The sequence below is a fragment of the Tetrao urogallus genome (assembly GCF_951394365.1).
Source record: "Tetrao urogallus genome assembly, chromosome: 1".
NCBI lineage: Eukaryota > Metazoa > Chordata > Aves > Galliformes > Phasianidae > Tetrao > Tetrao urogallus.
In genome coordinates, this window is record NC_136813.1 from 142,902,792 (window position 1) to 143,045,589 (window position 142,798).

The 142,798-nt window shown below is 45.9% G+C and overlaps 10 protein-coding genes across 10 annotated transcripts in view; 3 read left to right on the plus strand and 7 right to left on the minus strand.

Moving 5' to 3' along the window:
* Positions 1-17,860: 17,860 nt before the first annotated feature.
* CIMIP4 (ciliary microtubule inner protein 4) lies at positions 17,861-22,694 on the minus strand (the record flags this gene model as incomplete). Its single annotated transcript, XM_079532693.1, has 6 exons — positions 17,861-17,946; positions 18,150-18,260; positions 19,268-19,409; positions 19,909-20,540; positions 21,104-21,179; positions 22,677-22,694. 6 exons carry the CDS (start codon positions 22,692-22,694, stop codon positions 17,861-17,863), a joined length of 1,065 nt encoding a protein of 354 aa, XP_079388819.1.
* Positions 22,695-23,597: 903 nt separating this feature from the next.
* TST (thiosulfate sulfurtransferase) lies at positions 23,598-30,410 on the minus strand (the record flags this gene model as incomplete). The annotated part of the gene is made up of 2 exons (XM_079549600.1): positions 23,598-23,896; positions 29,825-30,410. 2 exons carry the CDS (start codon positions 30,408-30,410, stop codon positions 23,598-23,600), a joined length of 885 nt encoding a protein of 294 aa, XP_079405726.1.
* An 851-nt stretch (positions 30,411-31,261) lies between these two features.
* MPST (mercaptopyruvate sulfurtransferase) lies at positions 31,262-32,707 on the plus strand (the record flags this gene model as incomplete). The annotated part of the gene is made up of 2 exons (XM_079547533.1): positions 31,262-31,856; positions 32,409-32,707. The coding sequence occupies 2 exons, from the start codon at positions 31,262-31,264 to the stop codon at positions 32,705-32,707; spliced, it is 894 nt and encodes a 297-aa protein (XP_079403659.1).
* Positions 32,708-41,569: 8,862 nt separating this feature from the next.
* Positions 41,570-46,628, plus strand: KCTD17 (potassium channel tetramerization domain containing 17; the record flags this gene model as incomplete). Its single annotated transcript, XM_079549551.1, has 6 exons — positions 41,570-41,779; positions 42,320-42,428; positions 44,169-44,260; positions 45,285-45,380; positions 45,718-45,843; positions 46,539-46,628. 6 exons carry the CDS (start codon positions 41,570-41,572, stop codon positions 46,626-46,628), a joined length of 723 nt encoding a protein of 240 aa, XP_079405677.1.
* A 3,633-nt stretch (positions 46,629-50,261) lies between these two features.
* On the minus strand, positions 50,262-67,599 carry TMPRSS6 (transmembrane serine protease 6; the record flags this gene model as incomplete). Its single annotated transcript, XM_079535246.1, has 17 exons — positions 50,262-50,420; positions 51,130-51,266; positions 52,440-52,711; positions 53,377-53,545; positions 53,840-53,956; positions 54,068-54,181; positions 56,460-56,558; positions 57,417-57,562; positions 59,056-59,165; positions 59,697-59,809; positions 60,689-60,825; positions 61,192-61,396; positions 62,152-62,193; positions 65,468-65,652; positions 66,869-66,936; positions 67,126-67,268; positions 67,452-67,599. The coding sequence occupies 17 exons, from the start codon at positions 67,597-67,599 to the stop codon at positions 50,262-50,264; spliced, it is 2,364 nt and encodes a 787-aa protein (XP_079391372.1).
* Positions 67,600-72,863: 5,264 nt separating this feature from the next.
* On the minus strand, positions 72,864-84,017 carry IL2RB (interleukin 2 receptor subunit beta; the record flags this gene model as incomplete). The annotated part of the gene is made up of 9 exons (XM_079549110.1): positions 83,900-84,017; positions 83,472-83,598; positions 81,723-81,825; positions 80,456-80,564; positions 79,353-79,501; positions 78,511-78,682; positions 76,635-76,731; positions 75,075-75,159; positions 72,864-73,667 (listed from the first exon to the last, which is right to left on the minus strand). The coding sequence occupies exons 1-9, from the start codon at positions 83,979-83,981 to the stop codon at positions 72,864-72,866; spliced, it is 1,728 nt and encodes a 575-aa protein (XP_079405236.1). The 5' UTR covers positions 83,982-84,017.
* Positions 84,018-99,140: 15,123 nt separating this feature from the next.
* On the minus strand, positions 99,141-101,075 carry C1QTNF6 (C1q and TNF related 6; the record flags this gene model as incomplete). The annotated part of the gene is made up of 2 exons (XM_079548894.1): positions 99,141-99,688; positions 100,844-101,075. The coding sequence occupies 2 exons, from the start codon at positions 101,073-101,075 to the stop codon at positions 99,141-99,143; spliced, it is 780 nt and encodes a 259-aa protein (XP_079405020.1).
* Positions 101,076-112,088: 11,013 nt separating this feature from the next.
* Positions 112,089-113,333, minus strand: SSTR3 (somatostatin receptor 3; the record flags this gene model as incomplete). The annotated part of the gene is given in 3 exon segments (XM_079549801.1): positions 112,089-112,150; positions 112,153-112,269; positions 112,272-113,333. Coding segments are annotated over 3 exon segments (1,203 nt in total). The 5' UTR covers positions 113,296-113,333.
* Positions 113,334-120,758: 7,425 nt separating this feature from the next.
* Positions 120,759-128,673, minus strand: RAC2 (Rac family small GTPase 2; the record flags this gene model as incomplete). Its single annotated transcript, XM_079549318.1, has 6 exons — positions 120,759-120,889; positions 122,065-122,224; positions 122,941-123,003; positions 124,374-124,491; positions 126,057-126,128; positions 128,639-128,673. 6 exons carry the CDS (start codon positions 128,671-128,673, stop codon positions 120,759-120,761), a joined length of 579 nt encoding a protein of 192 aa, XP_079405444.1.
* A 10,190-nt stretch (positions 128,674-138,863) lies between these two features.
* CYTH4 (cytohesin 4) overlaps positions 138,864-142,798 on the plus strand; it is a gene marked incomplete at both ends in the record, with an annotated part of 16,839 nt that continues 12,904 nt past the window's right edge. The window contains one exon of the mRNA XM_079541763.1: positions 138,864-138,882. Within this exon, the coding sequence (XP_079397889.1) occupies positions 138,864-138,882 (19 nt within the window). The remainder of the gene's footprint in view (positions 138,883-142,798) is intronic.

Below are 142,798 nucleotides of genomic sequence, written 5' to 3' on the forward strand. Positions count from 1 at the left end.
CCTAGCTGCAGTTGGAATGCTAAAATCATGCAGTTCTGTGTTTTGTTGGCTTTGGGACTGTTGCATGTCCTAGGTCTTCGCTTTCCTGACCAGGAGCTCAAGCCCCAGAGTTACTGTGCAAAAGGAGGTTCTGGCTACCTTCCCTTATGCTAGTACTCATGTTCAGGAAAGGAAGCATTATGATGGTTGGGCTATATGATCTTAGTGGTCTTTCCAACCTTAATGATTCTGTGATTCTGATGACATAGGATGCACTTGTAATAGGCTCTAGTGATTAGATTTGCCACAAAGCAGTTTAAGTCCCTCACCCTTTATATCTGAGAGATGATTCTACTGTATTTCCTAGGTAGCCAAAAAAGGAGAAGTGGACATCTCAATGAATAGTGTAGATCACCTTTTGCAACTCTCTGACTCAAACTTCAAAGATTCTGCCTGTGTTTTGACAATAAGAAATTTTCCTATTCTCAGGTAATAACTTTATTATTTCTTTATAGGAATAAACCTCAACCAGAAATGTATTACCCGACTTTGCATGAGATTAAGTTGCTAAGTATATTGTGACCTCAATAGTTCCAATGCCAATCCATGTGGAACGAGTCAGTTGTTGTGTTTCTGCAAGTCTGGGGGTTTTCTTTTACATGAAGGAGGAAATTGAGGGTGAATGGTTTAATAGAAAAGGAAACAGGAATGGAAAGCCTGCAAAGAACAGCAGCTGGATAATTTCTGAGAAAACTGTATCTCTACAGCGTAATGCAAAACAAGCCCAACCTGTCCTGCCAACTGCTATACGCTTGTTTATACACTGTCAAACACATCTGTACACAGTCTTATTCCTATACATCTCCAATGATTAATCTCTGACTCCTCTCACTCCCTATGCACTCCCTCTGTTCTTACTGCAGAGCTGAAATTTCCATGAAAAGAAACCCTCAGAATCATCTTACGTAAATGGAGAAGAGCTCTGCTCATAGCTTACAGTGGATGCTTAAAGCAAGAGTGTAGTACGCACAGAAAAGTGCACAGTAAATAATTAAATCCTTACCTGATATTTTTGTCCAGCCCAGAATCCTTCAGAGAAGACTTCTTCCTTTATAAGAAGTAACAAATAATAATTCTTTATTTACAATTTCACTCCTGTTTGTGCTACTTTAATCCTCTGTCATACCACCTCCGGGTTTTGTTTTGTTTTGTTTTTTTTCCCAAGATGAGGAATTCTAGTGGGATTACCCTCTCTTCATATTAATTCAATATTTCTGATATTATTAATTGGGCTTGTGCACCCTTTCTATTTCTTCAATGTATTCTACAGTATTAATTTAGGCATGAGAGGACAAGAACTGAATACAGGATTAAAGAAATAAGTTATTGATCCAGTCAGTGATGACAGGACTCTCTCGCTGCCATTATTGTTTGTCTACTCTTAACACCTTCTTTGATATTGTTCTGTAGTTAGAATTATTTTTCTGCAAAGTGAATTACACTGCACTTACTAACACTGAATTTAATATCCCTTTCATACCTAGTAACTCAATGTTTTCCATCAATATTAGATTTGAGTACTCCAGTTAAAACTTTGGACCTCTCAGTTACCCTCTTTTCCAGATCACTTATTATGCTGAATAACATAAATTCATGGGGGAATTCACTTAAAGCTTTTTCCAATATGAAAAATAACCACCTGTTTTCTGTCTTTTGCTGCCTTTAATCTACATAAAGGAATATTCCATTTTTATTTTTTATTTTTTGAGGGAATTCATGAAGCTTTTCAGAAATCTAAATAGAATACAGCATCAAGATGACCCAGTCTCTGTTAGCTCCTGGAGTTCTTTCAAGAGCTCTAGTAGTTTTGTGAAGCAAAACTCTGTATCTACTACTTCTGTTTTTCATTACGGTTTATGTTGGTTACTCAAAAGCCAGTATTTCCCTGGATTATTCTTTGAGTCCTTCTCAAAAAAATCTCATTTAGTACTTCTTTTTCTCTGGTACTGAAACTACCCAAAGCCTTTGATTTATTTGCTGTAATTACTTGGTCAGCAATTGCATTTTGAGTTCCTTTATAGATTTATTATAAGAAAGCAAGTGAGTACAAGTATAGGTTATGCAAGGCTTGTAGGAAAGATACTTGTATTTTATTAAACCAAAGGATTTATTTGGAAAACAAATCATAAGTTATCATTTTTCTTTACCTGTCTTGCCTCATTTACCCTTTCAGAAAATTGAGGCTACAGAAATCCTACCTTTATAGCATGGGTGGATTTGCAGAAGGCTTAAGATCTCTTCTTCGTCTAAAAACTCTTGAGTTTTTAAATGATTCTTTTAAACAGCTCTTTTGTTTCTGCAGACATTTGGCACTTTAAATAGCTTTTTGGGCTTATTGTTGTCTCTTTATTTTGTTGTTTCTGTTTCAAACTGTACTGGGTCTTGTTTATTATTTAGGATTAAATAATAGTTTATCATTTTTTTTCTTGCATGTACTTTCATAAAACGACTCCAAGAAGCAACTATTTACATAGCCTAATTTGTACCTACATCAATTCTGGGAAATAGATGTCATAAGATTAGAGGACATGGAATAATCATGGAACCTCCACATACCCAAACTCTTTTCCCCAGTAGTAGGAGGGGGACCTTTTCCACACTGTGCATTGGAAATTGTCCTTGACTTGCTCATTGAGATGGATAGCAGACATATTAAACTATTTGCTAACAATGGAGAGAAGCTTGTGATCACAGTCCAGAGCTCAAGCCTTTGTCTTATCCTGGTGTAGTCCTCTAGTGCAGACAAAGTCTGTGTCACGGTGCACTATTACATTTACCTTGTCTAGTATGATTGGACTGTTCCATTGTTATTGATTGTCTGCCCTTCAAGCTCTCTGATTGTCTCTAGCACTTCACTCACCTCAGTTTGGTCAGATGATTGATAGCACAGCGCCAACAACATACGGCTCTTTTTATCATGGAATGAAACTGCACAGCCATTGAAATTCTGTATTACAACACATACTGTTGTTTGTCACCGTATGTTCTTTAGCATTAATGTGTAAAAAGAAACAACTTGTCTTGTATGAAATCTGTTTTCCTTTATTAATGTTCCAATGCACACCTTCCTGTCATTAAACTTTCATAACCAAAGTTTTATTTTAAAACAAATACGGGCATTGCCCAGTGCTTCTGCCATTTAATCTACTTTAAAACTGAGGTATTTGAATGGAGATATTTAGACATTTGACTTGATCTGGTTGCCTATCTTGATGTGAGCTAATTACTTGGAGTATTAGTTGCTTTTCTTTGTTTTGTTTTGCTTGTTTTTCAGTCCCTTCTATTTTATTTTATTTTTATTTTTTTTTAAGTTGTAGGTTTTCTGTGATTTCAGACCACACAGATATATCACTCTGAACAATTTACTTTCCACACTTGGCATGTTTTCCTCGGTTTTCAGTTTAAAATTATCTCGCAGCACTTTTAATCTTAAATGTCACCTGCACCGATTCTATTTTGATTAGGTAGAACCATCTTATATAAACTCTATCTACCTCAAAAATTTACCAGATACTAGTAAATATAATCTCCTTTTCTGTACAAGTTTAATCAATCATGCACTGAGCCTCTGCTGTCTGACACAGTGTACGTGACAAGGACCATTTTGAAAAATGCTTCAATGTAGTAACTGATTTTTTAGTTTCTCGGTTTAAGATTTCTTTCAGACCTCTCCAGCTGATCCTCTGTTATTCTTGTTCATATGGTTAATTACCACTGAGTGTTTCTCTTCACTGAGTGTGAAGATGTCTGAATTTCTCATGCTACGTGCCATGTTTTCAACAGTATGTGCTTTTGTAGTAAAATGTTTGCTCATGTTTGTAACTTTTTCATGATCCTGCTTAATTTTGTTAGAAATGAAGGAGATCATTTTCTCCTAAAGGGAGGCCATCTTGCTTAGGACACTCAGCTACTTTTGAACCACACGATACCTGTTGGGTAACTCTCAGTGAGCACACATAGCTGTCAGGATACCCTTCTTGAAGGTGATGTTGTCCTGCAGGTGAAAATCAGATCATCAGATTAAAGCCATTCTGCCCTCCAGGGGTACCTAGCTGCTGCCCTGTCTGTGATATAGCAAGCAGGACAGAGCTTCCATTGAGTGCAAGGAAGGCTATGGATGACCTGTACAGATATGACAAGATTCACACTGTGTCTAAAGGATCATCTGGCTTCATCCTCATGTTCTGTCTCGGAGGTGAAAGTCCTTGACTTGTCTATCCTTTCAGCCAAAGTATAATTCATTTTTAGGTTAAAAAGTACTGTCTGGCTAGTAAATGGCTTTTTTGTGTCTTATCAGTTTGTGAGTTTGGGTTTTCTAAAAGAACTTAACCCTTTCTGGTCAAGGATCCCATCCCAAGTGGACTTTAGTAATGGTCTTGTACATGCTGCCATTGAATTTTGTGGCTGTCTGCTCACCGTTTTATACAACCATGAAGATTGCTTTCACTGTGGCTCTGTTTGCAGAGCAGTGGAAATTTAGGATTTAAGACTCATCCCTCCTACCTGGTCTTTTTACAAGAAGAGTTGTCTTCAACGTCTATCCTAAGCTGTTGTTTGAGATTGTTAGTGGATTTCACTTTAGGTAGAAAATGAATATGCTATCACTGATCTATGCACATTCCATGCAAGCTCAAGTCACTCTAGCAGCCTTACTGAAGAGACGTGTTAGTTCCAACCACAGGAACTTCATGCTCAACTTTACCAACCATTGTTCTATTGCAGAAGTGCTGCATCTGAAAGGAGACCCTTCATGCTCAGGATACTAAGATCTCATTTGACTTAAATTACGTGAGAGGCGTAATGGAACATTGCTTGGAGACACACACATTGTGAAAGTGCTTAACAAACATGAAAAGGAGAAAAAGCAATTATGAATGATTGAAGTATAAAGAAACAGAGTCCATGGTTATTCACTACCAGTCTTTTCTCCTTTAAAGGCTCTGCGAATCAGTGGAATGATTTCTGTCCATTAAGAGTAAAAAAAGGATAAACTTATATCTTTTTCTCGTCTGTGAAAGGAGTGTGAAGAAAAGGACAGTGCAGGTGTGACCTTCAGCAACTGCAAAGACAAGTCTCCAGTCTCAAGCTTGTGTGCATGTAGTGTGCAGTATTAGCTTTTGCAGCATGGCCTGAAAATTACTGCCAACCAGATTCTTCTTCCTTTCTTTGGCTTACTCTGATTTTCTCCTAGTTACCTTTTTTTAAAAATATACTTCCCCCTGCCACTGATTCATAAAAAAAAAAAAAAAAAAAAAAGTGGAAAATTCTGAATTGCCTGAATTCTGCCTGAACTCTGTTACTTTCAATGCATGAAGGTAAGGTACTTTCAATGGATGGAGTCCCCAGCTCTCCCCTTCCAGAGACTGCACAGTCTAGGTAAGAGAAAGCTGTAAGAAACTTCACGTCCTCCCACTCTGCTAGTTGCCACTACTTCCCACCACTATTCTTCCTAAGATTGAAAAGATCTAAATACATGTAAAATTACATTGTCTCCATCTCAGTGCATTTTCTTCACTTCTACTGATGCAGCGTGATATTATTTAAATTAAAGCGTGACTTGAATTTTAATCCCTTAACTGTGGTTTTCTTATAAACAGAATTAGCACTTCTGATGCTACTATTTTGTATGGAGACAGCATCACAGGAGTCAGGTTGCATCAGCAAGAAAACATTCACAATGCAAACTAATGTTTTATTTAATGACTATTTGAATTTTCCTTTCAGAAAACATTGTACACAAGGAGGACGGTGAGTTAAAGGGGAGATTTTGAGTACAACTCAGCAGAAGAGAGAACAAATTACGTATCTTTTGCTGAAAGATTAGTCTCTTTTCTTGGGAAGTGTTTAAGCAGAACACTGCAAAGTACTTCCTTCCCTCTTCTTCAAAATTGTGTGACATCTGATCAGGCACTTTGCTGTTGAATTTACACTGTAAGCTGGAAGGTTAGAGATGGTGAGTCACACATCTGTCTCTTTGCTAAAGACAGTAACAGCGTAATCAAAGAGGAAAGAAAGTGCAGGCTTATGTGAAAAGATAAGACTGTAGGTGTCCCACCAGCAGTTGTATTTGCACCAACTCCCTGTGAGTGATAAATAAGAAAGTCACATATCCACTTCCTTTCTGAAGCACCTGTCTTGAAGATCACTCAGCCTTCCTTTAAGGCAAGTGGGAGGAAGGAATTGGCAATGAACATTCTCCCTTCAAACAAACAAGGGCTTAAAAGCCCTATGAATCAGGGCTTTTTGTAATGGGAAGAAGTACAGGGACGATATCTCTCAGCTTGCCAGAACTATATTATTGTAAGGGGGAGTGGTAAGAAAGATAAGGAAGTGCTTCCTTTTGAACAGGTTCATTATTCAGTGGAACAGAGGGCGTACTGTGTGTGGATTGGGAGGGTGAATCAGCGTGGATAATTAATTCCTTCTCATAAAATAGGGTTTATTCCTTACTCTCAAGGTGAAAGAAAGTGGTCAAAAACCTTGTCATTAGTTCCAAAAAGCAAGTTTTGATGTTGTCCTCTGTTGAAGCAGTAGAAATTTTTCCTCTTAATAAGCATCTCCATATCAAACTATGTTGAACAGCGTTGATAAAAAGGTAGTCTGGGGCCAAGAGAAGGCCCAAGGCTTATCCAATAAACCTCATGAGTTTTGCTTCCAGCTATAGCAGATGGCAAAGAAGGATGTACAGTAGCTGTAGAGCATAAAGGAAAAACAGTCAGTGATGCAGGGAGTTGTTGCCTAACAAATCATGCTTGTGTGTAAAGATGTGAAGATGACAGAGTTAATCATTCTTCTGGCTCTATGCATTTAGAGAAATGTAACAATTAAAAGTGAATTTCAGGCTATTTGTCTTTATTTATTTCCTTTTTTCTTTTCTATTGTTGTTTTTCTTTTATCAGGACATTTCTCCATCCTACTTTCATCTTAGTGACAGAAAGAGAACGAGACTTTGAGTGCACATGTGTAGTTACCAGGGCTATACCAAGGGCTCCAGATGTACATTAATGGCAAGGCTGTGAACTGTATTTAGGTATGACCTCGAACTTCATGGGCATTCAGTCTGCTAGTATTTTTATTTAAACTGAGTAGTCATGAAGTTTCACATCTAGCTAGGCCTGACTGTTGCCTGTGTGCTCAGCTTCTTGTTTGCTGGAGTTCCGCGGAGCACTGCAACTCTGCAGTTCAGGAAAAGAAACAGAGGTACAACCTCAGAGCTTAGGTCACACTGAGTGTCAGATGGGGAATGGAAAAGAAAGGATGTTTTTCACATTTTAATCAAAGGCACAAAGACCAATGAGGTTTAAAAACATCAAGCATAAGACTTCATTCTCATCTTTTGAATCAGAATGTTTTGATACATTTAGAAAATAAATTTTACTGTAATGAAACAATTCTAGCTTTTCTTCAGAGCCTGCAGATCAGATTCTTATTCTTCTTGCATAAATCTTGATTTGTAGACAACCAATAATCAAAAAGTTGAGGCTTCCTAAAACTTGCAATGAAATTCTGATAGATTGTAACATAACAACAGTCAGGCCTACTTTAAGAGCTGCAGCTGCTGTTGGAGACTTCTTGCCTCTGGGTTTCTATGCAAAGGGCCACAATTTATTGGTGAAATCTCAACAGCATGAGCTGTACTGCATAGAGGGTGTCCCAGCAAAGACCATAGGCCTGTTTTTCTCTCCTTTCTCTCTGCTTTATCCAGCACAGGAGCAGAGTTTGTGTTCCTTTTATTACTACTTGTTTCCTACTAGTTTCATGCCCAATTTGTCTTTATTTTTTCCTGTCAGAGAGCATCCCAATGCAGACTTTATACTACCATGATGACCACAACTGTCTTGCAACATGCAGAGTGCTCAGAGGCACATGCATTCCCAAATGTGGCTGAACTCTAACTATAGCCATGGAAAGTAAATACCTGGCTAGTGTTTTGTGAAGAGTCTGAAGGGGCTTGGCTGCTGAACCTGGGAGATGGAGATGGGCAATACAACAGTGGACTGGGCTTCAGCTAGTGTAGTATCCAGCATGCAGATGCAAATGTTATGTTCTGGCTCGGGAGAAAGTTGAATCACTGCAGGATAAGAAAAACAGTATGCGCAGCATGATGATCAAGGACACATTAATTATTTTGCTTGAGTGCAGAAGGGTATGCTACATCAGATACAACGTTGTTAACAGCTAGTTAGTATGGCATAAAAGGCTTCTTCTCTGTCCTTATGCTGGTAAGAGCATAGCTACTTGGAAATAGTTTCTTGAAAACAAGCCGTGAGAAAGTCACAAGTTGTACATGTTTGTCTCACTGGGTTTCCTCTCAGAGATACTGGGTTGTGTCTGTCACTATCTTTTCACTACTTCTGCTTCCTTTTAAGAAAACACAGAGCCTGTGAACTGGAGAGTATGAGGGAGAGGAAGGGACAGAGAAGGAGGAAATAATAGAGGAAGGAGAAAAATAGATAGCAGAAGCAGGAGATGGAGGGCTGAACATCAGATAGATTGAAGGGTGTTAAGAAAACATGTGAAATGAGAATGGAAATAAGTCGTCTCGGTTTTAGCTTTGAGAAAGAGCTATTGGATTTGGTCACAATCTGACATGACAGCTGATGAAGCCAATGGACATAGTGCCCCTTGCAATAAAATAAAAACTTAATGGAGTACAGAATCACATTCAGAACTTGAGCAGTTCTACATTTTAGGGGGGAGTGTGTCACTGTGCAATCTTTCAGGAACCCAGTGGAGCTCCTGGAGGTTTGTGCAGTGGTCCTTGAAGCACTGGATGAGATAGGGCTGCACTGCTGAGTGAGGCATACCTGGTGGATCACGTCTGTGTGCATGCGTCTGGAGGTTCTGGTGATGTTCTTCTCAGTCTGGAGCCAGGAAGAGTTCCTGCACTAGGTGAAAGTAATAGGTTCACATAAGTGCCCCTGGAGATGAACATGCTGTAGAAAATTTGCCAAGAACTCGAAAACACCCTGAGCGCTAGTAGAATTTACATGCACTCGTCAGTCTTGCTTCTCATGTGTTTCACTCACGCAGAGTAATCCTTTTAATGTTTCATATGTAAAAAGGCACTCTTAATTGTTTCCTCATAGCAGCTTTTATCTCCTTGAGAGAATACGTTGTTGTTCAGGCATGTCAAACCTGTAGCCTACATGTGGTTCAGCACAGCTGGTTCTGGTGCCTGCCCTGGGCATGGAACCATCACTTAGCACTAATGAAACACTTAATGCTGTCTGGACTGAAAACAGTGAATGGGGAGGGTGCAGTGTAGTGCTGACTCAAATTATGGCAAATAATTGTATGCCACCAATATTCTATCACATTTTGTTGCTGTGTGACAGATGGCAGAGTGGCAGTCTGACAAAATGGCGTCATTTATATATATGTATATACACACAGAAGTGTATATAGAGCAAAGGCATGCCACTGAATTCCTCTGTGTGGAAAAAATGTCACTCATTGACGCATGCTGAATGTTTATGGAGAGCAAACAGTGAGGTGTTTGCACAGGCAGCCCAGAGAGGCTGTGGATGCCCTGTCCCTAATGGTGTTCAAGGCCAGGTTGGATGGGGCTGTGAGCAGCCTGGTCTAGTATTTTATCCTTGAGGTCCCTCTTAACACAGGCCATTCTATGATGCGAGCACAGTGAGGTAGTGGATGCTGTGTTTCAGCAGTGGTGGCAGTAGTGGTGGGTCACCTCTGCAGATGCAAATAGTTATAAGCACAGCATGCAGGCTCTTGTTCATTGCTGGTGAAAATGCATAGCTAATGGTGGTGACTACATTATAAGAAAGTGCTTTGTGGTTGGAAATTTGCTCTATGTGTTGTAGTTTCCATGGAAAATGTTAGGAGGCATTACTTTTGGAGCAACCTTCAGAGCTGTGATCCAAGTGGATTTCTCTTCACACAGTGAAGAGTTCACAGCAACCTTCTGGCCCAGGCAAGCCAGAAGGTTGGACACCCGTGCTGTTGTTCCTTCTATTGATGGCCTTATGCCTATTGCTTCTTTTTGAAAAGATCATGACAGCATAGTATGACCAAACACATCCCTGGGAATGGAGCCAGCAAGAACACTTTCTTCCAGGTAGGAAAGGAGAGAGAAAAAAGTAGCGTGTACTTTGTACAGTCTAATCTTTGGAGGCACTTTAAAAAGTAAATGGCTTTCTATTCTCCGTATCTCTCTCTCCGCCATTTCCTGATCTCATCCGTTAAGGGCCATGCAAATCTTGTGATCCAAATAAATGATATCCCAATAGGTGGATATCACCAAAACAGGCAAGGTGTGATGCATACTTCAGATTTTATGAAAATAGTGGCTGAGTTCCACTGGAGTTGACTCTTGTGTGTCTGTTTCTCACTAGCAGAATTCTGCAGCCTTATCTATCTGCACGTCTCTCTTGAACTGCTGGATTTGTTTTTGATCTCACATCTGTGACGTCTCTATCTCCTTAAGGCAATGTTGCTAATCTCCGTTCCACAGACAGAGATCATGCTATTTTTGCCTCTATGTATTATCTTCTACTTACGCTAATTGACTTCCACCTGATCTCTGGCTCCCTGCAGTCTAAGTCAGTGATGCATAACTCTAGAGAAAGGGTCTTCACAAAGATTAACTTCTCTGTTACTTCTCCAATCCCAATACTTTTAGCTTTCCACCCCTGTCTTCGCAATCAGCCTGACCCCTTGCCTTGAAGATCCTTCTGTCCCACTTCATCCCTTGCTCTAAAGAGGAGCTTTGTTTCCTTTTTCAAACCCAGCTTTCCATGCATAAGTGCTCTCTGTTCTTCATCACATCGTTTCGAGAATTTGGATGCGAAGGAAAAGTTTTCTGGAGGACAAGAATGTATTCTGTAACCATGAAAGTGTGATTGCTTTGTGTTTTGCTCCTTTGTGGCTTGAAGATTGAAGACAAACAGATCTCATCTTGTTTTGACAGGAGAATGAGGGCTGAAATGTGAAGAGGACCTGCTGTTGGAGCAAGGACAAAAAAGGGAAAAGCTGGTAGATAATGTTAGAACAAATTGAAGGGGTATGAAGATGCCAGGAATTTATTCACACTGACAGTTTTTAAGCCTGTGTCAATCTATTAAAGATGGCCTGTAGCAATGTTACTGCTGTGTTTAGATAGGGAAGCAGCATGGCCCCTCAGATGAGAATACCAAGGTTGTTGGGACAGAAATTTCTTTGGAAAGATCTCTTATGAAGCACAGGTTGATAAACTGCTAACACTACAAAATGCATTGACCAACCAGAATGGAAATTTTGGCTGAATTCCTCCTTGCCTCTCTGAGCATAACCTCCCTCTCAGGCAAATATGTATATTCCTTTACCTCTCTCTCACTTAGAAATGACACACTCTCAGCTCATTCAAGCAAAGACTCACTTTGATAGTGGAGAGTGTGCACAAGATTCAGCCACTGTGAGTGATCAGTAATAGTTCCAAATTGTTCATACAGCCTCAAGTTTGTGCCAAGTCTTCAAAGGTGGAGGGGTGACCACAGTGCTCTGTTAGAAGCTGCAGAACAGTCAGGGGGAAGCTGGCATAAATAAATTGGCTCTTGTATTTTGCGGTTATATGCTTCTTGAGAGAGAGAGATCAGCTCTTTTACACTTTTGTAAGTCATGTGAAAGACAGATTGGTTATGTTAATTATTTCTTTGAAATCTTACTTTGCCTTCCAAGCACCCTGATTGAGCTGTAGATGTCCCTGTTTATTGCAGGGGAGTTGGGCCAGATGACCTGCAAGAGTTCCTTCCAACTCAAATGATTCTATAATTTTCCTTTTATCAAGCTTCACACTCAGTACATGTAAGATTCCTGAGACAAGGCCCTTTATTTTGAACTGCAAAGTATCACTGAAAGCTCTAGAGCTGCATAAATGCTGATGCTAGCAGTCACATTGCCTGAGTCTATACTGCTAAATAAATCAGGGCCAAGATGTAGTATCAAGCACTGCTTTGGAACTGCTCATACTGCTTTTTGTTGTCAGCACTCTCCGGCTATGGTTTGGCCTCTGCCAACTAATGCTCTCCAGGGCAACATCCTGGTACAATTTGAGAGATAGCACAGTCACTGTTCCCAGTGGGCAACATGGACATCACCATAGCAGGTTTGGCTTTCTCTAGTGTCCTTCAGCAGAATACTGGTAATTTTGCAACTGGGCCATGCAACACAAAATCTTGCTCTCATACTATGAGTACAGCTGTAAGACAGTGCTCACATTGTGCTGCATGCATCACTCTGGTGAAAGCAAGCACAAAAACTTCACTTTATAGGACAAGGGGGTTTGATAGGTTGAAGAAGAGGGACTTTAAACTAAGAGAGGGGAGATCTAAGTTAGATGTTAGGAGGATATTCTTTACTCAGAGAGTGTTCAGGTGCTGGCACAGGCTGCCTAGAGAGCTGTGGGCACCCCATCCCTGGAGGTGTTCAAGGCCAGGTTGGATGGGGCTTTGGGCTTCTTGATCTGGTGGGTAGGCAGCCCTACCCATGGCAGGGGGTGGGACAGCGTAGGCTTTGAGGTCCTCTCCAATATAAGCCTTTCTATGATTCTATGACTCTAGTCTGTGTTTTAGACTGTAGAGAAACCATGGGAGACCTGGCAGGCAAGCAGGGCTATACAGTATGGACATGCTCATTTAGCATGAGTTCCAAAGAATGGTCCTTGGCTCTGTTTTGCTTACAATAAAAGCACAACCTTTCTCAAAAGCTAATTTGTGCTTGCACATCTTGGCATAGAATTGGAGTTGGCAGTAGATGCGTGGCGCCTTGCTGTTGCATAGAAAAGGCTGAGGCTTGCATCTTCTGAGGAAAATACAAGAGATGTGGCCAAAGATTCATTCTGGCTTCCTGGAAGACTATGCAGCCCCTTACAGGAGCTCTTGTTTGTATGCAGAGATCACCTTAGAGAGCTGTCAATTAGGCAGCTGTCAATAGCAGCTATGCCCTTTGCTTTTCACCTAAACAGGATGACTAAGAATGGTTCAGCTGAGTTCCCTGGAGCTAAGGCAGAGACAGTGAAGATTCCCTATTCTACGCTGATTCTACAGATCTCTTGTCAGACATCAGAAGTGCCACTTTGTCAGCTGTACTTGCCTGCCCATAGAATCAGAGCGCAGCACAGTGCTGCCTATTGGCCAGGCTTCCATGCATGAGCACTGCTGATGCAAGTATGGCTTCTTAGACAGCAATCCCTTGCTTGGCTTCCAGTGCTCCACACCCAGTGGTGTTCCTCCCAGCCTGGAAGTGGACCCAGCAGGAAACAAGGAGAAATTGCTGTGCATTCAGCCTATTCCTTTCTTCAGTATACGTATTTGCTAAAAAGGGGCAGGCCACAATTCTCATATACCTGCACTTATATAAGCTTGCTTTGCATGCCACTGATAGATATGATTGGCAGGGGAAAAAGCCTGATTTAGCTAGGGCTTCTTTCTAAAAATAGGTAATCAATTTCAGCTCAAGCATCTCAGGTTATAGGAAAAGAAAATGATTTTGCTTGGGCGCATAATAAGCTTGGATAATCAGTTTTCCTGCATAAAAGCAATGAATCCAAGTGTTTAAAAGAAAAGGAATCTTATTAAAAGGGGTAAAATGGAAACTCAAAATGAACAGTGGAAGGTCTATTTACTAAAGTCACCAACAGAACCTGAAAGCATCTTAGTAAAGTAACCCACTCCCACATTTTGCCAGGAGTTGAGAGAGTCCCTTGTTCCTGTGTAAGGAAATGTTGTTCCTAAACCTCCCTTTGTTATTCTCAAATGCAGCGATTCCATCTCTGATGCACCTCCTCTATGATGACAGGCTGAAAGAGCTGGGCTTGTTCAGCCTGGAGAAAAGAAGGCTGCGGGGTGACCTCATGGCAGCCTTTCAGTACGTAAAGGGAGCCTACAAACAGGAGGGGAATCAACTCTTTGAAAAGGTTGATGACTGCAGGACAAGGGGAAATGGTTTTAAGTTTGAGGGAGGAAAGATTTAGGTTGGATATGAGGGGGAAGTTCTTTACAGAGAGAGTGGTGAGGTGCTGGAACAGGCTGCCCAGAGAGGCTGTGGATGCCCTGTCCCTGGAGGTGTTCAAGGCCAGATTGGATGGGGCCCTGGCAGCCTGGTCTGGTGTTAAATGAGGAGGTTGGTGGCCCTGCATGTGGCAGGGAATTGGAGATTCATGATCCTTGAGGTTCCTTCCAACCCTGGCCATTCTGTGATTCTGTGAATCTGTGCTGCTGGGCCACTGCTGTAGCAGATCTAGCCCAAGAAACCTTGGTTCACAGTCCTCACACTTCCTCCTTAACATTTCAGATCCTCAGGGAAGAGTCATTGGCAAGCAAAATCCAAAGATAACCCTCAGAAAAGAAAAGAAAAAAATTACACTTCTTCCTCCATAGCTCCTTTGTTCTATGAGTATCAACAACACAGGAAATTCCTAATGGTCAAAACATTATTCTGTCCTAGTGAGTAATGGTGTTTTAAATACCTTTCAACAGAAGACAGAATTGCATTTCAGCCATAGTATCCAAGACTGAAATCCACTGAAGCCAATTCACTTGCATTCTCTTTGTTGGGATCTCCAGCCACTTTGGGAAGCTCTGGATTTCTCTTTTATCCCATTATAGGGAGGATTAGCAGGAAGTACTCCATTCCTTTAGGAATACCGGGTTTATCTCGGGAGAGATGTAGCTCTGAATTTAAGTTTTATTTCAGTGCAAGCTTTACAGTATAGTGAACTTATAGCAGGGTGAAGACTTTGATAAGAACCCTTGCACCGACTTCTTACAATTGTTACCATTTCTTTAGTGAGCCATTCTAAATCACTTGCGGTGGAGATGTCGGAGATTGGAATCATTCAGCATAGGACGGGCTAGGAAGAAGTCAGAGGGCTGAATGAAAAAATATTGGCTGGAGAACAGAACATCTTCCTTATCAGTGATATCCTTCAGAACCACTTGTTTCTCAATTACAGGCACGCATAAACCTAAACTAGGAAATATCATTTACTTCAGGAAAAACTAGAAGGTAGGAGAATTATAGAATCATAGATGAATTGGAAGGAATCTTTAAAAGGTCATCTGCTCCAACTCCCTTGCGATGAATAGAGACACCTACAGGTAGATCGGGGCGCACAGCCTCTCCAGCCTGACCTCGGATGTCCCAGGGATGGGGCATCTTCCACCTCTCTGGGCTGCTTGTCCCAGTGCTTCACTACTCTCACTGTAAAAAACTTCTTCCTTATATCCAGTCTAAATCTCCTCTCTTTTAGTTTGAGACCATTTCCCCTTGTCCTATAAAGAACCTTGGATGTAATTGGTCTCTTCAATTTCAAATTGCTATAGTATGGTTATCTGTATTTCAAGCACATTAACTGTTTATAGATGTCTGAAACAGCACTTAAATAGCTATTTTGGTAAACAGTTTAAGAAAGCTAGAGAATAATCCTTTTTTTTTTTTTTTTTTTTTTTTTTTGTAAGCTCTTGCCTGCAGATAAAACATTGGCTCACAGCTGCCACCCAATGATAAGACCTGGTAAAATCACTGAAATGCATTGCAAAGCGTTTAGTGAGACTGTACAGCGGATACCAACTAATTTCTCACTGTATAAAAAAGGCAATGAAAAGCCATTTCCCTTTCCATTTCTTTTCCACTCCTCTTCCCCAACATTTTCATAGCCCACCACTCATTTCATTACCTGTAATGAGGTCTTTTCCTTAAGAAAATTTGTTTTGTTAACTTGTTAACTTTGTTTTTCTTTCCCTTCTGTATTGATCTTCTATTGGTCATCAAGTGGAATCAGTTCAAAGTATTGGTAGGTAAGCAAGCAAGTAAGAATGAATGGCTGAGAGTATATGAATGGGTAGAATAGAGACATTCAGCTGTGGTGAGAGCTTATTTCAGACCAGCTCTTGCCTACTTGGATCTGACATGCTATTTGGAGATACCAAAACTAGCTTAAAATATGCATGTTTGGGTGCCCAAAGTAATCCAGTCATCATGGAGTGCCACACAGTAGCGTTCCTAGCCAAGATTCTGGCTAAATTATTCTGTTCATCACTCAGAAACTTCAAGTACTCATTGATTTCGGGAGCTGAGCTGTCTCCTTGAAAGCCATCTCAGTTATCTCAGCAGCTTTTGATGTGTCACCCTTTGCAAAGTGTTTGCCCCTGTCTCTGCTGTCATTTGGTGAAGCATGGAGATGAAGGGGAATTGACATGTGTGTGTGTTTAGTTGGCATCGAACAGCTGCCATCCATTCAAGTCCACTATACAGTGTCAACTATTTTGTATCATTTAACCGCTTATAAATACAATATTTTATTTTATAGGAAGCATGCAAAATGACTTTGCTGCTCTTTGCTGCGGAAGGCAAACAACATGGTTTGTGACAGCATGTAATGATGCAGCAAGACCTTCCAGTCTGTTTTCCTTCTTATCAAGTCTCTTCATTAGCCTTTCATGGGTAGCAAAGTGCATTTTCTCCAAGCTGTACAGTAATTCTGCAGTCTGTCTGCTCAGACATTAGGAAGAGAGCTGTAAAGTCTGTATGCTGATTCAGCCCACATGTTATGTCTCATGTGTGTATTAGCTAACCATACCCTGAACTGCCTACTTTCAATATGCCAAACAGTATTGGTATATTTATGTTTATGTTTACTGGATTAGGACTTGCCCCATGCACTGTTTCAGAAGATGGTATTTATTATGGATTCACATTGGTCATCAGTGACAGATGAACCCAGAAGAGGGTGTTCTTACAAAGCAGTGCAATGTATGATGCTATGAGGCCCCCCCTTCAGCCCCCTCTGATCTGGGCTGAACAGACCAAGAGACCTCAGTTACCCCTCATGCATCTTGCCTTCCAGACCATCTTTGTAGACCTCCTTTGGACACTCTCTAATAGTTTTATATCCTTCTTATATTGGTGCCAAAAACTGCATGCAGTATTTGAGATAAGGCTGCATCAGTGCAGAGCAGTTCATCCTTCACTGCTTTTATGCAGTCAGCGCATTGTTACCTAATCCCCGACCAATGAAGGGTAGAGTAAAAATCTTAATTCTGCCCCCAAAACAGGATGTATCACTTAGTGGAGTAGCAGTCTTTTAAAACTGTGAAAGTTTGGGACCAGAGGGAACTGGACTCAGGACATCACTATTTCCAGATATAAATTGCTGCGCCAAACTGGTATGGAGCTGGAAGGACCAATCCTGCAGTAAGGACCAACAGGAATCCCCAAACACCCTATGGGTCCGGCAGCATTCAAGCATCTTGGTGATCCTAGGTTATTGTTCAGATACATTTTCAGAACTTCAGATTGTGCAGGCTGTGTAGTAGATGCATACAGTTTGATGATGATGCTTCTCTGGGAGATTGGGAAAGGGCAAGCATAGATGAGTACAGTTTATGAGAGTTTCAGTAGGAGTCCATTCACACTGTGGATTCAGGGAGGGTGACATTCAAAAGCCCTGCTCACTTCCACCTGGACTTCATTCTCCCTGTTGTCCTCTCATACCACTCAGTGGGATTCCTGGCCCTGCATCATCGGTCCTACTCCATCTTATGAGCTTATATGGCCTTGTCTCACTACCACATACTTCTACCCTCTGAAAAGGAATATATATATATATATATGTATGTATATATATATATATTTTTGCATTTGCATTCAGATTTATCTTGCACTGCTCTCTCAAAGACACTCTACCCGAGAGGGAAGGAGAGTAATAGAAACAAATCTGTAGCTGACAACTATTAAGCAATGGGTTGGTGCTCTACGTGGAGGTTTATTAGATGGTTGAGGAAGAAGATCATGTAGTGAATGCAGTTCAGTACTTCATCTTCTAGGGCTTGACTTTTTTCTTCCCATATTTATCCTCCAATGCCTTCTGCAGGTTAAGATTTAAGGCATTTTTCTGATGCCACCTCCCTGTAAAGAAGAAAATGATGGTTCATTTACTGCCTCCCTTCTGATGTTGTTATCCCTCAGGGATTTTTCTAGTTGCAGAAAATCCTCTCGTTTAAATGCCAATCTGTAGTCCCCATCTTTGTCCAGATTCATCCATTACCCCTGACGGAGGCAGCACCCTTCTCAGGAATTCAGCAACCTACTTTTCCTGACAGATTCCATACCTAGCTCATCAATCCTCCTTCCATGCCAGTTCCTGGGATCCCTGGTTGCCTTCTGAAGTACATCAGGGGTATAGGAATCTTTCATTAAGCTTCTGCTTTCCAGTGGACCACCTACAAGAAACAGCAAATGAGGAAATGTATGCAGATTCACCCTAATGCAGTCCTGGAATTGAAGCAGAGGAGCAACACCAGCAGTTTCAAGGGCACAGGAAAAGTCATGTGTTGACTGCAATACCCTTGATCAGATTTGTGGCTTGATGCTGAATAATAGTTTCATTATCACCCAGGAGGGAGCTTATTTTTGCCAGTGCATCTGCTTTTCATACTTAAGGATGAGACATGTTTACAGGGTACAGCAAGGGCATCACCTTTATTTGTATCCCAGTGCACTTTCTTTACTCAAGTGCCCACCTGATCTCCCTTTGAATCTCCTCAACCAACTGAGTAGCTTCCTACTCAATATTACAGCTCCACAAAAAGCACTATTGCACCACTCCAGGCCTTCCTGAGTTCCTATTCTGCCATAATACTTAAAATTAGCTCCTAACTGTGACTTCTCTGTTTACTGCTTCTTGACTTCTGGACATTTGGGGAGCATTATTTTTATTCTCTCCTTCTCAGTTTCCTTTTTATTGTACCCTCTCCGTGATAATAATTTTGAGCTTCCTGGGAGAAGATGTTCCTCCTTTCTGTGTGACAAAGCTAAGGACAATGCAATCTCCAATACCTAACAGAGGTTTGAGAAGACATTTCAAAGGCCCATATCTCTAAATATCTTGAAGATAAATAATGCTAGTATTGAAAATTGAGGTAATTTGAGACAAGAGATGACAGGGCACATTGAATTCCAAATGGTGTTCATTTAGCACTTGAGTAGGGAGAACTGGGGTCATAATACAGCTTCAATTTTCATGCCTTGGAAATTAAAGGGGAGAGAAGAAGAGAGGAAAGAAGTATGTAGAAAGGGAGGCTCTAGCTTTCTTGGGAAAGGAGTGACTGTGGTTATCAAAGAAGTAAGAGGTCAGACCTCTGTCCAAACCAATGCAGCTGCTCTGAGCCCAGGCACAACGCAGACAGAACCAGCTTGAAGGCCAGGCATAGGTACAAGCGTCTCTTACCTTGGAAGATATTTGACCTCAGGTTGAAACCCAGCTCGTTGAAATCACCAAATGACTCCAGCTTTTTTTTTAGCACCTCAGAGCGGTCACTGAGTCTTTTCTGTCCTATGACAAGTGCTGTCATGCACAGAGACCGCCGCTCCTGAAAAATCAAACAGCAAGAAACAATCATCTTTCAGCACTCCCTACATGCAAGAGACTCCTGGTGTTTCCATCCCTGCATAAGCTTTTGAGCTACAACAAGTCCCTGGGACTTGACTCTGCCTTTGAGTCTCCTTCAGCAGTTTCTGTATGCATTGCATGGGACATTTGGAAACGGTAAAATAGGTGCAAATCAGAAAGGGACAAGGGTGTTGGACTCTGGACTGGGTCCAGGTGCCACCCTGTTTCACCCTGTGAGCTACTATTCTGCCAGCCTCTGGGAACCTTATAAATGAAGGGGTGAAGGAAAAACAAACTGAAAAAAAACCCCACCAATGGAGATGTGAAAGACTGGCTGTGGAACATGTCGCTGTCCCTTACTGTGAAGTCCCAAACCATCTCTCTCTCTCTGTCTTCTAGAAACTGCTAATATTTCACTCTGTACCATAAAACATCCTTCAGTATGCCATAAGGGAGATATAAAACATCTTTCCTAATACCTCTTCATTGCTGTTAAGTTCATCAGCACAGGCAAATTTATTTTTGCTGTTGTCACAGGTCAAACTGTTTTTCTTCTCCAGAGGCATCTTCCATTCTGCTTTCATATCTGGCGCTATTGATGACAGGGACTCATTGGTCTCCTTGGCTTTTTCACAGCTGGTTTTGGTGGTCTTCCACAGAGATCCAGGCATTTTAGAACCTGGGGTTTGCTGCTGGCCTGCTACTAACTCTTTGCCATTGTGCATGGATTTGGTGTTCTCTGCCTCCGTCTGCCTGGATGCTGCAGACGCATGGGAAATGCTGTTCCTGCTTCTTGGCTCAAGCCTTGCCCTTGGGTCTTTGGTGGCAGAAGTATCTTCTCCTTCCTCTTCAAGTCTTCTTGAATGATGATTCTGCATGTGGGGAGTTTTGGCTTGGAGATTCTGTTTTCTCTGAATATTTTTATTCTGAATACCCTTTACTGAAAGAGGTGCTTTGGATTTGATATATGTGGAGTTCTTCGTTGTTCCCCGAGCTGCTTGGCTCTTCGAGATCTTGCAGGAGACTGTGCTGGAAGTCTTTTGGGATGTTCTCTGTCTGCTGGGACTTAAGCCTGCTGGAAGATGCTCCTTTTTCCCTTCCTCAGGTTCCACTTAAAGACAAAAGGCATAGCTCAGTGAACTTGATACTGTCTGGATGATTGAAGGGGGTAACTGAAATGGAGCTGGAAAAAGCCTGGCATGTCACTCTGTCATTGGCAAACAACAAAAGAATTAAAGTCTTAAAAGAGAGAAAGAAAGCAGAAATGAACAACAATATACTTGTGTCAAATTTCATGCTGAACCAGAAGGTGCCTGAGGAGTCTTAAATGTTTTTGATACATGAACAGGCACAGAAATATGCAAGTAAAAGTCCTATGGTCAGACATGTACACACATGTCTGTATTACATGTAGGTGGTTTTTCCAACTCATGATCATTGCCACACTCATGAAGATCCATTTAGTGTCTGTTACTCATTCGTATTTGTTGAGTTTACTGAATAACAGCAGCTTACTGCACAGGGAGATATGGAGACAAGGTTGGGGAAAACATGCAGAGAGATTTTAACCCACCAGCCTCCTCAGGAAGGAAAGAGGGAATGACACACTGCATCACAAGCTGTATTGCAAAGCAAGCTCTGTAGGAGGGACAGCTTCACTACTATCTTGCTTACCTGATGCACTGTTGGTAGGCACAGAGTCACTTTGGGCCACATCAAGTCTGGGGGATGTTGGGACCTCTGTCATTGCCTTAGAAGAAATACAAATGCTGTGTCAGGTGCAGAGAAGGGAATTAAGGGAACGGCCTTGCTCATTTGCTCATCTTTTGGTGACATACTTTATTCTTAAGCAAATGGAGTGTAGCTAATTTCACTCAAGTGAACTCTGTGAGAGGTTAGAGCTGAAGCCACGCTCTATGATGGTGAACATGTTGTTTGTGAGTCTATCAGTAATATAAGAGTGATCTGGATCAGGCAGGGACATACGTCTGCATTTGTCAAATGAGCTCAGGGTATGTCATACATGCTTAGCTTCTGCTCAGTTTTTTGGAATACAGACACCAGCTGAGGGGGCAGGAAGCCCACTGCTTCAAGGTTAGCTCATGGGAACAAACAGGGCTGATCTGAGCCATCAACTTCTTCCACGGTATACCAGCACTTTGCAGCAGCATGGCTGGTACAACATTGGGAAACTGGAGCCACTGTGTAAGTCAGGCTCCAAGTGTAAATGCTGCATGCTGTGCAAATGTGGCAAGAGAAATAACTTCTTCCACAAAGAGAAAAATGCCTTGATACGCAAAGAGGGTAGCCCTGACTCACGTGGCGGCATCTCCTCTTCTGTATTGCTTTTAAAGAAGAGCTAAACATTTAAACATGTGCAGGAATCTGCGCTTCTAAATAAACTGTTTTAACTCCCACCTCTTACTTAAAACAAAATTGTGTCTGTTATTATTACTACATTCAGTGGAAAGAACATTCCAGTTCACCATTGTAGAAATTCCTCCTCTCTCCATTTCAATGCCCCTCTTTCATTGAAGCAGAATTTCTGAGTACAGAGCCAGTGTTCTAATTTCTCAAGCCCCATTCACTGATAACCTTCATTTTTCCAGTCCATGCTGGACAAAATGATGCTGAAGTCCTGCAATTGCCCTTACTTTCCTTACTTGTAATTGGATTTGACTTTATTGCTATTGTTTATTGTTCATTTTACTTCTGAGCCAGAAAGTCCAAAGTCAAAATACCATTCTGAGACTCCTAAATCTTAATATGAAAAAGGACTCTAAGATCATTTGGCTATCCTCCTGAATAACAGACACCACAGAACTATGTCTACTTATTCCTTTGCTAAACCAATTATGTGAGGGACAATAAATGACATACCAGAAAAGACATTTATCGATCAAACATAAAAATGATTAAACTTGATACCTCCTTCTGAAATACAAAAGAAGAGTGTTTCTATAGTCTTATAGACTTCCTTTACATCGAGCCATGGAAGAAATACAGATGTAAAATCAGCAGGCCATTCTCACCCAGTCAACAGCCGTGATCAAGCACGGTCTTATATGCCTTCTGCATCTGGCTGGGCCTCCAAAATATGAGGATACTTAATTGACTTTCCAGACCTGAGAAGTTCCATAGATGTTACAATGTAGTGGGATCATTTCTATCCTCTTTTTTTTTTTTTTTTTCCCAATACAGAAAAAATTAAAGATTTAACTAGGGGCAAAGCCCCTTCCAAAATTACCTCTCCCGTCTGATCCATGGTCCCTGATGTAGTGCTACAGTGATTCTTACAAGCAGGCAGGTCCTGATGGCTATGGAGGTGGTCTGAAGCTTGAAAGGCAGGAACAGTTGCTAGGGAACAACTTTCTATCTATGAGCTGTAGTCACCATGGGAACCAGAAGAAACATGGCAGAGATGAGCAGCATCCTCGCTGATCAAAAAACAAAACCAAAAACAAGCGAACAAAAACAGAAAAAAACAAAACAAAACAAAACCAAAAGCAACATAGGAAGGAGTAAAAGACTCGTGTCTGTGTCCATAAGTCTTCACCACATGCATAGGATTTCTTGGAGACTTTCATGAGGCAATCCTGACTATCAACAAGACTATTTCAGCAGAACTGGATCTTATACCAAATGGTTCGTGTGAGCTCACTGATCTCCATCAGAGAGGCAGGGAAAGGTGCCCCCATTTTCCACATTGGAAAAGGGAGTTGGTTGGCTGTCAAACAGCATCACATCCAGTCAGTAACAGAACCAAAGCCTGGCTCTCCTGTATTCAGCACACAGAGCTATAATTTAGTCCCAGAGTTTTCATCTGTTGCACTACACCATGGACTTGCATTCTCATAAGGCCACAAGAATTTCTGGAAGCCTCAAGGGAAGAGTGCAAATCTCCCTCATGCTGCAAAGCTGCTTTTCCCACCCAGCACAAAGTCAGGGGCAACAGAAAATAATTAGAGACATTCGTAAGTGCATTATTTTAGAAACAGACTTTATTTCATTGTGAGAAACTGCAAGCTGTGATAGAAAACCACTGATCATTCCGTGAAAAATCGACAAAATAAAATCAGCATGATTTTTTTTTCTTACTCTTTTTTCTACCTCTTCCCTTTCCTTTCTGCACCCTGAGCTACAGACAGCCTAAGGAACAACTCTCCCTCTAGCCCTTGCTGCGCTTCACCTCAGTGACCTTGTACTGAGGTGGGGCACGGTGGAACCACTCGGACCAGGAGCCATCATAAACTGCCACATCAGGCTTGCCACAAAGGTAGGCTGCCAAGGCAATGTGACATGCAGTGACACCTTTGCGGCACGTGGCAGTCAGTGGCTTTGAGAGATCCACTTTCTTCTCACGGAACATCTGCTGAATCTCCTCAATACTCTTCTCGTGGCCGCTTTCTGTTAGGAATGTTGAGAAGGGCATGTTCACAGCACCAGGGATGTGACCGGATTCCAGCCCTGCAAGAGCGAACAAGAAGAAAAAATATGAGCAAGGAGTCATTAATGTGGGTGATGAGGGATACCTGCAAAAGAGACACTAAAGAGACATCGCTGCAGATACTCCCCAAGATGCTCAGTTGTTTCAGGTGGTGATGGAGGTGCAAAACAGTTTGTGACTAAAAAGAGGGCAAACATTATTTAACTTGGCTAAAGTTATTTAGAAAACTGTTTCCCCCCAAAAGCAATAGGAGGTAGGAATCTGAAAGCCTTGGCAGCTCTAAATATGACAAGAATCAAAGAGCCATGACAGGAAAGATCCTAGCAAAGGTATTATGCACACCTGCATAAAGAGAAACACAGCAGTATATTTCTGACCTTCCTTAAGTATGCCAGCATCATGTAGGGACACAGCATTCCTGTGTCACATTAAAATCATGCTTCAGAAAAATAAAGCAACCTTAAAGTGATAGACTGATTACTGATAGGGCAGATATACCAGGGCAACAGAGCCAGAGGAGTAAGAATTTAAAGTTTCTATCACTTTTTATCTACCTCATGGATGAAATCAGTGTGAGTTCTGTTTCTTTATGGTAAAACCAGTTAAGCTGAAACTTACATCTCAAGAACAAGTTCTCCAGAGAGATGCAGGTGCACAAATACAATGGATGAGATTTTCATCACATCCTTGAAACTCTCACCACAGGTTTAATTGAAGTCTATTACATTCAACTCAAGTTTTTCCACAGACTCTGAGAAGCTTTAGATCAAGCCCTGTCAAAGCAGGAAACACTAAGTATTACCTTGAATGGCTCCTTGCTAGGTTTGAATTTCTAACAAGATAGCCCTGGGAAAGTTGCAAAAATGGTAATCTTTCATTTATAGCTTTCCACTTCCCTAAGGCATTAGAGTAGCTGATCTCAGGAGATGGGAAGAGATTGGAGCAGGGAATCTTTGTTGTAGCCAAAAGATTTGGTAACATTTGGTCAGAGACTGGTATCACCATAATGATGCTGCAGTTTCATCGCTCATGCAAAATGATGTCATGATATGACAGGACATCCCACAAGGAAACAGGATTATAAGGTCCTGTTAAAGAGAGGATTTTTGCTCAGCTGGGCAAAACTAGGAGCTTATAGGCAGCCAAAGCTCTCTAGAGAACCTCTAGACAGCAAAATCTCTCACTGTTCAAGATGGACCCACTTGATTCATCCTGAGCGTCGTACAAATCTGACACTGCTGCACCAACACAGATAAGTCTGTGATAATAACTGCAGCCTCATATCATCCTAGGGCACTTGGGAAGTAGTCGAAGGTCAAGAAGTCCTGGGGGCTGAACAAGAGAGGCCAGTCCTTGCTCAAAGAGGCTTTCTGGGTCACTGATTCAGTTTGTAGCTGTTCCAGGTCTAATGATCACAATATGCATGTTTGCATCCTCTTACTGGAGACTGCAGTCTTACATTCACCACCTTTAAACACATATTTAGTTAGGAGCAAGGCATCAAGAACTCTCATTTTAGAGTATTTTGGCTTATATCTGTAGCGAGATTCAAAAGTTTGTCAGAGTCAGAAAGAGCAGTGCTCAGGCTGTGCAAGGGAAAGTGGGGGAATCTGTAGAAACAGCACTTACTCCTGTGTGTGGGCACTCGGCTGAACAAACTAGCTGACACTGCACTATCACAGCTCCTTGAACTGCTGAACAAGTGCTCTTGAGTGGCTGAGGAAGTTTTACCAGCTCCCTCTCTTCTAGCTCCCTCCCTTGGGCATCAAACAGTACTTGTGTTACTTGCCCTCTTCTCAGATCGAGATAATAATGGTCCCCTTAACCTTATGTCCAAAGTATCAATGAGACTCAAATGGATCAAATCTGCTTTGAAGCTGCTTCCAATGGCTGGAAGAAAGGATCAAACATTACATCCATGCGCGCACGTTTCCTTTTCTCTTACTTTGCAAATCGATTTTGTTGTCAAATAAATTGAGCCCTTAGTTAAAGTGCAAATTTATGAAGGTATTTTATTCAATTCTGCCGTCACTTCACATATTTTCTTGAAAAGTTTTTTGAAACCATTACAGTCTACTGATGTTACATTATTAGAGCAACAGCTACATAGGCCATTCTGTATCCCCTAGCCTAAGTAAAAAGACAAGCGTTGCTAGTGTTTCTCTCCTTTAAAACCATGTTCTGATGTGATCTTATTAAATGTCTCATTTTGTTAAGCTGCAGTGTCACATCACTGATTTTTGACTTCTGTTTGGGACAGAAATTATCTGCCTCACAGATTTGAGCACATGGACATCTTTTGGTTATATACTCCATTTAAAAATGATCATTTCTGCCTCTCTCCCCTTTGTTACCCCTCACACTACTCTATAATAGACAATATCCTCAGTGGTAAAAAAACAAAAATGACAATAGGAAACACCACATCAAAATACTATGCATGTACAAGAAAACCCAAACATCCAGACAATCAAAAAATCCGATAGCACAGCTCCAGTATAATTCTGAAGAAAGTACACAGTCTTTCACCCAGAACCCCTGCTAACTGCATAGCAACCTTATTTACTCTCTCTCTCGTTCTCTTTTTATTCACTTTGCTCCAGCAGTTTTTGTTGTTTTAATTTCCTTTGCCAAGTCTCTCTCACTCAGCTTGGCTTCTGGCAATTCTTCCTCACACTTTGTAACCTGCAATATGTTATCTTCTTTACTGTTTAATCCCCTTTTCCACATCTGTTAGGTTCTTTGCTTAAACCTCTCTTTTTTATTGGCTATTTATCTAGCTAAGAGTACAGTTCCTTCTCTCCAGACTTTCCCTTTGTGACAAAAGCTCCAAATGGAATTTCCTCTGGGCAAAAAGATTAAAGATGTGCCTTGTTCACATTTAACTCCCTGTGGTCCTGGAGCTAGCAGAGTACAAATAGCTGTTCCCTTCAAAACCCCCTCTGTTTTCAAATAGACCATTCTATTCTATATTCTACTAATGATTACATCTGACCTAATGTGAACTCACTGGAAAGAAAAGTTCAGTCCTGGCCTGATACATCCTTGTAGCAAGATCAATATGTCTTTGCCATTAGTCTCAGAACACTGTGCACGTACAGGGCCAGAAGAGTTGACTTGAAGAATTGGCATGATGCTCATTGTGGCATCTGATGTTTGTCAGTCCAGTCAAAGGATGGACACCTTTGCCTGTAAGCTCTTGTAGAACGAAACAGACTTTGGAAGTCTCCATCTCCATGTTGTGCCTCAGGTACTACTTCATGGACAACGTAGAGTCAGTGTGCATTACGCTACAGACTCCTCTTGGAGAAGAGAGGGGTGTAGTAGTAACATCTCATTCTCCCTCCCACTGCCACTGAACACTCAAGCTAAGCAAGAGCTTTGTTTAGGAGATCTGAGAGCTTGGAAAATGAGCAGAACCCAAAGAGTAGTGTATGTCCACGGGAGACAGGGACACAGAGGAGCCCAGGAACACAGCACTATGTAGGGTCATTTAACCACTGATCAGCTGTAGATGCACACCATGTACCAATGCAAGAGCTTCTTTTTCATCCAAAGCAATACTTGTATTTAAAACCCATGGCATTCAGCTTAAAGACACGTCATTTATCTTTCTCTACCCTGGCAATTGCTGTAAACCTCTACCAGGAACTAAAAATGAAGCACGTATCGTGGCTTATTTCAAGCATTACAGAGACCTAAGTCCTAGCAAGGTAACGGTTATATAAGAATAAAACAGGGGCAGTTGATTCCTACCACAAGGAGCTGAAAAAATTAAACAGACAAAAGAGTCAGCTGAAATTAGCCTCTTCTGGAAATGGAGTTCATGGAACTAGAGAGATTAATGGACTTAATTAGGAAGTCAAGAGCTGAGGCAATAATTAAACTGAAATCACCTGAGAACACATTAAGTTCCTTAACCTCAAGACCATTCTTCTTTTCTAAATTGCAGGCTACGTTTCTTCTCCCTGATTGAATGACCCCTGTAATTAATCAGCATTGATTTCAAATTGCTCTTTTAGGTATAAGCGCTACCTTTTACCTACCACTGGTTGCAACACAGCTATTGGCTAGCTTGGCTCAGAAAGTTGACGAGCTCTTGCAGAATGAGCAGCTGCAGATGGAGTGCTTACCCTGCTGGATCTGCTGTGAGAAGCAGAACTGGACTACCACAAATAAACTGTTTCATGCTGACTCACTTAAAAGGAAAAATCTGTTTCCAAGATGCCGTCAGGGGCTGCAGAATTTGTCATCCGGTGACAACTCCCACTTCGGGAAAGAGAATATGAAATCCATCACCACCATCAGCAAAGAATGCTTTATTCATGTTTTGAGGTTAAAATTACATCTTCACTTTGATGGGCTGTAGTAGGCAAGGAAACAGAATGAGCAATAAGCCTAACTACCTTCTCTCTCTGCAACAGCCTACTCTGTTACTCCCATTAACTCTCCGACCTTCCACAGCACCTAGCAGAGGTGAAGCATGTTTGGGGTTCACCACAGACACTTAGGCATTTAGTATCCAAAGAGGAGCTGCAAGAAAGAAGTGGACTGACTCCTTAGCAGGATCTCTTGTGATATGACAGAGGAGAGATTTAGACTGTAGTTTTCTGTAGTTTTCTACAGTAAGGATAGTAAAGCACTGGAACAGCTTGCCCAGAGAGACGGTGGATGCCCTATCCCTGGTGATATCCCTGGAGGGACTCTGAGCACCCTGACTGAGCTGTAGGCATCCCTGTTCATTGTGGTTGGATCAAATGGTCTATAGGAGTCCCTTCCAACTCAAATGATTCTGATTTTATGCGTACATAGCCATTACAGCCAAATAGTTTTGGGGTTTGGTGGTGGGAATTTATTTCAGGATGAGACCCTCTGAGCGTAGGACACAATGTCCCACTCAAAGGCTGTGAAGCAGCACACACAATGAAACTAGTCTGAAAGCCCACCTGCAATGCAGAAGCACAGCACGGCCATTGGACCTTGCAATCTTGTTTCACATCCACTCCTGTGGAGCATACTGTAGCTCCAACCAAACTACTGCTGCTGAGTTTTTCTTTCTGCTTTTTAACTCCCACTTTTAAACCCATTTGAGTGATTCTGATTTTAGGAGAAGTTATTTTGCAATATACCAAGGTTTACATTACACAGTACAGGCCTCCTTTAGGAACCAACTCAAATTTCATTCCAGGCACGCTGCTGCACCAGCTGTCCCCACTGCACAGTATTTCTTCCACCTCTATTGCTTGTGTGTCCAGTGATTGAGGTAACAAAATCAATTTTAATTTCTGTTATTTGCATCTAAAAAGAGACAGGGTGATAGCAAAGAATATCCCAAGTAGGAAGGCACCCACAAGGATCACTGAATTCAGCTGTTGCCTCTATGTCTAGGATGTGTTTGGGGCTTTCCCTTCTTGTTAGATTTATGGCAGAGAGCAGAAGTACAATGATTACAATCAGAAGTTCTCTATTTGTTGGGAATCAGAACAATAAGGAAAACGTCTCTTGAGTAGCAGCACTGCCTGAAACAAACTGGGCTTTCACTAGTGCATTCATTAATGTCAGAAGTGCCTGGATTAATACTGTTAGTTTGTGTGCATCTGTTAGTACTAGATTAAGCTCTAAAGAAACTGATGAAAGCCCTCATCTCCCATTCTGCATTGTCCCATGTGCCTGACTATCTTCTGCAGGGTGTGGGGAGGAGCATTCTGGAGCCAACTGACTGCAGACTTCTGGGTGTTTTCCATTCCCTTTTCTGCTATTTTCTCCTGCAGCTTTACAACGAATTACAAGAAAAAGCATCCCGTGAGAGTGTTGGAATCCAAGTGCTCAAACACGGATCCCTTAAGGTAAATCCATGAGTTGGGTTGAGGCACGCCTGCTGGCTGGGAGCTGTTCCACCACCAACGCTCATCCTGCAACAACGCAGGGAGCAGTTCCCTCTACTTTACCTTGGTCCAGCTCAGTGCCCTGAAACCGACCCGCAGGGCGGGAATCCACCATCTGGAACTTCTTGGACCCCACATTCTCCATCATCTCCTCGAAGGTCTTTAGCAGGGTCTTGTCCAGCTTGGCCTTAAAGACCGCCGGCGCGGGCTGGCTGAGCTCCGCCGTCACGGGATGGCCCTCCTTCACCCAGTTCTTGAAGCCACCGTTCAGCACGGAGACCTCGCGGTGCCCAAAGACCCGGAACATCCACCAGGCGCGGGGGGCATAGAAGGTGCCCAGCTCGTCGCCGTCATACACCACCACGTGGGTGTCGTTGCCGACCCCCAGGCGCCCCACGTAGTCGGCGAAGTGGGCCTCGCTCGGCAGCATGAAATCATACGGGGAGGATTTATCCCGGCACTCCTCGATGTCGAAGAAGGACGCGCCGGGAATGTGCCTCTCCCTGAACTCCTGCCGGGCGTTGCGCTCTTGAGGAGGATACCAGGAGGCATCCAGCACCCTCAGCCCGGCCCCGACCCTACCGGCCCGCACGGCCTCGGACAGCCACTTGGCGCTGACCAGCGCGCGGCCAAACGCCTGCGCCGCCATCTCAAAACACCGAGGCCGAAGACCGAAGCGGCGGCGGCCGCGATGGGGCGGGGCGCGGCCAATCAGCCCGCGCGGGAGGGGCGAGGCCCATCCCTCCACAACACGCACAAAATGGCGGCATGGGGGCGGGCGGCACCGCCCCTCTGGGAGGGGCCCGGCTCCCGCCCCCCGAAGCGGTATAGGCCACGGTTGTCGGGGAGCTGATCGGCAGAGGCGAGGTACAGGGCCTTGTGCGTTCACACTCTGTGCGCGGGGTGCTCGGGGCGGTTGGCAGCAGGCAGCAGGGCAATAGGTGCTGCGGGCTGAGCCTCCCTCGGCACAGGACCCATCTCCTCGGGGTCCTGGGGCTGCCTTGCTCCCTTGGTGCTATCAGTGCTGGGTGTGAAGGGCCCTGGGCATAGCTGCCCTGCTTGGTGCAAGGCTTAGGTTGAGCTCTGTGAGACACTTTATCCTCAGGGCTGGAGCATTGTGCCAAGAGAGGTTCAGGTTGGATATTAAGAAAAACTTCCTCTCCGTAAGAGCAGTGCTGCAGTGGCACAGGCTGCCTAGGCAGGTGGTGCAGTCACCGTCCCTGGAGGTGTTCCAAAGCTGTGTGGAAGTGGCGCTGAGAACATGGTCAGTGGGCATGGTGGGGATGGGCTGGAGGTTGGACTGGGTGATCATAGAGGTCTTTTTCAGCCTTAGTGATTCTTTGATTGTAAATTTACCACTGTAGGCTTAGCTAGCATTTCAATGCATACACAGGGCTTTGGTACCTAAATATGTCTTTTTGTGAGGCTGGCCTCTAATATGTAGCTTTCTTGCTTTTGCAGGCAGGTGTCTCAGGTAGTCTCAGCCAGGATTTGGGAGCGATGTCGCAACAACTCCTCTACCGCGCTCTGGTCTCTGCAAAATGGCTTTCAGAAGCCATCAAGTCCAAGCAAACTGGACAGGCTTTGAAGGTTGTGGATGCATCCTGGTATTTGCCAAAGATGAAGCGTGACCCAAAACAGGAGTTTGAGGAGCGCCATATCCCTGGTGCAGTTTTCTTTGACATTGACCAGTGCAGTGATCGTACGTCACCTTACGATCACATGATGCCCAAGGCCGATGAGTTTGCAGAGTATGTGGGGAAGCTGGGTGTGGGGAATGATTCCCATGTTGTGGTGTATGATGGCAGTGACCAAGGACTCTTCTCAGCACCACGGGTGTGGTGGATGTTCCGCGTCTTTGGACATGAAGCAGTTTCCCTTCTAGATGGTGGCCTGAAGAACTGGCTGCAAGAGGGATTTCCACTGAGCTCTGGGAAAACCCAGGTAGCTCCAACTGATTTCCATGCCACTTTAGACAAGTGCATGGTGAAAACTTATGAGGACATCTTAGATAACTTGGATTCCCATCGTTTCCAAGTCGTGGATGCGCGTGTTGAAGGACGGTTCCGGGGAATAGAGCCAGAACCCCGAGATGGTAATGTGCCTGCACAGATACTGGCATAGTAAGCCAGTGGGTAATAGGGAGACTTAATGTGTTCTGAGTTTGACTCCTGTAAAGGTAGGGATGGGAAATGTTATTTTCCTTTGTGGGTAGTACTTGAAACAATGTATTCACTCTTTCTCTCTGCCCCTTGGCTGCTGCTGCTTGAAAACTCTGGAGTGGAGAAACTATGGTTTATTTGTTGGTTTTGTTTTTGTTTTTCTTGAAGGGCTGGGATGAGATAAGCAGTTCTCATACAAGATGTATTTTGATCTCTCCATGTACTAGTGCTCCTCTTCCATCAGAAGAGAAGTGGAAGTGCTACTACAGACAGTCTGCAGTGTGGGTTGCTCTGATGGAGGAAAGATGTGGAGGGGGTTGAGAGGAAGAACAGAACTTTAACGAAAATTAATGTTATATTTTTTGTTTAAACAAAATACATTTAACAGTAAATACCCCTTGTGAAATACAGAAATACAGAATTTTTGCAGTAGAATCCTCCCAAACAGTAGAAGTTAATTCCTATGTGTACTGCTTTTCTTTCAGGAATTGAGCCTGGTCATATCCCTGGCTCCCTGAACATTCCCTTCACCAGTTTCCTCACAGAATCTGGATTAGAGAAGACCCCAGAGCAGATCAGAAGTCTGTTCCAGGAGAAGAAAGTGGACCTCTCGAAGCCTCTGGTAGCTACATGTGGCTCTGGGGTCACTGCCTGCCACGTGGCTCTGGGGGCATACCTCTGTGGCAAGCCAGATGTTGCTGTGTATGATGGGGCCTGGGTGGAATGGTACATGAGGGCACAGCCTGAAAATATTATTTCTGAGGGAAAGGGGAAGACTGTGTAATGAGCTGCTTCATCTCTTAGTCATACAGATACTCTGCCTTGAAACTGGATTTGGGAAAAAGATGAGTTTATATGTTCCTGGTTAAGTGTCATAAGGTGAAGGTGTTAGGGAACACATATTGGCACATGGTGCTTTGCACTTTTGCCTTCTCTGACTCTTTAGGAGCGTAAAGATGATCTGACCAGCCTGCTCTAGGTGACCATGCATGAGCAGGTGGGTTGTCCAAGATGATCTCCAGAGCTCTCTTTCAACCTCAACTGTTCTTTTGATCTGTGACAACTTTGCAGTTTCACATGGAGAGAGCACTGATGGCACTGTGGGAATGTTACTGTGTCAAGCCAAGCTTATGACTCAAGACATTCACCATGTTTAGTCACAGGATGGTAATATTTGTGTATGTGCCTCATGGTCTTACTCTCTGCCTTTGTCCTAGAAGCCAGCCAGACACATCAGGACTATTTTGGGTGAAAAGCCCAGGGGAAAAAAAAAAATCAAGTTTTTAAAGGAGGAAGTGTGGCTTCCAAGTTGGCACTCAACAAGGTTAGAGATTTAGTTTGCATTTCTTCTTGTATTTGGAGTTTTAAATGCAATGTGTATATTTAGCCAATTTTGTATCCCCATTGCTCGAAATTCCCCCCCCTTAAAAAAAAAAAAAAAAAAAATCTGGAATTTAAAAAAGAGCAAATAAACATTTGTTTCAAGGTCTTTCTGCTGAATGGTGCTTATCTAAGTATTGCTTGGATGAATTCTTTCCAAGAAATTGTCTAGATTATTTACACGGGGTGTTTTCTTCTTCAATGAGTAGAGCTGCTTTTCTTGCCCTTGAGGAGCTCTTTGGACCTGGAAAGATAATGGTATGCCTTTCTCTTCGGTCTTTTTCCCATCTCCCTCCTTACAGTCCTTGCTTGTTTGTTTTTTGTTTTTAAACTCCATGTTAGTCAGTCCCATTTCTGTTCCTCAAAGACTGAATGTCAGTTCTTATAGCGAAAAATGGACTGTATAGGTGTCACATTCTGTCAGTGGAACATGAAGGGGAGGGAAAGAATGACCAGATTTACTCTTTTCAGTAAGTTTCCCATTGTTTCCATGAGATTTACCATGTAACCTTAAAAAACAGTGCAACTCTAACCTTCAGCAGAGTAGCGCAAAAGGGCAAGATTCTTTTTTTCCAAATGACCATTGTTTTATATTTGAGAGCTGAAAACCCCCATAGGTATCTCTGCCCGTGTTCAACAGTTTGTTTTACCTAGGATTTTCTCCCTTAAAAAAAAAAAAAAAAAACTGCATCTTTTGTGGTTCACTGGTAACTTAGTTAATAAGGTTCTGCTCTGGGACATGCAGCTACATGTGCCTGTTGATGTCAGAGATGATGTGGTCATGCTTTCTAGAGAATGCTTATAGTCACAGATTTGCAGGGTTCCTACCAAGACATTGAATCCAGCAGCTGGATTCACTTCCATTTGAGGTTTTTTCTCCATCTGCATTGGCTGTAGCCCTGGCTTATGTGGACACAGGCTCCATTTTTTTTTTTTTTTTGGATCTCCTGTGGAGTAAAGAATTCTGCTGTTCAGATGATTTCTTCCTTTTTCCTACCCACTCACTCACACATTATGAACCTTTTCCACAACCCTGCCCCCCCACTTCCAGTGATCAAAAACATTAAATTTCCTTGGTTGCATTCTGTGTAGCAATTCAGCTCCTCAGGTCTTGGGGCTAACACTGCAGCAAGCGTTGAGTATACAGAGTGCATGGGAGACTGAAACAAGTGACCTTTAAGGAGGCAGAGCAAGACACAGATTAGAATAAAATAATAAAGCTTTATCTTCGTCAGCTTCTATTTAGCTCTTTCAGTTTAAACTTCCTGAAAGAGCTTTTTGCAAGTTGCATCACATCTTGAAAATTGCGAAGGCTTACCATTCTGGATTAGCTCCTGATCTAATTGGCTGTTTAATTTTATTCTTCCTGCTAGGGAAAGATTTTCTATTCCCATGGTTTATGGATTTCCCCACCCATCTAATTGCTGTATTTGCAAAGGCTGGTAGCAACACTTTGCTTTAATCCAAGTGGGGTAATTTTCTAGCAACTGTTTCCTGCAGTAGAAAGGGAGGGACTGGTCCATGTGTCATGTAGGACATCTGATGCTTTTTCTAACTGATGGCACTTGTAAAAGGCTTTTTAAGCTGAAGTATGGTACTGGGATAAAAATGGAAGGATAAGCACTGGTGTGAATCAGCTGGCAGGTTCTAAACTCTCTGTGGATGGGCCTCCCAATGTGAACAACAAGAACCCTGCTTTTTAAGACACCTTAAATATATTTGTTCAGACAGCATTGTCTAATACGTGATCCTATAAGAGGATCTGGCCTCTGACATCTTTTCAAGATTTTTAGCTTTTCATTGCACCAGCCAAGCTTACCTGTGGTTGGTCATTAAGGTTTAACTTTCTGGGTGTGGTAAGGAGGTGTGGCAGATTTTGTCAATATGTACAAATGGGCAAACAGGAGTACTGTGCCTGCCCTGCTTCTCCATGAAAATTATTTTCTTAGTGAAAATGAATGCATTCTTTCAGTGTTCATCATTTACAGTAGATGCAGGGGGCTAGCTTTGTCTTTTATCTTTCAGAGCATCCAGCACACTACTGCACTGCCCTTGTTTCTTTTTGGGACAAAGCAGTCCTTGGTGTTAGTGGGAATCTCTCTGCTTCCTCTTGATCCTGAGTTTCTTTCCTCTATCATGCGTGTGAGGCAGAGGTGTCTGGTGAAGCCCAGCAAGTCACCTGGAGGCGACAAAATGAAAGATTTTCTTCTCCCCGTGCTCTGTGTTTTGACTGTGTGACTCTGTGGCATCCAGCAGGGCCCTTCCCCTCTCTGGTAAGTGTGCCAAGACTTACAGAACTCAACTGCTCTTTTCCCTGCTGCCTTTAGAATTACAAAATCTTCTCAGCAGTTTTTCCGCTTCCCAGCTTTCAGCAAATCTTTTACCAAGCACTTAGCTTTGCTTTGATTTCCCCTTTCAGGAGAAATGGAGAACTTCCTCCCCACAGCAAGATATTTTGTGTTTTTGGTGTATGCCCTGTTACATCATACACCAAAAATCTGTCCCAGACGGTCTTCTGATGTTTTCCCTCCCTTTAGCTGAGATCTGTTCTCACACTGCGAAGAACTAGGAACACTGTGGGATCTGAGACAAAGTTTTCAAAGCCTGGAAACTGCAAAAGCCTATTTTGAGCCATAACAGATGCTGCTGGACATATGGAACAGCTGAGGGGACTTGCACCAGGACTAAAAATGTTCTGCAGATCTTTATATCTCTGTCTCAGTGGGTGGGTTCCCTATGGAACTGGAAACAGGGAAGGAGAGAAGTGGAGATGAGTGCATATCACTAATGTTTATAACTCTCTGAAAAATTTGCTGTTGGGAAAGAGGAATCACATATTTTGGGTAACATAGCATTCCTGGTGAAAGAGAAGTAGCCTAAAAATCAACTCTGATGTGGGAATGGGGTCATATTGACCTGTGGCTAACTTCAGGCTTGAGCTTTTCCAGCTCTGTATAAATTTGAGTATTTGAGGTCAACATGTAAACTTTTAATTGGTATATTTTATTATCTGCAATGCTTTTATAGACAGCAAAAGCAGTCTGGGACTTGTGAACAGTCTGGTCAATGAATAACCCTGTGCCTCTTTCTGAGCACAGCTCAGATTTGAGAGCTTGAGTATTCCCAGCCCTGCAGGGATGACCATGGTGGCAATGGCTTGGATCTGCTCTGCACCTGGCAACGTAGCAGTGTGTGCATTATGTGAAGCAGTAGTAATGGAGATGGAGAGGAAACACTGCAGCTGCCTCGTAGGTCCACAATGGATCTGAATTCAGTGGGAAAGGAAAATCTCAGAACCACAGAATCATTAAGTTTGGAAAAGACCACTAAGATGATGTAGTCCAACCTCCAGCCTACCCCCACCATGCCCACTGACCATGTCCTCAGTGCCACTTCCACACAGCGCTGGAACACTTCCAGGGATGGTGACTGCACCACTTGCCTGGGCAGCCTGTGCCACTGCAGCACTGCTCTTTTGGAGAGGAAATTTTTCTTAATATCCAACCTGAACTTCTCCTGTCACAGCTTAAGACCATTCCCTCTCATCCCATTACTGTTACGTTGGAGAAGAGGCCAACCTCCAGCTTGCTATAACTTCATTTCAAGTTATGAGAGTGATAAGCTGACTCTCCTCTTCTCCGGACTGAATAATTCCAGCTCCCCCAGTTACTATCAGACTTGTGCTCCAGTCCCCTCACGGCTCCATTGCCCTTCTCTGGACATGCTCCAGGGCCTCAGTGTGTTTCTTGTATGGAAGGGCTCAAAACTGAACACAATACTTGAGGTACAGCCTCACTAGTGCCAAATACAGAGGGACAGTCACCTCCTTACTCCTGCTGATTGCACTATTTCTGATACAAGCTGCAATGCCACTGGTCTTCTATGCCATCTGGGCACACTGCTAGCTCATATTCAGATGCTGTTGACTAGTAACCCCAGATCCTTTACCTCCAATCAGCTTTCCAGCCATTCTGCTCCAGTCCTGTAACGTTGCATGGTGTTGTTGTGACCAAAGCGCAGGACCTGGCATTTGGTCTTGCTGAAGCTCATTCAATTGGCCTCTGTCCATTGATCCAGCCTATCCAGTTCTCTGTAGGGCCATCTGCAAACTCACTGAGGGTGCACTCAGTTGCCTTGTCCAGACAGACAATAAAGCTCTTAAACAAGGCCAGCCCCAATACTTACCACAGGGCAATACCACTCGTGGCTGGTTATCATCTGCATTTAACTTCAAAATGCCTAAGAATGAGCATTTCTCTCCTCCTACAATTCCACATCATTGTGTAGCTCATGTTTTGACCACAGGTCTGGCCATATAAGATACCCTGCTGTCTCTGCAGTTCCCTTTCAATCCCTTTTCCCCAATTCTGGTGCCAGTCATTCTTTCACATACAGAGTTTCACCTTCCAAGAACATGTCTGTGTCCCTCACATGTACCTCTTGCTCATGTCATCATACATTTGCAACACAGCTCCACTTTTTATAGGAATTAAGCATGAACAGGTCTCTAACAACAATCCCACAGTCTCACATTCCTCACCTGTCTTCTTTCTCCCCTGCCACCTTCTTCCTTCCCTGCTTCTGTGAAATCCTGCTGCATTATTTCACACTTGCCTTCCCTGTGGGCCATTTGTTCCCCCAAAAACTTTCCCAAATCTCAAAGCAGCGCCACTGTCTCTTCCCACACCACTGTTTCTTTCCACTAATATCCACTGCATGAGTGATAGTAATCACTGTTACTTGTAGAGGTTTGTCTTGGTCCTCCCACCTTTTCTGGTCCTAGCACACAACTAGGTGTTATTTACACACTATTCTGTACACAAGTACATTGCTCACAGTAACTCAAGAAAGATCAGCTCACCTGCATACTATGGAATTTTTCTCTTTCTGGTCCAACATGCCTGGCTCAGCTGGCAGTCAAACAGCTCTTCTGGTTGCAATGTCTTCCTCTCATCAGCATGTAGGGATTTTCTTTTGCCCAATTTGTTGTGGGCTTAATGGCAAATATCAGTGCTACTTGCCTTCTACCACAGAGAAGAGAAAAGATGGTTTCTTCTCCAGCGCCTCATGCCACAATGTGTTCATTAACTAAATGATCATGCAGGTTGAAACCCAGATGTGTTTGCAGTCTGCCTGAGTGGTGACACCGCCTATGCTGACACACCATGATTCCTTCTCCCACTGATGCTCCAAAACTCAACACCTCCTAAGAGCAGCTCCACAGATTCAGTGATGCATCGCATGCAATGTACCCAGCTGGACTCTTCAGCTGTGATGTATGTATACTGAATGCTGCAGTGTCTGCAGCTTTCTGCAGGTTTTAACAGCAGGCCTGCTGGCTGCTCAACAAAGAATCTCTCAGTTTACCCCTTCCTGTTTTACCTTTGTCCTTGTTCAGGCCCACTACTTATCTATACAGAGGCTACCCAGCTTTCCCTGCCCCTGGTCTGTCTGGGCAATTGGACTGTCCCTGTGATCAGCTTTGTGGGGCTGTATGGCATTGCATACTCATGTTGCTCTCTATAAGCTCTTGCTTGCTGTTGTCTCTGACTCTGTGGAAATGTCTTATATGTGCTTATCATCAAAGCAGGAAGAGCTGCCATTCATTATTTGAATTTATTTCTCTGTTCTATTGCTTAATTTTAATGGACCTTAAGAAGGGCAGCTCAGAACTATATCCAGTGATGGTGTGCAAATCAGGCTCTTATGTAGCCCACCCCAACTACTCATTATAGCATTTCAGCTGGTAACTCGCCCTGGACTGTCTTCTTCCTAAAAGAGATTTTCACTTACAATGAGAAACTCCCTGGCCTGAGGGAGTTCTAGTAAAGCTCGTACTGTCTATTGCAGAAAACAAGGGATGGGGTTGTTGTACCTTGACCTCTTTTCGTACTTACATGTACTACTTCAGATTGAACTACTTGCCTTTCACCCCATTGCCCTTGGGTGAGCAAGTGTTGACTACAGATGGCAACTAGCATTGGTGGAAGAAGGTGTGCTCTGAATACAGGCCATCCCTGACCCATGAGCAGCATTGGCATGGGAGATGTTGGAGAGGAAGGCATCAAAAACAAGGGATTGGATCTAAAATGGAGTGAGAGACTGAGGGGCTGTGAAACAGGCTTGGAGGAAAGGGAGGCAAGCTGAACCCTTAATAGAAAAAGGAACAAAACAAAGGCTGGGCAGATTCCTGGGAGGGGAAGATAAGGGGCGGTAGGCTGCCACCTTCTACCACTGCATTCATATCAGGGAGCCATGGTCCTCCTTGTCTGTCTCTGCTGCAGTTGTGGCCAGAGCTCACAGGATCGTATATTCCTAATACACCAGAGTGTAATGCAAAGCTTTCATATATGCCATGGCTTGACTCAGAGCCAGAAGTAGGAAGGAAACAGTCTCACAGCCCAGAGTTGTGTTGTACTGTTTGATGCTTCAGTTCAGGTTGGTGACAGTCTGAGCATCCTTGATGTCTTCTGCTCAGTGGAGAGTGGCCCAGGGGCTGCAGACTAATTTATTAATGGACCTGCTCAATGCAAATAGGAAAAAAAAAATTAATCTCTCTCTATTAATGGTCACTATAGAGCTGGCCAGCTCTTGACATAAATTAAAGGAGACCCAAAGTTATTTGATTTTACACCCTGCAGCAGCTGATCTGTTCCTGTGCTTAGGTTAGTTGGAGGTCAGCAATTTCAAAATCTTTTCCTTGTTACCCTCTCTTTCCCCCTCCCTCCCCCCCCCCCTTCTCCTTTGCATTCCTCCACAGAAGGAGCAAAGTACAGCTATATCATCTTTGTCAAGAGAATTCTGGGCAATCTGGGGAAGGGTGACACTACGCTCATGTTCTGTGATGATAAAACAGAGTGATTTTTAAGCAAAAGAAAAGAGAGAATGAAGAAAAGACAAGAAATGTGAGTAAAACATGATCTTTATTTTTCCACTAACTTCCCCCCAGTAACCCCCGCCTCAAAAGATGTAAGATCTAGGTGAAAGAACTAAGTGTCTGCAGGGCACAATGGTGCTCCTGCAATGCTGCATTGCCCTGGCAAGGAGGAACCACAGATTTGCTCTAGGTGAAGGAAAACTTTGGGCCACATTCAGGTGAAACATCAGCCTTTCCTTTCCATCCCCAGTGTGCCTGAGCTGCTGACAAGCACTATTGTGTTTAAGAGGGAGAGGGAAAAGCAGAGCTGCTGGAGAAAGAACTCATTCAGGTCATGTCCATGCCACAGAGTGCATTTGAACAGAGTCCCATGGGTATGAATTGCTGAGCTCCATGCTTGACTTGGCAGGAGGAGTGGCAGAGGCAGGGCTGTGCTCAGCAAGGAGCAACTGGCACATTGGTATCTGCATGTGGTACGCCTGGGGCAGAGGTAAAGATCCATGCAGAGCAGAATTACAATCTGAGCACTCTGCAGCCAAGACAGCAACAGAGCTGGGAAATAGTGGTCTCTGGAATGGTTTGTGACGGTAGGACCACACCAAGGGGGAGGAGGAAGGGGAACATTAGCTGAATCAGCATCTCTTCTGAGTCAGAAGAAAAATTATTCCTACCCCCCTGCCAGCACTTTGTGCAGATCCAAGATACCGTTCCCAGAAGAGTCCCTATGTATGTTATCAGGAAGACAACTGTCTGCACACTTTGCAGCAAGAACAGCGTGGCAACTGATGCAGCACAGTGCTGTGAGCCTGGGGTAATGTATCTCCTGAAGGGAAAGCTGTGGAGTGCAGTGCTGACGGGCTTAATCTGCTGACTGCCAGAGATCAGAGATCTTCTTTCTGACTCCAGGGATGCCTGCCTGCAAGATCCATGACTCAAAGCAAGCAAATGACTAGCTGTAGTGTCAGGGTTATGAATTACAGCATCCCCTTTTGTGGGGACGCCAGGATGGAAAAACTACAGTTCCCAGCACCCTTTTGTGCATGTTCCTGAAACTACAGTTCCCAGAACCTTTTCATGAGCTGGGGAGGGTGCACATGGAAGTAATTGCTGAGGAATTTTGCATCACACCCCATACTTTCAGTGCGGCCAGCCCTCGGGTAAAAACTGAAACAGAGGAAAAGCCAGGGAGCACTGAGACTGTGGATTTGCCCACACCTAATAACTGCAACACAGGGCATCCTTCTCCTCCTGGTGTCTCACTGGGCAGACGCAGGGAGGATCCTTGCCCCTAAGGGAAACACGGCTGCTGCGGAAGGAGAGCAGACAAACTACAGATCCCAGCATTCCCTAGCAGGCAGCACCTGCGGCAGTCCCTGCATGCCAGGGGGAATGAGGATGTGGATGGAGGGCGGGGAAGAGATGAAGGGTGCTGTGGGGCTGCGCTGCACCTGGGACCCACCCCCCACTGATGCCCAGGCCAAGTGGGTGAGGCTCAATGTGGGGGGCACCATCTTCCTTACCACCAGGCAGACCCTGTGCCGGGAGCAGAAATCTTTCCTGTGTCGCTTGTGCCAGGGCGAGGAGCTGCAGTCGGACCGGGTAAGGCAGCTGCATTGCCTCCTGCACCATGCCCCTCTGAGCACGGGGAGGGCTGGAGCCAGACCCCAACAGCTGTAGGAGTAACCCAGAGAAAAATACCTTCGCTTTCTCCGCTATCCCAGAAAGAATTTTATCTTTCCAGTTACTGCCTGGCTGTGTTGTAGCCCAGCATCTAATTTCCCCACCCGGGGAAAAGCAAGGCTGTGTCCCCTCCATCACCTCAGATGCCCTGGGGGTACCTCCCAGATGTAGCTGCCTGACTCAACCTTTTTCCCTAGGAGGGATCTCTGTTCCCTCACACCAGGCCTGTACACGTGGTTGCAGGAGCTTGAGGTCAGATTTTTGGCTTTCTAAGCTGGACTGGTCCATGCTGAGATGGACATTCTGAGCATAATAATGCAGGACTTAAAATCTGAGTAAAGTTATCTTGGCTATGGTCTTCTATAGAGATATAGCACATCTCAGGAGAGTGAATTGCAGATGGGTGCAGGCCAAGATGCCCCACATTTTTTCACCTCATGGTCTACCTCTTGTTGCTAGGATGAGACTGGTGCATACCTAATAGACCGGGACCCTACTTACTTTGGACCCATCCTGAATTTCCTCCGTCATGGGAAGCTGGTCCTGGATAAAGATATGGCTGAAGAGGGTGAGTCTTGAAGCTCAGAAGCTTCCCATTTAACCACTGCTGGAGCAGAACAGTAGGATTTGTAGTTGACATCCTTGTCTTTCATTATCCTGAAGATTGGTGTGGGAGGTTTGAGAAGGTCATCCTTGCAGCTCTTGGAAAGCATGTTTCCTTCACTAAGTGGGAACGGGATGGAGAAGGCATCCTGCACGTACAAAGTCCTTATGGCTGTTAGTTGAGCAGAGGTGTCACTGAGATGGAAGCAGACTAGGTCTCTCATCCTCGATAAACTGTTTTGTTACTTGTTCCTGATATGCTTTTAACCAGGCTTTGTGACTGAGGTTTGTGTTAATGACTGAGTGTTTCTAATTAGGAGTGAAAACCCAGAAGACCAAACAGACCAACTGACTGTAATAAACCCCATAATTAATCAGTGACATGTAATGTATGCTAATAGTGCTCTGATGGGCTGTGGACTGCAGCAATTCCAGTGGAGCAAGCCAAACAAACCAATCCCTCATTTGATGTTGACAGAGTCCAATAGGATAACTCAGTAACATCATCATGGTGTTACGAGCCAGCAATCCCCAATGCCTCATTATTTTTTGGATGTTAGGGACTAACAAGCAGCCAATTTCAAAGACAGGCTGTGCTGTCCAGCCCTTGCCAAGCACAGTTGCTGCAGGTTCATTAGCCTTCTTGCCTCTCTTACATATTTTTACCAAGGAGTGTTTTATTCAGAGTCATTTTATGAGTTACAATGCAAAAAATATATCTAAGAAATAGTACAGAATTGTAATCAGCACGATTCAGAGATGTTCCTTACTTATTGATTGTCACCCTCCGGTCAGACAGAGTTCAGCCAAGGCTTTTAACACCAGATCTGAAACGTAAACAGGAGTCTTGTTCTGTTCACAGCTTATCTGATGCCTTTTGCTCCTGACACAGACAGGCTAGCATGAAACCAACCCGTTAGAGGGCTCACGGCTGAATGAGGGACTCTGAATGGATCTGAGTCCTCAAGTAGGGAAGAATCAAACCCCTACCAGCACTGTCTGCATGCTGATTTGGGTACACGTGAATGTTGGTTCCTGGACTCCTTCCCTTCACTAACCCACTGAGAACCCACCTTCCTTTCCCTGATGGCTTGTTAGCAAGCAGGAGGGTCTCAGGAGAGGTGAAGGATGCAAACACCATGCAGAAAAATCAAAACAGTTCTCTCTTTGCCTGCTCTGTGATGAAGCACAGGTGAGAGAAAAAAATCTTGAAATGATATGGGGATGCAACTCTAACAGGAGGAGGATGGAATTTTTTTTCTGTGGACAAGCCAGAACAAATTGTGGTTCTCTACCTTCCAAAGAGGGCTGGAACAAAGTGATAACTAGTGGTCACTGAGAGCATGGATCCTACATTTATTCTGCTTGGCCTGTAATCTGAAAGTCAATTTTGGACTCTCAGGGAAATCCTCTTCTTCCCTGGAAATATAATAGCAGAACTTGGCAACAACCTTCACTGTTCCTGTGATGGTAGACGGCATAAAGAAATTGGGGTGAGCAGTAGAACACAACACAAGAGGGCCAGTGCTCAATTCTCTGCAGTAAAGGTTTCAAGCAACAGGAACTTGTTAAAGTTCTGAGTAAGGCTTATGTATCATTTCACCCAAGGGACATAACCTTGAGAAGTGTACTTAGAGTTGGTTCTTTTTGGCTTGTAAAACAATATGACTGTTAACTTCGTGGTTTCTGTGTCATTCTTTCTTAGGGGTCCTGGAAGAAGCAGAGTTCTATAACATTGGTCCCTTAATCCGAATAATTAAGGATCGACTGGAGGAGAAGGACTACACAGTGATGCAGGTATTGTGGGAAACATCAAGCAAAGATAGTGAAGGAAGGAGGAAATGCTTATAAGGAGAATGAAATCTAAAGGGAGAGCAGGCGAGGGAGAGGCAGAAAGGAGTGGAAAGAAACAACTAATTAGAGTTTATTGCTAATCTCTGTTTAGCAAAATCTTGCTTGGGGACAGGCTAACACCAATTTAGTCACAATAAACAAGTTCCACATTTGTTTTGCAGCTCCAGAGGTAGTGCTGGATGTAGACTCTGAAACAAAATTGGCTTCTAGAAGAAGCCTGCTAGTTGCTGTGGTTGGCAACCCTGCACACAGCAGGGGAGTTGAAACTAGATGATCATTATGGTCTCTTTCAACCCAGACCATTCTATGATTCAATGATTCTAAGATTCTGTGTTTGTGGTGAGAGAGAAGGTGTTGTGGCAAGGACTACTCTGGTATGGGGAGTGCTGAGAGTGTAATCACAGTGAAGAATGTAGGGATACTTCTAGAGAAACCTGAAGGGAACAAGTGAAGAAATGTCTGTAGAAGAGAAATGCAGAAAATGAGGCACAAGAAATCAATCCCGTGGCACAGTCACACCTTGTCTTGGCTAATAACCTTTTCAAAACTGTCTTCTGGGAATCTTAACTGATATCTCACTTTTCATCATGTCTGCCCTAGGATGTAAGCCTCCAGCAATGCAATCACTCTGTGCTTGCAAAATCCCATCGATATTTGTGGCATTTGCATAAATGACTTTGTAATGACAAATGCAAACTCCCTGTTGGAAAGAGCCCACTGTCTTCTGAGGACATTGCATAAAGCTCTCAGTTGAGTTCTTTTTCTCCAAAAGTGATAGCATCGTTCTTGCTCCCCAAAACAGCACAGTACAAGGCTTGGTTGTGCTTTCCACCCCATCTTGAATCTTGGATATGGTGAGAAGGATAGGTTTGTAAAGAAGGGGTGCTACCTCTTCCTTCTGCAGATGGGCAGTGGCCTTTAGTATTTGACTTCTGTCAACATCCTTGTCTGCAATTTTTTCTGTCAGGTGCCTCCTAAACATGTCTACCGCGTGCTGCAGTGCCAGGAAGAGGAGCTCACTCAAATGGTTTCCACTATGTCTGATGGATGGCGCTTTGAGCAGGTATGGGGAAGATAGAGGAGGAGGGTGAGGAGTTGTCTTTTGGAACACAGATAGATGGCTGTATGGATGCCATACAGCCCCCAGGCAAGGTATCTTCCCTATCTGAGAATATTGGGTCAGTTGTTGATGGTGCTGTCACACCTACCATCTCTCGCCTCTTCTCTTGAAGCTTAGAGGACATTCCCTGTTTTCTGCACTTGCTCAGCCTAGTTGTAAGGCCTTTCTACTGGGGGCGGGGGCTGGAGTCCTGCTGTGTAGCAGGCTTCCTCCTTTACTCCCTAGGTAAAGTGGAAGTTTGCAGTAACATGTTTGTTATCACTTCTTTTGTCTTCTCCAGCTTGTGAACATTGGCTCGTGCTACAACTATGGGAATGAAGATCAGACAGAGTTCCTGTGTGTGGTCTCCAAGGAACTGTACAACTCTCCCAGTGGTCTGAGCTCTGAGTCCAGCCACAAAGCCAAGGTGAGACCAACTTCACTATGGCCTTTCTCCTATTGCTTATGAAACAATTTGCTCTTGTCACCCCCTCTTCCTTTCTTCTCTCCACTGTGACTGTGGAGCACTCAGTAGTGAAATAGATGGTGGTATACAGGGGCTTTATGACATTACACCACGACATTACACCAATGGCCCAAAAAAAGGAATGCGTATGTTCAAGTAGTGATGCCTGGCTGTGTGTGCCAAATAGCTTTACCAAGTGATCCTGGCACTTCTCATGCTTCTCTAAAATCTTCCTCATACCTCCTCATGACCACGCTGTGTGATTTCCCCAAGGTTTCTGCAGCATTCTCATTCTTTTTTGAGTCCCATCTAAGTGACAGGAGGTCACTTTCTCCCCTTTGAAGGGAGAGATGGGAAAATGTGGTGTTGCATGACAATGTGTAGACACCTAGATAGAAGAAGGAGCACTAGAAACTGATGGAAGCTGTTGGGTAGTGGGATCACAACACTTGTAAGAACAGCCCTTATATGTTGCTCTATAAGAAAAGTCTCTTTGCCCTCTGACCCAGTGCTGTCTTGGCTGTGGGGAAATGTCCCTTTCTATATCAGCATCATGACCATTGCTTTATGCACTTGTGTATCAGCAAGAACTTCCATGGCTCATCTGGCAAGTGTCTCCACTCTTTCTTCCCTTTGTCCTGCATGCTGGCCTGCAGAGCGCAGAGGAGGACGTGGAGGAAGAAGAGCAGGAGATGGAGGAGGAGGCAGAGGCAGAAGCAGAAGAGAAAGGTGCAGCAAATCCTTGAGGAAAAAAATAGACTAACCCCCAGGCATAGATTCATCCACCTTTCTGGTGAGAATTCACAGCTAGCAGCAGAGAAGAACTAGAGCAAGTGTGGGGTGGAGGGGACGTCCTCCCAGGGAGCAGGAGTCTATCTGGAGATAAAGCTCATAGGGAGGGGTTGTTACCTTGGCTGCTGCTTTACGTTTTTAACTGTTTGGTTTATTTATATTTTTATTTGCAGACTGTCCATGTACTGGACACTCCCTCCTGCTCCCCTCCATCTCCATCTCTGCACTGTCACCTTCCTGGGACACCCTACCCCATTCCCCAGCCTCCAGAATTCTCCCCTCTGCTCTCTTTGCCCCTCACAGCCTCCTTCCAGCAGACCTGGTTCCCGTCTCCCCTTCCAAACCCAAGATTCTGTTTGTTCCCTCCTCAGGGCCCCATCTCTCTGTTCCTCACTTTTCCTACTCTGCAGGTATGTTACCTATATGCACTCTCAGATCCTGCCAGTTCGAGCTCTGCATGAGTGACTCACATCCTTCCTTCTTGTGGATAAAGTCCTGGTTTGTAGAGCTTGGGGAGGGGGAGAAGCAATGGGAGGTTGAGTCATTTCAAAGGTGGCTTTTCTGATTCTCATCATACATGTGCCTTCACTTGCCAAGCAGTTCTTCCAGCTCTGGGCTGGAGGCTCTGGAAGCAGCAGGAAAGGTGCAATCAGGAGTAAGGAGGAGGGTGGGGAAGAATGGGGAAGAATGCAAAGCAGGCAGGGATGGCACAGGGGAATGCCTGCCATGTGGCTGCCTGCCATGCATGCCAGATCACTTCTCCTGATTGCCATCCATTCTTGCAGCTCTTCTGCCCTGCTCTGCTCATGCTTCCCTTGACATTGCAGTGCCAGAGGGTGCTGAAGGTGCAGTGGAAGCTGTGGGTCCCTGCTCCAGATGTTCCTACAGCTGTGCTTGGAAGGGGCCTCTGCTCTGCCTCCTACTGAGGCTTCCCATCTGCAGCTGAACAAAGAAAGCTTTCATAGGAGCACACCCCTCTCTAGCCAGAAAACAGATTTCTTGTTGAACTGGTGGTGCTCAGTGCCACTTTCCATCCTAGTGGGGGGCACTTGTTAGCTGGATGGCATTTCTCACTTCCCCTGTTCAAGAGCCTCCTTGTTTGTGGCTATCGGACCCGAGTGTTATTCTCTCAAAAGGCAGTGTGTGTTAGACTTCTCCCTCATTTTTCTCTTTTCACCCCACCCTCAATCCTCTTCCTTTCCTTCTTTTCCCTCTCCCTTTCTTTCTTCTTTTTCCTTTTCCTTTCCTTTCTTTATATCTTGTTTCCTCTGTCACGTGCTCTTTCCCTTTTTCTGTTTCTTGCCCTCTTTGATTTGGTTTCTCTCTCTCTCTCTCCTTCTCTAGCAGTTACAAGCCAGAGGCCTGAGGATGTGATCCTGAATCTGCACTCCAGCCTTTTAATTTCTGCTTGATATCTTTATTTTTGTACAGTAGCACATGGCAGCCCCCTGTGCCGCAGTGACACCCGCAGCCCCCTTCACTCTCCACACTCAGCTGTTGACTTTTACAAACTCATATCTGCCCGGAGGAGGGCAAATGCTCCAAGGAGTGCTGCAGGAGCTGGAGCCCCATCCTTTTCCTAGCAGAATGGCTTTCTTTAATGTCACAGTGGCCCCTGCTGGGGACATCAGTGATCAACCACTGCAGAACTTTGCTTCCTTCCTGAGCACTGGTGCCCAGATGTGGCAGCATTTGCACTAGGACCACTCCTTGTCCATTCACAGTTGCAGGCAACTGGTCTGGGCTTTTGCCCAGAGGGCAAATGCAGAGACGCTGTTGTTTTTTTTGTTTTTTTCTTTCTTTTTTTTTTTTTTTTTTTTTGTTTTGTTTTTTTTTGTTTTTTTTCTTTCTGGGTCACCTGCATTGCTGGTGGAGTATCCCTGTGCTGGGTTTCTCCTTGCTGGTATCTCACTCCCTGTCCCCCTAAGTATCCCTACATTGGATGGGTGAATGGAGGCAGGTGTGTTCTGCCTGAGTACCTGTTGGTACCTGACAGAAGGTCTGGTAGGACAGGAGCATCCCTGCCTCAGAGAGCCAGGGGTTCACTTCACCACTGTGTCTGAAGATGCCAGGTTGTAGCTCCTAAATAAATCTCACACTTTCTTCCTCCTTGCTGCCTCTCATTCCAAGTGGTAGAAATTTGGCGTTGGGAGGCTGGACGAAAGGATCACCTGGAGCCATCAGAAGTTGAGCCTGACTACTGGGCACAGGGATGTCTCCTGCTGCATTTGTGCTGCATCTCCATGCAGGTGGAGCTACAGAGCAGGTTTGCTAATCGCTGTCCACACCCCTAAGCTGTAATGATGAAGACTGCCTATCTTGATGACATGTTGACCCTGCTGTATCTGAGACATAGCTGGGAGGGAGGACAGGAAACTTGCACCAGTTTGCCAGTGCCAGGACTGGAGTTTGGCCAAAAAGATTCAAACCCCAAAAGAATTTGTAACAGAATAATCATAGAATCATAGAAGTTGGAAAAGAGGACTAAGATTATCTAGTCCAGCCACCAGCCCATCCCCACCATGCCCACTGACCACATCCCTCAGTGCCACATCCACACAGCTCTGGAACACCTCCAGGGATGCTGACTGCACCACCTCCCTGGGCAGCCTATGCCACTGCAACACCACTCTTTCTGGGAAAAAAATTTCCAAATATCCAACCTGAACCTCCCCTGGTGCAACTTCAGGCCATCAGCTCTCATCCTAACTAGTAGACAATAATAAATCAAATTAAAGCAAAAAAAAAAAAAAAAATCAAATTATTTTTATTTCCAGAGTGGCCATGTTATATATATACATATACCTACTTATGCATATATATATATGTATGTATGTATGTGTATCGTCAGTAAAAAACAGCTAAACCCATAGCAGTCACTTTCCAAAGCACTGTGCCGCTAAGCCTTCTCCTTCACCTCCTGCATTATCTGAGTTAGGATTCTGAAGCAGCTGAGAATCCCTCATGTTGAAGGTGTTCAGAAGGGCTGAAGGGAGAGAATAGGAGGGACGCTCTAATAGTTTTACTGCAGGCCTGGGATCTTCTGAGGGGCTCCAAGAGCAGCAGCTGGGTGCTGTTCCAACAGGGAGGCAGGGCATGATGCTGAACTCGTGTATGAGAGTCAGTGAGACGTGAAGAGTTGCCTGGCGGAGCTGAACAGCACACACCAGCTAAGAAAATAAGCAATTAGGAAGATGGAAGAGGAGGAGTGATGGGAGGGGAAGGGGGAAGAAGAATGAACAGCAGGAAGGAAGAGGGAGGGAGATTGATTTCACAGTTACTGGAATCTCTAACTACATCAGTCACATTTTCTTTCAGCAGACGTTCCAGCATAAGACTGTGGCTGAATCACATGGTTCATGGAAAGTTCAGCTCTTCTTGTACACGGCTGTGCCTGCTTTCCTCTGCAGTCCCCAGTGCAAGCTTTTGTGTTTTTCTTTTCACCCTTCTCAAAAGAGCATCCTGGGGCTGACAACATCCCCTACAGAAACTCTCTTACTTTGAGAGGCAAATGAGCAAGGTCGGGAATGAGTGCCATTGTGATGTGAGCGTAGATCTGATAAGGAGAAAGTAGAGGTGCATGTTTCTCAGCTCATGGTTTGGTTTATCCAGCCCAGAACTTGTGTGATCCTGGTGTACACTCCATAGTAATTTGGAAGCCCGCACCCCATTCCCCAGCTGACCAAGCCAGCCAGAAACCATCTGCCACTGGGCTCCTCACAGGCCAGTGGACCTCCAGAATCACCCTAGAGAAAGGGAGAGAAAAATGGTGTGATGTGACCCACTGGCTTTTCCTACTATGTGTTCTTCATTGGCTTCAGAGTCCCTGTGCACATATCTCCTCAACTTATGTCTACACCATCCACAACATCCCTTATGCCATAGACAGATGTCAAAACTGCCTCCTGCGCAAACATCTGATGTATTGCTGCATTCTTTCATCATGCAAATCCCTCCCCCTTAGCCAGCTCCCAGGCAGCTGGCAGATCTATTGTTTCCTTCTGCTCTGAGGCATTTGCAAATACATGGAGAGCGAGGAAGCTGGTGGAATTTAACAGGATATCCTGAGGGATGGGAAACAGAGGAATTGCTTGAGATTTATTTACTGTAATGAAGGAACTGACTGGTTACTGTATCTGACAGATGCTAGTGAAAAGAGAGGGGAAGAGACTAATGTAGACATGTGACTTTGAAGGGGGAGGTGAAGAGTGGAAAATGAGCTGGAATGAGAAACTGAGAAGTTTCTGTGTATTTGGATCCTGTCTAAGGCAAAAATACTGGGAAGAAGTTGTCCTGTGAGCTGTTCTAGGCCACTGAGATCTGAGGAGTAACTGGGAAGTCAGGTGTTTGACAGTCAGTCTTCTCACCCTCATTTCAGGCTATGGAGTGCGTTTGGGAGGCCTGGGACACAGTTCACCCATGCTACCCACCCTGCTCCCACAACCCCACTGTCACCTGGCAGGCATCCTTCTTGCCCTTGTTGTAGCCAGCACAGAGCATCCTGGGAGAAATCATGTAGTGATAGGCCTCGCTGCAGATGTCCTGCTGGATGATCTGCACATCCACCTTCTGCAAGATATTGCTAATGTGCCCTGGGGGTAGAGCACCAAGAGCAATGCAGGTGAGAAAAGGTGGAGCTTCCCGCAGCTGACCCAGTTCCCCCAGCCCATCCCCATCTCATTGCCTGCTGAAAGCTGCCACCTGAATTTCTCTTCTACTGTCCACGAGCATCAGAGTTTCTGACTTTCAGCAGTGCACTCCACCTGCCTGTCAGGAATAGCATTTCCCTGCTTTCCCTGCAGGAATATGTCGTGGGCATTTTAGCTTTTGGGACAAGGAGGGTTCTGTTTTGGGTCAACCTCTGGAATGCCAGCATTTAGGTTTGCTTCTCACTGAAGTGATTTTTAAGCCATTCTGACTAAGCAAATCCAGGAGTGTTCAGTTCTGGACAGAATCCTCTGAGTATTTCCATTTGAGAAGCAAAGGGAGGAATTCTGATTGTGACTGAAGACACAAAGCTGAACTGAGTGAGCATGTATGTATTCCTGTGCCAAGCACTACTAAGCAGTCTGGGTCTGTTTGGTGGCCTTGAGGGAAGGGAATGTGAAGGATTATTCCCATATAGGTAAACTCTCTTTTCCTTACAAAACAAGTGGACTCTGGGAATCATGGGAACATATCTTGGACCATGCTGTCTCCCAGCTGTGTATGGGCTCTGTGTCCAAACTATATATAGTCCAAACTATGCTAATGTGGTTCTTGAACATCACTCAGACCCTGCACTAAATTTACTAGCACAGTTGTTGCGTGGGAAGATATGGCTGATAGGATCTTTAATAGGGCATCCCCAGGAGAGACAGTTTGATGAAGGGTAGTCTTTTGTCTCAACTCTCTCCATTTGGGCACTGTCTCTGGAAAACAACATGACAGGAGCCAACATGCCTGCATAGTGTGGGGTTGGGCTTTGGGACTGCGGCTGCTCCATGACCACAGGTAGCCAGACTAATAAATTCTGCAGGGTTATTCTAGACTTCGGATGAAGGGACACATGCTGTCCTCAACTATCTTACTAGACTCTCAAATTTACCTCTTTGAAAGAGATTTTGAGACATTCAGCAGGTAAACTGTGACCAAAAAGCAAAGGGAGTGAAGGATGCATAATACTTCAGGGTGAGCAGAAGGCTGTTCTACCTACCCTACATCTGAACCTATGTTTCCACCTTAGTCCTGCTGCTATAAGCCACCAGCAAAAACACTGCACTTACCACCTTCCTTGAGGGCTCCCCAGCCAGTGATCCAGCAGTGAAGGCCAGGCTCAAAGATGTGGGAAGTGGCAGGCAAGCAGATGGGCTGGATGAAGGGCGAGATGATCACAGGATGGTCCAGCTGGAGCAGGGCCACATCATAGTCATGGCTGTCCTCCTCATAATAAGGGTGGAGGAAGAGGCGGATCACTTTGAAGGACACCTCTGTGTGGCTGGTGATGTTTTGGAAGTATTTGCCCAAGTAAATGGTCCAGACAGAGGGAGAAGCCAGTCTGCAGGATGTAGCAGAGAAGAAAACTCATCACATAAACAGGGAAGGATGGGAAGAGGTTATCATCAAGATGATACCTCTAAGAAAATCCTATCTCCAGCAGGACAGTGAGGAGCACAGGGGAACTTTCCCTGGCCCTAAGCAGAAAGAAGCAGGAAAAGATTGTTTTAGACTCAAAATTTTGTCTTTTTGCCTTACACATGCTGTTTTCTCCTACACTACCTATCTGGGTACGAAAACCTCCCTGTTTTCCTATGGCCATCTCTCTGTTCCTCTTTTCTATCCTTCTATTTCTTATCTCTCACCCGACTTGCAATGTCTCCCTGTCAAGCGCATGCACAGACATACCATCTAACAGGGCTGAACTAGCTTTATCCATTCTGCATCAGGACTCCTCAAGATGACCAAAGTTCATGTTTCCTCCTGAAAGGACAGGCCCTGGGGATGAGGAGTGTGGGAACCAAACAGCATCTTCAGCAGGTGATGGTATCCCAGTCTCATCCTACCACACGCTGATCTGTCCACAGCAGTAGCAGCATTGGGAACAGGTCAGAGCCAAAGGAAAGGAGGACCCATGAGGTGTCTTTCACTACCATTGTTCACCCAATGCCACACTACGAATTTTAACATCCTTCTCTGCTCCATCACCCTCCCCTCTCTATTCACCTCTCATCCTGGAAGCAATGTGCAGCTGAGACCACCCAGCGGTCAGCAATGAGCGTTCCCCCACAGATGTGGCGTCCCCGGACTTGCAGGCTGGCTTGCCATGGCCATTCTCCTTCCACAGAGTTAGCACCACCAATGATCCTGCTGAGAGGGGCCTGCAGCCCACAGTCTGTGGAGAAGAAGACATGGTTCATTCTTTAGTGGATGAAGGAACATGAGATATCGTGTCTGCCCTTCCTTGGAGTTGGAAATTGATGATCTTTGAGATCCCTTCCAACCCAAGCCATTCTATGATTCTGTGATTCTACAATTCTACTCCTTTGGACCCTTGCCCTACCTGGTAATGCGGAAGCTTCAGAGACACCAAGAAGGGCATTCAAAGCATAAACTCTCTCTCTGCCCAAATTGGGGTTGTGGGGCATCCTGAATCTGTCTGTCTAACTTGGGGTGAGCATTTTCTTACCACAGTGCTTCTCATCAGATAGGTCCTTGCAGTCCACAGTGGCATCACACAGTGGGTTGGGTTTCTTAACACAGGTCCCATCGTCACAACGGTGGGTGAAAGGACCACAGGGGACCACTGTGAAGATGAAGGGGAGACAGGGCTAGGGGAATGTGAGCTACACTACCAACAGCCTTGGTTTGAGAGTAGGACAAGGCATGTGTCAGCCCCTCCCTGTCCCTTCCCTACCTTCACTGCAGTGCTCCTCATCGCTCCCATTGACACAGTCCCGCTGCTGATTGCAGACCCTGCTGAACTCAATGCAGGTGCTGTCCTCTTGGCACTGGAACTTTGCAGGGCACACTGCACAGGATGAAAGCAACCAGCAATTAAATACACTAGACATAGGTGCAATGTCACCGATAGGCTCCATAACCTCTTTCCCTGCCTCATGAGGGCCTGGCAGCCTGTGCACAAGGCATTTAATTTCAGGTTCTTGTTGTTGGTCTTTGCCTGAGCTACGCTATAGATATTTCTGCACCACATCTTATACTTTGCTGATTTTGACCTGGCTCGCCTTGATTTCTTGGCTTCACATCAGACCTGCCTCAACACTGTAGGCTTGTCTCATGGACCCTGGGCTCTGAGTTGACTTTGGCTACCATCTCCATAGCTGCTCTGCTTACCTTGCTCAAGTTCTATTGGGTGGCATGCTGGCTGCTGAGGTCAGTGTTCCTCTTCTTTGCTCTCACCCTCAGCTTATGGATCACCTTCCCTTACAGAGCAGCTGCTCCTGCTCTGTGGTAGGTGAGTCCTGAACCTTGATGGATTTCCTGATGTCCATGATGTCTGGTAGTTGCTCAGGATGGAAACCAATGCTTACTCATCACAGCTTGATTTCTGATTATGAATTTATATAGCAAGAACTGTTGTTTGCTCTGTTCTTTTGTTTATTTATGTGCAACACCAAACATGATGGACTTCTACCTCCTAGGCATTTTCTTACTGCAAAGACTCTAATTTTTTCACTAATTAGTGTGAGGCCTCCAGAAGATTAAAGGCACATGAAGGCATGAGGCAATGTGAAAACTGGTTTTAAAGACAAGATCTGTTCCATATAGGAGGATGAATAATCAGACATGTAACAATTGCAAGAATGTAAGACCATCTATCTGCAAGAGGGAAGTATACAAGCCCCGATGTCAGAGACCTGGATGATGGGACATAGTGCATCCTCAACAAATCTGCAGAAAATACAAAAGAAGGTGATCCTTCCCCTCTATTCAGCTCTGGTGAGAGACTTCCAGAGCACTGTGTTCATTTCAGGGCTTGATAGTACTCAAAACCTGACTGCCCAAGACCATGAACAACTTAGGTGACCTGCTTCGGGTGGTAAGGCACTGGAAGAGGTTGCCCAGAGAGCTATTGGATATCCCATTCCCATCCAAGGTCAGGCTGGACGGACTCTGAGCACCCTGATAGAGCTGTGGGTGTCCCTGCTCATTGAAGGGGAGTTGGACCAAGATAATTCCATGATTCACTGACACCCCCCCATAGCTGCCCCTCAAACTCAGTAATTCTGTGAGAACTTTCATGGTTTCACCACCAAATGAAAATTTCCTTTTGAAAGATTTCTCCATTTTTATTCTCTTATTCTCTTTTGTATTTTAGACTGAATTCTGAATCCTTCAGAATTGGCCACTGTCTTCAGTAGTTCAGGGATCTTACTGTCTGAAAAAACAGCCAGAGGGGACAACTAATGAAAAATTAGTTGTGGCAGCAATGTGATGAGTACCCACTCATACCAGGGATGGGATATGGTTTGAATTAGGTGTCTTGTCTGAGTCTGAACAGCTCTTCCTATGAGAACAAGACTTTGCAGCAATCCTGGGATACTGTGGACAGATACTTTCTAAGCCAGTACCAACTGGTATTTGTGCTGAGAATCGATGTTTGGTCAAAATATTTCCCAACTGGTTGGCTACATATTGTTTAGGATTTCTTCATTTAATCTGTCACAAATGGCCTGGGGGAATGAGGAGGGAGCAGAGCGGATGGTGGTTTTGAGGTGGCGTTGACAGGGAAGGAGGGTTGGGAAGGGGACACTGAGTGCAAAGACAGCAGAGGGGGCTGCAGGCCAGGGCTGAGACAGATTGCTGGGACAGGGTGGTGGAGAACAGGATAAGGTGGTGGGCAGAAGGATCTTTCAGACTGTCTGAAGCTCTTGGTGCATGATATCAGGGTTCTCCAGGGATGATTGCACTATGCACAGGAGATGTAGTTGATGCTCCATCTCTGGAGACACCCAAGGTCAGGCTGGAAAGGCTCTGAGCACCCTGATATAGCTGTAGGTACTCCTGTACATTGCAGGGAGTTGGACCAGATGCCCTTTAAAGGTCTCTTCCAACTCAAACCATTCTATGGTTCTATGAATAATTGCTGCTGCTCCTTCTGGAACAATCTGAAACCACTTGGCAGTGGGATAACACTTTTGTGGATACATAGAGTTTATCTCTTGAAGGGGGAAGCACAGGCTGTACTCCGGTCATGTGGATCCTCCCCCATCTCTTCCTACCTTTGGAAGAGCAAGGAGTTGTGTCCTCCTGGGATCAAGAACAAGCAGCTGGAAATCATCACTTACCACAGTTTCTCTCATCCAGCCCATTGGGGCAATCTTTGATTCCGTCACAGGCTGGGACGCACAAGCCATTCACTGAACACAGGAACTCTCTGGGACAGGCTGTGAAACCACCAGAAAGCAATCAGTCCCCACTGACTGGAAACCTTGAAGCAGAGCATGGTGACTTAAAAGTGGAGCATGGAACCGCATACCTTCCTGACTACACACAAGCTGCAGCAGCTTGCATGTGGCCTCACTAAAATCCCCCAATTTTGCTACATCATCCACCTGCCTGGCACACTCTACCTCTGATCTAGCACTGTTCCATGACTCCTGAGCACTGCAGCAAAAATGAAGTCATTTCTCTGGGGCTGTGATTAAATCTTTGTCAGGGCCACAAATGAGCTGTTTTTAGACACTTGTTGCCAGGTACACATATTCAGGTACTGGCATGGATTACAGCAACCCTATAGAAGGGAACTGGAAAAAACTTGGAAAGGAGTATGGGTGCACAATTGCATACGTATGTGTGCATTATTTGTGTGTAGTTTCATTTCTCTCTCACTTGCACCTCTTCCAAGTCGAGCAGGAAACAGATCTCTCTAAGAGCTCTTATGATTGAAACAAACACCACTTCAAGTCAGAGATGGCCTCCCATTGAAATCCCAAGGCCAATCCATGCTGTGGGCACTGGGGTGAGCCAGTAAGCAGTGTTCTGGAGCTGGGCCTTGGTGCCAGAATGCTCTGGGAACATGAGTCAGAGATGATTGCTGAAGCAGCTTTAGATGTAAACACTTCTTTTTGGGAGATCAGTGGTGTGTGCATCACTGTGTTCATGAACATGTGCACTTGGCACCTGGAGCTCATGGGATGTGCTTTGTATTTCTCCTAAGACAACCCAAGCACATAAGGGGCTGCTTGTAGACATCTGGAACCTCCACCACCCCTCTAAGGTGCAAAGGGGAGTCCTGAACTTACGATCAGATTGGTTGTACAGGCTGTAAGCTGCCTGCACGCCGGGGCCAGTTAAGGAGATCTGCGAGGTGAAGGTGATGGCAATGTCAGCAGAGGATGTGACTGGGATCCTCTCGGCATAAGCTTGTAGGGTCCGCAGGCCGCACAACCTGAGGAGCAAACACAGATGGGATGTCCCAGGCAGCAAGGGAGAAGACAGCCAAGTGGGGCAAGCGGGTTTTCTGGGGCTGGGGATGATGGGAAGGAGATCACACAGGCTGCAGGAGATGAGGCTAAATACTTTAAAATGGTATAAGGTTATGAAGGAGCAATGGGAAAAGGCTGTGATTTACACCCATGTCCAGTCAGCATGGAGGAGAGCTGACACTGGATCTTGCTCTGCCTGGTTGGATCTTGCTCTTCCTGGCCACAGAACAGTGGCTGAGCAAGACCAAGAGGGGAACGAGTAACCCTGTAGAAACAAGAGGCCCTGTGTGGGCACAAGGCAACATAACATAGCTAGGGCCTGCCCCAAAATGACTGAAAAAGGTGGATGACAAAGACCCAGAGATAAATAGGAATGAAAAAAAACAGCACACACGTATGCTGTGGTGGGAACTGATGCAGAAAAAAAGGGAAACAAGTAGAAAGGCCAAGAAATCAGAAGCTAAATACCTGGGCACAACAAGGCACAATTAAGCCTGATGAACAAGATGAGAACAACCTACACATATTGTCACTCAGTTCTACCCTCTAGCCATACACAAGTCCAGAGTGACCCTACTTTTGGACATTTCCCAATGTGGGGGCAAGCGTTGAAGTCAGGCTACACAAAGTAGCTCAATTCTTATATATATCTTCCCTAAGAAATCAAGTTGCAGAAACTGTAGATCTGATGGTTGCTGAGAGGAAGGTAAGTTGAAAAAAAAAAAAAAGAAAATCCTAAGCCAGGGGAATGCAATGTTCAGTAACTTCTGGATCAGATCCTTCAGAGGAAAAGAAGTTACCACTACAGGAGTGGTAGGGAGGAAGTCAGTGAGGCATGCTGGGGAAGGTTTTGGAGGGAAGAAGACAATCTTGCAGTGATTGTTAGGAAACAAAAGGGTCCATCCAGCTCTGAGCCTGCTTTGAGTGCCTGCAGCTGTGTCTCCTTGCATCTAGGCGGTGGTGAGCAGCAGCCTATGTATGGAGGAGGATGATTATGGGAAGTCCCACAGGGGTATGCGGTTCTAATCAAAGCAGGAGGATCTGGAACTTGGCGGAAGATCTGTACGGAGGTGGATGCGAGGCAACGGCACACGCAGATAATAGTGCAGAGGTGGTGACAGGCAGATTTGCAAACACAGGAGGCGTGGGAGGACACCAAGGTTACACACAGAGGGGAAAACTAGGAAGCATGATGCAAACGGCAAGACAGAGAAGGCAGGCTGGTAATTCGGAGCAAATTTATAGGAAATGTGTTCACTAGGGAGCCTGTGAATGAGAGAGGCTGAAAAAGAAGTAGGCAGGCAAGAAAGAAGCACCATCCCAGATAGTGACCACGGAGCACAGTGGTGGGATCTCCCTCAAACCTGGTGGCTGAATTGAGAAGGGAACCTACAAAGGTTTCATCCCAGTTGAGGAGTGGGAAGCAAGAGGCAGAAACCAGGACACTAGCACAAACCTTCTGTTCTGAATTATCCACTGGCCTTGTGTACAGGGCAGGTCCTGCTTCTGTCTGCTGAGTGCATAAGCGTCAAACCACAGAGTGACCCCATAGTCGAGGGATGGGACCTGCAGGGGAGGAGGTTGAGAGCAGTGTGGAGATGGTGGCTTCCTGTGAGTGCTACAGACCACCCCATGCAACAGAAGTAAGCAGGGTAGATGTGAAGGGGAGAGCTACCAGTTCACACATTGCAAACCAGAAGGAAGGACCATCTGAGTTAGGCCCAGATTATAGCCAAAGGTGGCTCTGCTGCCAGTCTCAGATTGTGGTAATTTCTAGTAATCTGGTTTTGTCTTGAAGAACAGCTCTGGAGCCAAGATTCCAAATTCCTGCTCGGCAATGGCATCTCTGCTCTAGCATGCAATATGAGACTCCCTTGCCTCCAGAAACACATATAAAGTGCAGGCTAGGCAGGCTGCTGCCATCTTCTCATGATTGTCTTATGGAGAGAACTGGTCAAGTGCTGTAAAGCACCTGAATCATAAAATCAAAGAATCATAGCATTATAGATTTATAGAATCACAGAACCACAGAATGGTGTGGAATACCACACGGATTTCAGGGAGAAGGTGGATGCTCTTGTAGGGGCTGGCTCTTACCGACATGTGCCAGGTGCACTGTGTATTGGGCGAGTAGTAACTGGGGTAATGTGGGGTGCTGATCATCCCCTGCAAGTCCAGGCCTTCCCGCAGGGTTATATTCACTCCACAGGCTGTAAACAAAGACATTGAAAACTCTGCTACCTGTCAGCTCAGACTCAGCCTGGTATATCATGTACTTATCCAACTCTGGTAGGGAATAAAAGAGGTTCTAAGACCTGATGCTAACATTCATAGAATCACAGAATCATTGAGGTTGAAAAAGACCTCTTACATCAAACAGTTCAGCCATCAGCCCATCCCCACCATGCCCCACTAATCATGTCCCTCACATCCATGTGGTTCTTCAACATCTCCCAAGATGGTGACTCCACCACTTCCCTATGCAGCCTGCGCCCATGCAGCAACACTCTTTGGGAGAAAAAGTTTTTCCTAATATCCAACCTGAACCTCCCTTGGCACAAGTTGAAGCCATTAGCTCTCATCCTGTCATGGTTACCTGGGAGGTGAAGACAACCCTCACCTCACCACAACCTGCTTTCAGGTCGTTGTTATAGAATGCATTGTGGAATGCATTCATTGAAATGTGACTCCCTTTAAGGGGCCATTTCCACCTGGCAAGAGTTTTAGCTTTCTCCTCTTGTCCAGAGAAGCACAACGGCAATGTATTTTGTTGCTTCAGTTTCTTATATTAAATTATATGATTGTAGCTGGATGTGTGGTCCAGATGCTATCTGGTCTATGCAGTCACAAGAGCTTGAGCTTGTTTCTGATCATTCTGGGCTCTGCTTGCCAGAGTCTGGGCTGCCTAGTCTTGAGGCAGATACTGATATGTGAGCTCAGGCCAGTGAGCAAAATTTAACTTGCTTTTTGCTCACCAGTTCTACCTTTGCAATCTTGGCCCCTAATGGGAATGGAGCACCTCTAGGTGCACTGTATTGTAGGAGATAATCTTTCTGCACGTATGGCCACCCTCCTCTAGCCTTCCTCACCTTTGAGGGGCACCACCTGTGCTGAGAGGACAAAGGGGTCATAGTAGCTGTACAGGGCTTTCTTCCACACAATGGACATGACAGGGCCTGATGAAAGGACTTCCACAACAGGCTCCTGCCGGCTGCAACCATAGATCCTGAAAGAAGAACAAAGAAATGGGGAAAAATGTTGGGAGTGAAGCAAGAAACAAACAAATGAAAGAGAAGAATGACAAAGAGAGAAAGCAGATGTCTGTGTTTTGTTGTCCAAAAAACATGCCCATTGTGACACTCTAACTGAATCAAATATAGGGCGAGCAGAGAGACAGCTTGTGCTGCTGTAATCTATCAGACTGCAGGGCTGACTGTGTGCTATCCCACATCAGTGACTTCAGCTCATCAGTGAGAGACAGGCATCAAAGAGAATTTCCTCTGATGAAGTCTAACACCTTCCCCTGCTGTTGTGTGTTCTGCCATCCTGCCTTGCTTCCCCACCATGCCTGCTCTGCTCAGGAGCTACTTACGAGGTGATGAGGTGTTTCTCCAGGGGACCAGCTGCGTCATACATAGCCAGACGGTCCCTGCAGTCTGGCAGAGTCCACTCTAAGCGTAGCTTGATCATGTAGCCCTCAAGGCCATGGAGGTGCCAAAGACAACTGGAGGCCAGGTAGTCAGGGCCCTCCAGTGTTAGGATGTCATCCTCCTGGACGTAGCTGTATCTGTAGCAACCTGAATGCAGAGGAAACATAGACGGTTTTGAATGTCAGGGTGCTGTAACTGGAGGGAAGAGGGGCTTAGGGGTGGTTATAAAGGAACTTAAGATATGGGATTGTCACTTGGAATATCAGTGTGGGCTCCATTTCAGGGTTAGGCTGAATCATCTCAGTGATCTCAGGTTACTTTCACACATGACTCAGTGACACCAATCCCCTCTTACTGGTGTCCCAGCTTCCCTCTGGTTAACAACTGTCCCCGCTCCCTTGGTTAAGCCCCTCCTGTCTCAGGTTTAAAATATAACAGCACAGTCATCTTCCACTGGCTTCCTTTTCTTTTGTATCTCTTTCTTCTCTCTTCCCCATATTCTTCCCAGATTTACAACCCCCATGTTTGCTTTCCATGCTTTCCTTTTGCTTTCCATGTTCAGCTGCCTCCCAAACCTTCATTTTTGAATAAGGTCAGCTTATAGGTGAGTTTCTAATAGCAAAGCTAATACAAATTGCCAGCCACAACACTTAAAGCACTGCTCACAATTATTGAAAGCACTTTCAATCATCATTAGGACAATAGATTGCACCGCATCCAATGCAGAGCCATGGAGGGAAACCCCCAGCTTTATACAATAGATTTTCTTGTGCTCCCTTGCTAGTGCTCTTATCTCCCCTTCCCAGGTTTTACAGCCTCAAGAAACTAATAGACCTTCTGTCCTCTGTAAACATCTCTCCCACAAGGTAATAAACTCAAAAGGAAAATAAAAGATAGCCTACCCAGAGTGGATTTCAGCACTACTATGTCTTTCACAGTGGATTCTGTTAGAAAAGAAATATATAAAGAAAGATAAACAAAAAGAAAAATGGTTGTATCTGCATGCTAGCATAGCAGGTGATTACTCCCTTCCTACGTAGATGACTCCCTTAAAACTTTGGCTTGGGACACTCTCCATGTACTTCTGTTCTCTCAGAGACCTGTTTCAGACATGCATTTCTCATCCTATCCCACTGTAAAATCTCCCTGGCCCCTGCCTCAAATCCAGCATCCCTAATCCCTAATTATTTCCATCCTACCACAGGCTTCTCTGCTTTTTTCCCTTTCCCACTCCCTGGTGCTAATTCAGGGGATTTTTCCCTTTCTTACCAGGGCTGGACATTGCATTAGGTACTCCTTTCCCTGGAAGCCACAGCACAGATCACAGCCTCCCATCCCAGAGCCTCCACCTTGCTCTTTGAGTTTAGATAACTGAAAAGCATGGGATTTATTGAAGGTGGAGAAGCAGGTCTCTTGATGGTGTGCTGTTGATAGCTACTGAATAGCCTACAACATCCATCTTTAAGGAATCATAGAATCATTAGGGTTGGAAAAGATCTACAAGATCATCAAGTCCAACCATAAACTCGTCACCACCAAGAGGAGAGGGGAGCCCAGGAGTGATGCCTCTGGGCTTTAACTCATGCTTTGGAGCTGCTGGCAGCTCTGCCTCCTGGACTGAATGCTCCTGGTATCCTGGTGCTAGTCCCCAAATTAGAGAATCACAAAGGTTGGAAAGGACCTCTAAGATCATCTAGTTCAGTCGTCAACCCATCACCACCAGGCCTGCTAAACCATGTCCCCAGGTGCTACATCTCCACTATTCTTGAACACCTCAGTGTTCAGGACAGGGACTCCACCAAATATCCAGGTCCCAGCTGATACCGAAGTCCAGGTCCTGAAATTTTGCATCTGAAGTCATGGAGTAAATCTGATCTCTGCCCTCTCACATTACCAGGAGTTTGGCTTCTTAATTCTACTGCTACGGGTTGACAGCTTGTGCTATCAGGCTCTGCTGATATCTTTGTGAATAACCACAGCTTTTTAGGGTTAAACACAGAAGAGTAACTCAAAAATTCAAATGATGCCTCTGTGCCCCCCTGAGACCCTCCCTGTGCCCTGAGACCACTCCTTGGTGTGGGATAGACTCCTGGGGAGAGGTTTCTGGGGATGTGCAGAGAAAAGCAACAGCATGGACTCTAAATTTACACAGAGCAAAGTTACAGGGTACACAACCCTTTTAGGAGCTGGGCCCTACTTCAGCCTTCCAGCTGAACAGGGAGCAGCCAGGGATCAGGTGCAACTGCCAGAACAAGAGGCACCATGAGGTCAGCTGGGTGTGAGGACTGCTGCTGGAAACTTGTCTAGGCTGGGGCTTTCGTCTTTTTTGGCTACTAAGCAAAGCTTCCAATTCTGCAGGGAAGGCTCTGGTGTTTTGTCATGGTACAAACAGATGTTGTGAAAAGGATGATCCTGCAGGCATAAGGAGAGGCACACGTGCTGTGCGTAGGGAGGGACATGCTGAGATGGCTTTACATGCTCTTTCATGTGAAGGTAATAATACTGAGTTCCTGCAGGGAGAATGAAGGAAGTCTTGATACTCTCTGGGGGGAATGAGGGACCTGAGGTGAGTGTGGTTGTTAAAAATAAAGGACTGGAAGGCTGGAAAATGTTCCTGCACTAGTCAGTAGTCCACAGCAGCAAGAATTCATATTTAGAGCTAAGCAGGTCAGCAAGTGAGACTGTCAGAAAGCAATGAAGTGCTAATGGCTTGCTATTAGCTGGCTATTTTTTCACTTTGCTTTTAAAGAGCAAAGGAAGCCAGAGGTTAAGACACTGGACTGAACTCACTCTGGCCCTGCAGTGTAAAAGTTTGTGGCTTAGACTGGAATGCAGGAAGGATGAGGGAAAGCAGAAAGAGCCAGAGAAACTATGATTAGCGTGTTAGCTCTAAAATGGGAAGATGTGCTTTCTGCTCATGCAAATCTACCTGAAATGAAGACAGCAGTGAAACAGATGCAAAGGGAATAAGAGGAAACTGGGGACAGCTAAAAGAATGGCACCATCATTTGTATTTTTTGTGAATTACATTATGAAGTAAATAAATAGAAAATGCAAGATGGGCTGACTTTGAAGCAGTTAGCATATTGTCTTTTGACATCTCTCTTAAGAAAGTTAATTTAAGTTGGCTGAACATAAGGTCTAGTATGCTGAAAACAAATTATAGGCAGAAACAAATGATAAGCAGAAGTGACTAATTCTAACTGCAGGCAGAGAGGTGTTCCTGGGATGCTAATGCAGTTTCAACACAATATCTTAACACAAATATATGGATGAGGGAGTGAGATCATTTTAAGAGAATCAAATTTACTTTAGGGACATCAGAAAAATTACAGCCAAATCAAAACAACTGAGACGTGGAGGGAAAAATTAAAGAAATATGAGTGGGATATATTAACATAAGATTTATCTTTGAAAAATGCAACATAACATTGTCTGGGGAAAAAAAACTTGGAGCTGTAACATTTAATGTGAAGAAGAAAGTTGGAAGTGAGATACTGTAGAGGAAAGAAGAAACACAATGTATTTTAAAACCTCTGTGGTTTGGGGCTCTGTAGGAGGGATCAGATCAGGAGGAGCAGCTAAGTTTCATTATAAAGGCTAAATACAAATTCCACTGAACTTAGATGCACTGAATGCAGACACATCCTGTAGCCCTTTACCTAGCACACATTTAGAGAACTTCTGTAGGATTTCTTTTTAAACAGGCTGTGATCTTTACTTTGGGAAGGAACTGTAGCTGCTGCAATGCGTTGTCTCAGAGTAAGACTAATGGTGGCTTAAATATGTTGACTTTGTTCCCTCAGTCAAGTAGACTGGCATATGAAAGGAGACAACGAAAGGAGACAACCTAGTTGATCAGCTCAGTTCAAAATTTGCAATAAAGTCATGAGCTGTGTAAGATGTTTCTTCACAGAAGCCAGGGCTGACTGGGAGAAGGTGAAAAAAAAATTGTTACCTAACTGGTCTTGATCAGCTGCATCTCCAAGAATGTTTAATCCTTCAAATAAAGGATGTTCATTATGAAAGCTGAATTCCTCTATGAGGCAGAAACATATGTAATTGTCTTGATCTTTATTCCTTCCTTATCCTCTTAGATTTGTTCTATTTCCTTCAGTGGGGACTTCTGCTCTCTTCTTATAACCTCCCTTCAGCACCTTTGGCCAAATTTGGGCCATTTCTGACTGCTTAGGCCACATTTGAGCAGCTGGTACTTACCCAGCAGAATCAGAGAGTCTGGATTGACCCTGTACTCTGCCTGGTAGGACAGGCCGCCTGAACTGTTGAAGCTCTTGGTAAGCTCTTGGTGGAGCACTGCATTTACCCTCTCAGCAGTCATCTCCTTCTGCTGACTCTCAGGAATTTGGAGGGTAATCCAGAAGAAGAAGGTCAAAGCCCCCTCCCTAACAGAGAAACAGCATGTTAAATATCTTCTGGGGTGGCAAACCCAGGAGATTAAACCCCCAGTGTTTATCCACAAATCCAAGCATTTCTGAGAGGACCCTCAAACTCATTGCTCAGAAGAATTACTGTGGCTGGTGTAGAAGAGCTGCTATGGCCACAGTACTAGTTAAAGCTCAGGCCTTTGCAGGAGGAATCCATTTTATGCCATCTGCCTTTAGTGATGACCATACACAGGCAAATTAATGCAACCAAGTCTAGTTAAATGAGTAGTATCATTTCAGGTACAAGTGACCTTTGGTTACTGCTGACCAGGATCTGAAATGACACCCTCAAGACTTCATTGTATCACCTCTCAGTGGTGGCAAGGGGATGATGTGCAACTCATTACCTTATCACAAGCCATTAATGCTGGGCAGGCTCAAGTTGCTGGAGAATGGGACTGGGAAGGCTTTGTCCAACCAGCTGACAGAAAACTGGGTGGTGGATGGGAAAGGACTGGGGAAGGGATGTTGAAGCAAAATTTTCTTCAGTAAAAAGCTAGAGGAAGAATTGCAAGTGAGAGAATTCCTTCCTCTTTGAAAATGGAGTTACATCAAAATTGGATTTTTGTTTATCTGAAGGACAAGTTTAGGGGTGTAGTTTTCCATGGAGGAAAAATAACCAAACACAAAAAAACAGAAGCAATTGTATATATCAGTTTGAAAGTTATTCCAGCTTTCTTGAATTACTGTGATGGTCCCAGATCTGTCCCATTCTGCTGTTCCCTATTCCCAGCTGGAGCACGTGTCTTGGCCGAAACACCTTTTCCAAGGTGCATTCTGACCTCTCCATTTTGGTGCTTAGAATCAGGACACAAAAAATGACTTCCTCAAATTGGAGAAATTGATTTCCAGCTGCTTAGTTTTTACTGAGAATGCCAAGCCCAGATTTTTTTTGTTCCAGTTCTTCTCAGTCAGTATTTTCCCTCACTTGAACTTCTGTCCCTTTGAGGAAAAAAAAAATTGATTTTGGCTTTTCATCTTGACCATGGATGAATATGAACATCAAAACATCCATAGCTCTATCATACTGGAGTGACTGGACATGGACTGCCCAACCTAGCCTTGTGCTCATAGTGGTAACTGCAGCAGCTTGTCATGGCCAGATTTCAGTGAAACCAATGTACAAGGGAACTTTCTCCTGCAAACAAGCAAAAATACAGTGGATGTTACTCACCCAAAGGCATACACTGTGCTTGAGTTGTAATACCGACCCAGCTCTGTGGAATGAATGAGATCCTTCAACTGCAATGAGAAAGTCACTTGATAACAATCATGCAATGATTACAGTGATGAAGTACATATCTCCAGCCCTCCATCCCTCTTGCTGCACAGACCCACCAGGTCTGTTATTTAGACGAGGATATTTGACCCCTTCCTCTTTCACTTACTGAACTGCCTCAGGGCCAGCTCTGGTCATAATATTGCCCTTACCATGTTCTGGAGTTTAGCTGACTCCAGCCAGAAGGCTCTGGATTCCACCTGCCCAAGCTCTGAGAAGTATCGGCGATTGAGGACCTGGAGGCTGCCGGAGTAAAACTGCAGGATGGTTGGTTCCAGGTGCCATGGTTTGTAGTCTGCCAACAGAAGACACTCATAGATTACCTTGCTATATGTAGGAGAGAGGGATTTGCTCAGTAATTTACCCATTTTTCATCTATAAAGATCACCAAAAGTCACGAGTGCTCTTTGGCCTGGACATTGCCTTTACTATACCCCATCCACCTCCTATACAGGTATAAAATATGTTGATTTTTTACCTAGGAAGTACCATGTTGCTGCAGCAGCTCCAGCCAGCAAGAGAAAGACTATTCCAAGAGACACATAGCGGAGGCGGACACGTGAGTTAGTCTCTGAATCACTCTTTGAGAGGGAGCTGGCATCTTCCTCCTGTTCCTCGGCCTCCATCAGGGGTATCTAGTGACAGAGTTTACCATAATCAGGATGAGTTTCCAACAACCTTTACATACAGCTTGGGAAGTGCAGTCAACTCTGTGATCCTCTCTCCAGATCTATATCCCTCAAGATAGCTGTGGACTAACCATCAAACATTTTGCTCAGTGCAAATGCAAGTTGAACTTCTATAAAAGTAGAAGACAGTTTTCTGGGACTCTGTCCCATTTGTGCTCCCTGGGAATCCCCCAGTTTTCAAAGAAAGTCATAGAATCATAGGATTTGAAGGGACACTTAAAGGCCATCCAACCCACCTCCCCTGCAATGAACAGGGACAGCTACAGCTAGATCAGGGTGCTCAGAACCTGGTCCAGCCTGAGCAAGAATGTCTCCACGAATGGGGCATACACCAAAATCCCTGGGTTTCCTCTCCTTCTGCCCAAAACGCAAGTGAGTACAATAATAAAATTCCTCACAGACAAGATTGTTGTCCCCTCAGGCTGGGGATGGTTTTAAAACTGATATTTTGTTGACCTGGAGATCAACACAAAAATAAATCAGTGCCCTCAATTTCATAAAGAGGTCGCGCACAGCAGCCCCAGCCTGGGAGCCTGAAGTTGCACTTTGCTCTCAGTCCCCACAAGCAAACAAACCGTGCCATTCCCACACAGACACACATCCCAGGGCTAAGCCCATGGTGGCCCTGACTCAGGGGCTGTGCTAGCACAGTGAGAGCATGCAAACAACTTCCATCCTTGGGGATCATTCACAGGACAAAGACTTCTTGGCCTGCCTCCTCTCCCCCCCATTACTGAGCCTTAACACTCCAGGCTGGCTTGCAGCACAGAGACATGCTCACACGACGTAAACACCAAGTGATCCACTCCAGAAAATCAAACCTAGCTTGGCAAACATCGACACTTTGACACACAGCAGCACAGTGCTTGCTCTGAGGCACTCTTCCAGAGGTGCATGCAGTACAAACAAGCCTAGCAGGGCTTCCCTGCAGGGTCACCTTTCTGCGGGTTCTCCTCACTGAACCCATTGGGCGGCCCAGGGGAGCCGCTACTGTAGGATCTTTACAGCAACAGCAGACATAAGCAAAGAACCACAAACCAAGGGGCAGGGCGAGGGGAGGAGAGCAGGAAACAACAGCAGAAGAACCTCTTTCTTTGAAGGTTTAATTGTAGACACAGGGGTTTCCCCCCGGAGCTACAGACCTACCTTTGAAACCTGCTGCTGCCTTGCGAGGATGAGCCCACACCCCCCACGCGAGGCAGCTCACACACGCACAGGGAGGGAGAGGAGAGAACATCTATTTACCCAGGCTCAAGGTCTCCTCAGGGATCAATAATTGGATGCCATGTCCCTTCAGCTCGGCCTTTGTCCTGCACTGTCCCGCTGCGGTGGGTCAGCACACCCTGTGCACTCAGAGATCGAGATTTCAGAGGCTTGCTGCGGGAGATCTGCAGTCTAGGAGCACCTCCAGCTGTAGCGAGAGCAACCCTGGAGGCTGATGCAGGTAGTTAGGCTGTCCTCCTCAGGGGACAGAGAGTTGCTGAGCGACTGTTGTATGTCTCAGACACCCTCCTTGGTCCCATTGGGTGCTGGCAGGCAGAGCTCCTTGTCTGACAGGCGTAGAAGGCTCAAAAGAGGGAAGCAGACTGCATGCAGTGATGGCAGCAGTCGTGCTGATGAAAGCAAAGCACAGTGTCCATCAGTACAGACCTGAAGAAGTCCCTCTGGTCTTCCTGGGCTCCTTGCTGCCCAGTGTCCTGCTGTGGTGCTCCTCACACTCAGTTGCACCACTACTCCCTCTTTCCTGCAGCATCTGCTGCCTTCTATTCCCAGGTCCTTCTTGCCTGCACTACTTTCTCCCTACGGCCCCGCAGCTCTGTTCATGTCCCTTATTTTTCACAGTGTAAATAGAGCTATCCTGTCAATAAAGCTGGGAGGAGAACACACGGTCTACTCTTGAGCCGGGACTGAGTTCCAGCCAATGGGGGGCCAACTTGCGGTTGAGTGGCATTCTGAACCTGCCTGGCCTATGTAGGACTGAGTGCTTCCTCCTTGCAGTCTGTGGAGGTGTCACACAGTCAGGTTGGGTTTCTTCCCATCATCACTATTGTAGTAGCTTTGTGGTGGGTTTTAGTAGAGAAAATGTTAAGCGTGGATGAAACCTGCAGCTTTTGACTGGGAACATGTCAATGTGGTTATCTTGACTAAGCCATTGCTGCACATATGGGAAACTGAGGCATGCAATGATAATAAGAAATGCTTTCAGAACTGTTTAAGAGATTTAAGTGACAAGACTGCACTTTCAGAAATGTCTCTGAGCCAAATTTTCCCTAGATAACTGAAGAATAGCTGTATCTCTAAGTGTAAATGTATGGCTTTCCAAAACTTACACTAGGAGAGTTTGCCACAGTGGGTCAGAAGCCAGCTGAGGGTATTTTCCAGTGCCAGAGATCTTACTTTTTTGTATCCATCTTTCCTGGAAAGAAGCACTTTCCTTCTCTGGTATTTTCAGAAGAACAAAATATACAGGATTTCAATCTGATCTATCTAAACATACCACATCTATCACCACAGCCTTTTGAATCAACCAAGGACCCAAAACCTTGATCAGATTTGACTTCAGAGGAATTCCTTTATTGCAAATACTATTTACTTACTGCTTCTCCACAGCAAAAAAAGAGAAACAAAATAAAAACAAAACAACCAACAAACAGGAGGAATGTGGGATGTGGCTGAGAGTGATGTTGCAAATAAAGTATTTTGGAAAGAGGGAGATGAGAGATGTCAGAGAGATGACAGCTATCTTTGTTACCTCCAGGTTTAAGATGAAGAGAGCACTGGTGTCTGTGGCTGTTAGCTGAGCTGCTGTTCAGTTTCGGTATGACTCTGGTACTGATGGACACTGTCATCTGTGTTCTGACTTGCACTGCGTGTTCACATCAGCTTGGGAGGGGAACGTTTGCCCCTGTGACATTTCCAGAGAGCTCTCAGGGTCCCAGAAGAGAAAGGGCCCCATATCACTGAGTGTTGTGTCACTGGTGTTCACAACCTGGGTTACTCACATACGAGACCACATGACCTCATCTTCCTGGAAGAAAGGTCCAGTTATCGACAGATCTTATGTTGAGCGCTTCCTGCCGCAGAGTGTCACACATTCACACCCAGTGTGGCTGCTAATGCAGTGCTAACAGCTTGGCGGTTTGAAAGCTGTCAGCATTTTCACAAGGGGGAAAATTACTGAACCAGCAGGATGATCCTCGGGGCCCCACAGCAGGATTCACTTCCAGCTCTGCTCTCTGGGCACATCTCAGTAGAACTGCCTCCTTCTTGTGGCAGTATACCAAACTTCCTGTGTTTGCTGTAGCTAAGACATCTCTCCTTCTTTCTTAACCTTGGCAACCTGTGAAGTGGTGCATCTGCCCCTCAAAATTTCAGTCTGATCCTTCTCCTATTTGCCTGAATGTTGGAGCTGACTCAGAACCTGCTGAAGTCCATAGGGGAAATGCCATTCACTATGAAGGGCTTCTGATAGTTTACTTGCAGCTGTGTCCTTCAGGCAAACGTCTTTTGATACATCCCCTTTCTTTGCCCTGGCTTCAAAACCTGCTTGCCCACACAGTGCAAATACCCCTGTTTTAGGTGGTGGTGTGCCGTGAGAAAGGGAGGAGCAAGAGGGCTAAAGGTATGTTCGTACCATCTTTACCAAGCTTTACCTAGTCCTGCATTTAGAAAATCTTTTAGGTGCCCCCCCTCCCTCCCCCCAATTCCAAATAAAACACCGTAGATTCCTTAATATTTCTTTTATTTACAAAAAGGAAAAAGGGGTAGGTTTTTTATACTCGTTATAGCAGCAAGAATAATTGAGAAGCTTATGAAGGTCTACACAGGGACAGGAGAACCATCAGTAGAACTGGGATCCTTGACCTATGTAAGATATCAATTTGCCTGTTGAGGCAAGGGATTCAGTGTCTCCTTTTGAGCTCCACCTGGAAAGAATCCCAAAGCACAGTAAATAGCTGGGCAAATCTTGTGATTGCTCATCTAGGAAGCTGTGGGGGTATTCTTCACCTGATATGTCCTGGAGGCAAAGGGTCAGTCTACATCTTGAGGCGGATGAAGAAGCTGATAAGCAGAGGATAAGGGTTGCCCCAGACCTCTCTTTTGTAGGCAGAATCAAGTCCCTTGAGCAGCTCTTTTGAGGTGATACTCAAAGGGGTGGCAAAAGTACCAAGAGGTTTGGTAACTTTGAAAGTTTTTGATCTTAGAAGAAAGATCTGTAGCAATAAATTGGTATTTTCCCATTTCTGAGTACTCCTGAAACACGGCAAGAGAAGAGACAGACAGTACAGATGTTGAATGCAAGGATGGATGGAAGCAGAACAGCATGTCTCGCTCTGCCTTAACGCTTCTCTTCTGTGTTATTGCTGCTTATCAACCCAGATATGCAAAGAAGAAAAGTAGTCTCTGCAGCCTTCATTTTTTTTTTTGGTGCGTGGATTGAAGTTTTCTTTTCAATGAAGGTGCTGATTCGTGAGTTAGTTTTCTGGGCTCATTTACCATATCTTTGCCGCTAACTAGGCAATGGTTTCCCCTGAGCAATGGAAGGAATGGGCAGCACCTTCACGACGTTTTCCACTAATACAGGATGTGGAATGAACTACTCTGCAATCAGCTTATCATAGTCAAATAATGGTATTTTGCCAGAAGAGCAGAGAGGCTTTCGATTTCATGAAAAATATTGCAGCAAGAATGGGAAATTATGTGTGTTCTTTTTACTGCCATCATTAGACTTGGGGGAGAAAGTGGAAGGGGAGGGGATTTCCCCAGTATTTTTAACCCAATAATGGGGATTTCTTTTAACACTGCACTGCTTAGACAGCTGACACAGCTATGGCTCTGAGCTAATCTTAGAACCTGAGTTTAAAACTAGAGTGAGCAGCTCAGAATGTACTTTGATTAAAACCTGAAATGAGGAAGAACATCATAGGAAAAAAAATAAAAGACACTCTGGGTTAGTCAGGAAGAGATGTCTCCATGTACTTTGTCATCAGCCCCATCTATGAATTTACGCCTTGTCCATCCTATTCCTTCTGCAGTTTTGCATCCCTCTAGAGTAACACTGTTCTCCAGCCTCGTTAAAGAACAGTTCCAGTGGTTCAGTGACTGGAGACTACATTCATGCTCTAAATAGGAGAAATGTCCATCTAGTCTTCCCCACATAGAAGGTCTTTCCTATGCTTGTAGACTTCCCCCAAGTGATCCTAGACAGAGCCATGGCTGTATTGGCTTTGGAGGTCCTTAAGAGAAAGGTAGGCACCAGTGTTTGGCACTTGGCTGGAAAAGGCTGTTCTGCAAAGATCCTCATTCTGGTTTTGCCTTAGAGTTGTAGGCTGAGAAAAGGAAGAGGTAGCATGTGCTGCTGGAGCACTGGGATCAATTGGAAGGCCTGCTTTCCCACTTGATACATCAGAAGTATTGTTGTCATGTAGGTCTGGTGAGTCAGGAAAGTCTATGTCCACCTGGCATGGGGCCTCAGCATATTGTAAAGCTGCTTTGTCAGTCATCTGCTCATCCTGCTTCAGAACTGGTGTTGGTGAGGTGCTTGCTCTTGACAGGGAAGCCACGGCCCGCTGGGTTTCACTTTGTGTCTCTGCCACGAAGGAGATATTTTGGAAGCCCTGGATCCCATGTATATAGTGCAGAAAGTTATAGGGCAACACTGGCATGTCCTCTGCCAGTGTGCAGAGGTCTGGGGAGGGAAGATCATGGTAAGTCTCGCTGTCCTCGCTGCCATTGCTCTCCTGGGCGAAAGGCTCATATGTGAAGTAGACCTGACAGGGCTCGATCTCAAAGGAGTTGGGAAGGTGGAAGAAGAAGTAGCCCTGGTTGGTGAAGCAGCTGGACACAGAGTGTCCACTGGTTTCTGAGGGAGGATCAGGTGCCAAAGTTCCCTTGGAAAGCTGGGAATCCTGATCGTTCTTCTGCATCACCTCCAGCATTGAGATTTCTGGGGCTGTACTGTTCACACACATGGCAGATGTGGAGAATGGGGAGGAGAGCCATTTCTGATGGGAAAGAAACATAGGAGAGAGACTGTTATGCTCAAAATATAACACAGTGAGGAACAAAGAGCCTCTTCTTCTGAGCTATTAAGTGGCCTTTTGTCTGCCCAAGCAATTGGAACTGGGGATACGGAAATCCATGTCTGTGTTGTCCCAGTTGCAGTGTTTCAAAGGCACTATATCTTTCTGTCACTATAAAATCAATAGCAGATCTTGCAAATCCATTTTGAGATTTCTGGAGGTAATTGAGGAGGGATGACTAAAAGGAAAGGTGAGGAGAAAAGGAGAAAGAAGAGAGGAGAGGAAAGAAGAGAGAGGAGAGGACAGGAGATGAGAGGAAAGGAAAAAGATAAAGTGACAAGACTGGAATGAGGAGTGGAGGTGGAAACAGAGAAAGCAGTACTCAGCTGTGTCTCATGCAATCTATTCCTAGGAACTGAACCAATTTTTAATACTTCTACATGGCTGCATGCAGCTCTCTTGTCTGAACTGCTCTTCCAATTTGATTGTGACTGGACTTCTACATTCACCACAAGTTACATCCTGCAGTGTGCCGTTATCCTTATAAATAATCCGGTTTTGATAATATCCAACTTAATTTCATTTATAGACAGTAAAGCAAATTCTTCTAGTTTTTTTCAACACTGAGAAAGTGACTCTGATGCCCACTGCACCTCACTCCCTGGCAATCTCTTCCCTTCTAAGTTTAGCTTTCAAAGGCTTTTTGCACTTAGACTTTTCCAAAGCTTTGCTGTCTTATGGATCCTCTGCATTTTGTCTCCATCCTTCTTAAAGTGAGATTGCTCATGGGACCACCTCCCAGTCTTGCATCTGATGCTCCCTTTAAAAATGCACAGAATGGTAATTGTCTCCTTGCAGCTGCCCATATTCAAGAAGAATTTGGGGAAGGAAGAAAGAGGTGAAAGACGAGGTAGGGAAGGAAAAGAAAGAAGAATGTAGAATATGGCTAAATATCATCCAGAATAATGGTAACTCACATCAAGAGCAAAGGTAAAGCCATCAGCCAGAAGGGAGAGAAAGCAGAAAATCTGTGAAGAGCTGGGCAGTCTGGGACAGGTGGAGGGAAAGAAGCAGGCTGGAAGGGGATCTGAGAGATCAAGCTGCCTCCCACAAGTTCTTTTTATTTTCTCAGGGTGTCCTGTTAGGGGAGCAGCATGCTGAGGTTTGCGTGGTTTGCCGTTTCTCAGTTCTGAAATCAGAGATGCATCAACCGGGTGTCAGGTTTTAGGTCAAAAAATAAAACTCAGAGAACCCAGCATCTGGTGCTACAGACACATGGGCTGTTTGTGCACGTGTAGGTCCACGCACCCGATATCTGCCCAAGGCACAAGCAGCTGGACCATCCTCTCCCTCATTTTTCCCTAATAACCATCTGGACACTTCTTGTACCTGAATGTCGCCTCCGTGAACAGAGATGAGTGGGGGAAAGAACTTCTCAGGATCTGGGATGTGAATCTTCAGGATCTTCTTAAACCTTGAGAAAAGAGAGGGAGATTGAGAAACGAAGTGGGGCCTGATCCTAACCTCTCTGGCACTGTGGAGGTGGAGGAGCACTGCAGCTCACAGCTACTATCTTGATGTGGGGGAAAGGTAAAGTATAAGAGTGATCCCAAAGGCTCACAACCAACAGTTCACAGCCTTCTCTACCTTGGTGGTCACCTTAGCATCTCCATTGCCCTCTGCTCATTTATAGGTCTGGAAAGGTTTCTTGTTTTCACGGCCCAGCTACTGCAAGATGTCCCTCTCTTTGCTCACACCACAATAACTCAGTGGACCACATGACATGAACAGGACCTCGCCAAATGATACAGCTGGAACTTATTGGATGTGCAAGCCCATGAGCACATGCCATACAACAGTAGAATGACCTCCGCTTTACTGGAACCAATGTGTTGTCACTTGAGGCAGCATGAAGTGATATTATCTGCTCCTTGGTCCCTCCAAGAGGTTGGCTGATCCTGTCAGCACATTGCTAGTGCATTGCTCTGGGATGCTCAGAGAAGAGACCCTTCTGACCTCTGCAGGCAATCAAGGCACTCTTGAAGCATGAGAATTTGCTAGTTTTTAAATATAAACTAACATCACTTGAATACAAACTTACATCACTGCAGATGCTATTTTTATTCATGCATGTCTAATCCTTCCTTGCATCTTACCTCAGCATTATCCTTCATCCAAACTCACAAGTTAATTACACTCTGTGGAGATAGGCCTCTTTGTCTCCCTGTGTGCCATATAGTTATATACAGTATATTATATATATATAATTATATATAATATATAATTATATATATTTATTTTTATATTTATATAATTATATATATTATATAATATATAATTATATATATAATTATAAATAAATATATTATATATATATAATATATATATATTATATATAGTGCCATATATGCTAGTCCTTCCTCACCTTTTTGTTATGTCTGAAGGCAGAGCACAGTGAGCAGTGATTTTACTTGTGTCCATCTTAAATTAATACCTTTCTTCTTTCTTTACAAAGAAACCATCTCAACTTCTGCTGCCTTCTTCCCTGAGAATATTTTTGTCACCAGTATCATTTGGTGCTGCAGTGGCACAGGCTGCACGGGGAGGTTGTGGAGTCACCCTGGAGGTGTTCCAGAACTGTGTGGATGTGGCACTGAGGAACATGGTTAGTGGGCATGGTAGGGGTGGGCTGATGGTTGGACTGAGTGATCTCAGAGGTCTTTTCCAACCTTAATGATTCTACAATTCTAGGATTAGTGCCCAGTTTCTGTGTGCCTGTCCAGAGAAGAGAAAACCTGAAGCCATTTCTAATCTCACTTCAAAATGCTGAGACATGAATAATATGAGTCTCTCTGTATGCCGAGTAATGCTTGTTAAAAAATAAACAAGAATATGAAAGACACACAATATACAGCAGAGCAGCAAACAGGAAAACTGATTCTCATTTACCATCTTGGGGTCCGTAAGTTTATAAGGAAGGCAGACCCAATGATCACAAAGACGCACGTGCTCACTATAATCGCTGGCAGGACTGGCCGGGATGTTCCTGCAGGATAGGAGACAAGGAGGGAGTTGCCATGAACATTTAGCCAGGGTTCTGGGCGTTGGAGCTACAGCACATTCATGGCTATTCAGACTGATCTAACTAAGTCTTTCCATGTTATTATTATATGATGAGTTGCTAATAATAATAATAATAATAATAATAATAATAATATAGCATAATGCAATGTAATATAATAAAATATAATTATAATGAGATGGGATGGGATAGAATTGAATAGAGCAGAATATATAGGTCAGATAAATGAGTTCTTCTCTGTTATGTGGGATGCGTTGCAGCTTTGATGGGTTTCAGTGTCTGCTTGGCATGGTTTAACAGATAATTCTTGCTAAACAGCTGGAATTCCCTCTTCATAACAGCACCACAGTTGAGGACTGCCATGGATGAGGTGTCACAGTCCACTAGTAGAAGTGCTCAACATCCTGCCCTATTCATTGCAAAAGGAAGCAGGGAGTCCTACAATCAGTTTAAGAGGGGTTGCGGAATTCAAAGAGCATTATGAGTCAGTGGAAAAATAGAATCATGGGGTTCATGGGTCTGGGTGAGAGGGCAGCAGGACCAAGGAGGGACAAGGCTGGGGTCAAGGGCTTAGCCTCTTCCTTTGGATATATGGAGGAAAGCTTTCAGAAGGCTACAGCTTTCCACCACATGCTAATTTTGACACTTGAATTGTAAGGATAGGACAAAGTGAGTGAATTTCCTCATTACTAGCTCTGCCAGCATTCCTCAACCTTTTCTGGCATCATCTCCAACTTTTTTAATCTGCCTCTTTCACACATCTCCCGAAGGCACCTTTGCCTGGTTATGCTGCTCTGGTGCCTGGCTCCTCTGCCTGCTACCCCCATCTCCTTCCATCTCTAAGGGCTTTTGCTCTGGGCCTGCACAGCTTTTCTGTAGCACTTGTGAGGAAGCAGAAAGATACGAAAGAAGACAGTTTTAGAAAGCCCTTTCTTTGCCTGTCCTTGAGACACGATTCACATCACTTTGTCTCCTCTGCCTTTGGTACCCTGGTTATCTTTGGGTCTTGGTTGCTATGACAACTGGTTGCGGCTGTATCCTGTTCACTGACATCACACACTGTCAAAATTTGATCGCCACAGCAACACAGTGCCCTTTCTAAACATAGCTCCTGTGTTTATATCAGCATCAGGAACAACAGGGAGGGACTGGGCAGGGACAGAGCAGGGTGACGTGAAGAGGAATAACCTCTAGCAGCTTGTTTTCCAGGAAACATGTGGCAGAGACCACAGCTCATGACTCACTACAGAGGCTTGCTCAGAGCTTTGTATTTCAAGGCTGTAGGTGTCCACCATGCTGTGGTTAATGGTAATGACTGGTGCAACTCTCAGCAGAGCTTTTTGGGAGGGACTTACACACCTGTAAATCTCTTTCCTTCTCTATGAGACTTTGCTTCCTAGACTCAAGTCTCATTGCACCGATCAGTGTCTTCACTGAACTGACCCTGATTTGTACCTTCTGAATTTTGCCTGCCCTCTGGGAGGCAGAGGGGTTGCTGCTATTTAATCCGTTGGGATTGGGAATCTTTGTGCTTATGTGCTGTTAAGCCAGACTGACCTGACAGATTAGGAGGAACTGACAGTTTCCAATCATCTCACTGTTCTTCAGTTAATGCAATCCTTCCTACCCCTCTTATTCCAGATTTTCATCCTGATTTGGGCCTCCTGCCTTGGGCTTCCTGCCTTGTTTTATCTGAGCTCCCTCTTCCCTCTCCTCGTCAGGCTGCCTGACTCTGATCCTTACCTTCAACATGTGTGCTCCACAGTACTGTCTTGCTCCAGTCACTCCACACACCTCTGCAGGTACTTGAGGTACCTGGCTTTGCACGGACAGCAGCCTCGTACTTCATGTTGGGGGAGAGTCTTTCAAAAGGTGCCCACATCTGGTCCTGACTAATGATGAAGGTCTTGGCTTCCTGGAACAGGAACAAAATTAGAGCATCTCCAGCATCCTGCTGTGGCTCATATATTCATTCTTTCCAAGGCCCTCAGAGAGGACCTGTCTCAGATCCCTCCACTTTGTGCATTGCTTGTTGGCACTGGAGGACAAATCTTCACTTTGCATTTTTCATCCCAGAGGATACCTGCCCATTGCTTTGTATTTCTCATCACTTTCAGGTGTGCCCTGGAGCTACCTGGATTTCTTTCGTGACAGCACCAAGTAAAATGAGCTTCCCATCTCTTTCCATGTCATTACCAAACACTGGCAGCAGATGACACACATAAAATGGAGAGGGGAGGCAAACCCCTCTCCAGCTTCACAGAATCATAGAATCATGAAGGATGGGCAACTAGGATCATAAAATCCAGCCGTCAGCCCACCCCCACCATGCCCACTGACCACGTCCCTCAGTGCCACATCCACACGGCTCTGGAACACCTCCAGGGATGGTGACTGCACCACCTCCCTGGGCAGCCTGTGCCACTGCAGCACCGCTCTTTCTGAGAAGAAGTTTTTCCTAATATTCAGCCTGAACCTATCCTGGCGCAGCTTGAAGCCATTCTCTATACTGTCACTTGTTTCAATCTGAGAGGAATTTCCTGGGTGATGTAAGGAAGACCAGGTTCTGTATGGTGTCTACTCACCTCCCATGACTGACTCGTGGTTCGGTACCGCACTTCGTATTGCCGCTCCCCATTCAAGTAGTGAGAGGAAATATTCAGACTCCACGTTAAGTTGTAGGTGTTTTTAGCTTTGCTGAACAGCTGAAGGTTTCCTGGAGGCCACAGTTTTACTGGAAAGAGAAAGAGAGCTGGAATGTCACCAGTGCACTGTGTGTCTGTTACCAGGCTCCAGTGTCAGACATCGTGGCAGCTGGGTTGGTGCATAGGCACACAGAGCCATCCATGGCTGAGTGAGATCCTTAGTGATTTCCTTCTCTCTGTTCATCCTTGTTACCCACTGGCCCTGGTGACAAAAGGCCTGGGAGTACAGTAAAGGCAGCTCCTCCAGTAGCCTGTGAGAATGGCCACTGCATTCATCCTGTCTCATGGGGCTATCCACAAGGCAGTTGTATGGACAGGAAAGGAGCACAGTTGGGGTGACAGCTTCTTCTCAGCTGCTCTTTCAGAGAGCTACAGCCACAGGGGCAGGAGTTACACAGACTGTCTGGGGTGAATCTTCTCAACCCCTGATTCCAGGCATGACTTCTTATGACTCGCATTGCAGTAACTTCACTGGATGTCTTCTCAAGCCAAATAAACTCACACATCCAGAAAAAAAAAAAAAAAAAAAAAAAAAAAAAAAAAGAACTAAGAAGATGATTTTTGACTGGATTAGTGAGTTGAATCAAGTCAGCAGATTGATTCTTGGCAAAGCTGGCTTAAAGGAGAGTGGAAGCACATGTCTTGTAGGAGGGGCAGAGCAGCAAGACTTTCTCTCCTTGTAGCACGTATTTTTCAGAAAGTCAGCTGAGCTGTCATAGCTTGTTTGAAGCCAGAACTCCTATCACAATGTATTATCATTCATCAGTGTCCCACGTACAGAGCAGAATGGGAAGTGGCTGACATGACATCACACTGCACACTAAATGGCATGGGAGTCAATATGGTCAAATTGCTAGTTGTAGCAGGGGACAGTGAAAAGAGGTAATTCTGCTGTGAGTGTTGCATAGTTGTAGACAGGGACAAGGAATTGGGTAACCCTTCATAGGGAAGCTTCAAGGACTGCAAGACAGAAGAGCACTCACTATTTCGAAGTGGACTAAAATCCTCCAGTCGCGCAGGTATAGACCTATTGTCCCCAGTCTGGCAGTGTACAGACATGGTAAGACGATCTGCAGCAGTGAAGCATTGCATCTGCAAAGAAAATTTACCACTAGTAACAAGGAGACTCATCAATAACCACTGATACTTCCAAGTATTGCCTGCATATAAGAGAGTTAAAAATTCTTGACAATAAGTACGGGTGACACTTGTCTTTGAAAAGCAAAAGCTTCAGTTTTCAGCAGAGGAAACAAAACTCTTTACTCATTTTTTGTTGTTGCTCACTGAAGAGCAGGGCACAAAATATTTTGGTACGGTATTTTGCTGGGATTGCTGTATGTGCTGACTAAGCAGGAAAAAGTTACTTTCAGCAAGTGACATTTATTGAGATAAAATATTTTGACTAAAATGCTTTATGTTCACTGGTAAGATTGAGATAACATTGGTATTCAATTTTACTCTTGAAATGAGTAGAACTCTTGAACTGATAGAACACAGTTCTGCGATGATACTAAAGAGCTATGTACATCACACAGATCTGAATAAGAAATGGACCAAACAGCTTGATTAGAAAGAAAACATGTTTGAAAGAATAGCTTATGGAGTTGTTTACCAGCCCTACAATTTGCCTTCACATATGATGTGTGAAAGTAAAAAAGCTTGGCTGTTGTCAGAACCCGTTGTGACTCTGCCAATAAGGGGAATTAGCTATTTTATTTTTTCTTTCTGAAAACACAGAAATTACAGCAATTTCTGGATATGACTGAGGGAAGTACCCAACAAGCCTGAAAAAAGAGACTGATTTAAATAACGAATAATAAGCAGAGGATTTGTATCAATATTGGTTTCATTGATGTACAGCTGTTGCATCTTGCATTTGGCACATTTTACCAGGATCCACAGTAGTTAATAATTTGGAAAATGGTACTGAACTCTTCAAGGGAGATGAGGTCTAGAGGTGTCTTCAGAGCTGGGGTCATGGTCATTCCTCCTCAGAGGAAGAGATGGGGGCAACACCTAGATAAATGTGATATGGGACGCTGCACACAATCTACCCTGCACTTCTTCTGCATGACTCAGGGCATTATGACCCAGCTCATGCCCCACATAGGGCAACACACAACAAGCCCAAGCCTAAAACTGCAGTCAAGGCTTGGATTTTCATAATGCTCCTGAGAGTCACACTCTATATTCCTAAAATTGACATACCATCCTTACAATTAGTCAGGACATCCTAAAGGAATTACTCACATTATAGTCTTTGCTGAAAATCTTGATGCATCTCCTCAGCCCAGTCATGTGTTCTGCCTTGGGTAACGCACAATGCTCAGATCTTTCAGATGAAGAATGTAACCTGGGTTTTAAACAGGAGAATTCCAGTAAGCTGGGGAATCTGTTTTACATGTAGTCAGATTTTATCTGACACTAAAGGCCTTTCAAAGTATGTTGCATCCTACCACACTCATCGAACAGCTTACAGCTAGGACATAGTCCGTCTTTCCCTCCCCACTGCATCACTCAGACAAGTTTTATGTGCTGGCACATGGAGAACAAATGCATCCCAGATATTTCAAACCAAAGACAATACGAGGCTTCCAAGCTTCTGTCTAACTCCCCTGCTACATATTGATTTGGGAGACAGTTGCCAGTTTCAGCCCCTTTAGGGTTTTACTAATCTCCTTCAAGCCGCTGACAGCCCTATAGCATCTCAGATACCAGGCAGGAGGCATTTTCCAAACCAGGTCACATCCCAGCCAGCCAGGAACATACCTTACTTCTTGATTCAATTCCACAGGGCAAGGATATGTTTGGTTGTCAAGGTCCATGCACCCAGCCTCAGAATGTGTCTGCCTACCTCACCCCATTGGAGACATCTCTACTGACAGTCAGGAGCAACTTAACCATGCCAAAACCACACTAGTCTTTTCTTATGATAGGCACTCAGAGAATCCCTGAGTAGGACAGTAACTCTTCTTACTGAAAATGTCATACTTGGAGACCACAGAGAAACAGCCCAGCCCCCGCTGCAGTACTGGCTGCATACCGACCCCTCCTCCTTTGTGAGAGGAAAACATCATAGAACCATTAAAGTCAGAAAAGAGCTCTATGATGATCTAGTCTGACCATCAGCCCTCCTCACCATGCCCACTCACCACGTCCCTCAGTGCCACATCTGCACAGTTCTGGAGCACCACCAGGGACGGTGACTGCACCACCTTCCTGAGCAGCCTGTGCCACTGCAGCACCGCTCTTTCTGAGAAGAAAATTTCTCTAATATCCGATCCGTACTTCCCCTGGCACAACTTGTGGCCAATCCCTCTTGTCCTATTGTTGTTACCTGGGAGAAGAGACTAACCCCCACCTCACCACAACCTCCTTTCAGGTCACTGTAGAGAGCAATAAGGTCTCCCCTGAGCCTCCTCATCTCCAGACTGAACAATCCCACTTCCCTCAGTCACTCCCCATCAGACCTGTGCTCCAGACCTTCCACAGCTCCATTGCCCATTTCTGGGGTATCACTGACTCAGAGGGGCATAAGGGCCAGGGATGAAAAATGACAGGAGAACAATATATTCTTTCACTCATTGTTGCTCAGTGTGCAATTTTCCTGTCGTGTCCATCTCACTTTGGCAAAGAGCAGAAGATCCCTATAGATCTCCCTCTGCCTCTTTCTTTGCACATTCCCCTGTTCTGTCAAAAATGGCTTTCAATACAGAGGGTTGCTACTAGGGATGAAGGATTTTTGGAAAATTAACACAGCATTACAGAGTTGGGATATAAGTGGTGCTAGGCAGTTTAGAACCCCCAGATGACAAACACTGAGCAGTGACCAATATCTCAGATCACCTGGGGTCGGAGACAGACAGATTTCAAAGGCAAACCCTTCAGCTGTGTAACTCCACCACACCTGGCTTTGTTAGAAGGAGGCTACATTGATGTTCTCTCCAGGACATTTTTCATTCAAAGCATTGCCTTCCCTCGGCCTTCCCAGTCACCCACCTGTCACAAAATTCGTACTTCGATAAAATCGTCAGATTGCACGGTGCATCAGCAAGGTCCCTGCCTGAGTTCCAGTCACAAAGGAGAGCTGCCCTCGAGTCATACCAACAAGTGAGACTGGAGTTGCCTGTCAGCAGGGAAGAGATGGACAGCATTGTGGTTGAATTAGCAATTACTTGACTTTTGGCATTAAGCAGCAGCCATTAAGCCCAGACAATTCTGCCCCATTACAAACAACAGACAGACTCCTCAGTAAGATAGCTGTCTCCAGGTAAGAAAAGCAGAGCCAATCACTCCTTTGGCTGCTTTCTGCCTTTGGACATTGGAGTGCTGATAAAAGCTCTCTCATTAATGCAGCCTCCTCTGGTTGTATGTTACAACGTGGGCATTACTCAACAACTACACCAACACAAGAGATCATTTCTTACCTTGCGTAGAGTCTGATGCCAATGAGAGAGGAATCAGAATGAGAAGCAAGAGGTGGTGCAGAAGCAGTGAGGAGGGCTTCATCTGTTCTGGGGACACACTGAAAGAGAGAAGATCCCCCACACAACCTCGTTCAGCAGTGCTAATTAAGAAGTTGTCAATTCACGTTGGGTATCCACTCTCCCTGAGCTCAAAACCAGTGTTTGTCTTCCACACTCAGAAACTCATACCCCTTCTACTCCAGTCTGGTTTTCCTCAGCACTTTATCATTTTCCTGCCTTGGTGCTGCTTTGCTCAGCACTGAAACCATCCACAGAGTGACACAGATGGTCTGTTTGCAGAGTTGATGCCTTCTGGAAATGTGTGTGAGCACACAGTACTCTGCACACACTGTTTCAGGCTGCTGCTGACTCAGGTAGAGAATGCTGCCGTGGCTGCACACGGCTTTTTTTGGTAAGTCCTGGGACTGAAATCACTAGGGGTCTGCTGAATGAGAGGGCTGCAACTACCAGAAATTGGCTTAGGAGGTAGATTTTGAATTGGGATTGGGAAAAATCAGGGAAGTTTACCAAGCTCTGGAAAGGCAAAGATTTACCATATCATAAAATATAACAGTCACACACAAACTATGCACCATCCTTGCCAAGCAGACCCTGCATTGCCTTGAAAAGAGGTGTGCTTTCAGGCATAGCAGAAAATTCAGGCTTTGCAATCAGGTAACCCCTGCAAAGCCTGTGCAGCCAATCTCCACAAATGGGGCTTATGCTCAAGCCAGCATCCCCCTCTCCCTATCCACCTGCACACCCGTACCTTGAGGTCTGTCACTGCCTGCAGGAGAAGGGACCATCCTCACCTTTCCACACAGGCAGGGCTGGGCACAAGGCAAAACTCTGCTGAGTTCTACTGGGGAAGTGGGAGCTGGGGGTTTTTTAAAAGGCTGGCATGCGGCATGCTATAGATCCCAGTCATGATAAAAGATTAGGATCAGAGGAAGAAAAACAGGATGACAACACATTCATAGACAAATGGGGAGAAAAAGGGAAAGAAAGAAACCAGACGAAGTCGTTTTGAGATGCGGGGTATGATTTGAGAGGATTGTGGAAAGACAGAGATAAATACGCACTAAGCCCTCCCCAGCGACAAAAATCAGCTTGTCAGACCGAAACTCCATCCAAGACACTTCTCAGATCAGCCACCCCCACGTGGGACAGAGCTGGCATCACTTGCATTACCTTCCAGTTCCAGGCACCCGGTGCTCCAGAGTTGGGGTTGCAAGGACAGATGGATGCAGGTGCTGTTGGCCCAACTGGGAGGGAAGCAGGGAGCAGGGAGAGGGGCTGGAGGGGAGCTCTGCTCAGAGCACATCCACCCACCAGCCAGTGCTGCTGGCATGAGAGGAGACAGGCTGGTCTGCTGCGGAGCTGTTCCTCTTGTGTGTGTTCAGTCTTTGTCTGCTCCCTCTCACCTTTGCACAGGAAGCTGCTGCTTGCTTGCCTTGTCAGAATGAGACGAGGCCCCAAAGTATCGAAAAGGCTAGCGAGGCCGAGAATAAAAAGCCCCAAACCACGTCCTACTTCCTGCTGGTAAAGCAATAGGTGCAGAAACAAGGGTGGAGAATCAGGTGTTAGCTCACAATGCTCAGATATACTACGGACCAGTTTGTAACTATTACTGGGAAGTATAAGAGAGGGAGAAAGACCTGTCCTCTCCAGACACCATCAACAGACCTTTAACTTCCTTTTTCAGCCCAGAGAAGCTCACTTTCAGGGTCCGCATACATGCACAGGTCAATTTGAAACTGAGGAAGGAGTCACTCTGCTGTAGAAATACAAAATGAACCACTTCGTAAAAAATAGCTCGAGTCATTGACCTAAGCAACACCAGAATGAAACCAGCATGGCCACCAGTGCCCTAGTTTCAGAGGATCCATCCTGGGTCAGAGCTGGAGTGGAACAAGGGCAGCACTGAGCGAGCCAGCAGCACAACCCTCACACTTCAGATGATGTGACACCACAGGAACACCTGTCCTGTAGCGTGCCTACCCAGCAAAACATCCCACTCACACCACAGAAAAAAGAACCCTTCCCTGTGAGTTGAACCTCTCAGTTCAGACAGGCTATGCTAGCCCACAACAACTGCAGTGCCTACTTCACATGGCTTAGTCCATGTCAGCAGGATGCAAAAAATACATCAATTCTTCTAACGCTCAATCTGCCCCCAGTTCTCCATGGAACAGTTAATAATAGAAGAGCCGTTCACTGTGAACATCTTCCCAACACGACTTGCCCTCCCAAGCCAATCCAGATGCACCAGTCCATAGGCCCACTAGTTGCCTGGCTCATAAATAAACTTGCACACACATGTGAACCCACACACCTCTCTTTTTCCATACACAAATAGAATTCTCTGAAACACAACACCTCACATTTCCTGTTTGGTTTGGACAGTACAAAGATGGCCACTGGTGTGTGGCAGGAAGATGAGACTCTCCTTTTACGCACACAGTGGTCACCATTCTCCCTGCTCTTCACTCTTCTTTCTTAGAGCAGCTCAAGGCCAAGGCACATTGTCCGCCATCACATTCTCCCAACCCAAAATTACAAATCCCAGGTCTGCAGGCAGTTCCTTTTTGAGGACTAAACAAACTTGGAGGATGGGGCCTCCTGTAACAACAAAGGGATGTTGGTTTCAGGTAGTGGAAAAAGGGTGTGGGAGGAGGATGGGTTCTTAGTCACAGGCAGTCCAGCCAGACAGCGGGTCTCAAGAACATATCAGATCTTAAGAAGAGAGAATGTTGGAGCAAAACAGTGATTTGAAGGCATAGGCAGAAGCATTTTGAATGAGGCTGCAATGCTGGGTCCTGAAAGTCATTTCTGGCAGAGCATTTCAGTTCAAACTGCAACACAGCCTCAAGCACATGGACTGGTCTGGAGCACAACATCTCTTTCCTGCTCTTGACACAGTCCAGGGGTTTCAGAGGTGTCATCTGGATGCTCTTGCTGACAATCTGAAGACTGGCAAGAGAGAAACTGGAGAGTGTGATCAGCCAGCCCTGTTGAGGAACATGAGTGAGAATGGGCTCTATGCTTGCTTGCCTTTGTTGCAGACTTCACAAGTTGCTACCAGCAACCTGTTCAAATCAGATCTATATTTCCCAAAGAACCGGCTGCAATCCTACGTGTCCCCAAGGTATTGGAGACAGCCATCGGGCCCAATGTGTGGCACCTGCTCTCGGCTTCTCCTGAAACAAACTCCTGGCTTTGAGGGCTTTTCTACACCACATCCAGACAGAAGATTCTCCTGATATGGATCATCAGGACACAGCATTTCCCAGAAGCTCTTAGCATGACTGCAGCTACGCTGGTGCTGAAGTCCTGGCTGAAGCAATGACGTGCTCTGTGATTAACTTCTCGGTATCACCAGCTTTGCAGCTGCAATGCAGTATTCATGTTTACCATCATTTTTCTAATTTATCCTTCAGACAAAGAAATCTGCACCTTCCTTCACTTTGGGAAAGAAAGAGCAAAAAGCACACGTTTTATTGCACGGCTAATCAAGCAAAGAAAATCCCACTGATTTCCTCGCTATTTTGTTTTTGTTTTAATGTGCAAGAATCAGAAACTGATTGATTTTTTCCAAAACTGTGGGGGAAGGAAGAATGGTCTGACTGATCATCTAACAGAAAACACCCATGCGTGAATGCATGGACTGCCTTAGTACTGTCAATATCTGTTGGAAACACGTTGAGAATATATTAAAACAACAACTTCATGGAGTAGAAAGAAGGGGCTGTGTCTAGACCCTATCTGATACACAGTTTTCAGGCTTGGTTGCTAAGGACACTGCACTACTGAGACTTGGGCACTTTTAAACTCCTTTACATTGGTGTTCTTAGGAATGGTGCCATTTGCAATTTAAAAAAGCCAAACAAACGACACCGTCAAGGATAAGTGTGAGGTGTTCTAGTGATTGCCTTCCTGTCCTTATAACGGTGACTGAGGCATGCAAGCTCACCCATAAGCTCAGCTGTGCAGAGTTAAAGCAGCAGGTGAAAGTGCACAGTTGAGGGTTTGGTTAAAGGTGTTGCTTGGGCCAGATCAGTGTGTCAGAAGCAATGTCAGTTTTTTCCAGCTCTCAAGGCTGGGACAGGTTGATCTTTTGCCTCCCTTCTGCTTTCATAAGAGAAATGCAGTGCTGCTGAAACTTCTCATTTTCAGTTGCACGTCTGCTGAGTGACTCTTCAGGGTGGACAGGGGAATACTCTCACTAAATAGAGAGAGAGTGAAGAAGTGTGAAGTGCAAAAGTATGGCATTATTTATTGTCTCGTTAGCTGGTTAGGCTAGACACATCACTTCCCTTTGCTGGCTCTCAGCTGGAGCTGAGGTCCCAAGCTCATTGGGATGCCTTGCTTGTGGTTTAGAAATCATCCAGCTTACCAGGGACAAGCTCGGTGGAGGGCTCTGTAGATCCATCTCAATGTCATGTCCCTGTGATCTTCTTAACTTGAGTGGAGGGAAGGTTGTAGACTCAGCAGGAAGCATGGAGATGTGGACAGAGATGGCCCCGATGGCCACCAAAGCTCGCTTTTGGCTAGGATATATTGTGAAGATCTCTAGACGCTCTTCAAGTTATTTCTGGTACTTTCCAAATAATGCTCTCTTAACCTTTACTTTGAATTTCCTGCCCTGCACATACAAGCGCTTCTCAAAACTACAACATTGCTCTGTATCTGCTGTTATCTTCCCCTTAAACTTTGGTTCTACTCCGATAAACATCTGTTAAAATGGCTCTGCAGGGAGCCATTGTTTATTGTACCAGTGATCTTTTTATCAAATTTGTTAACATTACCAGGATGCAAGAGGCTCTGCTTTGTACCAAAATGGCAACCTTGGTGTGGCATTAAAGCGTCAAACTGGTTTCGTTCCCCCAGTCTAACATCCCTAGTGACACTTTTGTTACAGACTAGACACTGCCCCCAGGTTAATTGACATAACCGTGTTTAAGAGGAGTAGCACTTAAATGATGGAATTTAAGTTCTGCGATCACGTACTTTTGTCCAGCTTTTGTCCCACAGAGAGCAACCCAATAGATCTGCCTGATAATAGCAGAAGACATCAGATACAGAAAGTGAAATAAGTGAAAGTGAAATTGAACACAGTGTTCAAGAACAGAAATTCTCTAGTCCTGCAGGCTGTGGAAGAACATGGATAAAAGTAGTAGAAAGCTGAGTTATTTGCAGATGCTTTCACGTGCAGCAAGTCTGAGGCTGTAGGTGGGAGGAAGTGTTCACTTTCCCTCCCTGCTGGTGATGGTCACAGGCCCAGAGAAGAGAAACGAGAATGGGAGGGGAAGCATACTACTTTCAAGCAGTTTCACTCTTAGCCTGGTTGGTCATAAACTCATCTGCATGAACATGAACATGGAGCAGTCATGAGATGCTCTGTCTCATGGCTCTTGGGGACATGGTTTAGTGGTCAATATTGGAAGTAGGTGAATGGCTAGACTAGATGATCTTAGAGGTCTTTTCCAACCTTCTGTGATTCTGTGATTCTACAGAACATCCGTGGGCTCAGTGACCTGAAAGAATGCCAGTACCTATGCCCTTCTTTGAGCGCATGGACATACTGTGGGGAGGAGAGCATGTGTTTGAGGCAATGTGACAAATGGCTGCTAAACTGTAGTATCTACATCTGTGGATGTTCTTAGCCTGGGACACCTGCGATGGAAAGCTTATCAGTGTGAAGCGGAAGGAAGGTGACATACTTATGGGACTCCTGACATATTTATACAGCTCTCACATCCTATCTCTGTTTCCTTAGCATAAAAAGGGGTCTGAAGGATGTTTCCCAACTTCTTCAAGAACTGAGATTCTCAGGACAGAGGCTAGATCCTGCACGACAAACAGGTGTTCGTTGACCAGGTCTGAAGCGACACTATATACTTATAGTTCCTGAAAGTCATCCTGGCATTAAAAGCTGAAGATGCAAGGCTGAAGCACCTTGTGAACTTGCTTATAGACCTGTACTGAAGGATATCCAGGATATCTGCTGAAGTTATATGATCTAGAGGTGCGTAATGCTGGATTTAGAGACCAGAGTTATACCAAATCTGTACCTAAGCACAATTAGCAAGTGTTCCATTGGCCAATTTACTATCCAGCACCAGAGACTGCTATTGGTCTTGAGGTAGATTATTACCTTGTTAGTTGAACAGGCTTGGAAATGCAAAGCCCTGTTTTGTTTTGTAGCTTGTCAAGGTGTTACATCTCTCTCTATTTAAAGTTGGAAGGCTTTGTGTGCAAGCCTAATAGGAAGAAATAATGGCTTCCAGACATAATAAATTGAGAAAAATTCAGAGATTTATTTTACATTCAAAATTGCTTGAGGGCAATATATGATGCTGCAAGGAGATTCCTGGGAATAAACTCTCAGGTGCTCAGATAAGCAGGGCTTCCTCTCATTTCCCTTCCTTCTCTATGGAATTTCTGTTTTCTTCATCTCTCTCTTTCAAAGTGATTAGAAGGGGATTAATTATATTGTTTATTTTATTTTCAAATAAGTTTGATGCCATGCTTATCCAGACTTTTCCTCCCAGAGAGGCTGAAGTAAACCATCTCTAGCAGAGCACCTCTGCAGCTTGACAAGACAAGGTGACACTAAGGTGACACTTAGTTCACAAGGTGAACTAAGAATCTATTATTTTCTAGCTGGGGATGCTGGCTTAGAACGGTCTTCACGGAATCATAGAATGGCTTGGGTTGGGAGAGCCCACGAAGACTGTCCCGTTCCAACTCTTTGCCATGGGCAGGGCTACCCCCACCAGCTCAGGCTGCCCAAGGCCCCATCCAACCTGGCCTTGAGCCTCCAGGGATGGGGCACCACAGATTCTCTGGGCAGCTGTGCCAGTGCCTCACTGCCCTCTGAGTAGAGAATTTCTTCCTAACACCTAACCTAAATCTCCCTTCTTTTAGTTCAAAGCAATTACCCCTTGTCCTACCACTATCACACCATGTAAAAAGTTGATGCTTTCTTCTTGATGCTGAGACAACTGACCTAATCTTGGTGAACGTTTCAAGATCATCACTTGGAGGGAAAAAAAAAAAAAAAAAAAGAAGCAATGTGAAAATTGCTATTTTTTCCCCTCTGTGGCCTCTGAGAAGCCTGAAGGTTTTGCATGTGAGATAGTATTGTAGAATCACAGAATTATAGAATCATTAAGGTTGAAAAGACTACAAGGGTCATCTAGTCCAAGAATTTGTTACCCCATTGACTATATTTGTGCCTGTATTTGTAAATGGGATGTGAAGATCTCAGAGAAAATGGAAATTGGTTCCTTGAGAGGAGGATAAGAGCAGGATGCCTCTTCCCTCCAATTCTGGTTGCTGAGAATGGTATGCACGGACACAAGGGAAAGGCTCTTTAGAACTTTGTTCCAACACGTCATGCAAAAGAAGCAGAAAAGTACACAGAACACTGAAGCAGTTAATAGTTTCACTCTCCTGCTCACTTCGGCTCAAAAGAGCAGTGACGGCTGTTGCAGCCAGCACTGGGCTGGGAGGGCTGCTTTGGGTAGGGTGCTGTGCTGCATGGCTGGGAACAGGCTGGGGAAAAGGCCTTGAGGGGAATGCCCATTACCTGCACCTGTGCACACAGTCACACCGACAAATGCACGTACACAGCTGCAGCCAACAGGAGAAACACAGAGGGGATCGAGTGCTTGGCTCCACTCGAATGCTTACCCTGGAAACAGCCCAAGGACAGCATGTGTCCACAGTCACCAGGATCCCATCCCTCAGCCACAGGTGAGACCTGAATTCTAAAGGAAATGTGCACCATAGCTTCTATGTTTCAAGGACAGGAGTGCCAATGTAGTTATCTGACCAACCATCAGCAAGTACCCCCCTTTCTTTCTTTGCAAGAAGCAGGTTCTCAGTGCCTGGAGGGAAGCTGGCTGTGGAGAAGGACTGCTCTGAGGCTTTTATTCCCCTTCCGTCTTGGAAACGATGCTGGCAGCCCCATGCAGCAGCTCTCCTCCTTCCCCCTCCCTTGCCTCAGCCCCCATGAGGGGGGAGGAAGAGCGTGGGTGGTGGAAGGAGCTGTGGTCCCCAGATGTGTGAATTGTTGGCAAGAAGAAATAGCGCACCGCGGACAAAAGGCAGAGCAGCTCAGCTGAAGGAGAACCATTGCGCTGGGTTTGCGTCACTGACCTTTTCCTCTAGCCCTTCTCAGTCCTCACCTGACCCTCCCACTGCTTCCCCTGCACTTTGTACTCAGCCATCTCTCTGCACAGCGCTCCGCAATGGTGATTAAAGCAGGCACAGGAGCTTAGAGAGGGGGAGGAAAGTGGAAAAAAAAAAACCACTCTAAAGCAAAAAGAGGGCACTGCAGTGATCATCTCTTCATTTCCTTCGAGTTCACATCGCCCATCCCACCACTGACCCAGCACACCGCAGTCGCTGCGGTGCAATGTAAGCACAGTGGTTCTGCCCCTGTTGGCAGCATTACAGATGGGGGAGGAGAAGCAAGCTGTCCTGGGGTCAGGGGAGTGCTTCAGACTGAAGTACATGAACAAATGGAAATATAAAAAAAAAAAAGGGGGGGGGAATAACCTTGAAAATGTGGTGCAATTGCAAAAGTCTACATAAGTATTCTAGAAACTCAAACAATGCCACCAACAGAGTAGATCACAGAATCATAGAATGGCTTCGGTTGGAAGGGACTTTCAGAGCAGGTCATTTAGTTCTAACCCCAAATGAAAAGAAGCGGGAGTCAGCATGTGGAGAGGATTTGGGGAGTGTTTCGGACCATGTGTGGAGTGGTGTGTGGGTCCATAACCCAAAAGATATGCTTGTTACTACCTGTGGCTGCACAGGCAGGGCTGGGCTTCCATCCTTTCTAGTGATCTGCTCCATTCCACTGCTTCACAAGAAGAATCAAGGACACATGGAAAAAAAAGTGTGTGTGTGTCAGGGTGGGAAGTGAATGGGAGGGTGCCATGAGCCAACAAAAGCATGTGTGAGCCTCAGGTAGTGAGCCTCAGGCATCCCATGAAACGTTTACCCATTTTTATAGCTACACCCAAAGATTCCTTTGCTCCTTTCAAAAACCATGTGGATGCGGCACTGAGGCACGTGGCTAGTGGGCATGGTAGGGATGGGCTGACAGTTGCACAAGATGATCTTAGTGGTCTTTCCAAACTTAATGATTTTATGACTCAATGATTCTCTTTTCCCTCACATCACCACGTTGGACCATGTGTAAAGAAGGCTGGAAAAGGGCAGAAGAACAGAGAGACCCCATCCTTTGAAGGTGCTTGGCCCAAGTCTTGCCCTAGGACATTATTCTGTGAAACACCCAGAGTGTGTTCAGAGCTTTAGAGCAGGGAACCAGGTTAGTGAAAATTGTGCCTGTGTGATGAGCTTCAGCGAGGCAAGAGACCTGCTGCCCTCCTTCTATTTTGATGGGTATTTCCCACCCCTGGCTTCTTTGAAGAATTGCAACAGTCCTCAGTGGCAACCTGTGAGGTTTAGACCATTCTCACTCCTCAGAGGTAAGTTGCTGCTTATGTTTTCTGGGTTCTGTGGTCGTTGAGGCATATTAACAGCTTTGAGGTTGATGCAGACAAGCCTTGCTTCTTGTAGGCATGGCTGCAAGTAGGTTAGCATGAATCAAAAGCCAACACCGCTCATCCAGTGCTGGGTTTCCAGCCTTGCATGCAGTTGGGCAGCCCACTGCCCCTTAAATTTTTGGACCTATCTGCTCTCCATCCTGCTCCCTCCCATCTTAGCCGCTGTGAAAACGCATACAAAAAGGCATGAGATTCTGCAATAGTTCCCTGGTCATTTGTGAATTGGGTGACACAAACTCAAGAGGTTGAACTGGTCTGTGGGTTAAGAAATGGTCAGAAGCCTTTGAGTGGGACCTTCTGCCTGTTCCTCACAGTGGTATGTATAACTGAAGAGAGAGATTGCAGAGTCTTGTGGGAGTGGAGGAGACATGCATCAATGGGAGCGGTACTTGTACAGAAGAGCCTGGTTCCTCAGCCCCTCTCTACCCACCTTCTGATAGCATCTTCAAAGTGAGCTGGGCTTGCAAAGGGCAATGGTTTCCGTTGGCAGGAAGGCAAGAGATGTCCATATGGGGTTGGTATGTGTGTGTGTACACATGTGTGGGTGTGACAACAGAGCACAGCTCTGAGATGGCCTCTGAAGCCTTGCTTGGCCCAGCGAACGCCCGTTTAACCATTGCGGAAAACTCGCCCACAAGACTGAGGTGTAAATGAAGCTGGTTTGGGAATGAGAGCAGGCTGGAGCTATGTTAGAGAGCCTCCAAAGTGGTACAGAAATCCCCAGTATGCGGCAGATCCTGCGCTGCGGCTGGAAGCTAAGCTGAGGCTCAAGGAGATGCTTGAGACTTTCCCCATGACTCTCCCATGGTGCTTGGGGTGCAAGCACTCACACTTGTGTCCATGTGGGCTCCTGCTGCTGAGCTGATGGACTCCTTCTGGGCCTCCCACTCAAGTACTAACTCTATTCCACCCTTTTGGCCTTTCATTCCCCTTTTCTTGCCCTGGTCCTCTCTTACCTTTTCCCACAGTTACCACAGAACAAGAAATGATTGCATTCTCCTGAGCTGGCTCTGACATGCACTTCCTCTCTCCGTGACAGAACCATCTCCTGCCCTTTACCTCCTCTCTCCTCTATCCTCCCCCTTCATACCTTCAAGACCACAAACCCACAGGAAACCAGTTTAAAGGGCCAACTTCGTGGAAGATACCTTCATAAGATTTTCATGGGCTCACATCTCAAGCCTGACATACAGAAGAGATTTTTTAATATGAGTGTGGTTAGATAGCGGGACAGGTTGCCCAGAGAAGTCATAGATGCTCCTTCCCAAGGGAACAGGTGGGTTGGGAAGTTTAGAAACTTGATCAAACGTCATCTGGGAAGATGCCTGTGCCCATGGCACGAGAGTTGGAACTACACGATCTTTAAAGGTTCCCTCCAAACCAAGCCATTCTGTGATTGTACAATTCAATTCTATACTTTGCAGAAACAAGAAACAAAGCAATGGAGCTCTTTGCAACAGGGCTTGGAATTCTCTCCTTCAGGGGAGAAGAGAGGTTCCCACCCCATAACATGCTTCTTGCTTCACCTAAGAGAGAGGTGCTGGCCATCACATGGCTCACATGTTGCAAAGCAGCTACCCTGCACGGAGAACACAGCACTGGAGGTGAATGGCACGACTGGAGGTCTCGTGGCCTTCAGGGCATGGCTGTATCCACTGATACAGAGATGTCTCCAACTTTAGAACTGTTCTCCCTACAGTACTGCAGGGTCCAGATTGCTTGAGCTGAGTCTCACCTATGTCAGTCAAACCATGGTATGATGGGTGGCATGGGCCTCAGACTCTGCCAGTGGTGCACCTATCATAGCTTTGAAGAACTGAGCTGAACAGATTGTTCAGACAGCATTCTTCTCTCCAAGTGAACAGGCTGAAGGACTGAATCGCAGAAAGCTTTTCTAAAAGGTTTGACTGCACATTTCCCCTCCTCCCTTGATCCACGTATTTTCAAGTGCGACAGAAGCACCTCCAATCTACCAGCATCTTACCTCAAGGGGCCAGGAGCACGCACAAGCACAACCCTGGCATTTCCTGAGGATACATTTCTCAGAAGTAAATAAGAAACGATGAAAAAAAGTCTGTCTCGGGTCTGACAAAGTGTCACGTTCACTAGCATACACACAGCCCAAACTCAAGGCCTGACACAGGACCAAAGAGACCTGTAAGTCATATAGTTATGTTTTCCACCCCTTGCCAAATGGAGCATCTGGTACATGTCAAACCACAGCAGAAGCTATTTGAAGATGAATGAATCTCAAAACAGAAGCTCCTATATGGGCATCTGCTCTTGTTTTCTTGCCTATTTCTCTACCTAATCAGGAGTGTTTGTCCAACCAGTTCAAACCCCAAGGACTATTTTACCTCTTCTACCTGTACTGAGACCTCCTATAAGAGTCATCTCCCTCCCTGGGACTCTATCCCTCCTAGATCTTCCATTCAAGACTCCAAATCTTCCCACCCGCTAACCCTCAATTTCAACGTTTTCCCAAGCTTATGTGCAGTTGTCACTTGTCACCTCTGATCTGAATCTTTGTGTTACGCTCAGGTCTTCCAAAATAGGTGTCCAGACTGAATCTGGAGCCTCACTGTTAAACGTACAGATGTCTAGTCAAAAGTTTAATGTCCCCATTGCCTGCACATCCTGGCTTTTACCTCTTGGCAGAGAAAACAAACACCACAGAGAAAACACACTCTTATCATGCTTACTATATGCCTGATGGAAGGATGTACCAAAATTGAAACAAGACAAAGAAGCCGATCCCCTCTGGAAAAGTCCAGCCTTGGTCCAGCCTTTCTCAGTAGAATTAGTTAAGTGCTTGAAGATTAATCCTAATTCTTTTCTAATCCTTTTCTTGGGTTATTTTCAAAGCATTCTTCCCTGAATTTGCTTAAAGCTATCCCAGGAGAGAGAAGAGAGCTGTCATAACTGGAAGTGTCTGTGAAAGCAACTATCTTTAAGGAAACAGAAAGGGATTGCCAAGGATTTCCTAAGGAAGTTTCACAGCTGAATTAGACTTTGTACCTGTTTCTCTCAGAACAATATCTTTTTTATTGCACTGTTTGGCTATAATTGGAGGTAGAATGGGTAGACAGGGAAGAAAAAAACAGATCTAAGTGCAAAACAACCAAGGAAAAAAAGTTTAATATCAATGAAATTTTATATATATATATACACACACAAAGGTTCTCAGAGTTTGTTTCTGTAACATAAAGCACCATTAATTCCACAGTACTTTACAACTCAGCCTATTATACCTTCCAGAAAGCAACCAAAACTGAAAACTTATTTAGCACCAAGGGATTGCCATCTTGTTTAGCACCAAGAAGCCTGTTAAACATATCCTTTGGCCCACCTGTCTTCCTCTACCACATGCATCAAGCACCATCTGGATGCTCTTGAGTAACACATGAGATCTACCACTGGAATTAAAAAAACAAACAATCAGAAAAGGAGGAAAATAGAAGCTTGTTTTTGGAGATATTCAGTGTTATTCAGTGCTTGCTTCTCTTCAGGAAGACATGGGGCACTACACACTGTAAATACACAATACCTGGGTTTGCAGCTTGTGGCTTAGGAAGACAGAAAGGGATTCAGACCTGAGCATCACTTCTTCCTTTCTACTGCCTGTAATCCTGTCTCTGAGCAGTTCCATACACTTCTCCTACTAAGGGAGAGGAAGAAGCCCAGTTTCCTTCCATTCCCATGATCTTGTCATCATGTGGTTCCCTGGAAAAGCTTCACCTCGGCGAAACCTTTTTTTTATACACCTTGCATTAGTGACAACGGCGAAGAGGATCAGGGGCCAGAAAGTGCCTGAAATTCATTCCAGTCTGCACAGCTTCCTTAGGAGAACAGGGAGGGTAAGTAAGCAGGGCAAGAGAGAAAATGTCCTGCAATTCTCTCAAGCATTTTCAATAGTTAACCTGTGTTCCTGCACCTTTGCCGTCCTGGGCTGAGTGTACCTGATCAAGTCCTAATATAATAATTTGATTTGTATCTCCAATGGAGCTCTCTCATAGTCCCAGTACTATAGACATGGCTAACCATGAGACTGCGGAAACATAAGTCAGAAGACTTCATTATCAATGATGGGCAGCAGAGAAATACAGTTTTTCCTGCTTGTCCTGAGACTCAAAAAAGAGACAACTCTTGGCTCTGCTGTTTGTGACAGCATCACAACGCATGGAAGTGATTTTCCCAAAGTGCTGAGTCAGCCTCACATCTCCAGAGGGATGTGAATGAGGCCAGTGTGAAGCCAGTATAAATGGTACCCTAATATCCTACCACTGGCATCGTTTCCCACTGCAACATCTCTGACCTGACAAGGAGAGCAAGGATTTGTTTTAGTCATACGTTTTACTCAGTTGCTCTAATGAGATTGCCAGAAAAAGGCACACAACACATGCTTTTAATATGGGTCGAGTTGCTTAAGTCTTGCTTCCTTTCACACCGCTGTTTTGCCTCTAGTTTTTTTCCATCACACGAGCAAAGAGATGCCAACTCATCCAGGGCTGGAAACTGTGGTTTAACTGCAATTGGCCTTGCAACCTACAGCTCCCTAGAGCTCATGTTGTGAAACAGCAGTCTCTCAACACCAATGTGAGAGAACCACCTTCAGGAAGAATGACATAATAGCATGCAGGAGCCAGGGCCATGCCATTGGTACCAAGGTGCATCTCTGTCACAGAAGTGAGCAGAATCGAGTTCACCAAAATGCACTTGGGAAAGGGAAAGCCCTTTCTGGACTGGGCTGGCTTCCCACAGCTGGGGAACCGAGACCAAGTGGCACCCCAGCAGGCTTAGGAGAATGGTTTGTAGGGTTGTCTCTCGTCCTGTGCTTGTGGTTTAATGGGAACAGAGTGGTGGGTTCTACTCATTCAACAGCAGATATCTCTGAATTATTTGGCTGAATGTCCAGCCTGGTACCTCCCAGAAGAGCTAGAGCTGGCACAGTGGAGGACTGTCCCCCTATGCCACAATTTTACAGCCAGCTTGGGGAAGGACCACAGGATCCATAGACATCACAATGGTGTTTATGGAAAGCCAATGATGTAACAGAAAGGCCAACAGACCTTTTTTTGGAAAGACAGTATCATCTCCCACCACTCCTACCTCTTCCTCTGTTCTAAAGAAGGCCAGTAGACCCCAGTCCACTCTCAAAGCTACAGGTGTGAGTGCTGGCATTAGGGCCACGTTGCAGGGACAGAAAGAAGCCAGCATGCACCTGGGCAACAAGGAATTTCCAGACCTTTCTATGGGAGTCCTTTGTGTAGGAAATCTCAAGGAAGGACACATCTCCAGGAACAACATCTTAGTTTTCCTCCCACTTTAGGACCCTACAAGCCAGCCACATCCTGCTCATGGATTTAGAACAAGCCAATCACTTAAGCTAGGTCATGAGGTGAGGTATGAGAGATGATAGTGTCATGCTGTAAATGCACAGCTATAGGCCTGGCTGCTAGAGAGCGTGAGGTGGAAGTAAGAGCAGCAAGTTTCACACTCAATGCCTGAGACTTCACAGGCCCATTTCTAAGAGATTTGCAGTGGTTACGGGCAATAAAAGAGAGAGAGAGAGAGAGGAAGAAGGCCAGAGAGGCTTTGGAAGAGAGAAGAGACAGTTAGTCAAGGCTTGGCTTGACCAGATACCCGCTGAAGGTGATGTACACATCAACATCATCACTGTAAATGGCATTCTCTCGCTCCCGCTTGTAAAGCCTCACCCAGATCTCATCATTTTCCTGAAGATCCAGCATGAGGCTCTGGCTCTGCATGATGCTGCGGTCACTTGGCTGGGCGTACAAGATGACTGTCTCTTCTTCGTTGCGCATGATGTGCATGTAGGTCTCCTTGAAGTTCCAGGTGTGGACGTTGAGGCTGAAATAGTAAAGGCCAGCTACAGAGCAGTAGAACTTGCCATTGAACATGTCAAAGTGACTGTAGAGGTTGACAAAGACGGTGTCAAAGATCAAGACCTGGAAGCCCTCGCTGCTGTGCAGTGCTTTCCTGCGGCCAACAGAGAATGCAGCATACTGGTGCTTGCAGGGATCACCTGCTGTGCCCATCTGTCCTTTGCTCCCTTTCTGGCCCTGGGCACCCCGCTCTCCACGTGGCCCTTCTTTGCCCCACTTCCCTGGCATCCCAGGCTCTCCTCGATCTCCTTTCTCTCCTACAAGATGAAGCAGAGAACACAATCCCTGTGTGATATCAGAGGGAGAGATGTAAGAAGTGGTGAGAAAACCCAGTGAGGAGACAGAGGATTGCTAAAGGACTGAGGAATCACAGAAGAAGGAACACTCTTTGATGCTCACAATATTGAGCTTTATGGAAAAGGAGCCAACAGAGCTATGGATGTGACTGGGGTCTTTTTTCTTTCTAACCTTTTGTTCATTGCCTGGTATGGCTTTGCTGAAAGCACTAGGGTCTACTTCTAGGAGACTCCAGAGCAAGACGGAGAACAACAGTGCAAAGTACTGCTCTTGGCCTCTTCTTCATCCTCCACACTCTCCTACCCGCACCGCAGTCTCTGCCCTCCTACAAACATCTTCCAGGACCCAGTTTTCCACATACTGCTCTTGCTACAGGCTGGAAAAGTGGTTATGGGCAATAAAAAGAGAAGAGAGAGAGAGAGGAAGAAGGCCAGAGAGGCTTTGGAAGGGAGGAGAGACAATTAGTCAAGGCTTGGCTTGACCAGATACCTGCTGAAGGTGATGTACACATCAACATCATCACTATAAATGGCATTCTCCTGCTCCCGCTTGTAGAGCCTCACCCAGACCTCATCATTTTCCTGAAGATCTAGCATGAGGCTCTGGCTCTGCAGCATCTGGCTCATGATGCTGCTGTCACTGGTTTGGGCATACAAGATGACTGCATACAAGATGACTGTGGAGAAGTGCTAGTATATGTAGGAGAATATGACTAGAGAGGAACAAGGAATGAGGTTGAAGAGACAGTGTCCAAACTTAACCGGTCAGTGGGAAAAGATCCAAGCTGAACTTTATGAGTGATGCAGTGTAGGTTAGAGGGCTGGTACTTTGACAATATCAATATAATTTGGGCATCCTCTGTAATTAATACTGCAGCTTTACCCTGTTGGTAAAGTGTTCCTCCTTCCAAAGTGGTGTTGGTGTGTTGCTTGTCACAGGTTTTGGCAGACATAAAAACATCGAGAAGAGCACCAGAACTCCCTTTTTGTGTATAGAGAAAGTGAAGGTCAGAGCAGCCTCCAGCAGAATTTCTAGCCTCCCAGATTTAAGCTTTGTTTCCCCATGTGTGCTAGGTTAACTGGTCTTGGCACTTTGGGGCCAAGATGAGCACTCACCCTTCAGTATAGTGATATTGATATAGGGACGGATCTCTGGCATTGGGTAGGGCAGATGGTGGTGGCTTGAAGTCGGTGGTGGGGCATCTGCAGAAGAGTCTGGTGGGTCACAGCAGCGCCTGCAAGCACCAGGGGCAGGTTCTGTGAGCTGGAGTTCATCAGTGGGTGCCCCAAGCACAACAAGAGGAAGAAGGAGGAAGGCCAGGGGTGTGCGTAGGTAAATTATGTCCATGGTGACCTGGGAAGATATGAAAAAGTGCCAGAGTTAAGCATAAGAAGGAAAGGACATGGGGGATAGAGCAGATATCACCAAGAAACAATAAATCTTGGCGGCTGGAGCCAGTGATGGGACAGAATGGCACTGTCCTGTGAGGGAGATACATGCTTAGTGTCTCTGGAGACTCAAGGCTGTAATCTGTGTAGCAAGCACATGGCCCCAGGAGGATGTCCCACACCCTTCAGCCTAGACCAACAGAGATTGGCTGCTAGCCCTGATGGAAGGCTTGAGCCTCAAAGCCTGTCACTAAGGCAAACCACTGGAGCCAGTCATCCCAGCTGGCAAACCACTGGAGCCACTCAAAGCTGCCAGGCTGGGATAGAGAAAGAAGGTGCAGAAAACCACACAGCTCCTTCAGCAAAAACACACTCCAAGAGGATGCTGAATCTGTGAGGACAGCTGTGAAAAACTTGTCCAGACCTCCAGTCAGTAGCTGTCAGCTATTCACAAAGTTAACTCAATATCCCAGCAGGAGTCAGACCCATGTCTCCCTGCAGAGAGACTTCACTCCAGACTCTTTTCTCTAACACCATATCTCATCCCACTGTGTTCCTTGGCCCCCCACCACAGAATCATAGAATTATTTGAGTTGGAAGGAACCCTTAAAAGTCATCTGATCCAACTCCCCTGCAATGAATAGGGACACCCACAGGCAGATAAAGGTGCTCAGAGTCTCTCCAGACTGACCTTGAATGCCTACAGGGACAGGGCATCCACCACCTCTCTGGGAAGCGTTTTCCAGAGATCTTCCAATTCCTGTCCCAGTGCTCAGTAGCGTCTCAGCTCCTCGCTTCCCTTCTGTCACAGGAGGAGAGCAAAACCCCAGCACCTCACCTGAAGGGATGACTGACTCTTGCAAAAGGTCTGGAGTAGAGTTGCTGCACTGGAGAGAGAGAGAGCAAGCAGAGCAGAGCAGGCAGCTTTCAGACAAGTGTGTATGCAAAAGACAGACATGCAAGCGTGCTCAGACACTCCCCACTCAGCTGCTGCCCACCCTGCTTCTGCCCACACCCCAGTGCAGCTCACCCTGGGTGCCGAAGCCTTCCTGCTGTGCTCTCCAGCCCCCCTGCTTGCTGGCTGCCCTCTGCCTGTAAAGCCAGCCTCGGGACCCATGGCTTTAAGAGCCTGCGCTTGGCAGTGGCTTTTGAGTGCTGGCAGGGTGCATGGTCTGGGATTGGACCTGCTCCCTCCCCTCTCCTCCCCCTTCTTTTCCCTCCCTGGCTTTGGGCACACTGCAGACTGACTTGGGTAGCAGTGCCTCTTAACCCTTTCCTAGGTGGTTCGTTTCCCTTTTTTTCCTCCCCTGCCTTTTGTCTTCTGGAATGGATTGTACTCTCTGAAAAGGGTGGGTAAGGCAGAAGGGGAGCATCTCACACCAAGCATCTTGGGTTGCGATGGTGCAGGATTCTTCCCTGTCTGCCAAACCTCTATGTTAGCCCTCCTCAGCCCTTTACCTGACAGCCCACGCTTTCTCCCAAACTTCATCTTTCATTCTCTTCTGCATGGTTCCTCTGCGCATCACTGCAGTTTCTCACCCCAGTCATGCTTTTTCTAGCAGGCTCATTTGCCAACTGGGAGAGGCACTGTCTTTTTTCCTCTCTGGTCATCCTTCCCCAGGCAGAGCCCCAAGTCTCGCACTTGAGCACGTGTCACAGAAAGGTCACATCCTGGGCAGAGAGGTTTGCGTGGCAGGGGTGTGCCGGCGCCAAGCTCAGCTCTGTTGCTGCTTGCCAAAGCTGAGGCTCTGCAGCAAATCATGGTAGTGGTCTCTGCCCCAGCCTGGTGCCAAGTGATCTCCTTGTGCCCTTTGGGTGAGAGCTGTGTGGCTGCACTGGGAGTTTGGAGGGAGGAAGACTTTAGGGTTCCTATGCTGTGGCAAAGGTGGATTTAAGATTTTATACCCTATAAGAGTGCATATATGTGGCAGGAGGAAGGATGGGCAGTAATCCTTTCTGCAGGGGCCCAAAGTGGCAAGTCAGCACTGTACATTTGCCAAGGGAATCTAGAGAAAACTCCCACATTTCTGCAGGGAAAAGGGTTTTGTGCGTGTCTACGTGTTCTTGGATATTTGTTTTTGGTTTTGTTTTACTTCTCCCAGTTATGCGGTTTGGGAATGGGAGGCCCTCGCTTCCCAGAGAGTGGCTGGCGCTTGGCAGGACCCCAGCACCATTGGAGGAGCAAACGGAAAAGTCTGGGAAAATATGTGCTGTGAACTGGGGGGATGGGAAGGAGGGGGCTGGGAGGGCTGGAGATACTCTTGGGCTGTCTGTCAGCCTGCAACTTAATGAGCACAGAGCAAACACATCCATGTTTGATGTCGTCCATCCATGACCAGAGGAGCCCCACGGCACTCACTGCCCTGTTCATGAGCTCCCAGGACCCAGGACGGAGTCACTCCCCTCTCTCTCAGATTTCCCCGCCTGCCTGACTTGGAAATGACACTCCCCCTTTTTGCAGCTCCCTGCCTCATCTCTGCCTTATCTCTACCTTTCCAACAGAGCAGGCAGAAGGAAGGTGTTTGCCCCCATTTCCCTCCCACCTCTCCATCTGCACATTGATTTGCTCTCAAACTAGCAAATGTTCCTTATGGAGAATCACAGAATTATAGAATGGCTTGGGTTGGAAGGGACCTTAAAGATCATCTAGTTCCTACCTGAGCACCCTGTTGGAAAGGCCCCTGCCATGTTCTTGTTTGCGAGCAGGGCTTTGTACCTACTGTCTTTCCAAAACTGAACTGAGACACTCAAGGAGCCAGCAAACAAAGACAAGGGGAAATGGTTTTGTACTAAAAGAGGGAAAATTTAGATTGTGTGTAAGGAAGAAGTTGTTTACAGTAAGGGGTAGTGAAGCACTGGGACAGGTTGGCCAGAGAGGTGATGGATGTCCCATCCTTGAAGACATCCGAGGTCAGGCTGGAGGGGTTCTGAACACCCTGATGAAGCTGTGGGTGTTCCTATTCATTGCAGGGGAATTGGACTAGATGACCTTTAAAGATCCCTTAGAACTCAAACAATTCTGATTCCAAGACTTGCTCTGGTAGTATCACCCTACTAGGCAGCAGTTAATGCCAATAAAAACACCTTTGTCGGGGCGATATTGCACTTCTCTCTGAAAGCAGTGGGCTGCACCACCACTGTTTCGCTGGTGCAGACACTTTTCCAAGAGGTTCTGACTTGTGTGGCCAAGTGCTCCAGTGTATGGGTTTTGAGAGCACTCTCCTCTGTCCACATGCCAGGCACACTGCTGAGTGTAGCCCAACCTGCAGGCACCATGTGTGTGTGCTCAGCTGTCCTCCAGCTCTCTCCTCACACACTGCCTTGGAGGCAGCCCAGGGAAGCTCTGGCCAGATTGGACAACAGCAACCCTTGCTCAAAAGCAGCTGCTTCCTCCTCCTGCATTTCCTGCCTTCTCCTGCAACCTTCTCCACAAAGGACGGGGCAGGGGGTAAGCCTGGCCCTCCCTCAGCCACTCCCCACATCCTATTAACCCTATCTGCCACAAGCACTGAAGGAAGGAAGCTCCTTGCTGTTTACTCCCCTTCCCACCCCCTGTGTACAGCTCAGCTCCTCCTGCGCATGGACCCCCTGCCCTGCTGCCCATGCACACATCTACCCACAAACACTACCGTGCATCTCTTCCATTTGTCAACCCTCTGGAGAAAAGGCATTGTCAGCATCAAGAGGCAGAGGAGCAGCCCCTTCTATTCTCCTAGGCTGCTTCCCCTGGAGAAGGGCAGTTTTCCCCTTCCCCACCTCTCTTCCCCTGCTCCCCTAGAGCAGCACAAGCAGGAAGGGGAAGCAGAACAGCTCTTACCTCCGTGCCCCTCCGCAGAGGAGTCCCGCGTTGGGTTTGGTGTATCCTCAGCTGCTCCTGGTTAGCAGTGCAGGGAGGAAGGGAGCGAGGGAGGGAAGGATGGAAGGAGGGAGGGAGGGAGAGCTGGCGGGGCCCAGCTGACTCCAGCCAGATGCTCGCCAAGTGCTCTTATGTAATTATAGTCCTTTCCATCCTGCCTCGGAGGCCTTGGTGAGTGCCTCCCCCCCACGCTGCCCCGTGTCAGGCTTGGCTCGCGCTCCCTCCCTCCTTCCTTTCACCCGCCTCACGCTTTGCTCAGCAAAACAGCTGATCCTTTCTGGAAGCAAAGTTCCTGCTCCTGGCTACTGCCTCTGCTGCCCTTAGGAAGGGAGAGCACATGCTCCAAGAGCACGGGACCAGTGAGCAGCGTGGCTCTGTGCTCAGCTCCTCTCCATCACTGCTCAACTCCGGTGGTGGCCCTCGTATTGATCCCAGAAAGAAACATTGTGCTGACTCTTCCTCCATTATCCGTCTCATTTTCCAGAAGTGGAGAGTGAGGCACAGACAGAGGTGGGATGCCTGCAGATGGGGAGGAGAAACTTGCAGTACAGAAGGATAATCATAGAATCATGGAACGGCCTGGGTTGAAAAGGACCACAATGATCATCTAGTTTCAACCCCCTGCTATGTGCAGGGTCACCAACCAGCAGACCAGGCTGCCCAGAGCCACATCCAGCCTGGCCTTGAATACCTCCAGGGATGGGGCATCCACAGCCTCCTTGGGCAACCTGTTCCAGTGCGTCTCCACCCTCTGTGTGAAAAACTTCCTCCTAAAATCTAACCTAAACCTCCCCTGTCTTGCTTTAAAACTATTCCCCCTTGTCCTATCACTAGTAACAGAGGTAACAGTGAGTTTCCATGCTGCAGTGCTTTGGGGCGCTCCAGACTCACCCCACAACACCAGCATGCCCTCTGTGTTCTCTGGATCACTGATCATCGCAGGCCTAACTGCAGAGCGGGATGGGAAAACAAACCTTGCCCAGCCTGCGGGCTTGTGCATCAGCCAATCCCTGCTCACCAGGAGCACTGCCTCTGCGTGAAACCCTTTGGCAGGGACGGCTGAGGATGTGCAGGCTTGCTAGAAGCTATCTGCGTGGCTGCATTTCACTCATAGCTGCTGCTCAAGCAGGGCCTGGCTCAGAAAGCAATGACACGTTCCTTGGCCTTACGCAGGCAGCCGCAGCGTGTGAGGGCACTTCTGCCAGCAGCGATTCCTGCTGGGGCTGCTCTGTCAGCGTGGCGGCCTGGGCTTCCTCACACAGACATCAAGGCCTGCCAAAGCTGCTGCACTGTCTTTTTTTTTTTTTTTTTTTTTTTGTGTGTGTGTGTTGTTTAAATGCCACGTGGCTGAGGAGCAGCTAGGAGAGCTGTTCACCTTGCAACTTGTTTTCTTCTGTCATTCCTCCTTAGGAGCCCTCCTGCCTAAGATGGGTATGGAACCAGCCTGATGCCAGGGGTCTGAAGCTGTTTCCACCATTGCTTAGTGGCTATGTCCTGTACTGGTCCTAAACCTGGTCAGCAGAGTCCTGCCATGTTCTCTGGTAATTTGGTCCATCACAAGACTGTGAGTCAACAGTGTTCCCTTATGGCCAAGAAAGCCAATTCTATCGTGGGGTACATTTAGAAAGAGCATAAATGAAGGGGGTCCTCTCCTGCTTCTCTGCCTTGCTGAGGCCAAATCTGGAGTATTGTGTCCAGTTCTGGGCTCCCCACATGAAGAAAGACAGGGAACTTCTAGAGAGAGCCCAGTGGAGGGCCACCAAGATGATGCAGGGCCTGGGAAAGGCTGAGAGCCGTGGGAAGACGAAGCTGAGAGGGAGTCATATCAATGCTTATAAATATCTAATGGTGGGAGTCTGCTTCTCTGGAGATATTCAGGACCTGCCTGGACGTTTTCCTGGGTAACCTGCTGTAGGGAACCTGCTTTAGCAGGGGGATTGGATTAGATCATAGAATCACAGAACCATTAAGGCTGGAAAAGACCTTTATGATCACCTAGCCAACCTGTCAGCCCATGCCCACCATGCCCACTGACAATGTCCCTCAGTGCCACATCCACATGGTTCTGGAACACCTCCAGGGAACTCCACCAACTCCCTGGGCAGACGATCTCCAGAGGTTCCTTCCAACCCTACCATTCTGTGATTCTGTGATTACTTCAGCCTCCAGGCAGAGGGCAAGGGCACAGGCTTCTTAAAACAGCAATGCAGCAAAGCACCATGCTTTTTCAGTAACAGATCTCTGGGGGGCTCAGCTTGGGGACCCAGGACTGTGTGTCCCCAAAAGACACACGGAAAGTGGCTGGGGATAACATCCCAGTGAGTGGCAGCAGGGCTGGGTGCTGGGCTCTCCTCGGCCAGCTGGAAGAGCCATGAAAGGGCACAGATGAAATGTCTGTGTTGTGCACACACTACACATGAGTCAAGGCATATATATTTCATCCCTGCATGTCCTCTTTTGTCATGTTAGAGAGGGACATGCCACAGCTGGCTGCGCTGACATCCCAGTGTGTGTGTTTGTGCATGACACACTGAGTGAGAGATCTGAGTGAGCTGGCTGTGTGCTGCGTGACGTTTGCATATTTTATGCTTGGGAAGGCAAAGCACACCAAGTTTTCATGAGCAAATATTTGCATATTTTCCACTCGTTCGAGCAGATAAAGCATTTTGGTTCTCTGTTGCATCCTCAAGAGATGCAGAAGCGTCTTCTTTTCACAGGTATTTCCATTTCTTGATCTCCCTGGCTCCCCTATTTCCCCTATAACAACTGGTTAACTGCTTCCTGACCCCTCTCCACACTCCCTTGTTCCAGAGTCCTGTGTAGCAGCTGAAGCAGAAAGTGGACACTACTGTGCTTGCCTGAGCTGAGCTGAGCCACTGCATTACCCTGCTGATTATAAATACACTGGCTCCCTAACAACAGCTTCCAATTACATTAAAGTGTGGGCTGCACTGGTAACAAACTGGAAACTCACCCCCTTGCCTTGCTGCAGGACTTCTTCCCCTTAGCACCCTGCCTTTTCTGTTAATGGGTCCAAAGCTGCCCTGTGCCTTAGTTAGGATTGCAAAATTGTGCTTGGGCATGCATTCATCCAAATTTTGTCTCATACACTCACAGATAATGCATGGATTAAAGCACCCACAGACGTGAATATATATGCACGCATTCACACATACCCACACGTGCAGCCACGTAAATACTCGTTTGCATGCACGCAAACACATCGCATGCATATGCCTCTCAGTATCTGCTCTCTGACGTGTACACATGAGCTCTCAGCAGGGTGGGCTCCCTGCAGCTCGTACACCCTTCTCTGTGATCAAACATTTGCTGGGAGAGGCATTGCACAACACTGCTGAAATCACTGCGGCCCTTTCTAGTCCTGCAGCTCCAATCTCTACGTGATGAGAATAAAAACCTTCGTGCGGCACAGTGCTTGTTGGAGCCCTTATCTCCGTGCCTCTGCACCCAGAATAGAAAAATCCATTTCCACATCTGACTGGAACAAATCCTCCTGAACTCGGCCATCATTTCACTGCGCACAGTCCCTGTGGCCCCTGGGGTGCCCAGAAACAATCTCGCTGTCCTTAGGAGGATCAGAAGGGTAACTGGATTAGCACTGTTGTCACAGAGAAAGCTGAGAATTCACCAGGAGGGAGGAGGAGCTGAGCTGAGAGGCTGGTGGTGGGAGGCAGAGGGGTAACCTTCATCATTCCCAACAGCCTTTAATCGATGAGAATACTTTGCAGAATTGTGTAACGTTTGTTTTATCATCATGAACTGTAGGCAAAAATACTTTTTTTCCCCCCTCCTCCAGTTTTATTCTTGGTTTATCTCATTATTCCCCCCCCCCTCCTCAATTTGTCACTGAACTGCAGGATGTGGCATAGCGAGAAGAAAACAAAAACAGAAAAATACAACCATGGAATCAATTGAGTTGGAAGGGACCCATAAAGGCTATTTAATCCAACTCCCCTGCAATGAACAGGGACACCTGCAGGTAGGTTAGGGTGCTCAGAGCCCCTCTAGCCTGACCTTGGATGTCTCCATGGGCAGGGCATCCACCACCTCTCTGGACAACCTGTTCCAGTCCTTCCCTGCCCTTATGATACTTGTGAACCTTTTTCTTTAAACTCCTATTTAAACTAAAACCCCAGAGTTGCTTTCCACAGCTGAATCCCCTGCAGCGATGCCTTCTTACTGGGCTCACATTTGGTGTCTCTTTGATGATGTCTCTTTGGCATACCCGCTCAGTGCTGGCATTGCAGTGCTTGGGCTCTTCAGAGATGTAGGTATTTTAAGAAGTCAACCAGTTGGTGGAGTTTCTCGAATGGTGACTTGAAGCAGATGGAATTACAAAGGCGTGTGAAGTGAAGCCTCAGCTCAATTTGGTAGGGAAAGCAGTGGCTTACTATGCCTCCTCTCACTCCTCTCAGATGCTTTCAGGTTGGATATTAGGAAAAATTTCTTCTCAGAAAGAGGGATGCTGCAGTGGCACAGGCTGCCCAGGGAGGTGGTGCAGTCACCATCCCTGAAGATGTTCCAGAACCGTGTGGATGTGGCACTGAGGGACGTGGTCAATGGGCATGGTGGGGATGGGCTGGAGGTTGGACCAGGTAATCTTAGAGATCTTTTCCAGCCTTAATGATTCTATGATTGCAGCAAGGTCCCCATTCTTTATCCCATGCCTTTTTCAGTCCCTGGCTATCAGCCATCACCACAGTTGATATCATTTTTCCTCTGTTCTACAGGGATTGCTGTGCTGGCTGTGCTCCACATTCACTTTTCTCTACTCATTGATGCAAGAAGCACAGGACAGGCTGCCATTTAAAGAGCTGCGCTGTCCACACATCTGGCTACTTGGTAGCCATATCTTTTTCCTTTTCTACTCATTTTAACCCTTTAGGCAGGCAGGGGCTTCAGCAGTTCATCTTCATTCTGCTAAGATTTTTTCACTGTGCTCCATTGGGTGCTGTGGGAGCTTCCCAAGGAAAAAAAAAAAAAAAAAAAAAAAAGAGCCTTTTTAGTGCAACAGATTGTGAATCCCACAGCCATGAATAGTTTGGCTGCTTTTCTCACTACAGCCTCACTACAGCCTCACTACAGCCTACAGAGTGGGGAGCTGGTGCATGTATGGAAGGAGGGGGGGATATGAAAAGGTAGCAGAAGATAGAAACTAGCTACCAATCATTTTCTTTTCTCCATGAGTTGCGCCTACACTCCTCAGCATATGACTGCTATTGTTCAGGGGAGTAAGTGTGTTTTATAAGAGGAGCTAAGCAAAAGGTTGGTACTGTTACTGGGAGTTCAGCTTTGGCTAGTGAGGCTGAGCCTCCTGTCCTAGCACACTTCCCCCATGCCATCCTTCACACCACATGCCTTCTTTCAAGTGTCCTGTGAGACATCTCTTTATCACTCAGCCAGCTCTTGTCATTGACCCTACCTGGAGTCTATATCTCCATAGCTAAGGGAACTTTAAATTGTCTGTGGATGAAAGTGCCCATATACTACCAGGGGCTCTGGTATGAGAATCTTCTTGGTGGCTGTAGCTTAGCAACAGCATTCATGGAGAAGCTCGAGGTGTGAGGACACACAGAGCCTGTAGGAATGAAGCCAAAGTGATCAGAAAGACCTTCATCCCACCCACCCTTGTGCATTGCTGCTGTTCCACAGGCTCACTTACAGCTTCCTTCCAACAACTGATGCACACTCATCCAACACTCACAGCAGCACACACCCTCTCGCACTCTGACACAACTTGTTACATGCACACTCACTGCTGTATATACTTGCATGCCTACACTTAAACATCCCACAGTTGCATAAACATTCTTCCTCACCTGCATTTTTTGCACTTATGCACACACAAATCTTTATCTGTACATATCTGTATCCATCCCACAGTGCCAAACCCCTATGCATTCCCCTCCAATGCTGACTCCTCAGTCCTTGACCCTGTTCAGCCATTCTCACACACATACAGTCCACTGATCAAATTTTTACATACAACCACTTTCAAACATTTGCAGGCACATCATTTCCTCTCCATCCAGAGCCAAACACTCCACAGTTTCCCACAAGAACAATCAGCTGCTAGTATTTCCCAGACTCCTCCAACACACATTGGAGATCCCTCTGGCCTCCTCTCCTTCCTGCCCCCATTCTCTGCTGATACATACTTTGATCTCCTGTACCAGCCAAACATTCCTTTATACAGAGATCAGAGAGATTGTGTATTCTCGGGAGAGCCAAATCTATAGCATCTCTTCTCCTAAACACACAGAATTGTTCTGCTCAGTTGGCTTTTAAGTCCAAAGGCATTTTGTTTATTTACAGCCAGGCTGAGGGAGAGAAAAAGAGAAAAGGCAGTTCAGTTTATAAGAAACATGCCTCTAACCCATGCCTCACTGGCTTATTTTCTACTCGTTACGTCTTCTATCAGGGTGCAGTCACCAGAAAAGCTTGAAGTTTGTAGAGTTTGGGAAAGAAATGTCCCATTTGCACTGCTGTGTAATTCTCATTATCGAGTGGTCTCCAGCCAGGACCAGTGAGGGGGTAAGTTGTCCCTAAGACTTTTTGAAGAGCTAAAAAGGTGTCAGCCATTCATGCAACAGGCTGCTGGTGGGTCTTAGCTGCAGAGATTTGTCCTTCTTGTTCTTCCTCCAGGATAAACCACTTCTCATGTCCACAGGAAGACAACCAAGACACTGGGATGCCTGTTCTAGACCTTCAGAGGCACACATCACTTATACCTTTTTGAGCATTCCCTTGAAGTGCCAGTCACATAGTAGCTGATGCTCTTCATAGGTGGGTGATCAAAGGTGAATCATGCAGCATAGGACAGACCTTGCTCTCTCCATACTGCCTGTTCCCATATCCTGTTCTGCTCTCCCTAGATTCAGCCCTTCCTTTACTTCTTGCCACACAAAACTTAAGTGTCCCTTCCAAAGCCAAGTACAGTGCTTTGGATTTTTTTCCACAAGCTCATGGAGCCCTCTTCATCTTGAAGCATAATCTGTAATATTGCCTTGTATCAACTTCTCACATTGTCTCTGAGATAGGATAGCACAGAGGGATCCCATGTCCCAGTCTCTTTCCCCTGCACCATCCCTTCCATCATAAATAGCTGACATGCAGCTTGCTGCTCTTCTCACAGCCCACAGGCTCCTCAGGGAGTGTTTTTGCTCATTGCTTTCTCCTGCCCTGCTGCTTAGAGGGTGCTCCTGTCTGTCATTGCCATTCTGGGTGATCTTGCTGATCTCCTTTTCTTCTCCTTCATCATCAGACTTTTCTGGGGACATTCTGGCACTTCCTGGCTCTGGACACGGCGGGACTGCCTGAAGATGGCCCTTCGGAAGCCTTGCTTGAAGCGGTAGGAGAGGAAGCCATAGATGATAGGGTTGGCACAGCTATTGGCATACGGCAGCACCACCACGAGGAAATAGACACCGAAGAGGGACGGCTCCTCTGGCAGTGGACAAACAACATTGATTATGTTGAGGACGTAGAAGGGGAGCCAGCAGAGGACGAAGACAGCCACAACAGTCACCACCATGCGAGTCACCCTGCGCTCTGAAAGCTTATGTTTAGAGGACAGAGCCCTCACCCTTCTGCCGGAAGAACGGACCTTCACAACGATGAGAAGATAGCAGAGACAAATCACCAGCAGTGGCCCGAAGAAGCCCAAAGTGGCAGTGTAAATGATGAATCCAGCTCGCCAAACTGAGGCAGGTTCTGGCCATTGGATGTGGCATGTGCTCATACCTAAAGGAACATCTGAGAAGACCACCACGGGCAGCACCACTATGGACGACAGCATCCACACAGTGGCACTCACAGCCTTGGCCACTCGTGCTGTTCGCCATTTGGAGGACTTCCCAGGATGGACCACAGCCAGGTAGCGATCAACACTCATCACTGTCAGGCAGAAGATGCTGGTGAACTGGTTGATGGCATCCACGGCCATCACCAAGCGGCACATGAAGGACCCAAATGGCCAGTAGGATAGGGCATTTTGTGCTGCCAGAAATGGCAGACCCAGCATGAAGAGTTCATCAGCTAGGGCCAGGTTCAAGATGTAGACATTGGTCACTGATTCACTCACAGAGTGTCGCAAAACCACGTAAATGACCAGAGAATTTCCAATTAGCCCCACCACACAGACGATGAGGTAAACCACGGGGATGAGGACACCGCTGACAACCACACCAGGGCTGGTGGTGGTGGTGGAGCTGTTGGGGCTGATGAAGCCTGCCCAGCTATCAGAGGCATTCCCCTCCTCTGACACTGTTGGCGTGGGGAGGCTGAAAACAGAAGTGTCCATAGCAGAAGCAGAAAAGAAGGTGAGGAAAGTCTCCCTGCAGGATCAATTAGCAACCTGGAGGTGAGAAGAGAAGAAATTTACAGCAGCAATTTGACAGCTGAACAAGCCATGAATAGAACCTTCACATCTACGGGTCTACATCTACAGGTCTACATCTACGGGTCTACATCTTCACGTCTATGGGTTGAACAGGCATGGGAAGTTGAGATGGGTGAGTGGGTACAGGCAGCCACTGGAACATGCAGAACAGTATTGATCCCATCCAGACTTGAGAGGTGCAGAAGGCACAGCAGGATAAACAGGGACGTGACTCAGTGTGGGATAAGAGGATATTCTCTTCTAGGAAAAGATCATCCGGGAAGAGTAGGTTAGGTACGGGGAAATTCCTTGTTTTCTGTTGACGGCTACAGCACTGGAGGAGCAGATATGAGAGACCTAATTCTCATTTATGAGGAGCAGGTGCCTTATGAACAAAGGAGGGGGAGATATCCAGGGACAAAGTGCTTATGGAATCTTTGGATCCTCCATTCACCGAATATTCTCTTCCTGAAGCTCATTTTGGACTTGGGAGGTCACCATGGGGTTATTAGCCTCACCAGCAGAAATTAAAGCATCTCCACACTTACTTCAAGCTTGGAAGCTAAGATCAGCACCTGAGCTGAAGAGTTGCTGTTTTGTGTTATGCTGGTTTGAAAGTAAAATAAGAGCTACATTATTTTGGGTACTTCAGGAGGGATAAGCACAGAGCTCTCCCTTGTCTCTTTGGCTTGTTTTCTCTCTCTCCTCTTGCTCCCTGTTAATTGAGGTGGCTCTGCCTGCCCCAGCTGTTCACAACACCAAAGCAGTGTCCCAGGCTTCCTAATCTGAGTTGCCCAATTGCCCATTACATCAGGCTTTGGCATGGAAACCGCACTCTCAGCTCACTCAGAGAGAGCTTTGAACAAACAAACTCTCTGTCCTCTACCAGCTCTCTGCTGACACTGGGTGCAGAGCTGCAGGGAGTGGAGAGACAGAGAATGCCTTTTGTCCTCAGTCAGGGCTCTAGAAATATAACGGAGTCCAAACTAGAGACTTGTTGGCATAACTTATGCAGGGCAGATGTGTGATGTTTTCAGAGTCTACTCCAGCTCTAGCAAAATTTTCTGGAGAACCAGCTCCTTGGAAATTGTGATGGCTTGGTGGAAATGCCAGGGACCTGAGGTTCCCCTTTATACAGATCTCTCAGGGTTCTGAAGCTCTTTTACTCTTGAAATGAAACCTGGAGATCTCAAAGGAAAAAACTCCAAACATTAACTATGTTCAGGAGGCCAGAAGCTCTCCAGAAAATTTTCTCCCATTTGGAGTCTACAGAGGATCTCAATATTGTTCACGTATGTCTTGATGTACAACTTTTTGTCTTTTTTGTTGATGTCATTGCAGCTTTTGGAAACCTCAGGGCAGAGCTAAGTTTTGGATGGTTCTTAGGTATCAGATAGGCAAAACCCAGCAGACTTCAGTGTGGTGTGCCATATCTTATGTTGAAAGAACCTCATCTGACAGACCACAAGAAGAGGCAACTGGACAACTATGTCGTAAGCCCAGTCATAGAATTATAGAATGGCCTGGGTTGAGAAGGACCTCAAGGATCACCCAGTTTCAACCCCCCTGCCAGGGACACTAGACCAGGCTGCCCAGAGTCACATCCAGCCTGGCCTTGAATGCCTTCAGGGGTGGGGCATCCACAACTTCTTAATTATGCAATTGGTTATTGCATAAATGTTTCCTGCTATACTTAAATGAGCTTTGAAGGACTGGAATTGTTTGCATTTCTTTATGTGAAGGTGCCTTGGGCTGCGACATGACACACTGTCTTGATGGAAGCCCACCTCTTGAGGTTCTGCAGTACTGGGCTGTCCCATGCATGATGATTATCTGCAATGAATGGACAGAGTAAGATGCAATTTGACACTTGTTTCCAAGCTCTAAGATCTTTTTCCACTGCTGTTCCAGTGACATATGTGCCCATTAGCCTTTGTTGGAGGAAGGAGAAGGAAATGTCTACTCTGAGGAAAAAGATCCTTGTGAACATTAACAGAGAACAGAACAATGTGTACATAAAAAGATGATCCTCTAAAATGTGGGGACATTGTTAGAAATCCCTTTAGGATGTTCCTTCTACATGCACAGGAATTTCCAAAAGAGCATTTGGAGATAAAGCCCCACAAATGATAAATACATATGAGGACACCTGTGATGGTATGAAAAGCATATAGGAAAATATCTGGGGTCCAGACTTCAAAGCTGGTTGTTCAGATTGTTGTTTAGCAATACATTAAAGCCAGCTTCAGAGGTCCAAAAACCCTATAAAAATGCTAAAGCATGCAATATGAAACACTGATTCACTATAAGGAGCAGAAGATGAATTCTCCTGCTCGTACAATCCTGGTGGGCAAACTCTGTCTTTAAGCAGGGGTGGTCAATCTGTGCCCCACTAACTTTGTCAGGCACCATCTACCAGCTCAAACTCCACATCAAATGCCCTGGCTAGTTTGACAGAACAACCACAGAACATCAGTACCTAATTTGGGCTGGATCCACACTGCTCTGACAGCACCTGCATAGGTGGAAAGTGGCAAGGAAAATTGGCTTCGGACTGAAGTGTGTTGGCATCTGCTTGGGGTTTGTTCCTAATGATGTGGACAGAATCTGTTGAAGGAAACTCGGGATCTTCCAACAGGTGCTGCCAGAATACATCTGGCCCATACAGCTGGAGAGCAGGTGTGGGCAGAGAGATAGGAGGAAGCTGGGAGTTGGTGCAACCAATTTAAGTATCTATATATCTATATAGACATTTTTCTACATTCTCGCATTGACTGGGAGGAGGAGGATGCTAAAGCCTGTCTACAAAGCAGGGCTAAAAGCCAGGAGAGACCATTGAGCCCAGTAACTTGCTACCTCCTTGCCACCCTCCCCACCTTGTTTGCCAAGGTCCTGTTCCAGCTCAGGACAGCCCCTGCCTCACTGCAGGTTGAGCAAGGTGGCAGGGTGCTGGCAGAGCTGGGAGTCAGAATGTTTCCTCTGTGGGGTGGCAGAGTTAACTTCTGCATGGACTCATGCCCGCGGGAGACAGCTGGGAAGAGCAGACAGAGCTGCCTGGTACTTACGTGTCGTTGGAATGCACATTTTCCTCTGCTTCACCGTGAGAATCCGTGTCATAGTTTTCCCCTTCCCCTTTTTAAAGGAAAGCAGTCCCAGAAGGGAGGGAGTCTAAAATATCCTATCAGCAGAGCCACAAGTCCTTCTTCCTTGGACCTGCCCATCGCTCCATCCCTGACTGCTGCGGGACGTCTCCTCCTCACCCCCAGGGCCCACTCGTGGCCGTGGCCATCCAGGGGTGCCGGGCCCCTCAGCCCCACATCAGTGGCTCTGAGGACCCCAACAAATCCCCTGGTCCACCGTCAATCTGCAGAGAGGGGGGCTTGGCGGCCAGGGGCGGCAGATGGAGAGGGGTGGCAGCTGGTGGGGGACGGATTCTGACAACCAATGGGCACCCGGCGCAGGAGAGGCGGCAGAGAATGAGAATGAGGGGCTGAGCGATGGGAGAAGGGATGAAAGGGAGAAAGGAGTGAAATGGAGAGAGAAAAGGGTAGAAATACAGGAGGGGAGTGAGAAGAGAGGAGGAGAGTGCAGGGGAGGGGGTGGGAGACAGCGGGTTCGGTGACGGAGGAGCAGGGTGGAAGGAGGGGGTGGAGGGGAGATGAGAGGGATGCAGAGAGCATCTGTGTGGTGCGAAATGGTGTAGCTGGGGGGGGGGGAGAGGGTGGCTCGGCTCTGCCAGGTTCTGTTCTGTGAGATGGGGGTGGCAGTGCAAAGCACTCTGCAATTCCCTCCCCACTCTCCCCCCGGAGGAGCAACCTGCTGGCAGCATCTTGCAGGCAGGACCACTGCTGATTGCTGCAGGGACACAGCAAACCCTTCTGGCTGGTGAGATGCTCAGGAAGAGGGATGTTGCTGAGCATGCAAATGCTTATTGCTTCTGCTGTACCCCATGAGCGGGGAGGTAGATGGGCAAAGAGGGGACTGTTTGTCTTAGCTCTCTCTCCCTTAGCTCCTTGCAGTATGTCATGTATTTTACACCTTCATTGGGGAAAAAAAAAAAAAAATGACAGCCCCAAAATCTCTCACTAGTTTTCACCTGTGCTGCAAGGGGCAGATCCAGAATAAAAGAGACAGGATAAAAAATCAAGTTATTTTGTGACAGCACTTCTCCAGGAAGGAAATTAGGATTTCCCCATCTCATTCCCTGCTCTGAGTGCTTCCCTATACTTCTCACCACTTCTCTATACTGCATCTAGCAGCTGTGACTCTTTGTGCTGTGTAGTCATCTAGCTCTTAACATTTGGCATAGGAGTTATGGGCATTTGGGATGGTTCAAGCCTCAACACAAGCAGAGCATCCCTGTGATCAGAACTTAGCTGTGGTCTAAAAACTGGACTTCTGAATCTGTTTCAACAGTTTTATGTCCAGCCAGTGGTCCTCAAAGGTGAGCAGGTGAAGGCAAGTTACAAAGTTGTCAGGATAACTGAAGTCTTGGCAACATTGTCTGGAGACACAGAGGATGTGAGACCTCAATGGGGAAGGAATGGCATGGGCAGCACCCAGTGGTTGTCTTTGTCATGGCAAGGCAGGTGGCTGCAGCACTGCACAGGCAGTCCACGTAAATTGTGCCTTAGAAGAATAAAAAGCATAATGGCAGAGGTCCACTCATTAGGGCTTGTCAGCGTGGAATTACAGAATCATTAAGGCTGGAAAAGATCTCTAAGATTACCTGGTCCAACCTCCAGTCCATCCCCACCATGCCCACTGACCATGTCCTCAGTGCCACATCCACGCAACTCTGGAACACCTGCAGGGATGGTGACTGCACCACCTCCATGGGCAGCCTGTGCCACTGCAGCACCACTTTTTTCAGAGAAGAATATCCTAATATCCAGTCTGAACCTCCCCTGGCACAACTTGAGGAGGCTCTCTCTCATCCTATTGCAGTTACCAGGGAGAAGAGGCCAATGTCCACCTGATTACAAGCCTGGAGCCTTGTCCCGTTCTCAGCAGCTCCAACAGGGGCTGTGCAAGCTGCTTGGGCTGTCTTGGAAGGAGAGCTCACCTTGTGCCTCTCCAGTGGCAGGCAGATACACCCGTTTTGTTTCATGCATATAGCAAGCCTCTCCCCTCTGCATCACTGCATGCAGTAGGGGACAGAGCATTCAATGCAGTATGATGGTAAAAGCTTGGAAACCAGAGAGCGAGTGGGAATTCAGTGATTTGAGCAATGTTTACACTGTTTAAAGGAGGCTGGATCCCAATCTCAAAGGGATCTGTCCCTTGCCCTTCCACAGGTGCATGCCCAGACATTTTTTCTGCTTCTCTGGATTGGTGTAGACACAATTTATGTTATCTTAAACCGAGCTTGGACAATTCATTTGACAGCTCATGTGCGATCTATGGAACTTGCTGCTGCAAGACATCCTTCAGGATTGCTATGCAGATATCAGTGGCTAGAGTTCCGTAGAACCACAGAATCATAGAATTCCCAAGTTGGAAAGGCCCCATAAGGATCACTGAGTCCAGCTCGTGGCTCCACACAGAACCATTCAAAAATCAGACCATATAACTGAAAGCACTGTCTAAACCATATTACTGCATTGAGCTGCTGTACCCAGACACAGCCATGCATTGAATTCAGAGAAGTTTCCCTGGCAGAAGGGTACCCCAAGGGCTTTGCCATGTTGTGTTACTGCTGACACAACTCATGCCACCCACTTGTGCAGGACACAGCCTTTGGAATTCAGCAGCAGATCTGCATCCAGGAGAGGCGAGCTGGCTTGACTCCACAGCTCCCTGTGCCCTCCCAGGACTGCAGGATTTTGTATTGCCAATCATCTCACCCAGAGCCCTCCTCCCACCCACGAGCGGAGGTGGTGGCAGTCACCCCATAGCACTTCTGCTTCTCAAGTCCCTGCAATGCATCAGCAAGGCAGGTGCTCACAGCTGTCAGATCCATTGTACCGCTGGGACCACTCTCTCCAGCTTAATTTTAGTGACTTGGAGGCGATTTGTCTGGGCTGGTGACTCATTCCTCTGTTGTATTTTTTATCTTTTTCTGCCCTCCCCCTTCCTGTTCTCGTTCTGCCTGTGCCTGGCAGTGTGACCAAGTGTGAATACCAATATGACCACCTATGACAGCCAACCAGCAGTGTTTGTGCAGATGTGTTGTGGTAAAAGGGTGTCCCCAGCACTCTGCAAACTGAGAGCAGTCTGGGGCTGGGTGGCCCCTCCCAAAGTCTGCAGAGGAGGGAAAGCCTTGCTAGGGGATGAGGAAACTTTTTCCTGTGACCACCGTGCTGTCTTGGCTAACACAACATTTGCACCACGGGCTTGGCAAGGACGTATGGACTGGTCTGTTTATTGGGTCACATTGTGATCTGAAAGGTGGTGAGGATGGGGCAGCCGGGGCATGGGGCACTTGTGTAAATGAACAAACCAGTGTCAAAGACCCACAACAGTCTTTCAAGCTAGCAGAAGTAAAAAGCACAGTGACCGCCAGAAGGTACTGAGCTCCGGGATGGTGGAGGCATCGCTCTCCTGCATGTGAGGCTGAACCTGGCATCAGGATGGGGCCAGAACCTGCAGCCAAAACAAAAACAGCCTCATGAAACCAGCCCAGTCATACTCCTGCCCTCCCTCCTTTTGCCCTGGTAGTGGGGGAGAAGGAAAGGGCCAGGTCCTGCTTGGAAAGATCTCGCTACTCTCTGTCCTCAGACTCTGGCCAACTTTGCCTTGCATCCTTGAGTTGATGAGATGGGCAAGAAAGGACAATGTGAGGAGCAAAGGGGTTCTGGGGGCCCAGCTGCAGTCTGCCAATGCACAGCAGTACAAAACATCCCCTGAGCTGAGCAGGGACTTAGAAGAGGAAGAGCTATTTGGGCAATTTCCCATAAATAAGGAACAGCTTTTTTACCACTCTTTGTAGATAAAGGCTGTGGCTTTACACAGCTCACAGCAAGTCATCCTCAGGGCAATGTGGATGCTGCTCCTTCTATGGCAGAAGGTGACAGTTTCTGTGAGGGCAGAGACAAGAAATTCTGGGCCTCCCTGCATCAAGAGATGGGTGCAAACCTGTACAAGGGCAGGCAATGGGCAAGGGGCCCACAGTCTTCATCCTACCACATTCTGTCCTTTCCCTAAGGAGGATGGCCCATTCCACCAGATGCAACAGATCCTAACCACCTGGGTTCAGGAGCAGCAATCATAGAATGGCTTAGGTTAGAGTGGACCTTGAAGATCATCTAGTTTCAACCCACTGCCTTGGGCAGAGCTACCACCCACCAGTTCAGGCTGCCCAGGGCACCCTCTAACTTCGCCTTGAGCCTCCAGGGACATGGCCACTGGTGTCTTTCCCAGGGATCCCTTTCACACTTACTGTCCTAGAGAAGGCTGCATGCTCGTTTCTTCGTTCGGGTGGGCTGTGGGCAAAGGACTGCTCGGATGGCCTCATCAAACACCGTCTTCAGGCCACGCTGCGTCAACGCTGAGCATTCGAGGTATTTCACAGAGTCTGTTGGGAGGAAAGCAAGTGCTGTAATGGGGAGGGAGGAAATGGGGGTAAGCAGGTTGGGTATGCAGGAGCTTGCTGTGAATGCTGCTGACTCAGAACCATGCAAGAGGAGGAGGAATACCACAGATTGCTGTCAAGATGAGAGGGAGGAATGTAACTGTGTCAGCGGCACAAATCTGGCTCCAATCACCTCATAGCCACAACACCCTCCTCCCTCACGGCCTGTTTTGCAGATATGTCCTGATGTGTATACCTAAACATCACCTGAATCTCCTCTTGAGATGAGGTTTTAGTTTCCTTATGCTTCAAGTGTCATTCAGACTGATCACAAGAACCTTTGGTGGCATCTTAAATCACACAGCACCTCACTTTTGGAGCTCTGCAGTCCCAATTCTCAGAAATCTTGTGCTGCAGAGCAAGGCACTTGGCTCTTGCCCAAACTGAAGAAACACAACTCATGTGAACAAATCCATACAGCAAAATCAGGGCATGCTTCTCTCACTCAGGCAATCCTGACCTCAGGGCAAAGCTGTTTCAGCTGTACAAGACCAGGACTTGCTTATTTCCCACTCCCACTGTCAGATCTGAGGCTGTGTGATGCTGGCTATGCTATCCCGGCTTCCCACATTCACTTTTGAACAGTCAGTTGAAAACTTGTCCTTCAACTTGTGCTCCTCACCCTCTCTTCCACAGCTGAGACAAGGGGTTACCTGGTGCAAACACTTGTGCAGTTTCCCAAAATACAGCGGGAAGCTGATGCCCAGATTGGGGGGTGAAACACAGATATCTGAGGAAATTGTTGTTGCATCTCTTCCTGAGAGATGTTAGAAAACTCAGTCTTCTGCCTATTTCCGGAAGGCCTCTGCCCACACAGCAGCTGCGGCTTTCACAGGAAAATATTGGCCCAGATAGAAATAGCAGAGTAAAAGGGGAGCAGACTGTGCAAGTGCATATTTATGTGTGTATTGAGGATGGTGTCTAGAGAGAGACAGAAGACAGAGGCTTGAGTTGTTTATGTTTCCTCAAGAAGCACATCTCCCTCTTAAGTCTCCTGAAGTGCGTTTTGTCCCATGATCCCTTTTCTTCAGATATACTTCTAAGGAAGCCTCAAAAGGTTGAGAGGAAGCCCTTATCTTCTGCCTCTCTTTTTTCAATGTTGCCTGCAAAGCACATACCGATTTCCTTGGCCAAGGCAAGACCCTGAGGATATGTAATAGGAGAAAGCTTCTTCTCCTTCAGCTTCTCAATGGTGTCTTTGTCATCACGAAGATCCAGCTTTGTGCCCACCAGGATGATGGGAGTGCTAGGGCAATGGTGTCGCACCTCGGGGAACCACTAATGAGGGAGCAAAATTGCAGAGACAAGAAAGGACATGCATGAGTGAAATAAAAGGGCACCCTCAAAAACGTTAGCAGGACACCCTGTCCTTCCAAGATGCCCTTCCATTGAGTGTTGGGCACTACAGCCTGGCCCAGACCAGCCCCTGTTGCTGGGTCTACAGACATGGAGCTCAAAGCATGAGTTGAATCCCTCAGGAACTCAGACACCAGTGCAGGGGAATAGTGAGAAGTGAAAGGAGAGACAGTGCTAAATACAATCTACTAATGAAAACATAAGCTGTTCTCTATCCCTCATAGCTTTCTGAAACCCAAGGAGGAACTTGAGAGTTGCAGGAAGGAAACACTACGTTTTTCTCCATCTCTCCTTCCTCCCTCACTTCCTATACAAAGGATGTGGGTACCAGCTTTTCATATTCTATGGACAGTCATGGATAAAAGGTGCCATCAGAACGTAAGCCTGTGGTCTCACACAGAGTAGTTCATCAAGAAAAATCATAATTCTTCAGTGGGGTTGACCACCTTCTTTAGCTGATGCATAGAAGACTCAGAAATCAGGCTGACATTCAATTCCTTCTAACGTATGCAGAAAACAATATTACCCCTCTAGCTCTAGACATTCCCTTAGTAGTCTCCATCCACAGTCAACTCTTCAGAAGACCAACGCCAAACTCACTCTCTCACCCACTGATGGACAAAGATGCTCTGTCTCACCTTAGCACGGACGTTTTCATAAGATGCTGGGCTGACAAGGGAGAAGCAGATCAGGAAGACATCCTGTAGGCACGCAACCATGGTACAGAGTTAGAATGAGTGTATGGGATTGCAATACAGGAGGCAGGGAAGGGATTGCAGAATTGGGTGGGCACCAAAATGGGTCATGTTGGGGAAAGCTGTCTCTAACTATCTGACACTGTCCAGACTGCTGTTGATTGCCTCTAGGGGAGGGAAGAATATTTAGTCTCCTGACTCATGGTAACCATAACCACCACTATCAGAAGAGACAAGCGTTTAGCTATAAGGATGGGGCTTTTGTGGTAAGAATATTCATTTGTATGGGAAACGGTCTGAGAGTGTTCAGTTCATTTCTCAGAGAACACCAGATAGCTGTCATTGCCTGCTGTTGAGACAAAGTGACATTCAACCCCGAAAGTGGGCATGCAGGAGGCAAATGAGGCAGAGTATGGATAAGCACTTCTGGGCATGGCACAATTTGGGCTTCAATTTAAAACAAAACAAAGCCAAAGCAACTCTTCAGAGTTATAATATATTTCATCCAACTTCAGCTATCTCAATTTAGAGTGCCAGGCCCAACCTGCCCTCTGCCATATTTCTACAGCCACCAGAGACAAGCACCTCAGAAAAGTTTTACCCACCTATGCTTGGTATATGTTCTATGGTAGCTACAAGTATGTTGTTGAGAAGTAGGTCTGCAGAAGGAGCCTAGGCAGCCAGTATACATAAAGCATCTAACTCTCAAGCGGCCAAACATAACTGGAACAAACAGTGCCTCAATTCCAGCCCTTTTGGTTGCAATGGCAACCTTCAAACCAATTCTTGAGACAGCAGATTCTTTCTGTGCTTTCCAAGAGACTTCTAGGAAAAATATCCTCCAGGGAAGGTGGGGAGGATCACCCATTTATTCTGCTAGAATAGTGGACTTAGCAGAGGCATCAGCAGATCAAACACATGTTTATAAACCTCCACTCTTTTAAAGGTCACTCTTTTAAACCTCACTCTTTTATAGAAGCCAAAATAGGAGTTCACAGGAATGTGGAAATCTCCTGCCCCTGCTCCTAAATTCCCTCACCCACTTTAACTTCTTAAGAAGGGCTTTTGTTTCTCAGGGCTCTATAAAGCAGCTATCCCACATTAAAACCAGTGTCAGCTGGACTCATAAGTGTTTTGAGGATCTCAGTTTCCTTGCTTCTCAGTAATGAAGAGTAGATGAGGACTCCAAAACACCCTTTGATATCTTTTACCTTTAGGATTTCCAGGTATTGTATATCAACATAGGGATTCTCAGAAGAGGACAAAGAGAGAAGGGAACAATACTATCATTGCTGTCTGACAAATGTTGATTTTGCAGCAGGGAAAGAAAATACATCTGAAGAGCCAGAGTAGGAGGAGCATGGAGTGTGACACACCGTCTGTGGGTAAGAGAGTGGCCTCAGCCTGTCATAATCCTCTTGTCCAGCAGTATCCCATAGCCCCAGATTTACAGGCTTGCTGTCAACCATCACATTGGCAGAATAGTTATCAAACCTGAAATGCAGAGACATACATTGAGGCTCAAAAAGTAAAAAAGGGATGGGGCAAAAAATTTTACTCTGTGCCTCTCAGGGCAAAGGGTAGATTCTTCTCTGTTGTTTCTAGTATATTTTTCATGTTTCGTAAGTGAAACCAGTGACAGGAAGGAAGCAATGAAAAGACTTTTTGAACGAGCTCATGACACACACTGCCACTGTGAGATAAGTCTTACTGCTAGGAACACAAAATGGCCTCCTTTCATCATCTCCAACCACGAGTCTCAGACATGAGGAAAAATGATATGCAGCCCACAAATACATGGCCATTTCACAGCCACTCCCAGGAAGGTACGCTGTTCTTACACAAACTGGCTTCCAAGAAGAGAGAGGTTCTTGCTGCCACAATCACTATTTCTGCCTCTGTTGCAAATTGGTCCAGAGTAAAAACTAGGGCGTTCAGGTTTTCTTGTACCTGAGATGACAATCTGACACATTCATTTTCCCACTTTAGGGAGCATGTAGTCGTATCTCAATGGTGCTGTATGAGGATGCACGGTATGCATCTCCAAACATACCTCACACAATGTGGGGAGAAAAATGCATCCAGCTACTCTGACTAAGAATCATAGAATCATTAAGGCTGGAAAAGATCTCTAAGATCATCTGGACCAAATGTCAGCCCATCCCCGCCATGCCCACTGACCATGTCCTCAGTGCCCCATCCACACGGTTCTGGAACACATCCAGACTCCACCACCTCCCTGGGCAGCCTGAGCCACTGCAACATCACTCTTTCTGAGAAGAAAATAGCCTAATATCCAACCTGAACCTCCCCTTGTGCAGCTACAATTCTGTGATTCTGTGATTCTGTGATTGAGGCCATTATATCTAATCCTATCACTGTTACATGGCAGAAGAGGCCGACCCCCCCACCTCACCATAACCTCCTTTTAGGTTGTGGTAGAGAGTGATAAGATCTCCCCTGAGACTCTCTGAGTCTCCAGACTGAACAACCCCAGATCTCTCAGCCGCTCCCCATCAGACTTGTGCTCCAGACCCTTCAAGAGCTCTGTTGCTCTTCTCTGGACACACTCCATGGCTTCTATGTCTTTTTTTTGTAGTAAGGCAACCGTAAGTTTGCTTACGGTCTATTGCATAGACCTTCTGCTCTGACATTTACCTGAATCCTGTGCTCTTACCACCAGGGTTATCAGTTCCTGCTTCATTGACAGCAGGTACCTTGAGCAAGGAAGCCTGTGTGGTCCCTCATGCAGAAAACCACTTTCTCTGGGTCTGGTCCATTTTTTGTAGTCTGGCAGCAAGACTTCATCTACTACTCGTAAACATAGCAGGCGTTTAGAGCCTTGGGTTAGTTTATGTTTTCCAAATGTTCCATTTATACTTTGGTTTTATAAGGCCACTTGTGCTTCTAGTGAAAGGTGAATGACAACCTGAAGTCATGTTGGTTTGGCATCTCTTCCTCCACTGGTACGGTGGTTTGTGACAGGGACTCTTTACATTCCTTTATAACCTGCTTTCCTTGCCTCCCACCCACCCCCAGATTGTAGATGTGTCACTCACACAGTGGGGATGTATTCTCCTGGGAAGGCGTTGGTGGTGTAGCTGATAAGGAGACAGGTTTTCCCCACAGCTCTGGAAGAGAAAGAAGAAACATAGCTGAGAACAGTGGTAGTCCAGGCAGTCTTCCAGTGGTGAGATGGAGAAACCCTCCCATGACTCAAAGCTAGAGTTTGTTAGGAGAACCCTGGAAGGATTAACACATTCACAAGACTAGACATAACATAGCCATAGGTTTGACTACCAGATGGAAGGAAGACATGATGTTCACCCAGAACAGTTGGTTGCCTTTGAGCACAAATGCTTGTTTTTATGATCTGGTATGGAGATCCCTCAGTCAGACTGCATCCAGGTGAGGATAAGAGCCCATTTTCCCAGTGTGCACAGTGCTGCACACTCACAGCCAGAATAGCCACACGGTGTCTTTGTGCAGAAATGTCAGAACTAAGCTTTCCAGCTGTCTACAGCTTTGACAATTTGCACCATCTATGAACTACTGCAAGCTGCACTATCACCCTTACCAAGAGCTGCAAGCCACCAGCAAGATGCCTCTCCTTGTGGCTGACTGAAGCTGCTCACACTTTTTTGCACATGTAGCTGGTGCTTCCTCCTTCCTCAGCCTCCCCCACCCACACACTGCATGAGGATGGAGAGAAATAAGCCAGAGTAGCAGAACAAGACAGAATGGGCAAGAGCACTGGTGGAGACACTCCATCTAGCCATGAACCAACCTCCAAGCTTTTCATCTGTACCTGCAAAGTCTTCTCTTGCAGAGCTATGGCTGTATGTATTGATGTGCCCTTGACATGCACAGTTGGCATCTTTGCTCTAGTTGTAAGACATCTACCTCAGTCATCACACTGAAGCAGCTGAAGATGAAGCAGCACTTCAGCATGCTCTGATGCTTTTTTTTCTCTCTGCCACCACCCATTCTTATATCTGCCTCACTGAGTACCCTCTTTTTCCCTAGCTTCCCTCTTAGCTCTTGTTGCAGATGATCACAGAGGCTCACTCTATGCAGAATGGCTCAGAAGACCTGTGGTGCCAAGGGGGTGAGTTAGGCATGGAAGGGAGGAATGTTTCTGAATTAGTGTGGTTGAACTAAGAGGAGCATCAAGGGTCACCAAAGAGGTGAAGGTTATGGCAAAGCAGGTCCTGTGATTGAACTCAGGGAGAGCTAAGAGGCGGAGGATATGTGATGGGGATGGCTATGAAGCCAGAACAGCTATGGGGGAACACGAGGGGCTTAGTTGAGTGATGGCAGAAGGTCCTGTGGTCAGTAGGGTTGAGCTGGTGGAGAATGACAAGACTGGTATGGGTGGGAGGGAGGTGAAGGGTGTGAAATAAAACCATAGAGCTTTGGGTGGTGACTAGACAACTAGGTGGAGGGTGAGGAAGTATAAAGAGAAACAGAATTGTGGGGTGGACAAAAGATTTAGCAGGATTTGAGGTCAGAAGGACATGCAGTGGAGTTAGCCATGTTATAAGAGGAATGCTGCCTTGTTTACAAGAGTCGGCGTAATATGTGAAGGGGAAACTACGGGTTAACAGGGCAACATATCAATGTCCAGTGTTGTTGTTCTTCCAGCTCTAGCCTGCACCCTTCAGGGGACATTTCCAAGATGTAACAATGCTTACACAGAACTCTCTCAGTCCCCGTCTCTTCCTCCCACTCTGTTGCCCCAGCCCTGAGAACATGTCTGACATCTATTGTTGTTTGCAGACTTCTTCCTCCCTGGGATAGATCTGAAGGAGGAAGTGACTGTGGGGAGCAAGGCTGCTGCAAACGTCTCTTGCTTGATAGCTGCCCCAGATAACATTCTGGCCAGCTCCCAGCTGGGAAATGAATTAACGAACTCCATGCCAGATGACCTGCTCACTGCTGGACTCTGCTCCCTTCATCCACTGCTCCCATAGGACAGTGGACCACAAACCTTGTCCCCCAGGTCCCCAGCAGCACTGCCTCACTTTTTGTCAGCTTAGATTGATTTCCAAAGATCATGGGACATGGACAGTGCACGCCTCCAAGGGGTATAAACCTATGCCCAACTCATTGTGATCCCCTTCTCCTTGTGCCCAAAGAAACCCATCACCAAACACTCTCCCCACACACTGAAGAAGGGACAACATGTTGAGAAAGGCTGAACATGCAGACACTGGAGGATATATCATCAGGACCATAGCTCTGCATCCTCCTTTGGCCAGCCCCGGTGAGCAGATGGCCTTCAAGGAGCCATTCCCCTGCAGCAGGGCACTTGCACCTCTCGGGTTTTCAATCTGACTCCTGCCCATAGGTTGAATCTGTTAGTGATGCCATGCCACTGCCTCCTGCATGTGAGCCAGATCTGCCAGGCCTGTGAGTGACAGTTCCACTTTTGCAAATGCCCTTCAAAGCACCCTCTCCTCCCTCCCCATGCTCTTCAGAGCCATATTTTTTGCCATGGTGAAGAAAGAGTAGTAAAAAATGCAATGCAGAGCTGCAAGAGATAGGACATGAAGCTGGGGAGGTCTCAGCAAGCAGCGACCTTCTTCTTCACCCCTCATCACCACCGCTCCCTCCCAGAGAAAAAGAAGGGGATACATACCCATCTCCCACCACGACACACTTGATGGCTTGCATGTCCTTAGACTTGTGGTGGAGGACAGTGCCTGGGGCAAAGGAAAGTCAGGTCAAGGCAAACAGCAGGCAGACACGGGCAAATTTGGGTATCAGACCTTGAGCTGAAGCAAGGGGTCAGGTTGCAGGGAGGGAGGAAGTGGAAGAAGGAACTTCACTCAATCGCCCTCTGGTCCCTCCTCCCCTCCCACCGCAACTCTGCAGTGAGGCCGTTAGCTGAAGGCGGAGCATGTACAGCTGTGGTTTGGGAGATTATTGCTGTAATTTTTTTTCACACCACGTATTTCAACCCACTGCCTTCCTGCCCCATTAAAGCCAACAGCTGGGGGCACCAAACTGCTTTTGCATGAGAGCTGAGGCAATGTTAGAGAAGGGTGAGAAACTGGAAGAGTGGACTTTCCCCTCTCATCTTTAGCATCCAGAGTTTGAAGGAGGTGTAAACAGGCCTGGGGATCTGCAGTGAGAGTAGCAAAGGACATGAGGCAGTGAAGATTTCTCATGTCTTCCCTGTATCAAAAGGACAAGAGGTAATGGCTTCACATTGCTCTGGGGGAGGTTTAGAATGAATATTAGGAAGAATTTCTTCTCTGAAAGAGTGATGCTGCAGTGGCACAGGCTGCCCAGGGAGGTGATGCAGTCATCGTTCCTCAAGGTGTTCCAGAACTGTGTGTATGTGGCACTGAGGGACATGGCCAGTGGGCATGGTGGGAATGGGCTGGAGATTGGATTGGATGATCTTGGTCTTTCCAGCTTTAATGGGTCTGTCCCTCGGTGTCAGTGGTGAAATATTGAGAGAAATAGTGTTTTCTGCAAAGACTGAACAAGGAACTTAAGCCCTTTGGAAGCAGCATCTACCCCATGGCTGCTTGTCCTACCACTCCTGGAGCAATAAAGTCCTGTCCCTCTTCCTCATCTGTTCCTGAATTACTAGTAGGAAAAAGCATTGAGTGTATCTATGTGTTTGTCATGAAGAGGAGTAAACACATCAGAGGCTGTAATGAATTTTCTTTCTCTTGCTGCTACTAGAAGAGCTAAGTCTTGTGCAAGAGAGTCCCCGCAAACCATTTTCTCCCTGACCACTCTGTGCTAAAGCAGCCCATGAGAGCTGCTGATAGATTTCCTCATCTTGTCCTCAGAATTTTGAAGAGTTTTAGAGCTAAGCAACAAAGAGAGGGACTCAATCACCTTCAGAAATAAGAGACATGGAGCTCTACTCCTTTTCACTCTTCAAAATGAGTCTGAAGCTCCTCCTTCCCCTAGCTTGCAATGCTATGCCTGGAAAAGAGTGGACGTGTTCATGTCTTCAGACTGAATTGGTGGGTAGATAGATAGAGGCACACTTGAGAGAGGAAGGGATGTGGTAACACAGAATTAATTAGAATTTCCAGGTTTGTCAGGAGGCCTGTTAGGCTGAGAACAGTGGGTGTTAAGCCGGCATGTTCTTGAAAGAAGGAATGCTGAGGGAAACTGCTTTTCCAAAGGTTGGTGACCTTTGTGCTGCTGCAGCCACGGGAGGTTTTTGCAGTCGACCCATTCAGGTGTGTAGCACTTTCCTATCCGTCACTCAGTGTTGGCTGCAACCCAAAAACATTCAACCGTGGAACGTTTCCAAGCCTTGCGGCTGTGTCAGAAGCACAAAACTAGCAGCTGTACTAGGTGTTCCCTCTGCGGGTGGTAGGGAGTGGGGGAGGGAGACCCACTGGCTGCTCTGCAAGAGCAGGAATGAGCTGTAGAAATGCAGGGAATACAGGTCAGAGAAGGACAGAAGAGAGAGTCACAAAGGCTGCTATAGGGACAGCAGCATTAGGAACTGGAAAGGGCAGGCAGCTGCAGAAATATGATCAAGCAGGAGGTAGAGACTCCGTAGAAATAGAAGATGGCTACTTGCCATCAAAAGGTTTGAAAAACTGTATCACATCTGTGCTTGGAAGGTTTTAGAACACTGGGCAATCCAGTATTTAAAGGGAGATTATAAACAGGAGGGAAAACAACTTTTTACATGGATAGATAGTGACAGGAAAACGGGGAATGTTTTTAAACTAAAGCAGAGGATATTTATATGAAATGTCTAAGGGATGTTTTTCACTGAGGGAGCAGAGAGGCACTGGCACAGCTGCCCAGAGAAGCTGTGATGCCCCATCCATGGAGGTTCAAGGCCAGGTTGGATGGGGCCCTGGGCAGCCTGAGCTGGTGGGTGGCAGCCCTGCCCACAGCATGGGATTGGAACTGGGTGGGCTTTAAGGTTCCTTCCAGCCCAAGCCACTATGTGATGCTATGATTCTATGACCTGATTGGAGTTTGCTCACAAGTGGGTACATTGGGAGTTCTCTGTGGCAGATTTCTGAGTGACAATTAGGGTCTCTAAGGATTCAGGGGCAGGCAGTCTGGGACGGGCAATCAGGAAACCCCTTCCTGAATTTCTGAAATTGCATTTGGAATCATCATATCCAGAAGAACATTTCTATTTCTATCAGATCTTCTGTCTGAAGTTTTCAAATACCCTGGAGTGCATGGCAAGATGCAGGATGGCAGGAACAGAGAGTGATCACCTGGGGTGGAAAGGCTGGGGGTTAAAGAGATGGAAAGAGATGGAGAACATATTGAGTGTGAGTTGGGACAGAGTGATGGTCACATGAAGACACTTAGTATGGGATCCAGGCTAAGGGATACTGGGTGAAAACCTGCCCAGGGATACAGTGGGACCTGCTGGCAGAGATGAACAAGGACCACTCACCTGCTGTCGAGATCAAAGCAGTTAGGCAGAAGGGACTGTAGAGAACCATGCCCAGATGAGCTCCATTTCAAAGCCACTGCAGCTTTGTATGGCCAAAACTGAGCTGTAGAAGTCCTGGCAAGGTGGAATTTCTCCATCCTCATTCTGGGCAAATTGCTTTTGGAAGATAATTGCCTGCTACTGGTGTGGATAGCCAGACCAGCTGGCTTTTCTTCCAAGTCAGAGATCTGTGTTGTGAATTTATAAACACCCCTCCTCTGCCAGTCGCTCTGCAGAGGAATAGCAGAGCTCTACATGCAGAATTTTAACAGTTTTATTTCTATCATGTTTAAATTATTAAAAACAGGATATTAAATTCAAATAATACACATCATAATAGCTCTGAGAACAACTGGTGCCTGCTACACTGAAATATCTCTACTGTGCATGCTGAAGGAATGGAAAGGGAAGGAAACTGAAGGAAATTGCCTCCTAAACCACTAAGTGAGCCAATACAGCTTTTGCTGCTTTGATGTGCTCTCACACCACCAAGAGGTTCTCTTGACATTAGTTTCCTTCTTCCTGGGTAGCAGGGTTGAGGAAAGGCAGTCATCTGGGTTTTCTTGTTCCCTTTGCTGAGTTTGAGGAAGACACTAATAGGGAAGAACTGCCCATTCTGAATGACCTATCCGCATTGGGTTTGCATAGCACTCATGTAGGACAGTAGGCAAGGGACAGTATGCATGGCATTACCATTTTTTCCTCTAAAAAATGAGTGGGAAGTTTGGCTCACTCCATCTCTCCCTCTTTTTCTACGGTATTCTGCCATAGGATAAGACAAGGATGAGAGGGATCTGGGTCCTGATATAATTTATGTTATCTGAGCTATTGCTCAGGCAGTCCTGTGTGGCCGTGAGATGTTTTCTGTGTGTGCTGGGCCTCCACCAGGGAAGACATTTGTTCTCTGCAAACTGTCCCAGCAAACGTGATGTATTTCCCTTTTGCCTCTTCATACTTCCCCTTTCACACAGCTTCATACCATCTGTCTGCTTGCTACCTTTAGTTCTTTCTTTGCTTCTATTATTCTACGAAGCGTCCACCCCTCCATTTTGCTGCCAACCCTCACCCCTCACTGCTGTGGTTTCTCAGTGTCTGCCATACTTAGTTGGAAGCAATCAACTCAGAGCTGAGATCATAACTGGAAGGGGTGAGGCACCTGAGGCCATAATGCTCTTTTTAGTATAACTATACAGGGCAATCTCTACCCTAAATTTAATCTGTCAAGCAAAAGCTAATAAATTTAAAAATAAATAAATTAATTAATAATTAAAAAAAAGCTTCCAATCCTTAGTTTGGACACATATTGCTTCTAGACTTTCCTGGGATCTAGCCCTACAACAGCCATGGGGCAGCTGGGGACTGGTCTGCCTTCCAACTGAGGCTGCTCTCAGCTTTTTTGTTTGGGGCAAAATAACTGCTCCACTGCCATCCTCTGTCTGGGGCACTGAGAGTAGTAGTTTCATCTCCTTCATCTCTTCTCCATGATGTGCCTGGATAAGCAGAAGATCATAGTGTGGTCCTCTGAGCATTGAGGTCCTTGTGAGGGCTGATTTACACCTGTATTTCCCTCACTTGAGAAGTTCTTGGCAGATTCCTAAATCATACTGATTTTTTTAATTATTTTTTTTAATGGCTTGCTCTTATCTGCTTCTCTATTTCTGCAAGTCCCTGGTGATTCAGATATCAGTTTCCATTCTTACAGTTATTTTGTTCTCAGCCAGTGATATCTCCCACTTCACAGATACCACTCTCTTACTTAATGCTGATAAATACAGATCAATATCTGACTGTGCATTCTTTCTCCCTGGGTGCTGAAGTGGTTCAGTAGCATTTTTTCATGTATCTGTTTTAGTGGAGAGGTAACTGGGTCTGAAGATGGCATGTGAAAATTCTAATTTAGTGTAAACTGCTTGACTTGACTTCTGTGCATGGTAGCAGTCTTCACTGTGCTTTGTAAAGCCAGATCTAATGCACATCTTTCCATGGTAAGCTATAGGATCTTCTAGGAAGGTGGAAGTGAAAAGAGCTGTTTAGCGTACTAAGGAGGGCTACAGCTACACTTTTACAACACCAAAAGAAAATCTTTCTTGCCTTTCTTGAAAATGTAGATGTCATAAAGCTTTAAGCTTGCCACAGTTCTGAGTCCAAGAAAAAAAATACTTTAACCTCTTCATTTGAGTTTATCAGAGAATATGCAATCCTTCTGCAGTCTTTGTAACAGTCTGTTGTTCTTTTACCCCTATGGCCTCTTTAATTACCGTATCTCTACCTTTAGAATTTATTCAAGTTCACTGAATTAGTAAAAGCTTTTGAGAATAGGCAATGTCAGATACTTTGCACTAATATCCTTACCTACTACCTGCACATTCCCACACTGAACTATTGCTCTGCCTATCGCAGTCTATGTTGCTTCTCACACTGGACAAGGATTAATTTGTTCCAACTGTTAGACAAAAAAAAAACGTGTCATTGTCTTTTCTATAGTGCTGTTTTGCCATGCATCAAAATTATGTGTGTGCAGATCATAATCCCCACAGTAATAAGCGTTATAAATAATAACTGTTATATTCTATCCTGACATGCTGCACTCCCTCAGCCCAAATGGAATTGCAGTCTAAACCCCCTGATGGGGCTATTGAAGCTGTACAAACCTGTACTTTGCCTCTTTGTGTGCAGTTGTTGCAATACAATCAATGTGGTCAGAACCCACTCATATTCAGCATTAGCTTCGTCACTGTTTTTACTGCCTTGAAAGTAATAGGAAATATTTGTATTTGCTTTCTATTTACATAATTATTTTAAGTCTATACTACTAGTCTGCCTAATGTGCCATGCTTGTTGAGATGAGAACTGCTGGCACAGCTTGGATGTCCAAGTTTGAAACTCTCCCACTTCTTGCTTGCACAGTCCAGCTTTATATATTTATATATAACCACAGCTGGGAAGGATGTGCAGTGTCAGTACCAATTACTGGATCTAACCTCAGTCCACTATCAAAAGTACTACTTTCCAAGGATATGTCTCTTCCTCTCCCTGTTCCCAGTGGCTCTGGAGGCACAGGAGAAGAACTGCTTTACATGTGGGCTGGTAAGCGTGAAGGAGAGTGATAGGAGGGGCCAAAAAGGGCCAAATCTGGCCTCAATCCAATCCAAGACATACCTGGCCTGTCCTAGTCTCCTTCAGTTACTTTGATATTGTGCAGGCTCCACGATGTCCCCATTCCCTTCCAGTCTTCTTCTCTTATTGACACCACTTCTCTCGCAGTTGAGTGAACTTTGTTTGCAACTCTGGGCCAGGAGTCTCTATTCACATCTCAATTCTTTGTCTTGTTAAAATAACATCTGTCACCTGAAAAACATTCTCTGGTTCTTCCTCCAGGCTTCTGTTTCTCCAAGAAATGCATTCCTTTTTGAGACATGCCCTTGATCTGATCCGGGTTATTCTTTTCCCAGATGTTGCTGTTTTTTTTTTTAATGTATAGTCCACAGGTTTCTCTAGAAGGAGAAACATTGAAGAATCAGTGTTCAGAAAGCCCACATCTTGAACGTAGGTATCTTTCAGCACAGGCTGATTTTTGCTGCTGCTTGTTAGATTTTCCTTGCTTAGCCTGTGTTTGAGCTAGGCTGTATCTATGTTGACCTTGTTGACACCAGTGGAGAACCCAGGTGCTCTGAGCCTATTGATCTGAGCTAGCTCTCATCACATTGTAAAACATCTCACTCTCATGTTCTCTAGGGTACATGTGGTATTTCTATGACTTTGAGGTATAATTGTTTTTTCCGTGTTTTTTTTCTTTCTTGTTTGTTTATCTGCTTCCTTCGTTCAACCTTCATCTCTCCTGTTCCTTCTGCCGTTGTTTTTTTTTTCCCACTTTATCTGCTCCCTTTTTTTTTTTTTTTTTTTTTTTTTTTTACTTGAAACGATGTCAGAGATGTGTTGTAGACCTTTCATGATATTTTCAGGCCATGATCACAGGAGCTGTGTTATGTACATTAAGGGCATTTCCAGATACATTGCTGACTGGGATAACATTGCTGTCCTCCTGACTTCACCATAAATATCTGTTGTCCATCTGGTATACTCAAGTATATTAACCTATCATCTGGGTCTGTTTCCCAAGATAGAAACTGGTTGTGTGCTTTAAGGTAAATCTAGAACCAGAGTGTTTTGTGTATGATGTGAATGAGCAGGGGAATAAATTTATGGAGATGGAGACATAATTACTTGCACTTTTGAAATAGATGCTCTAGGCTTAGTTCAGTAGCACAATGCTGTCTTGCTTCTTGTGCCCCTTTATGAAAACATCCCTTGCAGGTATTTCATTATTGCATGAAATCAAATTATGCAGTTTGCTAATGGTGTGTGCCTCATTCCAACTCCTTTAGCTGATATAAGTTAGAAGCATTTAAACTGTTTCAATGCCAACCACTGTTAAAATCCATAGAAATAAATTGGGAAGGGAAGGGAAGGGAAGGGAAGGGAAGGGAAGGGAAGGGAAGGGAAGGGAAGGGAAGGGAAGGGAAGGGAAGGGAAGGGAAGGGAAGGGAAGGGAAGGGAAGGGAAGGGAAGGGAAGGGAAGGGAAGGGAAGGGAAGGGAAGGGAAGGGAAGGGAAGGGAAGGGAAGGGAAGGGAAGGGAGAAATAGGATTGTTGGAAACAATCTTAAAAGATCATCTAGTCCAACTGCTTTGACACTACAGGGCTAATCAAATGTTGAAGTATATTACTGAGGGCATTATCCAAATGCCTCTGGAATGCTGGCAGGTATAAAGCATAAACCACCTCCCAGAGAAGCCTATTCCATTGTTTGACCACCTTCATGGCACAGAAATATTTCCTAAGATCCAGTCTTAACCTCCCCTGGTGCAGCTTTGTCCCATTCTCTTGTGTTTTATCACTGATGACCAGGGAGCAGAGTCCAGCACTTCTACATTTCACCTCCTCAAGAATCTGTGGAGAGCTATGAGGTTGCATCTTAGCCTAATTTTTTCCAAAATAGAGAACAAAATATCCTCAGCCTCTCCTCACAGGACGTGCCTTTCAGCCCTTTTACCAGGACTTTTTACCCTTCCAAGTACCTTAATATCCTTTCTATATTGTGTAGCCCGGAATGAGTAAGTAAGGTCTCAAAATAGAGTAGTCAGTGATTGCAAGCAGAAGATAGGCAAAGCTCTGGGAAGAACAAAACATCAAGGAGTTAAGATATGAAACATAAGTGAATTAGAGACACAGGTACAGGCTTTACACTGGTCTCTGCTGGAGAGGCTGAGTGTTTTTGCAGTGTACAGACGCATCCATTTTGGTGTTTGCAAGCTGCTTGTGGTTTGACCTACCACAAACACATGCATATGAACAGATCTGACCAAGTTGCCTATTTATGTCAAATGTGCTTGAGGCAATTAAATTAGCTCTTTCAAGACAGTGGCATAGGTTGGCATGTCTTATTGATGTCAGCTGAAACACTTTTTTTCTTTTTTTAATGGAAAAAAAAAAATGATGTCAATACTGGAGGCAAAATGCTGGATCCAAACCCAGTAGAGGAATTAGGACATCAGCTGTGAGGCAGTGAATTCTTTTGCGATGCAGCTTGAAATCCCAAGACAGGTTAAAACTCTTAAGTCTGGGCTCTTGGCAAGGTATGGTCCAAAGGCAGGCTTCTCATTAACTCTAAGAAGCTGTGCATGCTGACAGTTAAGGCAGACATGGGTACGATAATTCAGAAACAGTTTGCATAATAAGGCTTTCTTTCTTCTCCTGCCTTTTTTCTCTTCCAAATAAGCTGCTAGCTTCTCCTCTTAAAATACTGACCCTGACCACAGCAAGTGAGTGGTGAATCTTTTTGACTAACTCTTCCTAACAATTAAAAATTATTTGCGACCTTGTTTACAGCTGCCTATGTGAAGCCACTTGGAATTTATTTTGCCTCTTGACACAATGCCTTCAATGTTGGGATATCTCCCATTTGTTACAGAAGGTGTGTTAAAACACTTGTCCTCTCCAGTAGCAGCAGTGAACCTATAGCACAACTATGGGTAACAAACAACAAATACAAAAGACTGAGAGGAAGGGAGGGCAATCTGTGTTTTTCTCTATGAGGTTGAATGGACCTCAGCCAAGCTTTCCACAGGGCCTTTATTTACAGAAGATCTCAGACGAGGATGAATTAACAGGAACATGGGAAGGTTGTAGCTCTTCCTTTTCTAATGAGTCATAGATTTTTGATCTCACATAAATCCATTCTAAGTGGTGGCAAGTGCACATAGATGTCAGCTGGCAGTGTGTAACGCATCTGAAGGTCATCTCTTATTTTTCTACACATAAGAGGCTCTTGAAAACTGTACCCTGCTGTCTCATGGAAAGATGATACGTAGAATTCTGGGCCATTTCTCTTTCCTGCTCAAAGTCTGCGGTGAGTACAGCAACAGCTAGGAGTGCTAAGGACATAGAGTGCACAGAAGGGTGTTCCTCAATAGCTTCAGTCCTGATACAGGAGGCAAGACACATCAAGCTACATCTGATTAGATTTTTACCTTGACCCATGTATTCACCAGTCCTTTTGGCTCTGATGTGGTGCTCTCCCGTAGCCTTCTCTTTTTTTTTTTTTCTTTTCCCGCACACATTACTTTTGTCAGAAATCTACTACATACAGCAAGAATGTCGGTGTACATGGTAACCAAATACAACTAACTCAGGGGGAAGTGAGAGGAACACAGCCTTCTGAGAATATGTGGAATTGATGGGGAAAGAAAGAGCATCTCTTTGCCTCTAGTAACAGCTCTTCCAACGGCAGAAGTACTGCTGAGCCTCAGACAGGACTTCTTTTCTCCTCAGTTCACAGCTTTTTGGTGGAAGAAAGGAGTAAGACTTACAGTGGGTAGTGAGGGAGGGAAAAGGAGAAAAAAAAGCCCTTCTCCTTCAACCAACCTCTAGAATGTTCATTCATACATACTCTGCTGCAGAATTAACACAGAAAGAATGTTTCCTTTCAAATAAAACCATTTCCTGAATCAGAGGGGTTTTCTGAATCAGGATCTTCCTTTTTTTCTCCATTCACATAGGAACATCTCAGACAAAACGCTGCAGTACTGTCTCTGTGAATGTCAGTCCCCCCAGACACAAATGTGGGCTCACACATTCCCTCCAAACCTGCTGGGATGGAAGTACATTCATGGATTTGCATTTCAGAAGTAGCCAGGGAGCTTCTGTAAGGCCAGATCAGTTTGCACACAGTTTCCTTCACTGATGTGAGCTCATGCAATGTGGTCGGAGGGATGAGGCGGAGCAACAAGGCAGCCCGTCCCCCTCATGCTGCTGCGATTTTGGTCTCTAGCTCCAATTTGTTTCAGTTCTGTGAAGCATCTGAACAAGCAGAAGGCAAGGAGAAACACAGCCCTTGTGGAAAATACATTAGGACTTTCAGGATGGACTTTTGTCCTGCTGGTAAGACTTCACCATCTTTTGTTTTGTTTTCTGTGGGGGCTGTGCACAGCCTGAAATCCCAGTAGTTGGAGTGGATGCTGCAGCTAGTGTCAGGAGGAAAGAGATGGTGGAAGATCCCTGGTGGTATACAGCTAATTGCTTGTCAGCCTTGACCTGTATAATTTTACTTGCTCTCCTATAAGCCAACTCCATTCACATCAGGAGAAATTCTCGCACTGAAAATGGTCTTTGTACGGAGAATGTCTATTGCTGTGGTCCCTTGTGCCCTTGTGATCATGACCTGAGCTGCAGAAATGGCACAGGGATATTAAGAGTTTTATGTGGCACTTGGTTGAGTACCTATAATTTTTGTCTTCCTTTCATGCAGCCCTGGCACAGCTCACAAGTTCCTCAGTGGTGGTTCCCTGTGGCCTGCAGGAGACAGTTCACAGAACTTTTCATGCAGTTGGGTGTCCCAGTTTGTCCTAGCAGCTTGCTAGGCTTTTGCCATTAGAAGCCTCTCTTGCATATACACTTGTTAAAGGTGATTATAGGTGATTATACTAGGGTTCCACCACCTCCAGGTGGGCCTGCAGGGTCCCAAAATAATCTCTAGGGCAGCTGCAGATGGGGAAGATAAGTCACATCTGAAGAACTGAGAGATCTTGGGTTTTATTTTCCTAGTTTGGCAGATGGTGGATAAAGTGGTTGGTCTCCTGCAGAGAAATGGAGGCTTCTGGACAGAACTTTTTCAGCATCCTGGCTGGGGAAGCTTGATGTGTCTTTAAGTCTGAGCAAGTGCAGAGGACAGAGGAAGAGGATAGGATTTGGGCTCAATAAGCACCAGGGAAAAAAGGGATGATCTCGCAATGACTGTGCTGTGACTCATTTGTCCTGGCCAGCTCTTGTGTGTACGATGTAGAAAAGAGAGAGCTCCTAGATGGGTAAACAAGGAAAGAGCATGAAAAAACAGCATACCAGGCTTGCTTGCCAAGGAAATTGCTAGGACCTGTGGGAGCAGAGCTTTTGTGGGCATCTGGCTATGCACATTGGTGGAGGCGGTTCTCTTGAGAGCAGCTGGCCCTCACTACCTGAAAGAAATGATGGACCAAATTACTGCAGGACCAACTGGGCAGGAGGAGGCAGAATACTTCATACAGATGGTCTTTCACTCAAGCTATGCATTAACAAGCTATTTAAAATTTACACACTGTGGTAGTGCAATGGGATCCTGCTGAGGAACGATGTGAATTTGCTCAGCTTTGGCTAATGAACAGCAGAAACTCCACATCTTTCCCTCTGTAGATGGAATGTGCAAATTCTACCTGTGTGAGCTCCAGCTTAGATTTCTTCTGTCACAGGGTGGCAGAGAACTGAGAACTGAGAACTGATTGAGTGCAGGAGAGAGATAGGTTTGGCTGGAGGGAACTGGGGAACTTGATGGCTTTCTTCTACCAGTCTGGCACTAAGATTGGTGATAGTCTGCAGTGGAGACGACACAAAAGTCATATCAAAAAAGGAATGGAAATTCAGGTGAAATTCCCCTACCAGACAGCCTCAACCAGGCAGAAAGTGCCCACCAGAATGCTCAGCTCATGTGTTGCCATGTGTGGATGTGCCTAAATCCTTTAGCAGCCACACGTGTTTAAAAACCGTTTGGATGTGGCGCTCAAGGACATGAATTAGCAGAGGCTTGTTAGAGTTAGGGTACTAGGGTTAGGTTGCAGTTGGACCTGATGATCTTGAAGATCTTTTCCAACTTGAGCAATTCTATGATTCTATGATTCAGAGCCCTTCATTGCCTTGCAAATGGGCCTGTGCTGTCATACCGTGTGTGGGTAGCATGTAGATTGGTCGGTATCCATTCTACAGACACTGCCATCCGTGACAATCTTCCTCTGCTATTTCTGCAGCCCATCCTTCAGCTCTCCTATGTACTCACATCCCACTCCAAATGCTATATGCTCATGCATATATTTTCATCTGGGATTGAAGGTCTCACTTAGCATGTGGGCAGTTCTGGACAGCTGGTGTCAATGTGAAATGAGCTCAGCACCACAGTACTGTACATGAGTACTCAGACTTTGGGATAACTCCGTCCTGCCCTCCAGCTGGGGATGCTGAGGGCATCAGTCACTACAACTGAAATTGAAGTCTGTGTTTTGTTTTGAGAGGCAGCACTAAAAATACAAGGCTGGGAAATTGAGGAATGGTCAGGTCTTTGTATCTGAGAATGCTCTGAGACTGGAAAAGCAACCTAAAGAGCAGGTGAGAGTCCCGCGTGTGCTATGCTCATGTGCTGTCCTTTCAACATCTGCTCTCTGAAAATAAATTCCAAGCAGCAACTTCAAGTCCTTTCTGTAGAGGATGCCAGCTGATATCGACATAGTGAGCTGTTCATGGGCCAGCAGAGTTTGGTTTGGGTGATAGCATTCTCCTGAAAGCTGTGGGTGTTTTTATTTGCACCTGTGGGTACTCTTCATCAGTGTGAAATTTCCCATGTGCAGAGAACCCTGAAAAGGGCTACGCTTCATCTGTGCCATGATCTAGTCCTAGAAAGAAGTGGAACTTACTGGTACTGAGGACTTTGATGACACTGAAGCCATTCCTCAGTGTTCTGGTGCAGGGCTGAATTCCCTCTGCTTTGCACAGTTTGGGAGTGAGCAAACTGTTTTGCTCAGAACCTCCCTCTCCAGTTGGTGTGGCTCATTTTGAAAGTGGAGAAGGAAGGAGAGGCAAAGCAGTCTGCTCCTGTTCTCTGCTTCTCGCCCAGCTGCCTCTGCAGTTTTCTGTGCCTTGCTGCGGACAGTTCCCCAAACGAGCTTTTTGCATTCACTTCCCCTAATTATAGACCCCGATGCATGCAGTAATCTTGATGAAGAGCCTCAAAATAACCTTGAGCGGTGTTAAGCCTCCTGTTAGGGAGCAGAGTAGCATACAGGAACTGAACTCAGAATTATTTTCTGAAGAAATCAGAGACTTAGTTTAGGAAACTTAGAAAACCTTACAAGGACCTTTTCTGCACTTTAGTCTAAATTGCCCTGAAATTTTTCTCCATGTGCTATTTTCCTTTCTATTTCGCCCTTTCCTGTTTATCCATGACTTGATTCCCTCCCCTTCTCCATGACTCACATGCATTTTCTCCTCCGACGTAGTGTTTCCCACATGTTTCTCACTCTAACACACTGGGCAGGTGAATCACTTGGGACATGAGATTTTCAGATGTTCAGGAGGAAGGGAGATAGAGATATTTACAGTGTCTGTGGGGGTCGTGTGGGTGAGATGATGCCCTCTGGGAGCCTCAGGTCTCTTTGAGATGCGTTAGGCTGCTTCAGTAGATGTGGAACAACTGAAGCAAAGCAACCAGACACCACAGTCTTTGCGCGTGGGGTGGGGGAAAGGGAGGTTCCTCAGGTAAGTCCTGCTGCAGTAATACAGCACAAAGGGTCTGAATGAGAATTTGCCAAATAATCACCCCAGTGATTCCATAATTATCAGACCCTGCAGAGGTGAAGGAGATAAAGCTGGAGAGGCTGAATCTGGCATCATCTCCTGCAGGCTCAAGAGCTGTGGGAGGCAGCTGAAAGCCCAAGCTCTGCTCACAGGCAGGGCTGACATTCAAGGGGAAGTCAGCAGCCCGCCTAACAAGCAGCAAAGCCACTGAATGGGGGATTAGGTTTTTTACCCTCTCACATTCAGGTTTGTCTGTCTCAAGCTGCTGGGTTCCACAGGTTTTCCTGCCCTCTTGACTGGCCTCAGCGATAGTCAGCTTCTTTCAGCTCCTCATGAGGGCTCTTTGCAGATCTGGGAGGGGAAATGGGCAGTTCCTATTCCTGTCTTCGTGCTGGCTGCTGGCCCAGTGCTTTCCCCTCAGAGGTGCAGTGGCCTGTCCCCATGGCTGCAGGACGGATGGGGAACAGCCTTGTGTGACAGCACA